Raw genomic sequence first — 144,179 nt, 5'->3', positions numbered from 1 at the left:
AGCTCTCGGTGCCCATTTAGAAATCTCCGGAGGAAAAAAAAAAAAAGAAATTGAATTAACTTTCGCACAATAGGGGGCTTAATTCGGAAAGAAAAAGGTGCCGGTGATAAGCTTCGCTGCCAGCGTGCAGGTTCAAATCCACTGACGAGCGCAGACTCTTCGCTCCGATGCCGGCAGTTCGTCACAAAGGAGAGTGCAATCCTTTTAACTTGGAGCTCTCGGGAAATCACCTGGGGGGAGCGAATTCAAGGTTTGGAGACAAATGAGTTCAGTCGGAGCTCCCAGTTAGGCCTTCAAAAGCATCTCGCGCGCTCCCACATCGCAAACGGGGTGCAGGCAACCGGAGTCCTGAAAGGTGGCAGCGCCATTAGAGAGTGTCTGTGTTTCCTGTTCCTATACAAAAGGCTGATATTCAGCCGAGTCCAGAAAGAATGAGCCCACTCTCCACCGCCCCCAAACACACACATACACATAGTCCTTTATCTTGAAGTATTAGTATAAGGGAGAACACGCAGGAGGTGTCACGAGACTCCCCGACAGTCACTCTGCGCTGCTTTGGCGTTCCCGACTCTCACTTGCCGATCCTTCCTCGCGTCTCTAGTTACAAAAATCTGCTGATATTTATATCGCGACTAGCAGAGGGAATCAACTTTACGTAAAAGTCATCGCCCACCTGGTATGTGAATGTGAAGACGAGATGGCCCGACTGTCATCGCGTCTATTAGAGTGCGCGCGAGTGCCCAGAAACACGATAAGCGATCACAGTCCTCTTCATGACGTCTTTTTTGTACGACTGTCTGTCTGCAGTGTGTGTGCGTGAAGGAAAATGGACGAGAGGAGCGCGAGGACGAGATCTCTGTGTATTTTCCGCTCTGCACTTGTGTCCAGTCGGCCTGCAAATGACACAAGCTCAAGGTACAAATGTCTCCTGAAAGATCTCGGAAGTGCTCGGAATCTGCAGGCGAGTGATTTAATACATCAGGACCCAACACACAATCTGACATTTAGGCCAATGTAGGCCAGGGGTGGGCAGACAACAATGGCCCGATTGGGATTTGCACATTTGGTTAACCTGAAGTTGTGAAAATGTCCACACCTTACTGGTCCATCCATCGATTTTTAATACCCAGTTATCCAGGAATAGGTTTGTGGGGCAGCTGGACCCTAACCCAGCAGGCATCAGGTGCAAGCAGGAACAACACATGCACACAGAGTCAGTCCATCAGGGTGAACAGACACACACATACATGCACACGCATACACACATGCAAATGCACACACACATACACATGTACACACACACACACACACATACATATGCACATGCACACTGTGACAGATAGAGGGTGTTGTCGTCCCCTTGAACCCTCAGATCAGTCGCCAGACACCAGGTAAAAGTCCAAATATTATTATTAATAAATTGTGCACAAAGCACCCTCCTCTCCACAATACTCATTAACACAATACAATTCTCAATAACAATCCTCCACTCCCAGATGTGTTGCCACCATTCCATCCAGCTCAGCTCCCTGTCTGGGATTTCCCACAGTCCTTTATAGTATGTGACCCGGAAGTGCTTCTGAACCCTGAGTCCATGTGACTTCCAAGTACATCCAGGTCAGATCCAAAGTCTTCTTTTCATCCCAGAATTACGTCGGTCTCTTTGTTTATGTGACTATGACGCACATCTGGGTTGTATGCAAAACTCTTGTTGTTCCTCCCTGCAGCGCCTTCTAGGGGCCCCTGTGGTATCCAGCAGGGCTGTGGATGAAAACTCCAATGTCCATAATTCCCTGCTGGCATTCAGGGCACCACCTGGAGGTATTGGCCAGGATGACTGGCCGGCCATTGTCCACAACACACACACATGCACATACGTGTTCACACGCATGCACACACACATGTACATGCACACACATACATACACACGCAAATGCACACACTCATACATATGCACAGGTAGACACTCGTACACACAAATTCACACACACACACACACACACACATCACCTGGCCACCTAACCTGCCCAGTGGAGTTAATAAAAGTGACCATACAGTAGGTGGTGTCACCACTGACCCCAAAGGAGCAATGCGAGGTGGAACTGAGACCGATAACCGGTGAAGCATATTAGGATTCAGGTTTATGAAAGAAGAGCACCATCACAGGCTTTTCAAAGTCAGTCAACTTCCACGTAGTCTACCAAAAAAGTCACTGTCCCCTTCCACTCCTCCTCCTCACTGAGTATTGCCCCCCACCTCCAGCCTCTGACTCTCCATTCCAATGAGGTGGCTTCTTCTATATGGTGGAGGTCATGGTATTGTGTAACACAAGCCCTTCTGGTTCACACAGAAGTTCATCCAAAAATATGGAGGTCCACTCCCACCCACTCCACCTGGGTCACCCAAGGACCCCAAAAAGGGTTGCCCTTCTGCACTACAAGTCCTATTCAACACAGGTGTCCAAACTGGGACCCAGGCAGAGTATCGTGTTGGGGGGGATGAAGAAGTCACAAAATCCAGTCGTTCCTCATCCATCCATTATTTGTTCTTCACAACTGGGAAAGGAACTAAGGGGCCTCCCAGACGGGTTGCAGCTCCATACTTGTGTTCCTTCCATTACGACCTTCCTGTTCAATAGAGAATTACTCTTGACCCCAGTCAGGATGCCAGTCCACCCACTTTGGCAGTTAAAGAGGTTACCAAGCAAGATGTGACACATCAAGAAACCCTGTACTTACCCTGTGGTAGTGCATGCAGCAAGAGTCTCTTCAAAATCAGGAACCCCCTTGGCATTTTAAACATCTGTTATCCTCTATTCGTGGCCATTCACAGAGTCTGTTACTGATTTAAACGAAACGTTCTTTCTGGAACGTTAATGTGGATGGGTCCCCTATGGCATCACTCTGAAGAACGGTTTTGGCATCTTAATTTTTAAAAGTGTAGGGGCGCACAGAAGTGTGGATGAGCAACACGGGGGGGCTGAAGAGGGAATTGGCACAGTGTGCGTTCACATGCAGACTCGTGCGGTTCAGCCGATTTCCTCATTGGCATTTTGAGCTTTGTAATTAGGGTGCCTGCCTCTGCTGAAATGTAAAAGGAGCCTGAGGAGGACCAAGGAAGAAGAAAGAGAAACCGGAGATCAGAAAAAAGACAGAATCGGGAGTGTGAGCCCGCGTGGTGGTGAGGAGGCAGGCGGTCAGCGGAGAGGAACGGCACTCCAGCGATGGATCGTCACCCCCAAGATGAATCTTCGTATCAAACAGATCAAAAAACCTTCGATACCTAACTTCCATTTTCCAATCTCCATGCTGAATAACTGCTGTGACACGCCGAAGTTCAATCATTGTGCCTGAAGCAGTAGGAACAATAGGTGCATCATAGGTGGGAGAGATCGAGGCATTTGAAATCGAGGTGCTAACTCTCTCATAACAATGCTTCTGATAATAACAGGTCCTTTGGTCCAAAATAGTTGATCTTTTCCTGTTCACCTAATGACACCCCTGGTTGCTGCCTTCAGCTGGATTACTTGAAAACTGATTCCATTTATTCCATTTTCCAACCGTTACCCTAAACATTTGGCACAGTCGTCATAATATTTCATGTCATTGTTCACACAGCTAAAGCCATTGACATCAGAGACATGCGACTGTCAATCAAAACCACACACAGTCTGCTTAATGAACAGCAAGACAGACTTTCCAAGCAATGAGCTTCTGTCTGTCATTTAAGATGGCAGGGTATCTAACTTCTTTTCCTTCATTGTCACGTCCTACTTTGCCATCAAGAGCAGGTGACTTACGGGCAGTGACGTGCAGTGAGGTTCATATGCCAGTGAAGCACGGACTCCTTAAGAGTGACATTTACAAATATATTAACCCAAAAGAGTAGCTTCTTCACTGTTCATCTGGCACTTTGTCTACTGGTGATGTTTCATATCTCATCAGCATTCTTTGCACACACACAGGTAAGGCGCAGATTTGGCTAAGAAAGGATGTTACATGGCGCAGTGGGTCACGTTGCTGCCTCGCTGTTCGCTTCTCGTGTCCTCCCTGCGTGGAGTTTACATGTTCTCCCCGTGTCTGCGTGGGTTTCCTCCCACAGTCCAAAGATATGCAGGTTCAGTGCATTGCCGATCCTAAATTGTCCCTAATGTGTGCTTGGTGTGTGTGTGTGCGCGCCCTGCGGTGGGCTGGCACCCTGCCTGGGTTTTGTTTCCTGCCTTGTGCCCTGTGTTTGCTGGGATTGGCTCCAGCAGGCCTCCTGTGACCCTGTGGTTAGGATATAGGGGGTTGGATAATGGATGGATGGATAATGTTACATTTATAGAGGCGAGAGAGAGAAAGCAGAGAGAGCGCATTTGTTCCTCACCCTCCATTCATTCTAAATTTTCCGTTGCAATTCCACAATTCACACTCATTCTGTACAAATGAAAGTACAGAGTGGTGTACAAAAAACACAGATTTAAATCCATCCATTATCCAATCCTCTATATCCTAACTACAGGGCCATGGGGGTCTGCTGGAGCCAATCCCAGCCAACACAGGGCACAAGGCAGGAAACAAACCCCGGGCAGGGCGCCAGCCCACCGCAGGGCACACACACACCAAACACACACTGGGTACAATTTAGAAATGGATTTCAATTTTGACCTTATTTGAAATATTTAGTTGTTTTTTAAAGCTTTTAATCCTGATGCTTTAATCAATTTTAATACCGACTGTTCAACAAAAGGATAACAAGAAAAACAAAAGAATATTCTATTTAAGGTCAAAATTGAGTTTTTAAATATTGGATAGTTTTATCTTAGACTAACCCCATTTTTTGTAAAATTGAAAACCGTGTATGGTCTTACCTTTATTTGTAAGTGAAGTCCATGTGTCTATCCTTCTCCACGAAAATCTCCGTCACATTCTTGTAAAAGTCCTCCTTATTTTCCTTTATTTTTAAAAATCTTCATCTTCCATTTTGGCGGTCAGTCGGCAGAAAAAAATAAAAATAAACGGAGCGCTGCAGTGCACTTGACTTTCTGATGTCGTTAACTTATTGGCGCCTCTGCGTAGAAGAACAGCAGCAACGGGCACCTGTTGGGCTCACATGCGCCCCCTTCAGGGTGGCACGGTACTGTCTGCCTCACCTTCTGCCTTTTCACTGCGGTTTTGTGTCTGATCAGCAAGACTAAATCTGTCACTCACACTCATTAAAGATATTAGTCAGAATGTGGAAAGTCAGGGTGTGTAATAAACGCATCTGTACACATTATATTGGAGACATACAGAGAGACAGCAACGGGCACACACCAATTGTCCACATCATGTGTGAGGGAAAGGCAGTCTGAGGGGAGGTGAGGCTCGTCGCTGCTGCCCCTCGCGTTTCTCCCCTGCGTATTTGAACAGGAAATGCACCAATTCTGTGATTTTGACTATAAAAAATGGTACAAATTATTATAATCATGCAGAAAACAAATTTATAGCACAGACTAGTGAACACATTTATTTTATGCTATCATTCTTCGTTTTATTACGGTGTGCTGGCGCCCTGTCTGGGGTTTGTTTCCTGCCTTGTGCCCTGTGTTGGCTGGGATTGGCTCCAGCAGGCCCCCGTGACCCTGTAGTTAGGATATAGTGGGATGGATAATAGATGGGTGGATTATTCATTTTATTTTACTTTTCATGATACCTCCCCTGACAGCAAGCCTACATGCCTCATAAACCTACGATCCTGTTTTTCTAACGTTACTTTCCGGGGAAATACACACTGGTTTGGCTGCCAATCTTAAGAAACAACCTCTGAAGGAGCAGGACAAGCACGAGGACACCTAGGGACCCTGTAGACACCGAGGAGAGCAAATTGGAAAATGGAGGTCCGGCTCCAGATGGTGGTCGGGACAAGAGCAGCCTAAGTTTGGGTTTTCTTGATCTGTTTTATCCTACTTATGCACATATTAGGAACCTTTTTAAAGCCCAAAGAGCTCAATTCAGGTGCAAAAAACCCTCCTCAAAAATTAAAAGGTTCTTGGTCAAGCAATGTCTCTATGAAGAACCATAAAACCCATAAAAGCGCCATTTAAGATCCATTATTTTTTAAGAGTGTATGCCCACCCAGACTGTAAGGGCACTATTTTTAATAAACGCTGCACATTTTCATGGGAGTGGCACAGTGTTAGACTGGACAGCCAGTACAGACTCTGCAGTGGAGTGACATCCATGGGGTGGGCGGCTAGCTGTCCGAGGTCTCCAGGATCGTCTCACTTTTGTCTTTGACATTCTCGTTAATAATTTGAATCTCCTTAATTGTCAGCTGTCCATAGTTTGACAGTTAATTAATGGGCAGTGTAATAAGAAGACCAGAGTCAGTGAGTATTTTTGACAAATCCTGTTGTGATTGCTCAAGATGACACTACCTTCTGCACATATATGGTAACCAGGCAGGAAGAAGGGGTTCCAGGTGGATGGACACGGGAAGTGAGGTTTGTCAGGGGAGAACTGTCAGTCTTCCAGAGGGAAGAAGAGGGAGAATATTAATACACAGCGCCATCCCCTGGAAGGATAGAAAATTGCCATCAGCAAAGCCCTTAGACTGTGTCCCGCGCACGCGCCTGCCTGTTGCTTTCCGTTTATGTTAATTAGTGTCGATTTTATTTTCGGTGTGTTTTAACTGTATATTTATATATTCTAATTCTGAATCTAGTAATTTGTATAATCTGTACTTGCACTTTATTTGAGAATTTGTTCACAGCGCTCTGCGACTGCGCTTAGTGAAGGGCGCCATACAAAAAGAAGTTGTGTTGTACAGGGTGGTCCAGATCTAATTATGCTGATCCAGATCGTCTGGATGACTTTGATTTATGCGGTGACGATTCCAGTTCAGCGCAAAGACGACGATTCCAGTTCAGCGCAAAGACGATTCTTCATGTTGTCAAGTTGCACACTACTCGATGGTCCGGGATTTTTGGGTGATTTTCTATGTAATAAACTTAATAAGTTATAGCGTGATGAAAATTGCATAATTAGATCTGGACCACCCTATATTTTGCTAGCTGGGAGTTTTCATTTGCATTTAAGTCTGTTAAGGTCCACAGCTTGCCTTTGTCGCTTCCCTTCTTTTGGTCTCAGTCTTAGATCTTCCTCGAGTCCACGAGCTCCGTCCTGACTGCCGGCTCCTACTTAATTGGACGTTCAGAAGCGTTCGGTTCGCCCCGCACCTCTGCTCGTTTAATGCCGCCCGGTCGGCGCTTCGGCTCAGGACGTTGTGAGGCAGAGGAGCGCCAGCACCGTGAGGACAAAGAGGAAATAGCAGAAGAAGAAGAGAATGTCAGCAAGCTGCCACCCACATTGTTTTTCTCACATATGGGTGATGGAAGGTGTTGCTTTGCTTTTAACAAGAATCTTAGCAGCGCAGATGTTTCCGCCGCACGAGGTGTCGGACAGGACTAACGTTCATTATTGGAGGAGCCTGCCGGTGAGGCCGCACCACCGGGGACGCTCGAAGAGTCACATGCAGTTCACGATTATAAGCCGTAGACTGAGCAGACCTGCTGTGAACTCAGAAAAGTGCTGGGAAAAGCCAACCGCCATCCCAGGAGCCCCGCGGGACACTCGTGCGCCTGCGTGAACAGGAGATACAAGAGGCGCTGGACGGCGAAAAAATCCGCTAAAGTGGGATTTTGCACTCATTGACCCAATGTGGGGCGTTTCACGGGACAAAAGAAAGATTGGGGTTAGCAAAACAGGCTGAGGGTCGAAAAGGAGATAAAAACTGGAGTTGGTTAATTGAATCTGAAAGGGCTCATGGTAAGAACATACATACATACATACATACATACATAAAATGATGGAGGTTAATAAAGCTAACACGCTGATAAGAACCAAACTGGATTCAACAAAGTGAAACGAGCCAACTGGGAGGTTGGAGAGGCAGAAGAATCTCAGCGGGGTCCTCAATAGACAAGTGCTGAATTAAGATGCAACAGGGAGAAGAGGCCTCGTTAGGATCGTTAGTGAGAATGTCCGCCCTAGCTGTCTCCTTTTCAGTGACACCATAGACCAATGAAGCCCCTGGGGTTTATCGAACTCAGCTCAGAATGAGGTCACCAAGGTGCAGTAGTGACAATTACTGAGACAAACCTACTGGGGCTCACCAGGAAGTGAGAGGACAAGTGATTGAGAGACCAGTCTGGGAAATCAGAAGAGATGACACCACCAATAAGAGTAAAAGGATTGGAGTCCAGCAGACAGGAAAAACTTAGTGGGGTCCACCAATAACAAGGGGACACATGAGTGACTCGTCATGACCACTACAGAGAGTGAGCATTCGCTATTAAGAAACTCCACCAGAGAAATAACCAATGAAAATCAGCAATATGGGGTCATCTAATAAGGAGGATTGCTAGAAAGTTGTTCAGAGAAACACACCATGGTGGGGCTATCACAACAATAAGGGCAATGGTGGCTTTCACCTTGAAGAACAGAATGAGAAGTTGGTCACCAGTAACAAGAACCATATTGGACTGTGGAATAGAGAAAAAACTTAGATAGATAGATAAAAATGGAAGGCACTATATAATAGATAGATAGATAGATAGATAGATAGATAGATAGATAGATAGATAGATAGATAGATAGATAGATAGATAGATAATTTAATTTTAAAATGACCTTTATTATGAACATTAACAATATACACAGTCATAAGATAAACAGCCCCAATATTCAAGATAAACAAAAAGTAAATATCAGACAACTACCACTACTCCCCCTTTACACTCCTCCTACTCCGCACATAAATAATATAAAAATAAATTAACAATTCATTTTAATACAAAGACCACCACTACTCCCCTCTTTACACTCCTCCTACTCCGCACATTAATAAAAAATTGACAGTTCACTATGATACAAAGACCACCACTGATCCCCCTTTACACTCCTCCTACTCCACATTAATTAAAGCATATTGTTGAAGCCCACCAATGCTTTTCATTCCCAGTTGATCACCAGTTTGCCCCCCTCCACAGCACACAGTACCTGTCGTGTCCCCCACATGTCGCTGAACATTTCTAAATTGTTTGTTAGTTTATGGTACATGAATTCGAGTTTTAGTCGACTTTTAATTAAAACTTTGAACAGCAGCAGAGCGTCGGTCCCCATGAGGTTTTTCTCTTTATTCCTCCTTGTTTTTAGGATTGCCAACTTGGCCTGTCCTAAGAGGAAATTCCCAAGAACAGACTTATTCCTATTTTTTTGATTATAGTTAATACCAAAGATAAAGTTAATTTTTGAGAGACCAAAACCAAAACCACTAAGAATTAAATCCAAGAAAATAAACAAAGGCCTCAGCCGTTCACAGTGAATGAACATATGAAAGATGGTCTCCCTTGTGTCACAGAACGGGCACTGGTCAGTCTCTGAAGCGTTAATTATATTCAGAAATGAGTTTGTGGCCAAGGCCGAGTGCATTATCCTCCACTGCAGATCCCCAAGTCTTTTCTGTAACGGGAGTTTATAAAAAGCTCTCCATGAAGGTGTTATGTTCTCTGAGACCTGCAGTTCTTTCCTCCACAAAGTATCTGGCAACCCTTTCAGTTGGTTATAAAATGTCACTTTGACACACAGTTTATAAAGTTCTTTTTTGTTAAACAGTTCAAAGTCTTTCTCGACCAGAGTCCCAAATCTGAGAAGGTGTCCAGGTCTGTCAGTGTGGTCAGTGACGTGTGGTCTTACAATGATGGTGGGTGATGTCATCTCTGCTTCTGGTGTCCCTCACCTGTGAAGTACTCGTCACACAGTGAACTCGCTCCTGACCTCCGCAGTGCTGTTTGTACTTGACTAAGAAAAATGTCAACCAAGCGTACTGATCTGATCCCCAGGACTGTCGCTAGGTGGGCAGGGTGTGCCAGCACCTCATATTTGTATTAAATAAATGTCTTATTTTTAAAATTCTTTTGTTTAAAAGAATTGATACGAATGAGTCAGAAAATAATAACGAACAATCTAAAAGAGGATTCCAGACTAAAGGTTCTTCCAAGAACCAAAAATACTTTCCAGATTTAGCCTGGTCCTTCTGAACTTTCTGTGCCAAACCTGAAGTGCAGATTTATAAAATTCCGGCAGGTCAGACCCAACAACGTTGGCAGAATGTAATAAAAATAATGTTCAGCAAAATTTAAATTCCTTACCCCACGAAATAAGGTAAAGGCCAGCTGTCTCCATGGTAGGTGCTCAGGGCCGTATAAGAGCCGATGTAATGCCTGTAACCTAAAGGCCTCCATCTTGCTCACCAAGTCAATGAGTCCCTGACCGCCCTCTTCTACAGGCAGATACAGGACACTGCGCTTTACCCAATGCAGGCCATCCCAAAAGAAATCTAAAAGTATTGCCTGGATGTTCTTGATGACCGATATTGGAGGGTCTATACACTGTAACTTATGCCAGAACATGGAGGCTATTAAGTTATTAATAATGAGGACCCTGCCTCGACAGGAGATCTCCTTTTGAAGATACTTCCATTTCTTCAGTCTGGCTTGAACTTTTCCGCCCAGTCTGCCCAGTTTTCTTCAGCTACTCCTCCTTGTCCTAAAAACACCCCCAGGTATCTGAAGACTCTTCTGTTCCACTTAAGGCCACCAGGTAGGCCCGGTGGGTCTCCATCCCTCCAGTTGCCAATTAAAAATGCGGTACTTTTGTCCCAGTTAATTTTTGCCGATGACAGTTTTTCAAATTCATCCAGGCAATGTTTCAGCTCCGTGATGTCTCCAGGATGACAGATGAACACGGTTAAATCATCAGCATCGCGACCACCTTGAGCTGTAAATTCGGGCACTGAGGGATGTTCAGACCTTGAAGGCGGATGCGAATTTGTTGTAGTAGCGGCTCGATGGAGAGCGAGAAGAGCATACCGGACAGAGAGCAACCCTGACGTATCCCTCTGGTGACCTTGAACGGGGCGGTTAGTGTTCCATTGAGTTTCACGACACTAAAAACGTTGTGATATAAAAGTCCAATGTGTTTAATGAATGAAGGTCCAAAGCCAAAGGCCTTCAGCACTGCTAAAAGGTAATTGTGGTCCACCCTGTCAAACGCCTTCTCCTGATCCAGTGATAAAAGACCAGCATCAAACCCAAAGAGCCTGGCAGCATCAATCACATCCCGAACCAGGAAGATGTTGTCCAGAATACACCTGCTGGGGACACAGTATGTCTGCTCGGGGTTCACGATACTCGCCATGACTCTTCCTAACCGGTTAGCCAGGGCCTTGGAGAAGATTTTGTAATCCGCACACAGCAGGCTTACTGGGCCAGTTCTTTAGCTCCGTGAGGTCTCCTTTCTTTGGGAGTAGTGTGATAACCGCCCTGCGACAGGAAAGGGGCAGTTCACCCACTCGCAGACTTTCACAGAAAACCTCTGCCAGATCAGCGCCAAGGTGACACCAAAAAGCTTTAAAAAACTCAACAGGCAAACCGTCAATTCCTGGGGACTTCCCAATGTTCAGCCCATTCAACGCTGTGGTCAACTCATCTAGAGAGATCGTAGTTTCCATGAAGTCTTTCTCTCCATCTAGAACCTGAGGTAAGTCCTGGAGAAAACTGACGACTCTAAATGTACCTCTTCAATGTCTGCAGAAAACAGTCGCTGGTAAAATTGGTGTGCCCAGGATCGAAGGGCTTCAGGCTCCAGCAGGTTTTGACCTTTGTCATTTTTTAAACAGTTGATGGTCTTACTTTGGCCAATTGTTTTTTCCAGTTTAAAAAATTGCGTAGGAGCGTCCATCTGGGTGAGCGACTGCATTCTCGAGCGGACGAGTGCGCCGTTGACTCTCTTGTCTATAAGGTCCATCAATAATTGTTTCTTAGTTTTGAGGGACTCAAAATGCTGCCGTCAAAGTTATTACATAAAACTGAATGAAGTTCCTCAATATCCTTCTCCAGTTCAGAAATGGCGCATTCACATCCCTGGTGGTGTGCTCGGTGTATTGTTGGCACAATACGCGTATCTCAGTTTTGAGCAATCCCACCATTGCCTCAGTGAAGAGAAGGTCTTCTTTTTGTATCTCCATTGTGTCCAGAAGTATTTGAAACAGTTGATGAAGTGGGGGTCTTTCAGTAGATTATTATTAAAGTGCCAGTAGGATTTAACAGAAGGAGCAGAGAGAAAAGAGATTTGAAGGGAAACAAGACAGTGATCAGATAAACTAGTTGGAAGAATGGAGCAGTTAGCTATGAGGTTCCTGTGATTTTCTGGATGTAAATTCTGTCAAGTCGAGCCATAGACAGCAGCCCAGCTGAGCTCTTCACCCACGTATACTGCCGGACCCCCGGATAAAAATCCCTCCAAATATCAAGGAGATTATTATTGGTGACCACAGACCTCAGTGATTGGACGGACCCGGTGCGGTTCTAGCCCATTCCTGTCCAGCTGCGCATTTTCTGTGCAGTTAAAGTCGCCCCCAACAAACACCAGCTCATCATTGTCACATGTCCCCAGGACATCATTTAAAACTGAGAAGCAGTGAGTTCTCTCAATCCCTACATTTGGGGCGTACGTTAATGAACACCCACTTCTTCTCTCCCAGCTGCGCTTCTACCTTCAGCAGCCTCCCCTGGATTAACTCAGTACAAACAACACTGTCAGGTACAAAACTCTTAGAAAATAAGATCGCGACTCCTGCACTGAGATTTGAGCCATGACTAAGATGTGCCAGCCCTGGCCACTCTCTGTGCCAGTCAGACTGATTAGCCTCGTCAGTATGGGTCTCTTGAAGGAAAACCACGTTAATTCTTTTTTGCGCTAAGTGCTCAAATAGCGCCGTTCTTTTACTAGATCTCTGCAGCCGTTTATATTGAAAGAGCACAGGAATAGACAGGCATTTTAAAAGAAAATAAGGTGGCGGTCAACAACACTACATTAACCAAAGAAACGGGTAATCGCATTAAAACTGCCATCATGATTGTGCTTCTAGTGAACGTTTCACTTTGCTTATGATATTCTTTAATCGGACTCTCTCTTTGGAGGTCATACCTAATTCAGCAGCCCGCCGCTTGCCGCCGAGCTCAGAAACTGATGGAGATCAGGAAAGTGTTCGACTATACTGACCCCCGCTTCCCTTCTAAAACTCTAAAAGCGCAAAATGCTTTCTGTGCTGTAAGCCTCGTGTAAGCTCGAGTGAGATGACAGATCAACTCTTATCGACGGGTCAGATTCATTGCCGTCCTCCCCTCCTTCCTCTCTCGCTTTGATTTCAGTGCCGTCTGTCTGCTGCTGATCACTAGCGGCGGCCTCTGCACTTTCAGTCTTAGTGCTCTTCTTGGCGCCCACCACTGGTTATTTGTTCTTTTCTTTTCTGGTTACCGGCTTAACATAACCGTGTTCATCGTTACTGTCTTCAACGAGCATTTCTCCATCGGCCCCGTCTCATGCGTTGTTTCTTCAGTCAATGCCTGCACAGCCAGCGCTCTTCTCCGCCCCTTGAGAAGGCGCATCTCTTGGGCACGTCTCTAGAGCGGCAATACTCTCGGTGGGTGTTTTTGGAGAAGCGCTGCAGGGTCATCTTTATAATATTCGACCCTGGTATCCCCTTAGCCACCATCTCCTCCTCTTCATGGCTGACTTCAGCCTTCTTGTTCCCATTACTTTTACTAATCTGCCCGGCATTAGCCGCTGCCGTGATCATTTCAGCCCTCAGGTTTTTCCTAACGCAGGCTCTCCGCTGGACACTTCCAGCTCCCCTGCTTCATGTCCCGGCCAGCTGTGATACTTTGAACTACAGTAATTTCACTCTGATCTTCAGCCGCTTCATCTGAATCGTAACTCAGATCCTCCATTTCCGAATCACTGATCACCGACTCATTCTCTTCGTTGTCCGAAGTTCTATCACGGGCTCTCTGTGCACACCAGACGGTCCCGGCATATCCGAGCTCTCCGTCATCTCACCCGCTTACACTGACTCGCTTTGTGCCCTGTCTGACCACACTTAAAGCATTTCATTTGTTCCGTAGTGATAAAAACTATATATTCGTAACCCTCTACTTTAAATTTCAAGGCCACATCAAGCTCCTCACGCGAGTTATTTAGTATCATGTACACCTGTCTCCGGAAAGACACGACATGCTTTAAATCCGGTGAGCGGCAGCCAAGCGGTATCATAACCACATCAGATATGACTTCACCATATCTACGAAGTTCATTTAATAAAGCCTCATTTTTCAAAAATGGTGGAACATTTGAAATAATAACTCGTTTAGCAGGAGTCGATAAAGGCAGAACCGGGACTAGCGAGCCGTTTATCACCAGGCCTTCCTGCACTATAGTATGCACCATAGCTTCGTCGCTTAGAAAACTACAATAGTTTTGTTCATTCGGGATGCTGACTTCACATTCTTACAGCCAACTCTTTTCGCTACCTCAATAACACACGCCTCAACAGAAACCATCGGGTCCACAACCACTTTAATTCCATTTTTCCTTGAAAGATTTTCAAAATTTCGCGGGTTAAGCCCTGGAGGCTTTGCTCGGGACGCGGCCATGGCGGCGAGCCGCAGCGTCCGACTATTACAACAACCACTGACAATAAACTATATACTTTCAAATAAATGGCAAATCAGTAAAAAAATCTTTATACATAAAACTAATAGTAAAGAAAGTTAGAAAAAGAAAACGAGAAATACTCACAGATACCCAAACGAACGGAGCGAACCTGCGACCAACAACCACGCCCACCCAGACCAGAGTAATCGACAGACAGAGATTCCACAGACAGAAAGGATAGATAGATAGATAGATAGATAGATAGATAGATAGATAGATAGATAGATAGATAGATAGATAGATAGATAGATGAAATGTGCTACATGATAGATAGATAGATAGATAGATAGATAGATAGATAGATAGATAGAAGGACAGCCGGTGGGACGCCCCTGCTGCATATTTTCTGGGGGAGCCACCATGGACAGTCCAATACCTCTCCCAGGATGCTTAGTGGCAGCCTCCCTGGCCGACAGTGATTCCCCAACCACCCGCAGGGCTACATGGGAGATGGAGTCCTCCACAGCTTGGTTTGGGCCCGGGGGGGCTGTCTGCTTCCAACAGCCCAGCTGGACGAGTCTTCAGTCCCACCCAGAAGTGCAATTAGGACCATGTGGGCAATCACCTGGAATGCTTCCGGGTGGGCTATAAAAGGGCCCAGCCACCACCACTAGAGGGGGCCAGAGTTGGGAGGAGGAGGACTAAGCTTCAGGGGGAGTGGTGGTAGAGGAGAGAAAAAAGATTGTTTTGGTGTTGCAGGTGTGTTTTGGGACTGCGTATTGCCTGTGGGTCAAAATGAAAGTTTGTTTATTTTTATTTGTGTCTCTGTGTCCATTTCTGTTGGGTCAGGTGTCTATATAGCGCCTTTGTTACAATAGATAGATAGATAGATAGATAGATAGATCTAAAAATCAATGACTTACAATAGAGAATATTATATGTGCACTGATAATTTGGCTTAAAATATTGCACTAAAAAATGACCCTAGGGTGGCACAGTGGGTAGCGCTGCTGCCTCACAGTTAGGAGACCTGGGTTCGCTTCCTGGGTCCTCCCTTTGTGGAGTTTGTATGTTCTCCCATTCTCCCCATGTCTGCGTGGGTTTCTTCTGGGTGCTCTGGTTTCCTCCCAAAGACATGCAGGTTGGGTGCATTGGCGATTCTAAATTGTTCTGTGTGTGTGTGCCCTGTGGTGGGCTGGCACCCTGCCTGGGGTTTGTTTCCTGTGTTGGCTTTGATTGGCTCCAGCAGACCCCCGTGACCCTGTATTCAGGATATGGCAGGTTGGATAATGGATGGATGGAAAATTACCCTGCTTTTAATAGTAAGTGCATACACTGTACAAAATGTCAGTAAATTTAACGGTAAAAATACTATAAATGGTGAAATTAAAATACATTTTCTGGAAAAAAGGAAAGCTACCATATGTTCTACTGAAAAATTACCTGTATTTCTTAAATAATACATTTAATTATTTTTTACAGCAAAAAATCAAGGATTTTACATTTAAAGTATGTTTCAAACTGTTAACTAAAACATTACAGTTACACTGAAGAAAATGCTGTTAATTTTACATTATAAAACTGTTATATAGCGAAGGTAAACATCTGTGAAATGGTAAATAGCGAAGTTACGATATTTGCATAAGGACACGCCCCCTTTTAGCGTATTGTTCCTGGTGATCCGCATTCTTTTGCACAGCAGGTGATAAAACTTCAACAGTTAGCAGACTTATTTTTTCCTGCGTTCTGAAGGTTTTTTGAGGTTATGGGTGCTGATTTATGGACGGTTGTATTCGATAAGCTGGCACACCTGTAGGACCCTAAACACCACAAAAGCAAACTTTACTTCTCTACCAGACTGAATTGTTTTAAATGCATATAATTAAATTATACCTTTTTGCTATTGGTTGTCATTACTTTACTGATGCAAGTTGTGTGCTGGTGTTTGATCCTGACCGTACTTTCCAATGGTTTGTTGATTGGCATATTTATTACGGTGCATGGATATCAGGTTATGGTTAAACGTTCACTTCTATTTGAATATGTTGTAAAGAGAAAAACGTTATTTACTACGAAGTTATACCGCAGAGTTAAAAATATTGTCAGCCTCACATCTTAAGGTAAAATTCTGGCAACCACAGCTGCCATTACTTTACCGTAAATTTAATATTTTTTTTTTTTTACAGTGTACGAACGTGCGGAATATTTTCACATGCATACAGATACGTACACGATAAAGCTAATCCCATATTATATGCAGTATACAGTAGCAGATTACACAGTGGCTTCGCTCACTGAGTGGAAGAGAAAAATGTGTGGCTCTCTTGAGGCAACGGCATTAAAGCCGTCTGAACAACACAACCCACGTGATTCAATTGTAACCCTCTGTGCTTGGCAGTACTCACACATGATGTCCATTTCTCCAATTGTAACTTTTGGATGTAGGCAATAATCTTTTTCAATGTTATAATCGAATCCCTCCACATACAGACCCTGACGCCTGTGTGACGTGGTAGCCTGTGAATATTACATCCGTCGAATTCGATTCTGTTCAGCACGTTGTTCGGGTGTTTGTGAGGCCGTCAATCGTGATTATCGTATGCGTTGATCAGCGAACCTGCGAGCCTCCTCTCTCAATCTGTTTCTGTCTCACTTTCTCTGTGTAATCTGCATGTTGTGGTCATACGTAATTTTCGTTTCAAACGCGAAAAGAATTATAAAAGCTTCTGTAGTGTCTTCAAAAGCACGTCACACGAGCAACGAATGTAAAAGCAGATTTCACACAAATAGTGCGCTCAATTTTGGAGATTTGCACTTGCGCCATGAAAATGAGCTTCCGATGCGCCGGTTAGAAGTCAACTGAACTGTGAGGCTGCCGTGATGACAAATGATGTGCTGATATACGGATGGTGGGAATCCATTTTCAACTCTGAGTGGTGTAGGGTCTTCTATTTTTGCTATTTCTTATGGTAACTGGGGTCTTGGTGAACCCCACCCAAAACATTGCGGTGTGTCATCTTTGACGTGTGTGCCAGGTTCACCAGCATCACTGAAATACACCAAGGATTGTGGAATGAACATACCTAGGGTCACAAGTAAGACCACCTATGCTATTGTCCATCATGGAGAAACAAGACAGTGAGAAGGACCATCCTGAGGTGCAGGCTACAAAGTACCACATTAGCTACATCTCATTGTTGGACCCAATTATGGACCAATGGCTTAGTTCAGTCCCCAGTCTAAAGGATCACACTTGGAGAAGGACACCTTAGGGTCCTCACTAATGTGCTCCACACCCATGAGAAGGAGCAGAATAAATCTCACTAAGCCGGTCAATGAGAACAACCGTAATAGCCCGAACCACAAGCGGGCGCTGCACTCGGGCCCACCAGGGTCTCCATATTAGTGAAGACGTGCTGCCCACTGAGATCCATCAGACTCGAACAAGTCCTCGGTAAGCTGAAGCGGCCTGTCGAAAACCTGTAAAGGTCACTTTCAGCGATCTGTGAAAAATGGAAGTGTCTCTGCGTGTCCAGCCTCAGCGGCATGAAGTCTCGGCTCGGGCTCTGATGACTTGGACCTTTCCCGTAACATGTAGTGCAGCTTGAAAATGTCACCAAAGAACATGAAGCATGGCGGGAGGAGTGTCATTTGTCTCTTTCCCCCTTCCGCATTCATTTCCCAGCGACAGAAGAACGATTTGCTCATTTAGCAGCACAAAACGCCCGCACAAGGTAAGTAATGGGCTGACACGCCGGACATCACACGTCTTCCTGCTCCGGCGGCTCCTTCCCATTTTTTTTTTTTTCTTTCCAGACTTGCTTGCTGTACTTCATGATGAGCCATCACTTTATAAATCAGAGTAATAAATACTGAGTGAGGTGTCCGCATGGCGACAGTCAGGAGGGAGGACGTGGAATGGAGGCTGGCCGCTGCCGAGTCCTCTCACCGCCCCGTTCGGCCACCGACTCCGAAAGTGAGGCCCGTCACACCTGCTTCTGTGGCCCGTGGGGTCTGTCGGCTTTTAGTACTAAAGGGGTCCACTAATGAGCAGGTGAATAACAGCCACCCAACCTTCAGCTCAGTGCACTAAACCCAACTCTAACAAAAGGAGTTCAATAAAGAAACTTTTTATTAGATTTTAAAGGAAAAGGGGTTGGTCAGTGGTGGTGGTGCTGCTTCCTTACAACAAAGTCACCAGAACTCAAGTGCTCTCTGTGTGGAGTCTGCATGTTCTCCTCATGACCAAAAGACAGTCCAAAGACATACAAGTTAGGCGGATTGAAGATGCCCTCTGAGTCTGTGTTTGGCCTGTGATGGACTGGCACCATGCCCCTGCCAGGTGCCGTGTGCTTTATGGAATAAGCTCCAGCTGCCTAAGTACCCTGCTCTGCATAATCTGGCTTGGATGATGGATGGTTCAATAGATAGATAGATAGATAGATAGATAGATAGATAGATAAAAAGGCACTATATAATAGATAGATAGATAGATAGATAGATAGATAGATAGATAGATAAAAAGGCACTATATAATAGATAGATAGATAGATAGATAGATAGATAGATAGATAAAAAGGCACTATATAATAGATAGATAGATAGATAGATAGATAGATAGATAGATAGATAGATAGATAGATAGATAGATAGATAAAAAGGCACTATATAATAGATAGATAGATAGGTAGATAGGCACTATATAATAGATAAATAGATAGATAGATAGATAGATAGATAGATAGATAGATAGATAGATAGATAAAAAGGCACTATATAATAGATAGATAGATAGATAGATAGATAGATAGATAAAAAGGCACTATATAATAGATAGATAGATAGATGTAAAAGGCACTATATGATAAATAAAAGGGGAATATAGCCAATAAAAAGGGTCATTTTTGCTTGACTTCTAACTACAAACAAATAGATAGATAGAAAAGGTGCTAAATAAAAGATAGACAATGCACTCTATAGCATGCAGATAGACAGTCTGAAAGGTACTATATTATAAATAGATATGTACTGCACTATACAATAGGTGGATCAACGAATAAAGACACTGTATTAAGATATTTAGAGGTGAATGAATAAAAACGTATAATAGAACCTATAAAGATAAACAGATGTAAAAGGTTCTATATAATAGAGAGATAGCTAGATAGGTAAGGCAGCGTACACCCTTATGGCAAACAGATAGACAGATTGTAAGGTACATGCACTTTATAACATATAAAAAGATAGATTGGCTATATCCATCTATTATATAAAAAAAATTTGGGGTCGAGACGTGATCATCTCGGAGAGACACTTTGAAGTCCCGGGGGACTTCTTGCACGTCTCACCCTACTTACAAACAATTTCTCGGAGACACTTTAACGTCCCACGAGCTAGCGAGAAGTGCACCCCCGGGGGTGGGGGTTGTGGGGTAGGCGAGTGAAGCGTTTATCCACCTTGGGATGATTGTAAGTCACAGCCATCAGGACAACAATATAACGGTGAACGCCACACACCTGCTGTTATTAGATAGATAGATAGATAGATAGATAGATAGATAGATAGATAGATAGATAGATAGATAGATAGATAGATAGATAGATAGATAGATAGATAGATAGATAGATATCAGTCAAGCATATAGACAGATAGATGTGAAAAGCGCTATACTGGAGAAAGAAAAACAGAAAGATAATCGGACATACAGACAGATGTGAAGGGCGCTGTATTGGAGTCAGATTCATTAGATAGACTAGACCGACATACAACAGTCGATCTGACAGAGAGAGAGTGATAAACTCATATAGATGTGAAGGCGCTATGCTGAAACAAAACAGCCAAGACCACATCAAAACAACCTGACAGATAGGAAAGGCGCTATAAAAATAGATCATATGGCTGCAATGGCAGTATACGCATATCCTGCAACTTGTGATTCCCATTATTGCGGTCTGATTTTTTGGGTCTCCTGTCCCTTAACGAGGACAAACCGAAGAGCAGCTGTAACCGGCGAGCCTCCACCGCACACAAATGCCCCCGTAAGGCCCTATATACAGCTGGCACAACTTCTTTTGTCGCGTGCTCCACTTTTATGTCGTCTACAGACTTTGTAAGAAGGCTTGGAGAGACAGGTTTGCGTCCTAACTATATATATATATATATAAAAATATATATATATATATATATATATATATATATATATATATATATATATATATATATATATATATATATATATATATATATATATATATATATATATATATATATATATATATATATATATATATATATATACTAGCATTTTTTATGTGATCTTCCGACTTTTGGACTAACCCCTCAAATCACAAATATGTAAGAACGTACAAGGTGGAGGAGCCCCTCAGGCAGAGGCCATTGTGAACCCCAGATATCCGAGCGATGCGCTGCCCACACACCAATGATGTTCTTATTGGCAAAGCGCAGGCGCCACACCTGAATTAGGACAGACCACTTGTCGCTAAGCCGCCTTGTGCGCGTCTCCGAGGTCTGTGACTCGTCTTCTGATCAAGGGGGATTACATGCTACTAGAGAGCCAGAATAGTCACTCAAAAGAGGGAGACGGAGGGATGAGTGAGCGAGTGAGGAGTGTAAAGGTTACGGTGGTGTCGCCGAGGACGCGTCGCTCATTCGCGCCTGCAAGTGAGTGAGAAGTGGACTGCGCGTTACCGGGGCGGCGGGGCGCACCGCCCCGCTCTCACTTATTAGCTCTATCTCTCCGTGAGGATGAAATCACGTCAAGCTTGTGTCTGATTAGCTCTGATTGCACTTCTCCAGGGTCTCTACCTGCTTCCTCCTCTCCTTTTTCTCTTCTGTCTCCTGATCTGTCGCTCACCCGCACGCTCCTCTTCTTCTTTTTTTTTTTTTTCTTCTCCCTCAGCCTAATTGTATAATAAAATGTGGCAACCGGCTTTCTGCCAATTCCCATCTCTCTCAAGTTTAATCACGTCTCATTTTTATTCAATTTAATTTTCACATAAAGATGCTGCTTCAGAAATTCTAAAATGAGAGGCAGAAGCATATGCTGCGCAGTCACGAGATGTTTCAGGCTCTTTGAGGGACCAAGGCACACAGATGGCTGCAAATGTCATTACCCGGACCGCTTCAAAGCAAATTACCATCGACAGGCGAAGAGAAATTCAGTTACAAAAATAAAGCCATGGGTGACAAGGCTCACGGTGCTGCCCCGTCTCACGTTTCCTAACTTCAGCGCCTGGACGGCATGGAGAATGGGGCTTCGTCGGGGGAACACTGGTCAGGAGTGGCTGGAGGATGGTGGCTCTTGGGCTACTGGGATTTTAGGTTTGGGAGTCTCAAATATTGATAGATGGATAGCTCTAGGGACCAATATCCCCAATAACCAGAAAGTGATTAGGTGGCTCAGGGTCTCAATTGAATTGTCTCCTGATGAAGATGAGTGATGACCCACTGAATTTGCTTTGCCTGGAGTTTGCGAAAATGCGTAAATGTTTGCAAATTTCGGTGAACTCAGGTGATTTGGTTTGAAGTCAGTATAGGGAAGTAGAAACTAAAGTAGCTTTGAATGTAATGTAATGATGCAGTGGTCTTTAAAGTGTCTCAGAGGGCTAACAAAGCAACTGCCAACTATGTTGGGCCGTTTAATGTGCTCAAAAATGTCAGTGAAGCTAACCAATGTGCCACCATGCCTCTCTCCGAGTTCACAAAACTTTTATGTCTCTTTGTGTCTCCAGAGCTCCCATCACCTCAGCACTATATACTCGTAAGGTGGGGGTTGTTTGGGGGTTATGGTTTTGTCTTCCCCAGGCAGTCACTACCCAATCTGTGCTACAAATTGCAATAGACAACATGGGTTGGCTGGCATCCCGGCTAGAATGGATGGTTCCTCATCTGGCCAGGAAGCCCTTTTAATGGAGGGATGTGAGTAGATGAGCATCCTGACCAGATTGGTTATAGTGGTACCTTACCTGATTGAGAGGTCTTTATAATGGATGGACACGGGGAGACTACTTCCTATGGCCATGTATTTCTGCAGTACACGGGATGGCGACATCCCTCTGGCATTCATTCCATTTGGACACCCGCAGGGCTACATGGGAGTTGTAGTTTTGATGGGCAGCCCTGTTGAGTTTCTCAGGTGCCTCTAAGGGGAGCTGCTGGAGGCTTCCTGGATGCAATATGATACTCCTGGGTCCATTATAAAGGAAATTGCTGTGCTTAACCCGAGGAGTTCACCTGAGAGGATTGGAGAAGGGGAATGCCATATTGCCGAAGCTATGAAGTACATTGAGGTGTTTGTGGCAACGGATGTCGTAATTGGCATTGGAGTCTGTGAAGTTGTGTCTAGGGTTTGGGGGGCTGCAGCGCCCCCTAGTGGTTCACAGTAATAAGCAGTTTAACACACTTAATCCAGCAGTGAAGTATCTGATGTGCTAACGGAGAGTGTTCTTGACATAGTAAACTCATCATTAGAAACGGGGTCTACTCAGACTGTCTTAAGACTGCTGTTGTTAAACCGCTGCTCAAAAATAATCCTCTCGACTCCTCTGTTTTTGAAAATGTCTGACCTATTTCTAACCTGCCTTTCTCAAGTAAAATCCTAGTAAAGGCCACTTTATTCAGCTCAATGACCACCTCAATAAACATTCTGTTCCTGACTCGTTTCAGTCGGGTTTTGGAACAAATCACAGCACAGAAACTGCACTCGTTAAAGTAGTAAATGACTTGCAGGTAAACGCAGACACAGGCCGCCTATCTGTTCTCATCCTCTTAGATCTGAGTGCTGCATTTGATACCATTGATCACAATATTCTTAGAAATCACCTTAGTCAATGGGTGGGCCTCTGTGGGAGGGTCTTAAATTGGTTTGAGTTTTACTTGACAGGTAGAAAATTCTTTGTTAGTTGTGGTAATTATACTTCAAAGATCCTCGATATTCTATATGGTGCAGGTTAGGTGGATTGGCGATTCTTAATTGGCCCTAGTGTGTGCTTGGTGTGTGGGTGTGTTTGTGTGTGTCCTGCGGTGGGTTGGCGCCCTGCTCAGGATTGGTTCCTGCCTTGTGCCCTGTGTTGGCTGGGATTGGCTCCAGCAGACCCCCGTGACCCTGTATTCGGATTCAGCGGGTTAGAAAATGGATGGATGGATGGTCCAGAAGGGTCTCTCCTAGGTCTGCCGCTCTTTTCGATCTCCATGCTTCCGTGAGGCCCGATTATCTCAAGGCATAACGTGAGCTACCACAGCTCTGCTGACGACACACCACTGTGTTTATCAATAGCGCCTGATGACCCCGACTCTCTTGGTTCTCTGAACTCAATGTCTTACTTGTGTTGCTAAGCGGATGAGTTGTAATTTTCTCAAACTTAATAAGGAGAAATGTTAGTAATTGGAAAAAATGGATATAGTGAGGATATTAGAAATAAACTTGATGCATTAGGCTTAAAAGTTAAGACAGAGGGAATGATATTAGGGGTAATTATTGACTCTGACCTGCCTTTTAAATCACATATTACTCAGACTACTACGAGAGAATTTTTTCACTTAAAAAATATAACAAAAATTAGACCTCTTATAACATTGCAAAATGCTGAAAAATGAGTTAACACTTTTGTTTTCAGTCGACTAGATTACTGTAACGCACTCCTCTCAGGACCACCCAAAAAAGACATCAATCAATTGCAACGAGTGCAGAATTCTAGGAAATACTAGGAAAAGAAAATCCGAGCACATCACCCCAGTCTTAGCATCACCACACTGGTTACCTGTGCCATTTAGAATTGACTTTAAAATACTGTTTATGGTTCACAAAGCCTTCAATAATCTGCTCCATCTTGTATTTCAGAATGTCTGTCACCTTACACTCCAAATCGTAACCATAGATCTTCAAATGAGGGTCTGCTTAGAATTCCAAGAGCTAAACTTAAAAAAAGTGGTGAGGCGGGCGGGCGACCTTCTGCTGTTATGCACCTCAAATTTGGAATACGAGTGTCGCCAAGCTAATACGGTGGAGCTCTTTAATAAACTGCTAACAACCCATTATTGTAACATGACTTTCTCATAGCTTCATTTTAGTCTAACCCTGATATTCTGTATATGCATTGAATTATTCTTATCATGGCTCCACAATCCATACTAACCCCTATTTTCTCTGCTGTTCTCTTTCCGTTTTTTCTGTGGTGTTGATCTGCACCCCACCACCTGATCAAAGCACCATGCAGTCCCTCCATTGATGGATTGAAGGCCAGAGGTCCACATGACCATCATCGTCTTATTCTACCACATGAAGCCTGAAAACCATGAGGACTGATTGAGATCATTTATGTTTGTGGTGGGGGGCTACTGGGTGGTCTCATGGCCTTGGGACCCCTGCAGATTTTTTTTTTTTTCTCCAGTCTTTTGGATTTTTTTTTTTTTTGTTTGTTTGTTTTTTCTGTCCTCCATGGCCATCGGACCTTATTTTATTCTTTGTTAATTAGTATTGCCTAATTTTTATGTTTGATCTTTTTTCATTTTCTAAAGCACTTTGAGTGACATCATTTGTATGAAAACATGCTCTAGAAATAAATGTTGCTGTTGAAAACACAACCAACAATGAATCTGTCACTCAGGCATTGTTCAATCTGCTATATCCTAACTACAGGGTCATGGGGGTCTGCTGGAGCCAATCCCAGGGGGCAAGGCAGGAACAAATCCCCGGGCAGGACGCCAGCCCACACACATCAAGGACAATTTAAGACCTCATCTGCATGTCGTTGCACTGTGGGAGGAATCCCATGCAGATCATGCAAGCTCCACACAGGGAGGTGAACCCGGGTCTCCTAACTGCGAGGCAGCAGCGCTACCCTCTGCACCACCGTGCCGCCCAGGGCACTGTATGTTGTCTGGAAATAAACTTCAAGTATTTAACTTTACGTGATATTCCCAGCACTCATTTCGATTTATACACACATCACAGAGACATATTGGGTAAAGCTTCTTCCTCATTGCTCCACAGTCCCAGGTTCAATTTGTCGACATCTCCCCCCTGTGTCTTTAATGGTGATCGTCCCTTATCCCAAAGATACATGCCTTGGTAATTGGTAATTGAAACTCCCATTAGCACATCCACATTGGTGAAGTACTGTGAAAGATACAATCATCATCCTCTTTAATAAAACCCCCGTGTGCGTGTGTGTGTGTCTTCTGATGAAGTGCGCATGCACGGGGACACGTGTTCAGTGTTTCAAGCGTGTGAGAGACAGACACGGGCGCACGCACGCGCGAGAGAGAGAGAGAGAGAGACACGGGCACACGAGAGAGAGAGACACACACACGCACACGAGACACACACACAGGCGCGCGCGTGCATTTTTGCAATGTTACTTTTCTTGCTTGTTTATTAAATTACAGATTTTTCAAATGTTCATTTTTTTCCCTGTGCTTAAAACTCATTAAAAAAAGTGTTTTTAGCGAGCGGTTTGTAGCGCTATAGCGCAAACTCTTGCAATGTTAGTTTTCTCTGTTGTTCAAGGTTTTCTCAGCGTTATTCAGTGTTTTTACATTTAGTTTACTATTACGCTGTGCATTCTATGGTGTATTTAACTATATTTGTGCTTAAAATCTTAAAAATATATATATATTTACATACAGTTCATACGGTCTGGAACAGATTAATTGTATTTACATACAATCCTATGGGGGAAATGACTTCGGTTCACGACCAAATTGGGTTTCCACCAGAGTTTTGGAACGAATTATGGTCGTGAGCCGAGGTTCTACTGTATTACTGCCAGACAAAATTACAGGCATTTTACAGAAACACAACCAAATAATACTGAGAGAGAAAATTAAAGGCACACAATACAGTGACGCATATTACAGCCACATACGAGGTCCCTTGCCATTTAATATCGACTGTTCATACAAATGTTTATGCACTACTGTTCTAGCGCCTGTTATTGTAACAAGCTTAATGTCTAGTACATTAATAATAATTCTTTAATAATTCATTGAATTTATATAGCGGTGTTCTCACTACTCAAAGCGCTCAGCAATTGCAGGTTAAGGGCCCAGCAGAGCAGAGTCTCTTTTTGGCATTTATGGGATTTGAAGCGGCAACCTTCCGATTACCAGTGCAGTTCCATAGCCTCAGAGCCTATCAGTGGAAAGGTGCACATCTTAAGTAGATGAATTACGCAGAACACAGACAGACAGACAGACAATCTGCACAATCACACACAATCTCTGACCTGCACTGTGCAGAACAGTCGCTTTTAACTCTTTCAGGGCTGATGTTGACTTTTGTCAAAAGGAGGAGTTGACGATGATAATCGACTGTAAACTGGGACAAAACCAACCGTTATGTTTTAGTTGGACTCTCATTGCTAGAAGGAAAGTGTTGACCGAGATTTCCTGCACTCCCAAGATTAGCAAGGTGCCAGCAATGGCAAAAATGGCACCGACATCTGGCGAGAGATCGAAGCGAATGCGTAAAGCAAAAACACCCCATGGACGACGCTTTGCCAATTGTCTCTGAACTGGACTATGACATGTCAGATTTTGATACAAGTGATCGAAAATGGGAGGCACGGTGGTGCAGTGGTAGCGCTGCTGCCTCGCAGTTAGGAGACCCGGGTTCGCTTCCCGGGTCCTCCCTGCGTGGAGTTTGCATGTTCTCCCCGTGTCTGCGTGGGTTTCCTCCCACAGTCCAAAGACCTGCAGGTTAGGTGGATTGGCGATTCTAAAATTGGCCCTAGGGTGTGTTTGTGTGTGTCCTGTGGTGGTTTGGCACCCTGCCCAGGATTGGTTCCTGTGTTGGCTGGGATTGGCTCCAGCAGACCCCTGTGACCCTGTATTTGGATTCAGCGGGTTGGAAAATGGATGGATGATCAAAAACGAATGTGAGGTTCTAGCTTCAGTTGACTGGTCCCCAGCCAATCTTTATACTGACAACGTTCGCCAGGGAGGACTGCCACTTAACAATGATAAGATGTAGAAACCAAACCGCAGTGCACTGACACTTTGTCCCAGCCACACAAAGACAGTCTGGCAGCAAGCCTGACACATATTCTTGGCAAACTGGCAGCCACAACATGCAGCAACAGATGTTTTATGTTGATTTCTGTTTGCTTTTCAGAAAACTATGTTTTTTGGAAAAAAATATTCAGCCCTCAAAGAGTTAAGAATAAATGTTTGCTTTTCAGCAGAAAATCAGAAGTCACTAACTCACCAAAGGAAACGCAGAAGATGGAAGCACATGAGCTCAAGGGGAAATCAAACCAAAAGAAAAGGACCCCCCAAACAACAACAATCTTCATCCAAATTCCTGAATTTGTATTGGACAGTATTTTCTTCCAGACCCAGTAACAGGCAAGGAGAGGTCAACATGTTTTTAAATTTGTTTTTCAGGGATGACCTCCCCTAGGAAGTCGTGGGTTCAAAGGATGAATTATGTGGTCCTGAACTTGTATTTTACACCATGCACGTTACCTGCTACTACAATATAAAATCCTTTCTGGTGGTCTCTTAAGGGCATGACATGTTTCCAATCTGGGACACATTCACAGGTCACAGAGGTTGATGTGACCAGAAATGTGGGTTTTGAGCCTACAGTATATGTTCTGTGTATTGTCTTGTATTGCCCCCCTTCTTTTTGACACCCACCTGGAAAGGGGTCTCTCTTTCAACTGCCTTTCCTGAGGTTTTTTTCCATTTTTTCCCTACTGGGTTTTTTTTTTTTTAGAGTTTATTCTTAACTTCTTAGAGAGTCAAGGCTGGGGGGCTGTCAAGAGGCAGGGTCTGTTAAAGCCCATTGTGGCTCTTATTGTGTGATTTTGGGCTATAGAAAAATAAATTGTATTGTATTGTATATGGCCAAAAATAGTGGGGAAGCCCAATAAAAGCTTGATGTTTTGAATAAGTAGATATCAAGGTGAGTTAAACCGTATATCATATGTGATGGTTTTCTCATACTGGTGAGTCAAGAGGCCAGTCAATTCCCAACCTGCTATATCCTAATCCCAGCCACCACAGGGGACAATTTAGAATCACCACTGCATGTCTTTGGACTGTGGGAGGAAACCCACGCAGACACCATGCAAACTTCACGCAGGGAGGACTCTGGAAGCAAACCCAGGACACCTGACTGTGATGCAGCAGTGCTATCCACTGCGCCGCCGTGCTGCCCACAAAGACTCTGTTTGCATTACAATCATTTTCTTAATATTTTCAGCCAACGTACCCCTCAAATGAAAATCCCACAGCTGCAAATCCAGTTTGAGTACCGACTGGGTAGGGACATCATGTCTACGTTGTAAATTTCTGACACATGTGCAAAGCCGCACCATAAAGGGTTTGATGCTGCAGAGGTCATACAGCGGACTCTTCATGAATGTGGTCGGAGAAAGATGGCCGCTCATCAACCCTGGCAGGTTTTAGTGACAATGAGCCACAATATACAGAGATGCCAAGTTGAATAGCCACGCTGGCCAGGATAACAAGAAGCTCCCACATTGCCAGGTTTGAGCTGTAGGAGGTGGTCCTTCATCCATGTTGAAATATCAGTGAGACGTTGTTATGTATCATTTGTTACCCTCTTGTGCTTTTCAGTTATCTCCTGTCTAATACTCTACGTTACATTTGCTTAGAACCCCCGACTTCATTTCAGATACAACAGGTTCCATTTTTTTTTTTTTGTTCTTCCAATTGGAGCCAGTGGTGTGACACAGTGGTGTCAGTAGTGGGATTTGATGTCCTCCACACTGCCTTCCACAATGCAGCGCCGAGGTGATGCGCCACCAGTTGGAGCGCCTAACTGCTTAGGTCGGATGAGCTCATTCTAGTATGCAGTCTGCAAATGTCCCTCCTGACTTGGAATGAAGTGTCTCTCAATGTTACCTCATACATCTAATGATCTAATCTCCCATACATAGAGCGATTTGTAATAGATGAGCATGTTAACAGCCATATGCTAAATATTCTCCTGTATATTCAAAGACGATAAAGCCTTATGTCTGATAAAGGACTGGCAGAGCTCCAGTACTGACAATGCAGAAAGAACAAGACGCTCTAAAGACATCTCGGTTAAGTAAATTTCTAAGTGTAAGATCAAAATGAGAGATTTGGGGCACCAAAATGATCCTCGAATTGCTGAAAGAACTCAATTCAAAAGCAGAGTACAAAAACAAACACAACCGTGTCTCCTTCAGACAGGAGTCAAAATGGACGGCTCCAGGGTGGTGGAGTAGCTAGCTGGCTGGGAGTGCTGGGAAGTGGTAAGAGAAAACCGGTGGTGATGTCACCAGTGTTTGGTCTGTCAATCTTTTCGGTAGAGGGAAGGAGAACTGAGGTACGTATTAAGTGACAGCGCCAACCCCTGGTGTGGGGTGGGTAATTACAAGCAGCCAAGCCCTAGCAGTTGTTGTTCCCTAACCACGCGTGAGTCACATTATACTTGTATATATTACTGGAGTCAGGGTGGCGCAGTGGTAGCGCTGCTGCCTTGCAGTTAGGAGACCCGGGTTGGATTCCTGGGTTTTCCCTGTGTGGAGTTTGCATGTTCTCCCCGTGTCTGCGTGGGTTTCCTCCCACAGTCCAAAGACATGCAGGTTAGGTGGATTGGCGATTCTAAATTGGCCTGGGTTTGTTTGTGTGTGTCGGGCACCCTGCCCGAGATTGGTTCCTGCCTTGTGCCCCGTGTTGGCTGGGATTGGCTCCACCACACCCCAGTGTTTGGATTCAGCGGGCTGGAAAATGGATGGATATTACTGGAGTCTGAAGAACATTTTCACGTAAGTAGAACCGGGATCGAGATTTGTTCTTTTCCTATCAACAACTCCAAAGCTGATACCGTGCTGTTGTCCTCAAGAGGGATGGACAGGTGCTGCTGTTCATTCTAAGTGTGTGAAGATGAGTCTGACGATAAGGTCAGGTGACCGGGAGGGCGGACAATCGCACACAGAGATACAATCAATCAATCGACTAATTAATTAATTAATGATGGAAAACTGGAGTATTAATTAATTGATACTCCAGTTAAGCTACAGAAAACAATTGTAACGGTTCAAGGCCAAAAAACCACCAACACTCTTAAAAATGATGGTTCCTTGATGGCACTTTACTGGGTCGTGTGATTCCTCACGGAAACTTCCCTTGACAAAGAGCCATTTCATTCTCGGAAGGGTTCATTGATTATGAATTTGGTTCATTGTGCTTTCAAAAGGTTCCTAATATGCTGGTGAAACCAAAATATTTAATGTAGGATGGGCTACCTAGGCGTAGTGGGTAGCGCTGCTGTCTAGCGGTTAGGGGACTCGGGTTCGCTTCCCGGGTCCTCGCTGTGTGGAGTTTGCATGTTCTCCTCGTGTCTGCGTGGGTTTCCTCCCACAGTCCAAAGACATGCAGGTTTAGGTGCATTGGCGATCCTAAATTATCCCTGGTGGGTGCCTGGTGTTCAGGAGTGTGTGTGTGTGCCCTCCGGTGGGCTGGCGCCCTGCCCGGGGTTTGTTTCCTGCCTTGCACCCTGGGTTGGCTGGGATTGGCTCCAGCAGAACCCCGTGACGCTGTAGTTAGGATATAGCGGGTTGGAAAATAATGGATGGATGAGCTACCTAACTGGATAGCACTGGATCAAGAGAACCTCAGTGTAGTCAATGTGATCGGGTGCATCCACAATCAGGAGCCCTCTGGTGTTTCACAAACCTGTTCTCATCTATGCCTCCTGTTACAGATCTAAACTGAGAAAAGGAACCTTCAAATGGATGGGTCTTTTGGCAGCCAAGTGTGGTTCCCCTAAGGCTCTGATGAATCACACTGGCACCTTCATTTTTAATAGGCTCACATTCATCTACAATGTGAAGAAGTGGGCAAGGAGAACAAGGAGAAGAAGCCTAAACTGTTGAACTCGCCCTGAAATCCAAATCTCCTGGCAAACATTCATCTCTGATTTTGACACTCAGTGATTCATTCTGCCAATTCCGTCTGAAGCTTTAAGCACAGATGTTAGCTTTTGTATAGTTTGGCGATAGTTTGTTGTGCTGATTGCTTAATCTGAGCAGCGCTTAGTGAATTTCATTGTCTTTTTCTTGAAATGTGTTCATAGAAAGCTATCCGCTCATCATTCACCACCCCAAGGTCTTGGCAGGTGTTAGAGACAGTGAGCCAAGCTGTACAGAAATGGGGAGCTGAGCAGACTGGCAGGCTCAGATGACAAGAAGCTCAGTCTTTGCCAAGTTGAGCTATAGAAGGTGGTTCTCCTTCCAGGTTGGAATATCAGTAAGATAAGCACAGACTCCACCTGATGCCCGGTTGTACTCAGGTGGGAACAACAGGTTCAGCTCTGTAACATCAGCTTAGCACTGATAAGAGAACCCATGGGACTGGATGAAGGAACCCAGTGAAGCGGTGTAGACAGAGAAGAGTAGAGGACCCAGCACCCATCCCTGGGGCACCCAAGTGCATGTCTGATGCACTTTTGACATCTCCTCTCACCGTGGACACATGGGTGGGTTCTGCCTGAGATGAAGGACTCAACCCATCCGAGAGTAGACCCAGTGATTCCAAGATCAGAGAGGGTGGCAAGGAAGATCTCATGGTTGACCGTGTCAAAGGCAGAGCAGACATCTGGAAGGATCAAGGCTGGTGACATGTAGCTGGTCAACCACAACCAGCAGAGCTCTTTTAGTAGAGAGGTTCCTATTGATGCTGGACTGGTTAGGATCGAGCAATGTGTTCTGTATCAATATTTATATAGAGTACATCCATGTCTGCCCATTGAATACAGGCTTCTGTTGCAAACACCGGCATACATGGCACCTTCAGCAGAGTTGCCACTTCATGGCAGGGCACAGTGGGTCAACTGGTAACGGCCACTCCTGCCAACAACATGTGTTCATGTAATTATGCGTTCTTTCATGCATTACATCTGTGTGTTATGCTCCATGCCACACCTGACATATTATTATTATTATTATTATTATTATTATTATTATTATTATTATTATTATTAATTGATGCTTTAGTTCCATGTGTCTTTGTATTGTTTACCAGGCGTGTTTCTCATTGAGCCTTGTATGTGAGACAACAGCTCACAATTTCTTTCTTTCTTTCTTTCTTTCTTTCTTTCTTTCTTTCTTTCTTTCTTTCTTTCTTTCTCTTTCAATGCATTCCTCTTCTTTCTCATCCTTTGCTTAATAGTCTATTTCCCTTTACTCCTCCCATTCTTTCTTTCTTTCTTTTCAATATATATCCTCATCATTCTCATCCTCTTCTTACTATTACTTTTCCCTTTACTCCTCCCTTTCAAATCAGATAAGTTTCTGTAATTTAAATAAGACACCTTCTTGTCTGGCAAAAGCCAGAAATTATCTGTATTGCAATTTTTTTATAAGATGGCCTGTAATAAGTGGTGCATCAAAGAGGCACTTTGCATAATTAATGAAAGGGAAACTTGTTTTTCTACAGTGCATCCAGAAAGTATTCCCAGCGCATCACGTTTTCCACATTTTGTTATGTCACAGCCTTATTCCAAAATGGATTCAATTCATTTTTTCCTCAGAATTCTACACACAACACCCCATAATGACAACGTGAAAAAAGTTTACTTGAGATTTTTGCAAATTTATTAAAAATAAAAAAACTGAGAAATCACACGTACAGAAGTATTCACAGCCTTTGTCATGAAGCTCCAAATTGAGCTCAGGTGCATCCTGTTTCCCCTGATCATCCTTGAGATGTTTCTGCAGCTTCATTCAAGTCCACCTGTGGTAAATTCAGTTGACTGGACCTGATTTGAAAGGCACACACCTGTCTATAGAAGGTCCCACAGTTGACAGTTCATGTCAGAGCACAAACCAAGCATGAAGTCAAAGGAATTGTCTGGAGACCTCCGAGACAGGATTGTCTCGAGGCACAAATCTGGGGAAGGTTACAGAAACATTTCTGCTGCTTTGAAGGTCCCAATGAGCACAGAGGCCTCCATCATCCGTAAGATGAAGAAGTGTGAAACCACCAGGACTCTTCCTAGAGCTGGCCGGCCATCTAAACTGAGCGATTGGGGGAGAAGGGCCTTAGTCAGGGAGGTGACCAAGAACCCGATGGGCACTCTGTCAGAGCTCCAGAGGTCCTCTGTGGAGAGACGAGAACCTTCCAGAAGGACAACCATCTCTGCAGCAATCCACCAATCAGGCCTGTATGGTAGAGTGGCCAGACGGAAGCCACTCCTTAGTAAAAGGCACATGGCAGCCCACTTGGAGTTTGCTAAAAGGCACCTGAAGGACTCTTAGACCATGAGAAACAAAATTTTCTGGTCTGATGAGACAAAGATTGAACTCTTTGGTGTGAATGCCAGGCATCACGTTTGGAGGAAACCAGGCACTGCTCATCACCAGGCCAATACCATCCCTACAGTGACGCATGGTGGTGGCAGCATCATGCTGTGGGGATGGAACTGGGAGACTAGTCAGGATAAAGGGAAAGAGGACTGCAGCAATGTACAGAGACATCCTGGATGAAAACCTGCTCCAGAGCGCTCTTGACCTCAGACTGGGGCGACGGTTCATCTTTCAGCAGGACAACGACCCTAAGCACACAGCCAAGATATCAAAAGAGTGGCTTCAGGACAACTCTGTGAATGTCCTTGAGTGGCCAGACTTGAATCCGATTGAACATCTCTGGAGAGATCTTAAAATGGCTGTGCACCGACGCTTCCTATCCAACCTGATGGAGCTTGAGAGGTGCTGCAAAGAGGAATGGGCGAAACTGGCCAAGGATAGGTGTGTCAAGCTTGTGGCATCACATTCAAAAAGACTTGAGGCTGGAATTGCTGCCAAAGGTGCATCGACAAAGTATTGAGCAAAGGCTGTGAATACTTATGGACATGGGATTTCTGTTTTTTTATTTTTAATAAACTTGCAAAAACCTCAAGTAAACTTTTTTTCACGTTGTCATTATGGGGTGTTGTGTGTAGAATTCTGAGGAAAAAAATGAATTGAATCCATTTTGGAATAAGGCTCTAACCTCTCAAAGCTTTCTTTCCTTCTGTTCAAATGCATTCCTCATATTTCTCATCCTGAGCCTGTTAGTTCCTATTCTTTCTTTCTTTCTTTCTTTCTTTCTTTCTTTCTTTCTTTCTTTCTTTCTTTCTTTCTTCCTCGACCTGCTGTCCGTGCGCTCTGTTCCGCCCTCGCCCTAATTTAACGCGTCTCTCCGGCACAGCCCCGGGCACTGAAGGGTTGATTATTGCGCTGCTCTTAAATCCTGAGGCTCTCCCTGCAAATCCGCCGGCAGCGCGGGGCGCTGGACAGCTTCACTCAGTCGCGCGCCCGCCGGAGGGGCTGGCAGCATCACAAGGACACCGAGAGGGAAGGGAGGGCGGGTTTGAAGAAATCAAAGTGTCGGCGAGTAGAGCGGACCGGGACAAGCACGTCTTTGATCTCCAGATCTGAGACAAAAAAAAAACGAAATTAGAAGAGAGTGAAGTCCAATTCAGTCTGCGAGACCCTCGACAACAGATCGCCCAAGGAGACCCCTGCTCGTTACCTGGCTATATTTTCATGCGGCGAGTTCGATTTCAAAGCTTTCGTGTTTAACGCCGCGATCGTATAGGTCTGCACGCTCATCTAGCAGACAAAAAGCTCAAGAAGGTGCAGCTGAATATCCCACCTTATTACTTTCCTGCACACCCCCGCGTGTGCAAGCGCCGGCAGTTTCGAGAAATCGGTGAGCTTTCTTCTTCGGCACAGAGGAGCCATTCGCATCTTCGCTTCTGCTATAAGAAGCTGACAAAGTTTCGTGTGTCTTCAGAAGATGGAGCTGGCGGTGGGAGGATGAGCCGACAACGAGGGGCAGCGGTACGGCTCCGTCCATTCGGGTGAAGATGTATGCCGCCCGCTGAGACTGAAGGAACCGATTGTCCTGTTCTGGTCTGGTTGGATTCCTCTTGCCCACCTCAGTGAGACCCCGCACAACATGCTCGTGTGCAACGCCAGTGCCGTCAAAGGCTACCTGCTCTCTCAGATCGTCCCGATCGTGAACAAAACGGCCAGCGTAGTACAAGAGGGGGTCAGTGCCCTGGAGACCACCACGAGCACGGTGGTCAGTGTACTGGAGCCAGACAGGAGCAGCCTTGTCCAGCACAGCCAGGCCATGAACTCCACGAACAGCACCACCGGGCTCGAGCACCTCTTCCAGTACTCGTACTCAGAAAACGGGCTCTTCGAGGAGTACAAGCCGCCGTCCCGGGACGCCATCCCGCTGCCCAAGGCGGTGCTCTACCTGTTAATGGCTGCTCTGGTGGTGGTCGCCGTAGCCTATGCCATAGTGGGTCATCTCATTAAGGACCTGGTGCACGACTTTGTGGGTGAGATTCTTTGCATTTGTTTTTTTTTTTATTTCATAAACTGTTCTGGAAAGCAGCTCTCATGTCACGGCACTCACTGCTTTGCTTAAACGCCTAAAATGAGCACGACTCCAGCTAACATCAGCGACGTTTGTAGGCCACTTCGGTTCAGTGGACCAATTACACCGATTTACACATTTTTATAGAGATTCTGTATTGAATGTAAATCTAAATACAAAGAAAGACAAGAGCGCGGTGTGGAGGGAGCGCCCTGCGGAATATACAGCCCGTCGCCCCCCACACACACCTGTTTATGCGGGCAGAATCAGCGGCGGTCTTTTCATTTTACTGATCACGGGAAAGGCGCTATATAAATTATTATTATTATTATTATTATTATTATTATTATTATTATTATTATTATTGAATGCAAATGTATATGGAATGTCGATTACTATCGACGTTCACCATCTAAAAGCTCAACTGTTGCCATTATCGCCATTGTGAACAATTCGTGTTTAAACCTCTAAGGGATGCTTCGAATTTATATTAACGGTATCGCGATAACGACCTAAGAGCTAATGTTATCGATTTAAATACTGCGAATATTTAATAGCACAGGCGCTATCCATATGGACCTCCGCAAGAATAGCATCATCGTCATCATCGTTATTAATAATACCATGCAACTGTTATCAGTCCAATGACGTTCTAATTACCGCATTGTCATCTGCTCCTCTCTTTATCACCTTCATTATTTTCGCGCTTCATTTTATTGTTTTTAGTATAATTTTATACTATCCCTGCCATTTCAGTTTTCTTTTTTAAACAGTTACCCCACAGCTTCTGACAATCGAGTTTCATTTATGAAAGGAGTCTTCAATCAATATTGGACACACCGCGAGGATGCCGATTCACGTAATTTGTGGGTGATCGTGTTGCAGCTCTCTATCCATCCATCCATCGATCCAATCATTTTTTCCACCCGATCTTCCAGGGTCGCAAACAAATTGAAGCCAATCCTAGCACGCATCGAGCGCACGGCAGGAACCATTCCTGGTCCAATTCTGTGTCCCCATTGGAAGCGCTTAAATGAACGCCTCCTGGATTTTTCCTCATCTAATTCCACATCTCAAGGAACGGACGGGCGCTCTGTTTACACTATGAGCTAAATCTGCACGTTTGGTTACATGTTCAAAATGACATTAACGAGATTCATCATTGAAACAGGAAGTAATCATTATTTTATATACAGCGCCTTTCATAAAGTCAACCATCACAAGGGGATTAAAGAAGGAAACAAGATGACAGCTCAAGTCACACGGTAATTTGAAAGGAAGAATCCTTTGCTGAAACAGTTTAGATTCTTTCTGAGCAGCAGAGGTCCATCCATCCATCCATCCATCCATCCATCCATCCATCAATCGTCTTAATTATGCAGTGAGTGATATAATCTCTTCTTATATTTTACTTTGTAGTTGGTACAATTACTGTTGTATTCCTGAGGTGGACATGACAAATTGGCCATCAAGATCCGTGAAGAGGATTACGTGGTTCTGTTGTGTGTGTTTTTCACACCCATTGAAAGCCCAATACCCTGAAAGGAGACTCTCTCTAAATTGCTTTATACATTTCATCCATTTTTTATTCACCTACAAGGACCTTTTTTTTTTTGTATGAGAGTGTATTTTGTCTTCTTAGGGAGTCAAGGCCTGAGCACTGTCAAAATCGCAGCCTGTTAAAGCCCATCCCTTATGTGATTTTGGGCTATAGAAAAAATCATTTCTTGTTGTTGTTAATTCACGTAATCAGGACAGAGACACACAGAAGCTGGAGCCAATCCCAACAACCTTGTTGTTCTTCTTCTTCTTCTTTATCTTCTCTGTGGGGTTGATGTGCTTCATCAACCTTTTCCATTCAGTTCCTCGCCAGCCAAGCCCCTTTTCCTTCAGATCTTCTTTTATTTCATCCATCTACCTCCACCTTGGCCTCCCTCACTTTCTCTTCCATTCCCATCACCATTTTGTAAACATTTTCATTGCCTCTCCTCATTATTTGTCCATAACACTTGCTGTCCTGTATTTTCCCCTTCCCATTTTTTGTTGTCCATCTTATTGTTTCATTTCTTATTCTTTCTCCTTTTGTTGTAATTCCACACACACCCATCTCACCATTCTACTGTCAGGAAGGGCATCCGGCTGTAAAACTTTGTCAAAACCTTAATGATGAAGACAATCAATCCCAACAACCATACACTCTTAAAAAATTGAAGGTGCCAGAGAGATTCCTCAGAGTGATACCATAGAGAAACTATTTTGGGTTCCCAAAAGACCAGGTTATAGAAAGAAACTTTATCATTTTAGGTCCGTGACAGGCTCCATAAAGTGAATTACCACGGATAGATGGTAACAGAATTGTAAAACACCAGTGGGTCGTACAATACAAATATATATATATATATATATATATATATATATATATATATATATATATATATATATATAAAATATATTAAATAATAAACAATAGCTATTGGTTGCAGATTTTCGTAAATCTGTTAGTACCGTATAGGTATCCTACAATAAACAATTATCCAAATATTTCAGGTTTCCTCTTATTAGGAAGTTTTTAGAAGCCCAAAGAACCAACATAATATGCTCAAGAGCCCTTCCCAATGATTAACAGTGCTTCATGGAGCTTCGAGGAACCACAGACACCAGCAAAGAACCGTAAATTGCCATTAAAGAATATGCATTTTAAAGAGTAAGACGACGCAAGGCAGGAACAATCCCTTGCTTTGCTCTGATCCAGTTCGGTGTCTCAAGTTACAGAAGGGATTCTCAACCTTTTTCAGCCCCGTTTACCTCGTGGCAACTTTTAAAAGTAATTTTTACTCCACCCCGCTTTTTAAAGCAAAGGGGACATTTTCACAGTTGGGGCGGCGCAGTGGGTAGCGCTGCTGTTCGCTTCCAGTGTCTGTGTGGGTTTCCTCCCACAGTCCAAAGACATGCAGGTTATGTGCACTGGCGATTCTAAATTGTGCTTGGTGTGTGTACTAGGTGTGTGTGTCCTGTGCTGGCTGGGATTAGGATTATAGCAGGTTGGAAAATGATCTAAATTGTCCTTAGTGTGTGTGTGTGTGCCCTGCGGTGGGCTGGTGCCCTGCCCGGGGTTTGTTTCCTGCCTTGCGCCCTGAGATTGGCTCCAGCAGACCCCGTGACCCTGTGTTAGGATATAGCGGGTTGGATGACGGATGGGTTTTCACTGTTTTAAACATTTTTATATTAAGTTCAAGTAACACTAATTATAGCACGTAATAATGTCATTCCATTTATTTGAAAACAACTAATGATGAGCAGACAGCGATACACGATGACGAGACGCGCCGAGTCGATCGGCAGACACCAGTCCGCGAGTCGCTCGTTGATGCTTTTCACTTTCTGGATGTTCTTGTTGATAGAGCGAATCTCGTGTCGTTTTTGGGAACTAATCGAGATTTTCGCGACTTCACCTTTTTTTAAAAAACAAATTAACCCCGTGAGTAGGCGAAATTTACCGCCTGGAGGTAAACTTACCCCCAGTTACGAATCCCTGATTTAGAGGAATGCGCTGTATTTGCAATTCCAAACTGCATGCATTTTGATTACACACACACACATATATATATATAATCGCATAATTAAGATATTTCAACATCAACGCGTGAATGAATTATGTTTTCAAATAGCGCCTTTTACAAATATATACGTCACGAGTGGATTAAAAAAAGCAAACAAAATGACCCTTCAAAATAAAAAGCAAGATCGTTTGAACGTCAGAGTACTTCACAGAACTCCTTTATTTTCTTGTTGCGCATTAAGCCTCCATCCGTTTCCTAATCTGCTTTTCCAAGACGGGTTTATCCGGGAAACTGCAGCCAATCCCAGCCAGCATGGTGCGCATGGCAGGAGCGATACTTGATCCAATTCCGACTCTCCAGTAAGGAGAAAGCCCTCCATTTGCGCTATACGCACTGTACAATTTTTTTCCATTAAATATTTATAATTAAGCTGTTTCAGCATCAAAGCATAAGTTAATCAATCATTTATATAGCGCCTTTCATAAAGTCAATCATCACAAGTGGATCAAAAAAGCAAACGAGATAGCAGTTCAAGTCATACGATTATTTGAAAGTAAGAATCCTTTGCAGAAACATGTTTAGATTATTATTGTGCAGCAAACGTCCATCCATCCGTCCATCCATTGTCTTAATCCTTTTATCCAGGGCAGGGTTGTGCGGACGCTGAGCCCAATCCCCAGCAAGGCAACTACAATCCCTGGACGTGTCCTGGTCTTATTCCGTGTCTGGAGAAGGTGCCCCACTTACGGTATAAACTACCTGCATTTAAAAATTTTGCTTTAAACTGTTGCAACATCAATACCCGAACGAATAATTACTTTAAATAGAGCTTTTTATAATAACCAGCCAACACAAGTGGATTAGAGGAGCAAATGAGATGGCAGCTCATTTCTGAAGATAATTTAAAAGCTAGAATCCTTCGCAGAAACAACTCATGTATTTTGTTGCGCAACAAACGTCCAGCCATCTGTTTTCTTGTCCCGCCTCAGATCAGGGTTTCGGGGAAGCTGGAGCCTACAGCAGCAAGCACAGGGCACAAGGCAGGAGCAATTCCTTTATTTGTCCATGGGAAGGCGCTCTATTAGCGTTATAAACTATGCGATTTTATTTACTATATAACTATATTTCCAAACTTAAACAACGCAACATCAAAGCATAAACGAATCATTATTTTATATTGAGCCTTTACAACAACATTTATTTCTATAGCACATTTTCATACAAACAATGAGCTCAAAGTGCTTTACATGATGAAGAAAGAGAAAAAAGACAAAATTATAAATAATTACAAAGCTAATCATCGAGAGTTGATTAAAAAAGCAAATAACAACGGCAGTTCAAGTCGCAAAATAAAATGCAAGATCATTTGAAAGTAAGAATTCTTTGCAGAAACAATTTAGATTCATGTTGCGCAACAAGCGTCCATCCGTTTATTCATCCATTGTCTTAAAAGCGTCTTATTCGCGGAAGGTGCGTGCGGACGATGGAGCCAATCCGCGCAGCCATATAACGCAAGGCAGGAGCCATCTCTGGATTGGTCCTGACCTTATTCCGTGTGCTATGAACTCTTTGAATTTTTATGACATGTTTAAGCTATTGCCACATCAACACGTAAATGGATCCTATCTTTATATTGCGCCTTTCGATCACAAGTGGAATAGAAGAAACAAAAAGGGGGACAGTCCAAGTCACATGATCATTTCAATATGGTTTAGATTCTTGCGGACTCTGGAGCCAATCCCAGTAGCCATACGAGGCGAGGCAGCAACATCCCCTGGTTGTGTCCTGGTCCTATTCCGTGTCTGGGAAGGCGCTCAACTTGCGCAATATATATATATATATATATATATATATATATATATATATATATATCCATCCATTTTCTAACCCACTGAATCTGAATACAGGGTCACGGGGGTCTGCTGGAGCCAATCCCAGCCAACACAGGGCACAAGGCAGGAACCAATCCTGGGCAGGGTGCCAACCCACCGCAGTATGTATATATATATATATATATATATTGTCTTCACCGTATCCCTAACGGGCGGCACGGTGGCGCAGTGGGTAGCGTAGTGGGTAGCGCAGTTAGGAGACCCGGGTTCGTTTCCCGGGTCTGCTTCTTGGGTCCTCCCTGCGTGGAGTGTGCATGTTCTCCCCGTGTCTGCGTGGGTTTCCTCCGGGTGCTCCGGTTTCCTCACACAGTCCAAAGACATGCAGGTTAGGTGTATTGGCGATTCCAAATTGTCCCTAGTGTGTGCTTGGTGTGTAGTGTGTGTGTGTGTGTGCCCTGCCCGGAGTTTGTTTCCTGCCTTGCGCCCTGTGTTGGCTGGGATTGGCTCCAGCAGACCCCCGTGACCCTGTAGTTAGGATATAGCGGGTTGGATGATGAAGGATGTTTAAACTGTTCCAACATCAAAACACGAACTAATCATTTCTTTTAGATAGCACCTTTATATAGAAGCTACGATCACAAGTGGATTGAAGATCTTTTGAAAGTGAGAATCCTTTGCAGAAACAGTTTAAATTCTTGTTGCGCAACAAGCATCCACCCATCGCCTTAATGCCCTTAGCTATATCAGGGTCGCACGGACACTGGAGCCAATCCAAGCAATCGCGCAATGCAAAATGCAGGAGCAGACTCTGGATTAGTCCTGATCCAGTTCTGTGTCTCCAGTTGGGGAGGACACTCCATTTGCTCTCTAAACGTGATGCATTTTTATTCACACAGTATAGCAGCTGAGGCAGCATCAAGGCATGAATTAATCACTGTTTGATATAGCGCCTTTTGTAAAGATAACCTTCACACGTGGATTAAAAAAGCAACTACAATGATTATTCAAGTCGCAAAATAAAACACAAAATCATTTTGAAAGTAATAACCCTTCTTAGAAACAGTTTATAGTCTTGTTATGTAACAAACGCCCATCCATGTCCTTAACCCGCTTATGCAAGGCAAGGTCGCGGGGCAGCTGGCACCCACCCCAGCAAGTATGGGGCACAAGGCAGAGACACCACCTGGGCGGGGCGCCAGTCCAACGTATAGGTCTAACACAAACACAGACATCGCCCGGTCATCCAAGCTGCTGGTCTCTAAGGGAAAGATCGTGCACGCGCACACGCCGAGAACACGCCGGGAACACCCGGGACGCGAACCCTTCGGTGTCCTTGCTGCGAGGCGGCATGCAGCGCCCCCGTGTCAAACTTTAATAACATTCTACGATGACATCAAGTTATTAATGCCGCCAGAAAATATATTCATAAAAACTCCCTGCAAGCATCTTACTAGAATTCATATGAATACATTATTTTACCCCTCGATAATTATCAAGGAAATGATGGTGAATTAAAAATTGGAATGTCATTACAAATTAACATTCATTTGTTACACATGAGCACTTAAGCAATCAGACGCAAGCTTTCCATGAATTATTTATATTGGAATGACTTAATCCGTTTTTATTTAACTTTAAATCAATGCGCTGCCCTCTCGCCCGCTGCTCAGCCTGCGCTCCGTTACAGTCGCCCGCACCCTCTCCGGCCGTTCGCATTTCTCAGCCTTTTGCGCTCCGCGTGATGTCATCGCGGCTCTCGAAGTTTCGCGGGGTGATTTGGTGTAAGCTGATTATGTTGTTTAGTAAAGATTCAAGTCCGGCAGCTTCTTTTGCTTGTACTCACACCGTTACATAATTGAAATGCTATTAGAGACTGCGCTCCTCTTGAAGGAGAAATTTCAAACGGATTTGGGGGACGGGGTTTGTGGTTTGTGGGGCTGCAGATTTGGGGCATCTCAATAAAATGAAATGATCATTACAGATGATTCAGATTCACCAGGTCCACAAATCTGGCTAAGAATGGATGCCAGCTTTGAGCACGAGCACTTTGAAGATGTGTGGCGCTTCTGTGTGTGCTTGACACGTGTGACGCTGTTACGAGGCTCCTGATCAAACTTCACATCCACTCCGGCACAAACAGGTGGTCGTGTGGGTGCAGTTGTTGAACCATCATCAGCACCCATAACAGGATTATTCAACTCAGCAGTAGCGACGGGCCGCTCTTAGCAAAAAAAAGTGTAGGCGAAGAAGAAGGGGGTTGCAGCACCACCTACTGGGAACTACGGACCATGCAGCCTTAGGTCAAAAATGCTGTAACGACGCGGTGAAGTGCGGAGAGACATATTGTTAACCGTATATCCGTGGTTTAAACAAAAATGAAAGACCCTGTGTTAACATCATTGCACAAAAAGAACGGTACATACAGGCTCATCTAATTCTGTGCGCTCAATGTAGACATTTTAGTAAATAAGTACGTCCGTTAACCCCTGCCAGATTACTCCAGGCTCGGAGACCCAAGACTCATCATCATCATCATATATACCGTACACACCTCAGTACACTTAGCAGTTTATTTTAGACACACCTATCGTCATCACGTCGTGTCAGTTGGACAGCACCGGCACGACAACGAAGTATCGGGGCTGCATACGTACCTCTCGCGACCTGATTTCAAAGAGTTTCTCGTTTTCTTGCTCTGTGATGCTAAGAGCCGTTAGTCGTTTGCTTAAGAAAGAAAGAAAGAAAGAAAGAATTATGAGGGTTAATAAACAAGTAATTTCATTTGCCATTGTATTAGAGTTTTGCAACTTAACAAATTCACTTTGTGACAAGTTTGTACATAAAATGACAACGACATTTAGATCTGTGCACGGGATGGTAGTACGTAATTAATGGAGACATAAAGGTATCAGCAACACGTGACTACTGGTAATGACAATACGATGACGTCATAAATTAACTTTACGTAGCAGACACCCCCACAATCAGATATTTGATCGAATCTCTATCTATCTATCTATTACTGTATATAGTGCCTTAAATATCTATCTATCTATCTATCTATCTATCTATCTATCTATCATATAGTACCTTTCACATCTATCTATCTATCTATCTATCTATCTATCTATCTATTATATAGTGCCTTTCACATCTATCTATCTATCTATCTATCTATCTATCTATCTATCTATCTATCTATCTATCTATCTATCTGTCTATCTATCTATCTATCTATCTATCTTTCAATTACTGTATATAGTGCCTATCATATCTATCTATCTATCTATCTATCTATCTATCTATCTATCTATCTATCTATCTATCTATCTATCTATTATATAGTGCCTTTCATCTATCTATCTATCTATCTATCTATCTATCTATCTATCTATCTATCTATCTATCTATCTAAAATTGTCTCTCATGTTTCAAGTGGTAAGTGAACTTTATTTGCTCTTCAGTTGCTCTGCCAAGACAAAGACATCCCTAAACTTCATCAGGCATAGATCAAAAATGACAGCCAGAGAGCAGATAATCCTCCTATTGACTCTGAAGAGCTACTAACAGTTAGAACTTATCATATGAATAAGCCATCGCCATTTTATGAGAGGTTACAGTAATCCGTTTTCCTACAGTGTATATATTTGAGTACACATGTGGATGTATATCAGTTGTGCCACCTCTCTAAGATAGGGTGAAATCTAAATAATCAATGTGGACCTCAGTGTTTAATCATTGCAGTGCACCATCTTTTAGAATGTTTTTTGTAATTCATGTAGTGGTAAGATGCATTGCATTTGTCATTCCAACAGATGCCACATCTCAAACATTTGCAATAATAAAATGTATTACCTACATATGTTTGTGATACACCATCTGTTGGCATCACAATTGCAATGCGTATGTCTGTGTTGTATTTACCATTTGGCATGTGATTTTATAAAAAGCAGTGTTAATGTTTGTAATGTGTCATCTGCTGGAATGCAATGTATTTTATTAGTTCTAATGTTTACAATGCACCATCTGTTGGAATGACAGAGACATAGAAACCCCACAGACACACAGATTCAATAATTTTCTTCACCTTGGCCTCATTGCTGATTCCCTGAGCCCCCTCTAAGGAGGCCCAGTGGCACAGCAGGTAGCTGTCTACCTCCCAGCACTTGGATTCGAGTTTGATCCCCAGCTCCTCTTCTCTGTCTGTTCCCCCATATAGTTCCTGTTTTGTCCTAAATGTGGGCTGTCGCTGTGGTGGGACGTGTACATTTGTTCTGCACCTTCTTCTTCTATGTGAGTTCTCTTCAGAGGACGGCTACTTTACTTGAGTTCATATTTTGGTCGCAGGTGACCATGTAGATGACGTCTAGTCTGTCTGTGGCTGACCCATTAGAATATTTTAAAACTGTGCACATGAAAAAGTAAAGAGACCCTCTTCAGAAACTGGAGTTTAGGAGATGGAAGGATGGTTATGTGTGAAGTAGAAATGTTAGCTTTTGTCGGGTGGCGTCGAGCAGGTCCTTGTAACATGTGGTGGACGTCACTAGTTTTGACATGCGGGACTACACTCTACAACTGAGTGCAATGGTGGGCATGACTGTGTCCTGCTTGATATTTCCTGTCACACCGTAGATTAGGATGTTTGGGTGGCACACTTGTTATTTCTGCTGGTTCGCAGCTACACGGGGCAGATGGCCACCATCTGTGTGGCGCTTGCATGCTCTCCCTGTACACAAGTGGAGTCTTTTCCAGAAACCCTCAACATGGGGATGTTTGATGCATTGATAAATCAAGACTGACCCTTTGTAGGTGAGGTGAGTGTGAACCGGCGCCCCCTTGAGAGTGAAGTCCTGCCTTGAACTTGATGCTTCCGGGATGGCCTACGCCTGTGAGACTCCAGTCTGGATAAGTGAGTTCAATGATGGATGGATGGAGTAATCGATGGCCAGTGTACTTTATGTGCATTCAGTGCGTATTCAGACCCATTCACTTTTTCCACATGTTGCACGTTCGGTTAAAATGATTTAAATTCAGCTTTTCCTCATCAACCAACACTCAGTGCCTCCGAATGACAAAGCAAAAAATGGGATTTTAGACAAGTTTGTGCATACATAATCAAAAGTAAAAGCTTGAAATCCCGCACTGTCACATGTCTTCACACCCTTGGCTCTTTGCGGTGCAGCCATTTGATCCCGGAGTCTTCTTGGGCCTGACACACCAGGATTTGGGGATTTTCTGCCGTGTTTCTCTAAAGCTCCCTCAGGTGCAATGGAGGCCATCAGTGCTCAGATATCTCTGAGTCTTCAGTCAGTCATTTTCCATCCCGCTATGTCCTAACACAGGGTTTGCTGGAGCCAATCCCAGCCAGCACAGGGTGCAAGGCAGGAACAAATCCTGGACAGGGTGCCAGCCCACTGCAGGGCACACATACCTACACACCAAGGACAATTTATGCACCTAACCTGCATGTCTTTGGACTGTGGGAGGAAACCGGAGCACATGGAGGACACGGGGAGAACATGCAAACTCCACGCACAGAGGACCTGGGAAGTGAACCCAGTTCTACTTACTGCAAGGCAGCAGCGCTACCCACTGCGCCACCGTGCCGCCCTCTCTGAGGCTTTCCAGAGATACTTGAATGGGTTCAAGAGTGGCACACTCAAGGGCATTCCCGGAGTTGACCCTAAGCCGGTCCCCTGCGTTGTCTTTGTTTTGTGACTTTGTGACCCATCAGACCGGTCTGAGGTCCTGTGCTCTCTCAAGCAGGTTTCCATTAAGCGTGTCTCCGGACTTTGCTTCATTCAGCTTTCTCTCGACCCTGACTAGTCTCCTAGTCGCTGATGACGCCATCACAATGCTGAAATGTTAGGACGATATTGGACCGGTGATGCGCTTTGCCTTGTTTCCTCTTAGAAATCACGCCAAACCTTTCAAGGTTTGCTTCATCAGATCATAGAATCCTATTTCCCACAGTCGAGGGGGTCCAAGCGGGCACCCATGTGTCTTCAACTGAGGAGATCCTTCTATCGTACAGCAACGATCAGTGGAGGTTTGCAGTGTTGGTCGTTCTTCTAGAAGTTTCTCCCATCTCCACACAGGTTCGCTGGCCACTGCCTTCCTCATCACCTTTCTTACTAAGGCCCTTCTTCTAAGTTTGGCCAGATGACCACCTCTGGGAAGAGTCTTGGTTGTTCAACACTTCCTCTGTTTAAGAGTGAGAACATTAGAACACTCTAGACGAGAACAGGCCATTCAGCCAACAAAGCCTTGCAAGTCCTCTCCACTTAATACTTCTAAAAAAAAAAACATCAAGCTGAGTTTTGAAAGTCCCTAAAGTCCACCTGTCTACCACACTACTTGGTCGCTTATTCCAAGTGTCTGTGGTTCTTTGTGTGAAGAAAAACGTCCTAATGTTTGTGCGAAATTTACCCTTCACAAGTTTCTCACTGTGTCTCCGTGTTCTTGATGAACTCATTTTAAAATAACAGTCTCAATCCACTGGATTAATTCCCTTCATCATTTTAAACACTTCAGTCAGGTCACCTCTTAATAATCTTCTCTTTAAACTTTGAAGGCTCAGCTCTTTTAATCTTTCCTCATAACTCATCCCCTGTAGCCCCAGAATCAGCCTCATTGCTCTTCTCTGGACCTTCTCTTGTGCTGCTATGTCCTTTTTGTAGCTCGAGACCCAAACTGCACACAGGACTCCAGATGAGGCCTCACCAGTGTGTTATAAAGCTTGAGCAGAACCTCCTGTGACTTGTGCTGCACACATCAAGGCGCTATATAACCTGACATTCTGTTAGCCTTCTCAATGGCTTCTCAACACTGTCTGGCAGTTGGTAGGTGTCATGTCCACTATGACTCCCAAGTCCTTCTCATAGGACGTACTTTCGATTTTCAGACCTCCCACTGCATATTCACACCTAACAAGACCAAAACGTAACTCAAGACTTAGGCTCAGCTCTTTTAATCTTTTCTCATAACTCATCCCCTGTAGCCCTGAATCAGCCTAGTCGTTCTTCTCTGGACATTTTCTTGTTCTACTATGTCATTTTTTGTAGTCCGGTAGACCTAAACTGCACACAGGGCTCCAGGTGAGGCCTCAGCAGTGCGTTATAAAGCTTGAGCAGAACCTCCTGTGACTTGTGCTCCACGCATCAAGGCGCTATATAACCTGACATTCTGTTAGTTGTGGTCCCCGGCCGGGGCTGGAGCCCGGCCGGGACGCCCAGGAGGACGTGAGGAGGGCTTGTGCCTCCTCCAGACCGTGAGGGGCGTCCGTCCTGGTTCTGTTGGGAGCCACGGGTCGAGGGCATGGAAGCCCTACCCTGTAGGGGCCCGTGGCCACCGGCAGGCGGGGCCCCGATGCCGGTTTACCCTGTGTGGACTTTGGCCGGGGATGGAGCCCGGCCGGGACGCCTTGGAGGACCAGAGGAGGGCGTGTGCCTCCTCCAGACTGAGTGGGGGCGTCTGTCCTGGTTATGCAGGGGGCTTCGGGTAGGGGGCTTTGAAGTCCAGCCCTGTAGGGACCCGTGGCCACCGCCAGGCGGCGCCCCAGTGCCTGTTTATCCCGGGAGCCCGGGAGACACGGACGGCTTCCGAGTGCGCAGCCGGCACTTCCGCCACACAGGGGTGTGGCCACCGCTAAGTGCCGGGAAGCAGCTGGAACCCGTCGGGGTTCCCATAAAAGGGGCCGCCTCCAGTCGGCGGTGGACGTCGGGAGGCAGTGTTGGCGAAGCTTGAGAGAGGACAGGAGGCGGCCAGGAAGGCACAAGAGACTGTGGGCCTGGACATTGGGGAAATCGGTGCGAGAAGGCACTGGGGGTGCACGTGAGCATAAAAACTGTAAATAGTGTAAATAAACAGTGTGTGGGTGCAAAATATGTTGTCCGTCTGTCTGTGCCGGGGCCAGCGTTCACATAGTCTTCTTAATGGATTCTGAACACTGTCTGCCAGTTGATCGTGTCAAGTCCACCATGACTCCTAAATCCTTCTCATAAAGTGGACTCTCAGTTTTCAGACCGCCCATTGTGTATTTACAGTCAGATCCATAAATATTTGGACAGAGACAACTCTTTTCTAATTTCGGTTACCACAATGAATTTGAAATGAAACAACTCAGATGACGTTGAAGTGCAGACTTTCAGCTTTAATTCAGTGGGTTGAACAAAACGATTGCATAAAAATGTGAGGCAACTAAAGTATTTATTGAACACAATCCCTTCATTTCAGGGGCTCAAAAGTAATTGGACAATTGACTCAAAGGCTATTTCATGGGCAGGTGTGTTCAAGTCCGTCGTTATGTCTTATCGATTAAGCAGATAAAAGGCCTGCAGTTGATTTGAGGTGTGGTGCTTGCATGTGGAAGATTTTGCTGTGAACAGACAACATGCGGTCAAAGGAGCTCTCCATGCAGGTGATAGAAGCCATCCTTAAGCTGCGAAAACAGAAAAAACCCATCCGAGAAATTGCTACAATATCACGAGTGGCAAAATCTACAGTTTGGTACATCGTGAGAAAGAAAGAGAGCACTGCTGAAGTCAGCAACACAAAAAGACCTGGATGTCCACGGAAGACAACAGTGGTGGATGATCGCAGAATCATTTCCATGGTGAAGAGAAACCCCTTCACAACAGCCAGCCAAGTGAACGACACTCTCCAGGGCTTGGTCGGCGTATCGATATCCAAGTCTACCATAAAGAGAAGACTGCATGAAAGTAAATCCAGAGGGTGCACTGCAAGGTGCCAGCCACTCATAAGCCTCAAGAATAGAAAGGCTAGATTGGACTTTGCTAAAGAAGATCTAAAAAAGCCAGCAGAGTTCTGGAAAAACAGATCAAACCAAGATCAACCTCCACCAGAATGATGAAGGCAAGAAGAAAGTATGGAGAAGGCGTGGAACAGCTCATTATCCAAAGCATAGCACATCATCTGTAAAACACGGTGGATGGCTTGGGCGTGCATGGCCACCAGTGGCACTGGGACACTCGTGTTTATTGATGATGTGACACAGGACAGAAGCAGCAGAATGAATTCTGAGGTGTTCAGAGACGTACTGTCTGCTCAAATCCAGTGAAATGACGTCACATTGAGCGGTGGGCGTTTCATGATACAGATGGACAATGACCCAAAACATACAGCCAAAGCAACCCAGGAGTTTATTAAAGCAAAGAAGTGGACAATTCTGGAATGGCCAAGTCAGTCACCTGATCTTAACCCAACTGAGCGAGCATTTCACTTGTTGAAGACTAAACTTCAGACATAAAGGCCCACAAACAAACAGCAACTGAAAGTAAAGGCCTGGCAGAGCATTAAAAAGGAGGAAACCCAGCATCTGGTGATGTCCAGGAGTTCAAGACTTCAGGCTGGCATTGCCAGCAAAGGGTTTTCAACCAAGTATTAGAAATGAACATTTTATTTCCAGTTATTTAATTTGTCCAATTGAGCCCCTGAAATGAAGGGATTGTGTTCAAAAATACTTTAGTTGCCTCAAATCTTTATGCAGTCGTTTTGTTCAACCCACTGAATTAAAGCTGAAAGTCTGCACTTTAACAGCATCGGAGTTGTTTCATTTCAAATTCATTGTGGTGATGTACAGAACCAAAATGAGAAAAAAGTTGTCTCTGTCCAGATATTTATGGACCTAACTTTAAACCTCACATTTTTACTTCCCATGTGTAATTCTTTACATTTACTGACATTAAATTTCACCTGCCACAAATCTGCCCAGGTGGCACAGTGGGTAGCACTCCTGTCTCACAGTAAGGAGACCTGGGTTCGCTTCCCGGGTCTTCCCTTCGTGGAGTTTGCATGTTCTCCCCGTGTCTTTCCTCCTGGTACTCCGGTTTCCTCCCACAGTCCAAAAACATGCAGGTTAGGTGGATTGGTGATCCTAAATTGTGCTTGGTGTGTGTGTGCCAGCCCTGCCCAGAATTTGTTCCTGCCTTGTGTTAGCAGCTTTAAAATGGTTGCTGATGATTTGAAAGAAGACAGACACACCAATATCTGGATTCTGCCATTTCTTCTACAAGACAAGCAGTAAAGGGGCACATGCAGCGACTGGCACTCTCTCAGTCTCCTGAAGCAAGCCAAACAATATGCTAATGAGGCTGGATCTCCATTAAATTCAACACTTTTAAAATCTAATTCTGCCGACCAAACGTCACGACAGAACCTCAAGACACATCAATAACCACATAACGTGATGTTTCAATGCAGTTTCAGACAGAATACACTAATTCAAAACTTCAAGAGAGCATTGAGAAACGCCTTACCTGCCTTACCTGCAAAAGTGTCATCCAGCTTTTGCCAGGAGTCTGCTGTACCATAGACATACCCTGTATATAGACAGACGCCGCATTCACTGTGTTGCCCAGTCGACACGATACGTCAGCGCGTCCGCCCATATTGCGAGTGGCAAAACTGCCATTTAAACTAATACAGGTAGAATGGAAATGGGTTTTCTAATGAAAAAACAATAATGTTTAAAACAGTATCGTTTACATACAACCGATTTTGGCGAATCATTTAAATGCAATTACTTATATCCATTTATACACTAATAATGGGAATTATTAAATAATAATAATAATTATTATTATTGAATAATTCCTCCCGTATAAGTAACATTTCTCAGGCTGCCTTCTTCTATCTCTGAAACATTTCTAGACTTGGTCCTGTTCTTACGTAACACAGTACTGCAGTATCGGTTAATGCCCGAGTCACCTCACGTATAGATTACTGTAATGCTATTCTATCTGGCATCTCATAAAAATGTATCCATCGCTTTAACTTCTTCAAAGTTCTGCTGCCAGGATAATAACCTGCTGTTCTAAATCTACTGAACACATCACACCGATTGTCTCTCAACTTCACCGGCTCACTGTTCACTACCGATTACAATACTAAATGTCGCTCTTAATATTTAAAGCTCTCCACAACCTCACTGATCTCCTACAGACTGACACTCCTCTCGCTCACTCAGATCTTGTAGTTTGAGAGGATTCAGTCTGTCAATGTGGTGCAGCCTTAGTTTGTGGAGGACAGACACAGCTAAAGACATGAGCATCAAATGGTGGTTGTCAATTTCAAACTGTGTTTCCTCGATGTGCTCCTTCATCTGAACCAATCTCAGCCTGAACAAACTGATTGATCAAAGACACACTGACAGCTTGCCCTCATGTCGACTGTCAGATATCATGCTCAGCTACTCTGACCACCTTGACTGGACCCTCAGAAGGAATCATCAAACCTCCTTTGTTTCCTAATGTGAGTGAATGGTAGCTTTGATCATATGATGCCAGTACAGAGTCTGTTACCAAACTAGCACGGCACACGTCACAGGACAGCTTTCTCCAAATCATGTCTAAGGGCCACCTGAACTCCCACTGCTTCATGAGGTGGGAAACCTTCAAAGTTTGAGAAATGTTAACAGCTAACAACAATCTACATAGTCAGTGACTAAATACGTTCAGCCAAAACGTTGCTTGGAGGCTCATTTGAGCACATGAATGCATGGCTTTGCTAACTTAGCCTGGCGTAGGTAAATTTGAGATTATAAAACGGGATTTTCTAATGGCCAAATATAACCAAAACAATTGTTCAGCCTTACCTACAGTATGAAATGTAATCCCCCGGGATCTGGTTTGGAGCGTACGTGAGGCATCTTTAACCATTACTTCACTCCATAGCAGTGCCACTCGTAATATGGCGGTGACGTTGACGAACGATGCTGCTGGTCATGCGGCGTCTAGTAATTCTATGTTTATGTGCTGTACGCTACATATGCGTCCTATGGGTGTTTCATTAATTAAAGCCCCACCTGCTACAACAGGAAAACAGGAATTATTATACAAAATATGCATTGATTGGATTCACATTAAACAAAATTCACATCATATTAAACAGAAGCATTTCAGTATTAAAAACAAAACAGTTTTGAGAATGTTCATAAAAATGAAACATAAACTACTTGCACACTATGTTGGCTTGGATTGGTTCCAGCAGACCCCCGTGACCCTGTAGTTAGGATATAGCGGGTTGGATAATGGATGGATGGATGGGTATGTGTGTGTGTTTTTTTTCTGGAATTTTACTTAAAAAGGGCCGGTTAGAAATCGGTCTAAAGTTGTCAAAGATGAATGACGAGTCAGGATTATTAGGCCTGACCTCCAGCTGGACCAGTTGGCATCTCTTCTGGCCTCTTGCTTTGCTGTAATGGGTTGTCTTGAAACTGCCCAAGCCTGCCTGCCCTTTACCCACCATACCCACCAGTACACAGTGCCACAGACTTGTTTGACAGATAGACTGGCGTCTCCTCTTCCTCGCTGTTCTTACCTCAGTTCCCACCTGAGAGACCTTGGAATTGGCGGACTTGTGGCACTGAAGCACTGCCTTAGACCAGAAGACCATAAACTCTCCATTCAGGCTACTGTATGTTAACAGGGAAAACTGGAACTGGAATGAAGTGTCACATTATGCCAGTTATGAACTTGGAACTTAAATTCTTTAAGCCATAGTGGTCCGCCAGAAGGCCCATTGCTGAGAAGCTATGGAGCAGACGTGTCCCTTGTGGTGCCACAAGGCTTTTCTCTGATGTTGTTCCTTGTTTGAATTGACACTGCGCTATTGTTTAAATGCTTTATATAACGAGGTCCCCTTGAGTGTAATGCCTTGGTATTTGGGCGTCCTGTGTGCTTCAGTTAAGTGCCATTTCAGTACACCTCAAGTTCTCAACTGGCCGTTTTGTTGCTCAGGTGAAGACCTGCATTTGGTTGTGCTTTGGCTTGGGATCATCCAGTCGTGATCAGGGCTGAATTTTGGGGTCTTATAGCCAGTGTTGTGCAAGTTCACACCTCACAAGAACTCACTCAAAGTTCAGTTCACTCAGATTAAAAGAAATACATTCACGTACATATACTGCTCAAAAGAATTAAAGGAACAGAGTATAGCATAAAGTCAATGAAACTTCTGGGATGTTAATCTTGTCAGTTAAGTAGCAGAGGGGGTTGTTAATCAGTTTCAGCTGCTGTGGTGTTAATGAAATTAACAACAGATGCACTAGAGGGGCAACAATGAGATGACCCCCAAAACAGGAATGGTTTAACAGGTGGAGGCCACTGACATTTTTCCCTCCTCATCTTTTCTGACTGTTTCTTCACTAGTTTTGCATTTGGCTACAGTCAGTGTCACTACTGGTAGCATGAGGCGATACCTGGACCCTACAGAGGTTGCGCAGGTAGTCCAACTTCTCCAGGATGGCACATCAATACGTGTCATTGCCAGAAGGTTTGCTGTGTCTCCCTGCACAGTCTCAAGGGCATGGAGGAGATTCTAGGAGACAAGCAGTTACTCTAGGAGAGCTGGAGAGGGCCATAGAAGGTCCATAACCCATCAGCAGGACCAGTATCTGCTCCTTTGGGCAAGGAGGAACAGGATGAGCACTGCCAGAGCCCTACAAAATGACCTCCAGCAGGCCACTGGTGTGAATGTCTCTGACCAAACAACCAGAAAGACTTCATGAGGGTGACCCAAGGCCCCCATGTCCTCTAATGGGCCCTGAGCTCACTGCCCAGCAGCATGCAGCTAGATTGGCATTCGCCATAGAATACCAGAATTGGCAGATGCACCACTGGTGCCCTGTGCTTTTTACAGATGAGAGCAGGTTGACCCTGAGCACGTGACAGAAGTGAAAGGGTCAGGAGAAGCCATGGAGAACATTATGCTGCCTGTAACATCATTCAGCATAAGCAGTTTGGTGGTGGGTTAATGATTGTCTGGGGAGGCATATCCATGGAGGGTCACACAGACCGCTACAGGCTTGACAAAGGCACCTTGGCTGCCATTAGGTATCAGGATGAAATCCTTGGACCCATTGTCAGACCCTATGCTGGTACAGTGGCTCCTGGTGCACGACAATCCCTGGCCTCATGTGGTGAGAGTATGCAGGCAGTTCCTGGAGGATGAAGGAATTGATACCATTGACTGGCCACCACACTTTCCTGACCTAAATCCAATAGAACACCTCTGGGACATTATGTTTTGGTCCATCCAATGCCACCAGGTTGCACCTCAGACTGTCCAGGAGCTCAGTGATGCCCTGGTCCAGATCTGGGAGGAGATCCCCCACAACACCATCTGTCATCTCATTAGAAGCATGCACCGATGTTGTCAGGCATGTATACAAGAACACAGGGGCCATACAAAGTGCTGCGTCCAATTTGGAGTTGCTGCAATTCAATTTTGGCAAAATGGACTAGCCTGCCACATCATTTTTTCACTCTGATTTTTGGGGCGTCTTTGAATTCAGGGCTCTGTAGGTTGATCATTTTCATTTCCATCAAACGATGTGGCATCCTTTCGTTCCTAACACATTACCCGGTCTATATCAGTATAGATATCCAGGAGGATTTCTTTTTCCCATTGAGATCTGATGTGTTTTCAAAGTGTGCCTTTAATTTTTTTGAGCAGTTTAGTTCACCCTTTCAATTTTGAACTTGTTCACGTTCAGTTCATTTTGTATTTTTTAAGGAGTTTACTTTTTTCAATTCTGCATGCCTTATATTAGGTTATTACAGTGTTCTTGAATAAAATACAATAATTATGAAGAGTTTTTTTTCTTTAAATACACTTTATTGAGTTATACCCTGCAACAAACACGTATAACCATTGTGGACGTGAGAGGTGCTGTTGCCCCGTGAGACCCACCAGACAGACGTCCAGGACACTCGTTTAAAAGCACCAAGAATAATTTATTTAATATTCTTAAATACTGCGGTGGGTTGGCACCCTGCCCGAGATTCATTCCTGCCTTGTGCCCTGTGTTAGCTGGGATTGGCTCCGGCAGACCCCCGTGACCCTGTGTTCGGATTCAGCGGGTTTGAAAATGGATGGATGGATGGATATTCTTAAATAAAGTGCACAAAGCACAGCACACTCCACAATTATCAAATCAATAATCAATAATCATTACAATCCTCCTCTCCACCCAGCAGCTCCGTCACTCCACCACCCAACTCTGTCTCCCTTTGCTGGGTTTCCCAAAGTCCTTTAAATAGTTCATGACCCGGAAGTACTCCTTCTCTTCTTCCTGGTCGATGCCACATCCTCAGATCTCAAATAGCCCGGAAGTACTGTGGGCTTCTGTTCTCGTGTCTCCAAAGTACTGCCGGGTCGTAATAATAGTAGGAGTCCCCAGGTTCCTTGTGAGCTCCCCCTGGCCGAACCCACAGCACCCAACAGGGCTGAGGAAACTGACTCCATTTCCCATGATGCCCTGAGGGAATCCGGGGAACCATTTCCGTCCAGGGGAGCTGCCATCTAGCGTCCCAGGGGAGGCAGTGTCCTAAAAAACCTGCTCTTCCTCCTTCTTTCTGTTCAGGGACGTCCCGGTTAGACTGAAACACCGGCCGTCCATCACAACATATATGCTAATATCCTCCTGGTTAAAAAGGAAATTAAACAGATGCAAGTGTTACCCCTGAAACATTCAGAGTCGGAGAGCTGCTGTTCTTCCGTCCAGAAATGGCGATAAGAATAGAGAGAGCACACGTATCGAGCTGGCGTCAGCTTCACACAGGAGGATTTATTTTTCCTGTATTTGCTGTACTCTGCCCTATGCTGCCCGCGCAAGGAGCTCCCGTCTAACGACTTGGAGGTGGAATAGCACTTAACTCATTTAAACCACGGTGAAATCAAACGAAATCCTTCAAATAAACAAACAGGTTGAACTGGGGTGCTTCTTTTCTCTCTGTCTCGTTTTAACGAGTTCAAAATTGAAATGGTGAACCATGAATGTGAATGAAATCCTTTTAATCTGCATGTGAACTGAACTGAACTGAACTGATGTGGTCACCACTAGGGGGCGCCGGGACACCTGCGGAATCTGGGCATGCGGCACTTCCGCCACACTCGGAAGTGCTGCCGGATGTTAATTGGGGAGCACCTGGTGCTGTATTAAAAGAGGCCGTCTCACTCCACTCGGGGAGCCGGAGTCGGGTGGCAGTGGACGGAGCTTGCAGGAGAGGAGTGGAGGTGGCAGAAGAGAGAAGGTCTAAGTATGGTTGTGGTTTGTGCACTGTGTTTGTCCTGTGTTACAAAGGAGAAATAAATATGTGCCATTTTGGACATCGTGAACCTCAGTGTCTGTCTGTGTCCGGGAAGATCTTTCACAAAAGGTAAACCCGTTGTAAAAGTATTCACTCGACATACTTAAAAAGTTTGGGGCAGCCACCCGTATATTATTCCTGGCTGCAAAAGAGTCTTTGTAAAATACAGAGATGTTCTCTATATCGAGTCCAAAACAGAACTGAAGAAGGGTCGACAAGATGGCAGCTTTAAGGGATAGGACAGGAAGTGATGTAAGGGGACAGGAAGTGGTGTTTCTTCATTAGTCAGCCGTAACTGGAAGTGATATTCTTCTAGGCGCCGGAACCGGAAGTGACGTCATCCGTTTTAAATCAGACAGATTTTCCCTCGGCTGGTCTGTAGAGGTAACAAGAGAAGGTTTAGTGCACCCCGCCACCCCCTGGCCTGGCATGGAATTACCTTTGCTTGGTCCATACAACGTCTTCCTAGCCACACGTGTGTGACACCGTCTACTGTACAGTACTGTACTGCCATGTCTACCGCAGTGCTAGAATGTAAAATGCCAATGTTACTCCTATATGTACTGGAATTAATTCAGGCACATTTTGTTTGGTACGTGCTGTAAGTAGGGTAAATGCGTAATAATTTAATTTAATTTAATAAAAATACAGTAAAATGTACGGGTGCTCACCAATAATGAATGATATTGATTGAAGATGATGATGATGATGAATTAGCTGTGCAGTACGATGAAGGTATGTAATGAAGATAATGACTGCACAGCAAAGCAGAGGAATTACAACTCCTCGGGTGGCACCTCATCTTCTGGCGCTTCGAGAGGATTCGTATCTTCTGACGGGTCTTCTTCTGGTGGAGTCTCATGCTGGCTTTTCATGATAGGTTTAAGGAACATTGTGATGGGATATTGCTGTCGTTGTTTCTTCATGGTGGCAAGGAGGGTTTTAAATGTCTGAATGGCAGCATCGATGCCATTTTTAACTTTGAGAGCCCGAACCATGTAGGGATCCCATGCTTAGGTTCATTGCCAGAAACCTTAGAAGGTGCAGGACGTTTGGGCGACATCTTAGGGCTTTGAGAAGAACAAAACGAAAAACATGAGAACACTCAGCGAAACACTCGAGAGAGCTACACCCGGTAAACTGTTATGATGCGGGAATGCGGGAATGCTGGGCTGCGTCTGTCGGTGATGCGTCACTGGGCAGCAGCCAATCAGCAGCAAGGAGAAATGAATAACACTTCCGGATTGGCTGCTTTCAAACCTCTGAGTACGGGGGTACAGTATTTCACCATCCCAAACCACATTTGCCTCTACGGTTGCTTTGTGTTACAGTACTAGAAAATGTATACAGTATTAATATTTTAGATGTAAATTTAGCTGAATTTATGTTAAAATGTATGTTACAAAATAAGTAAATTATAATGTTCTTAATAATATAGTGTGAAAAAATAAGGCCACTAAAAAAGCCGTAAAAAAATTGCAGAGGATATTTTGCAGTTTCCGCAAACAATTATTAGTTCTAAGGAAAAATCTGTGAACGCCTGAGGCCATGAACTCTGAATGGCGACTTCGCGGGGGTCGACTGTACTGATCCAGAAGGTCCTGCACTGAAACTCCGACACTCTTTTACTTCTTCTCGCACGCTACATTTGCTTTTATCATCATTAAAGTATGATAATTAGAGTATTCCCACATTTTACTTTCTCTCTTTCTACCCGCAAACATCTGTGCAAAACTCGCCATCGTCAACCACACATGCTTACTGTTTCAACCCGACAAAGCAAATGTTCTCAACAAACAAACAACGATCCTTTACGGAAGTTGCGCCATGTGAAATTAGTAAGCCCAAGGTGCAAGATCACCTCATAGTGAACAGTGCAACGTAACTGAACGACTCTGCACGACTGAACCGGATTGAACGGAAATGCTATTGCTGTTTTTTTTTTTATTTTTGCTTAATTTTTGTTCACGTTTTAATTAAATTGTTCACAAATCACTCATTTTTATTTAATTTTAGCTTCTCTGTTTGCCTTCATTTCTTCTTGTTTTCATTATGAAAATATAATTTATGTCAACTCGAGTCTGAATCAGGCTTAACCGTATTGACATAGAATTCTGAGCCTTTCCATTCATCCATCCATCTATTATCCAACCTGCTATATCCTAACTACACGGTCACGGGGTCTGCTGGAGCCAATCCCAGGGCACAAGGCAGGACACAAACCCTAAATATGCCACAGCAGGGCACACACACAGACACACCAAGCACAATTTAGAATCACCAGTCCACCTAACCTGCATGTCTTTGGACTGTGGGAGGAAACCCACGCAGACACGGGGAGAACATGCAGACTCCACACAGGGAGGACCTAGGAAGTGAACCCGGGTCTCCTAACTGTGAGGCAACAGTGCTACCACTGCGCCACCGTGCCACCATTCTGAGCCTAAGTCACGTTCAATGCTAATCGCCAAGGACGTTAAACAGGGCCTGAATGGTTTCAAAGGGGCTTTTGGGAATTGTAGTTTGTAGTTTTTGGCACTGGACATATAAAAACCATAAGATAAGTATATGTTGGGAATTTCTGACTGTTTCCCTTTTCCATGCACTCAAACATTGGCAGCAGCAAGAATTAGAATTGGCTAGTGTGGCAGAGGAGTTTGGCACTGCCATCAGATATAAGAGCACTGGTGGGCATTTTTCCCATTCCTGTCTTTGATTGCTATTGTTGGAAGCGGCACACTTCAGAAGATTATAAACCTTCTGGACAATACTTCGAGCTGTACTGTATTATTACCAGTTCTTCAGGAAACAGTTTGAAAAGGAGATGATTCCACTCATATTTTGGCAAGCAGATCTACTTTGCACTTCAGAATCCGCAACCACCATTTACTGTAAAAACTTTTGGGACTGTATAAATCGTCTGGGGGAGTGATTTGTACATTTTATATCTTTATCATTACTTTTCATTGTTGTGTTTGTAAGTAGTGGAATATATTTGGTGGGTAATATACAGGAACATCTCAATAAATTAGAATATCATTGAAAAGTTAATTCATTTCAGTAATTCACTTCAAACAGTGAAACTCACTCTTCTAACAGCGGGAGCCACTGCTGGTTCACAGATCTGTCGTCACCCGTTCACGGTTAGTTACTTCATGGAGGACCTTATGGATCCAAATCAATAAAAGAGTCTTTCTGGAAGTGTAAGAGCCAATCTTAGAAAGTTAAAGCTTTAAGTTAAACTCATATCAGTGTTTGCTTAAGTAGAATACAGGTGCATCTCAATAAATTAGAATATCATCGTAAAGAAAATTAATTTCAGTAATTCAATTCAAAAAGCGAAACTCATATACCGTATTACAAGATTCATTACACACAGAGTGATATATGGGATACAATACTGATGCTCTTTGCAAGAGAGGACAGAGACGACTATACTTCCTTATAAGACCGGAGTCCTTCAACATCTGCAATAAGATGCTGCAGATGTTCTATCAGACGCTTGTGGCGAGCACCCTCTTCTACCCGGTGGTGTGCTGGGGAGGCAGCATAAAGAAGAGGGACAAACTGGTGAGGAAGGCAGGCTCTATTGTAGGAAAGGAGCTGGACAGTTTGACATCCATGGCAGAGCGATGGGCGCTGAGCAGACTCCTGTCAATCATGGAGAATCAACTGAACAGGATCATCTGCAGACAGAGGAGCAGCTTCAGCGACAGACTGCTGTCACCATCCTGCTCCACTGACAGACTGAGGAGACCCCACACTATGTGACTCTTACCGGGGGGTAAACGTTAATATTATACAAAGTTAGTGTCTGTTATACCTGCCTTGCACTTTCCACCTTGAATATTTTAACTTGCACTGCATTTTTATTTAATTAATATTGTTTTTATCAGTATGCTGCTGCTGGAGTATGTGAATTTCTCCTTGGCGATTAATAAAATATCTATCTGTCTGTCTATTGTGGGACTTGACCCAGACACAGACAGGGAGACATGTTTGAATCACCCCATACACATTTATTTTGGTGCTCCATATTTACAATAAGTGCTCTCAAGATCCCAAGTTCCCAAAGTTCTGGCCAACACCACACAATGCCTTCTTCCTTCAGGCCACCTCTTTTCCTTCCTCTCAGACCTCGTCTCTCACTCTCCCGACTCCAGTCATCGTCTGAAGGGACGCGGCCCCTTTTATCAGCACCCGGATGTGCTCCAGGTGTGCTCCGGCATCCTTCCACTGGCACTGCCCAGTGTGGCAGAAGTGCCGGCTGCGTACCCAGAAGCACTCCGGGTGTCTCCAGTCCTCTTCCCCCCAGCACTTCCGGGTGTGGCGGAAGTGCTGAGGTCCAGGGTTCCAAAGGCACAGGGGCGCCCCCTGGAGGTGACCACGGGCCCCTACAGGGTAGACCTTCCAAGCTCTGTACCCGTGGCCCCCAAAGGAACCAGGGTGGTCACCCCCACGTGGTCTGAGGTGGACGTAAGCCCTCTTCCGGTCCTCCTGGGCGTCCCGGCCGAGTTGCCACCCCAGTCACCTCCGACACTATCTATCTATCTATCTATCTATCTATCTATCTATCTATCTATCTATCTATCTATCTATCTATCTATCTATTATATAGTGCCTTACACATCTATCTATCTATCTATCTATCTATCTATCTATCTATCTATCTATCTATCTATCTATCTATTTCAAGCATTTATTTCTTTTCATTTTACTGATTATGGTTTACAGCAAATGAAATCCCAAAATTCAGTATCTCAAAAAATTAGAATATTGTGATAAAGTTCCATATTGTAGACCCCTGGTGTCCCACTCCACTCAGCTAATTAACCCAAAGCACCTGCAAAGGGGTCCTGAGCCTTGAAATGGTCTCTCAGTCTGCTTCAGTAGGCCACACAATCAGACTGCTGACTTGACGGTTGTCCAGAAGACACTCATGGAGACCCTCACTCTACAAGGAGGCTAAGCCACAAGAGGTCATTGCTAAAGACGCTGGCTCTTCACAGAGTGCTGAGTCCAACATTTTAATAGAGAGTGGAGTGGAAGGAAAAAATGTGGCAGCAGAAAAAGGAGCACAAGCAATAGGGATAACGGCAGCCAGGAGAGAATTGTGAAGAATTTGGGGAAGATTCCCAAGGATTGGACTGTGGCTGTGACTGTGGCTCTCTCTCTCTCTCTCTCTCTCTCTCTCTCTCTCTCTCTCTCTCTCTCTCTCTCTCTCTCTCTCTCTCTCTCTCTCTCTCTCGCTCGCTCGCTCTCTCTCTCTCTCTCTCTCGCTCGCTCTCTCTCTTGCTCGCTCTCTCTCCCTCTCTCTCTCTCTCTCTCTCTCTCTCTCTCTCTCTCGCTCGGGCTCTCTCTAACCCGCTACATCACAGGCCCCTAACAATCCCTTGTCTCTAATTTGATAACTACTTTTAACCGTTTCAAAACCTAATAGCTAATGTGTGATGCAAAATGGCTGCCGCTGCATCAACCAGGTGGATGGTACACATTACTGTAGTGGTGGCTGAAGTGGCTCCTATTTCATTATGTAAAGGGCTTTGAGTAGAAAGAAAAATGCTATATAAAAGTAAAGAATTCTTCTTCTTCTTCTTCTTCTTCTTCTTCTTCTTCTTCTTCTTCTTCTTCTTCTTATTTTATTGCTTTCTTCCTCTTCTGCATTCGTCTTCTTCTTATTATTATTTCGGCTGCTCCTGTTAGGGGTTGCCACAGCGGATTATCTTCTTCCATATCTTTCTGTCCTCGTCATCTTGTTCTGTCACCCCCATCACCTGCATGTCCTCTCTCACCACATCAATAAACCTTCTCTTAGGCCTTCCTCTTCTTCTTCCCTGGCAGCTCTATCCTTAGCATCCTTCTCCCAATATACCCAGCATCTCTCCTCTGCACATATCCAAACCAACGCAATCTCGCCTCTCTGACTTTGTCTCCCAACTGTCCAACTTGAGCTGACCCTCTAATGTCCTCATTTCTAATCCTATTCATTCTTGTCACAGCCAATACAAATCTTAGCATCTTTAACTCTGCCACCTCCAGCTCTGTCTCCTGTGTCACCGTCTCCAGCCAATATAACACAGCTGGTCTCACTACCGTCCTGTAGACCTTCACTTTCATTCTTGCTGATACCCGTCTGTCACAAATCACTCCTGACACTCTTCTCCACTCTGCCCGCACTCTCTTTTTCACTTCTCTTCCACACTCTCCATTACTCTGTACTGTTGATCCCAAGTATTTAAACTCCTCCACCTTCACCATCTCTACTCCCCTCATCCTCACCATTCCACTGACCTCCCTCTCATTCACACACATGTTGTTCCTACTGACCTTCATTCCTCTCCTCTCATATCCCCACCTCTCCAGGGTCTCCTCAACCTGCTCCCTACTCTCACTACAGATCACAATGTCATCAGCAAACATCACAGTCCACGGGGACTCCTGTCCAATCTCGTCTGTCAGCCTGTCCATCACCATTGGAGATAAGAAAGGGCTCAGTGCCGATCCCTGATGTAATCCCACCTCCGTCACTCCTACCGCAGACCTCACCACGGTCACCCTTCCCTCATATCCTGTACAACTCTTACATACTTCTCTGCCACTCCCGACTTCATCATGCAATACCACAACTCCTCTCTAGGTACCCTGTCATATGCTTTATTATTATTATTATTATTATTATTATTATTATTATTATTATTATTATTATTATTATTATTATTATTATTATTATTATTATTATTATTATTATTATTATTATTAAAAGCAATGCTGAATTTATTAAACTATAATATTAGAAATAGAAGAAAGCATAATTGGGGCAGAGTGGTAGTATCATACATGTTGCTGGTTCAATTCCCACTACTGCCAGAAGGGATCCTACTCTGTTGGGCTCTTGAGCAAGGCCCTTAACCTCCAGGGGTGCTGTACAATAGCTGACCCTGTGTTCTGATCCCGAAAGATCAGGTGAAAAGGCAGTTTACCCTTTGAGATTAACAACTACTTTCTAAAAAACAAAAAAAAAAAAAGGAAAATAAAGTTATTGGAAAAAGTGTAGATAAGGTCTTAGAAAAGCTTACTAAAAAAATTGGCACATCAAGGGTGGATGTCGTTCTGGGTAGTGTTTTTGATTCAGCAGTCGACGATCTTTGACATCCAAACAAAGTGGTGTCAGTCTCACTTTGTGAAGTTTCTTGGTCTCAGACGTTGCTTCCTATGCCATTCTTCCGCAGTCCTTCAGAGGGCCATTGTTTACATTGAAACCCCACTTTGGATTCCGGGCCATGTGACATTACACACATGTGATTGGCTAGCTATTGGGGTGATTGACGACTCTGCTGTAAAGCTCTGATCCATACTGGTTTTCCATTCCTTTTTACCATTAAGTTGTAAACTGACTGAAAGAGAAGCATCAAAGTTATAAATTACTGATAGGATACAAGCAGAATGAATAAGAGGGGATGCTTTCAATACAAATTATCTTAAGGGTCCTGTAAATTTCTTTACAAATGAGCTCCTTAGTAGTTCACCCAAGTTCATCTGAGCAAAAAAAAAAACTTAATATGAGCAGTGTGTAGTTTCAAATTAAAATGAAGATTTTTATTTTCCTTGACAATTTTCATAATGGAAATTATTTTCAGTTATTAGAAATAATTTTGCACCATCTTCGTCGGAATTTCGTTTTTTTTCCCAGCATGCCACAATTTGTGTCTCAGTCGTCATGGCGTGTCCACGATTGTAATGGAAAGCGTTTGTGGAAAACTACGTGACTGTGATCGTTAGCGCGCCGTTATTATTATTGCCGTGTCTTGATGTGTCACAAGCTGAGGGTTAGCATTGATTTCTAATTATATCCTTTATACGCTCGTTTTTTATCTGGCGCTCATTTTTAGAGGATGGGTTTAAAGACACAGAATTTGAATCTGATGTTTATTCTCCATTCAATGTAATTGTTGCATAAAACTTGTGAAACAAGCTTGGCCTTCAGTTAGTGATGGGAAAATGAAGCTTCTTGAAGCTTTGAGACGCTTTCTTTCTATTTGTGCCGGAAAAGATTCGAAGCTTTGAAGCCTCAGCCCCAGTTTGAAGAGCGACATCTGGTGGTTAACTGAGGTCAAGGCAAGCTCTCCAGAGCGCAAGGGAAGCAGCACTCGCTCTTTCAGTCTCATGTCACCAGTAAAAAGGTCAGTAAAGTCTGTGTTCATGTTATTCTGCTAAGGTCCTTGTCCATTTATACTATTTAACCTTTGAATGCCGTTTTCCGCCGTTAGTCTCCATCTGTCACCAAAGCTCTCCAAATCTCTCTCTCTCTCTCCTCACAACCCAACATTGTTGAATGAGAATGATGTATGCTAGATAAGCTGCCTGTTAATGTAACGCCAAAGCTGTCAAACCCATAGACATATATAGATAGACGCTGCATTCACTGTGTTGCCCAGTCGACACGATACGCCAGCGCGTCTGCCATATTGCGAGTAGCAAAAAGTGCCATTTAAACTAATACAGGTAGACGTGGAAACCGGGTTTTCTGATGAAGAAACAATAACGTTTAAAACAGTATCGTTTACATACAACAGATTTTGGCGAATCGTTAAATTGCAATTATTTATATCCATTTATACACTAATAATGGCAATTATTAAATAATAATAATAATAATTATTATTATTATGATTATTATTATTATTATTATTATTATTATTGAATAATTCCTCCCACGTGAGTAACATTTCTCGGACTGCCTTCTTCCATCGTCCTGTTCTTACCCAACACAGTACTGAAGTATCGCTAATGCCCGAGTCACCTCACGTATAGATTTCCATCCATCCATTTTCCAACCCGCTGAATCCGAACAAAGGGTCACGGGGGTCTGCTGGAGCCAATCCCAGCCAACACAGGCACAAGGCAGGAACCAATGCCGGCAGGGTGCCAACCCACCGAAGCACGTATAGATTACTGTAATGCTATTCTATCTGGCATCCCACAAAAACGTATCCATCGCTTACAACTTCTTCAACATTCTGCTGCCAGGATAATAACCTGCTGTTCTAAACCCACTGAAGACATCACACCGATTCTCTCTCAACTTCACCGGCTCACTGATCACTACCGATTACATTACTAAATGTCGCTCTTAATATTTAAAGCTCTCCACACCTCACTGATCTCCTCCAGACTGACACTCCTCTCGCTCACTCAGATCCTGTAGTTTGAGAGGATTCAGTCTGGCAATATGGAGCAGCCTTAATTTGTGGAGGACAGACACAGCTAAAGACATGAGCATCAAATGGTGGTTGTCAATTTAAAACTGTGTTTCCTCGATGTGCTCCTTCATCTGAACCAATCTCAGCCCGAACAAACTGATTGATCAAAGACACACAGACATCTTGCCCTCATGTCGACTGTTGACAACACGCTCAACTACTCTGACCACCTTGACTGGACCCTCAGAAGGAATCATCAAACCTCCTTTGTTTTTTAATGTGAGTGAGTGGTAGCTTTGATCATATGACGCCGGTACAGCGTCTGTTACCAAACTAGCATGGCACACGTCACAGGACAGCTTTCTCAAAATCCGTCTAAGGGCTACCTGACCTCCCACTGCTTCCTGAAGTGGGAAACCTTCAAAGTTTGAGAAATGTTAACAGCTAACAACAATCTACATAGTTAGTGACTAAATACGTTCAGCCAAAACGTTGTTTGGAGGCTCACTTGAGAACATAAATGCGTAGCTTTGCTAGCTTGGCCTGGCGTAGCTAAAGTTAAGATTATAAAACGGGATTTTCTGATGGCCAAATATAACCAAAACAATTGTTCAGTCTTACCTATGAAATGTAATCCCCCGGGATCTGGTTTGGAGCGTACAGCGGTTGGTACAATCCCAAGCAGCACATGCGTGAGACATCTTTATCCATTACTTCACTCCACTCGCAATATGGCGGCGACGTTGATGTTGGTGTCTAGTAATTCTATGTCTGAGGTCAAACTGACGCAATGCTGTCAAACCAATGAAGCGCGCTGTGAACCACTGATGACATTCGAAGTGTCAAACGTCACGTGTCACGTGACAGCGGTGTTTCGACACATGCTCCTATACAGCGATTCAATTCACTGCGCTTCAGATTGACTGACACAAGCTTCGACGCTTCGGTATCTTTTTTCCCCGTCTCTGACGGACAGGCCGGCCTTTTGCACGGAGTATGCGTTAAATCAAAAGACAAATGGCAGGCAAAGATACGCAAACACAAGGCGATCGGTGACAATCACACTGTGACTACGCAAAGTCAGAAGGGACAACTGAATTCCACGGGGCAAAGATATCTTCATAACAGGTGACCGATATGATGGGGAGATGAATTTCAAATGTTTTGCGTGCCTACCTTTTGTTTTGATGACCGGTTGCGTCAGATTCAGTCGATCATTTATTATTCTGGCACAAGCGTAACCAGCCTCTCGTTGAAATTCATGGCTTTCCCCTCAGCAGCGCTGTGTTCTTAGAAATATTTTCCCGCGCACGTCTCCACCTCTGACGTCATTTTCGCCATGACGCCCTCGCACCCAGCGTGGGATATAAACTCGCCTTTATGTGGCTCAGGGATATGCAAGCGTTTCTCATCTCTACCTTCAGTCCTAAAGTGAAATTCTTCAAATGGATAGAGCCAATAGCGAACTCTCCATCCATTCTTTAAAAACGTAAGAGCTGAATTCTGAACACGTAGCTATCATGTCATCAATTGACAGGCTTTAACTATGCTTTAATTACAATGAACTTTTCTGCACACCAGGTTGCCAGTACCAACATTTTCTTTTAATTTCCAGAGCATATCAAGTGTAACCACAAGGGGGCCCTACTGAGCCCGAAACCACAGACACAGCAACACCCCACACAATTCCTGGTTCAAATAAAGGGTTTATTTGACAAAACCACCTTTCATTTGTCTGCGGTGGGCTGGCGCTCTGCCCGGGGTTTGTTCCTGCCTTATGCCCTGTGCTGGCTGGGATTGGCTCCAGCAGACCCCCGTGACCCTGTGTTGGGATATAGCGGGTTGGAAAGTGACTGACTGGAGGACCTTTTTAATGTCAGAACTTCAGCAGAATAACACCAACATACGATTCTCCTTCCTCCTCCAAGAGAGTGTTGCCCACTATCTCTCGACTTGGACTCGATTTAAGTGGGATGGTGGGCTGTATTTAAAACTAGACCCAGCAACTGCCTCTGCTCACATGTCCAGGTCATCCGGAGCATTTGTGGGTCATGCGGAAACCAGGGCAGTCCTCTCCGAGCAGTGCCCTCTGGGGGTATCCAAAGACACAGACAGGCCTGCGTTTCCAGACTCCAACTCACACCTCCAGGTGTCTAAATCTGGTCCAGCTTTGAAGAACACTGCCACCTGTCGTGTTGGGGGGGAATGAACTGTTCCCGGTAATCCCATCCATTATGACCTTCTGGCTGGAAATGAATCCATCCTTTATCCAGGCCAGGATTGCCTGTCCTTTCTCCCAGTTAATCGAGTAATCATGTAACAAACAGACATTAGTTAGCATTTTGTAGGGAGAAGTTTTGGACCGACCCAGGTTGGCTTCCCGGGTCCTCCCGGCATGGAGTTTGCACGTTCTCCCCGTGTCTGCGTGGGTTTCCTCCCACAGTCCAAAGACATGCAGGTTAGGTGGATTGATGATTCTAATTTGTGTGTGCTGGGTGTGCTTGTGTGTGTCCTGTGGTGGGTTGGCACCCTGCTCGGGATTGGTTCCTGCCTTGTGCCCTGTGTTGGCTGGGATTGGCTCCAGCAGACCCCCGTGACCCTGTGTTTGGATTGAGCGGGTTAGAAAATGGATGGATGGATGGAAGTTTTGGACCATTTCGACTGCCATTTTGTATTTTTATGACTACTGGCAACAACAACAACATTTATTTCTATAGCACATTTTCATACACACAGTAGCTCAAAGTGCTTTACATATTAAAGAATAGAAAAATAAAAGACACAATAAGAAAACAAAATAAATCAACATTAATTAACATAGAATAAGAGTAAGGTTCAATGGCCAGGGGGGACAGAAAAAACAAAAAAAAACTCCAGACGGCTGGAGAAAAAAATAAAATCTGTAGGGATTCCAGACCATGAGACCGGCCAGTCCCCTCTGGGCATTCTACCTAACATAAATGAAACAGTCCTCTTTGGATTTAGGGTTCTCACAGAAGGACCTGATGATGAAGATGGTCACGTAGACTTCTGCCTTTTAATCCATCCATCATTGTTGGAGCATCATGAAGCTTTGAGTAGGTGATGGTGGCGCAGGCCACCACCACAAAGAAACCGGAAAAAGAAACAGAAAACAGAGTTGGGGTCAGTACGGATTTTAGAGCCACCATGAATAGTTATTATGAGGAAATTGAACATACAGAGCAAATTCAAACCCCGTATTCAAATCAATTTTTTTCTAAGAACTTTGTTTCTAAACATACTTTTGGGTTTTGAATTTTTGACTACAATCTTTGTCTATCATTTTGACTTTCGCACTCTTCTTCAATGACCTCCTGATGTTTGACCCTTTAGCGTTAAGCATCTCTATCTCCTGGTTCTCTTTGGAAACTCATTCACTCGCTCAACATAACACCAAATCTGTGGCTACTTAAAGAAAAACAACCTACGTGCACATTTTAGTTTTGCTCGTTAGACTTCACGGTCCTTGCTTTTCATTTTCGAGTTCCTCACTTCAATCGAGTCTCTTGTCATTTTACGCTTCCTCTCCTGGGGTCTCGTGTATAAGCGATGCATGTGCAGCCAAAATGTTGTGTTATGCCCGTTTCACGTCGAGAAGAATAAAAACAAAACTCGCCGTAAATCTTCGCACCTTTTCACGGCAGCCGCCCTCCATGCGTACGCACACTTCTGCTCAGTTTTGTAATATGAGGGGGACCCGAGAGTCAAAGCCTTGTTGCTGTTTCTGTGCCGTTTCCCTTTCTTTTTTAGATTCACATCCATGACACGGGCTTTATCACATACACCGAAATAACTTGCATAGCGTTTACAAATTTAAGGCACTTGATTGCAACCATTTTGTAAGTCAGTGGTTCTCAAACTGTGGAGCGGGCCCCCTAGGGGGGCGCAAAGTAACAAAAATGGGGGCACGAAGATGTGAAAAATAAAACACAAGAATCAAAAATATGAAAAATACATCTATTGAAACCAAAACAAATTAATTTAAACAACATTCTGATAGTAGAAAAATAAATATAGAGTTAGATAAATGGCGATAAAAGTTAAGTAGGTATGATAAAATATGCATCTAGGATATATCTTTAACTAGCAAAATACCCACACTTCATAGCGGTGAAGTACTGCCTTAAAATTTTTATTAAGAAGAAAATCAAACCTTTTTAAACTGAGAGATAATATACCAATAATTATTTGTTAAGGATCTCCTTGTATACCAAGTTGTCAGTTCGGCCCTCCGGTTGTAATCTGACCAAGCTGTGCGCTGAGCTTACTCTTGAGCATGTAACGTACAGTCGGCCATGTGAACAGTAATCTTGTCTCAAATCTCACAGCTTGGATTGCTGCTGTCGTAATCGGTTTGAGTTTCATGGTTTGTTTCAATTACGACAGTATTTGTAGGATTTGTGTTAAAGAGACATTTGGCATCTGTCAAGCGTTGTAAGCACGCAACCGGTTTCATCGATAAAATCACATCCAGCTTTTGAGAGTTGAAACATTCATAAACATCAAAGTGTCCACTACTGAAATCGTCACCTGTCAATCTAAGATGTTTAAGAGGCATTGGCGGTTGTCGAAAGGTGTAAACTATTTGGCCATTTCGGTACACTTGAGAGCGGCAACCAAACAATTCAGCGGCAGCCATCAACTCACATGCAGATCCATAGGTGAAGGGCTTAAGCATTTCACTCTTCTAGTGCTCCTGTGTAGTCTAATTATCTCCTGTACGTCATCAGTCCACACCTTGAACCTGTCCAGTCATTCAATACATAAGACACAATGTTCCTCTGGATATCAAGAGTGAGCCTGATATGGCCGTGCAATATGTAACACAGAGAATGGAAAAGTAGGTGCCATCTCCGGGCCTGGACACCACTCGGTAAGTGACAGTTCTTTGATCGATAGTGATCACCTCGATAGACATGGTAATGGGGGTACGGTTGGAATGATAAAGGAAATGGGAACCTGAACAATGTAAAGTAAGTCTAAAATACCTACACAATAACTATAATTGTAATAAACGAACAATAAAACAGCGGAGAAGCCGTGGTGGATTAAATAAAAAGGCTGTAGTTATCAGCAGGGAGACATGAATCCCGTGGCGAAGCAAGGAAGAGAATGTAGAGACCGGAGCGACGGACGGCCTTATATAGGCAGGCAGCCAACAACGTGGGAGGTGTGGGGATGGGGGACCCAACGTCACCTCACACGGTGACCGAGCTGCAGGCTATGGACGTATATATGTATGTAAGTAGGATTCAGTTAGCGTTGGGAACCCGCGTACGAAATTTCTTGAAGATGGGCCCATAAGTAACAAAGACCGTGGGAAAGTTGAATATGGCGGCCAACAGTGGCGTCATACCACCGACATAAGTACGTACATTGGTTTCGGTTAGCGCAGGGAAGACGCCTACCAAATTTTGTGAAGTAGGGCCATAAATAAGAAAGTTCAACATGGCGGACGTTGTCGACCGTTATGACCGTTACTCGCAGAATTTCAAAATGAAACCTTCCTAACTTTTGTAAGTAAGCTGTAAGGAATGGGCCTGCCAAATTTCAGCCTTCTATCTACACGGGAAGTTGGAGAATTAGTGACGTTGGAAAGTTCAATATGGCGGCTGACAGTGGCGTCTTACCACTGAAATAAGTATGTACATCGGTTTCGGTTAGCGCAGGGAAGCCGCCTACCAAATTTCGTGAAGTAGGGCCATAAATAAGAAAGTTCAACATGGTGGACGTTGTCGACCGTTATGACCATTATGCATAGAATTTCGAAATGAAACCTTCCTAACTTTTGTAAGTGAGCTGTAAGGAATGAGCCTGCCAAATTTTAGCTTTCTACCTACACGTGAAGTTGGAGAATTAGTGATGAGTGAGTGAGTGAGGAGTGAGTGAGGAGTGAGTCAGTCAGTGAGTCAGTCAGTCAGTCAGTCAGTCAGTGAAGGCTTTGCCTTTTATTAGTATAGATTAAAAAAGAAGAAATTGGCATTAGTGGGCTCCTTTCAAAAATACGTTAGGGGGGCGCAATTAAAACTGTTACGAAAACTTGGGTTGCAAATACTTAAAGGTAGAGAAATGCTGCCATAAAATATGATGTGTTTACCATGGCCGGCAGTTTATCCCGGCCAAGACCCCCAAGCCGCCAGATGGAGCCCTCCCTACAATGTGGAGATGCCCCGAATTTCAGCAGGGCATCATGGACTTTGGAGTTTTAATACACAGCCCTGCTGGATAACGTCAGGGCCGCCAGGGGACGCTGCAGGGAGGCACAGAGACGTTTATTTTCCATACAGCCTGGAAGTACATCCCAGTCACATGGTTGGAAGAAATAAAGTGCTTCCGGGCTGACGAAGAAAAAGAGTTTTCACCTGACCCAGAAGTGTTGGATAGTCACATGGAATCGGAGGGGTCAGAAGCACTTCCGGGTCAAGGACTATAAGAGACTGCGTGAGATCCCAGACGGACGAGCTGAATCGGGAGGAAGGGTGGCAACGCGTCTGGGAGTAGGAGGATTGGTTATTGTGTATTGTATATTTATGAGTATTGTGGAGTGGGGGGTGCTTGGCGCACATTATTATTATAAAATAAATAATAATTGGACTTTTATCTGGTGTCTGGCGGTTGATCTGAGGTTTCAAGGGGACGACAGCGCCCCCTATCTGTCACAGATGGTGTACAGAATAACCAAACTGTTCCAACTACCATGGCTGCTTCAGCGTTGTTAGAAGGCATCGCAAATGGAAGAGTTAGAGGAGAGCGCGTATTTATCAATGACTAGCTGTACCCCGCGGCTTCGCCCACATAGTAGTGAAACAGGACAAACTTTTAAACTCAAAAAAAAAAAAGTAATAATTTGTATTAAGGAGAATTTATATTGATAGCTTTCACATCCAAGGGCCTCTGGATATCTAATATTTTTGTTTTTGCTATCATTGGCGAGAATGTAGCTGGGGATCTCTTTGGCAAAAGTGTAAGCAGTTGGCAAGGAATCTCTCGCCAAGCGGAAGGTAGGTACTGTCTATCGTCAAACGTTGCCACTGCTCGTGTTCAGCTTGGAAAGAAGAGCACGTGGCCGTGAGATCTCTGCCAATGAGCAGCTACCCTCTAAAACACACGTAGCTCTGATCTCTCTCTCAAAAATGTCAAACGTTACTCCTTAACAATCTGTCGATGATAATGTCTGCTGAACAAACAGGTATCGCTAGCTAAATGGAGGCGAGGTCCGCTCCAACACGTGGCGAGAGGTAGAGCGACTTCAACGAAGGATGGCACGTGAGTGAGGATGGTTCCGCCTGGCTTCCTACTTCTGAGGCCCCCCTCAACTTGCAGCCTGTCTCTCAAATTTGCACGAATAAATCAGTGCCACAACCGAACTATAATACTTAGTGAGATGACAGAAGTCAGAAAACCAACCGGAATGTTAAAGCAAATTATGTTAAAAGACTCGATCTAAATCTGTGAAGTAGTCCTCTTGTTTCCTAGCTAAGCGGAGGTAAGAAACATGCCCCGAGGCTGGCGCGTGTGTCAGGAGGGCCTCACCACTTGGCCCACTGCATCTCTCTCAGATTCTCGCAAACAAATTGGTACCACGAGCAAACTATGATACTTGAGAGAAGTTGTGAAATCAACCGAAACGTTGAAATCCGTTAAGAAGTTCTCTCGTGAAAGCGGACAGACAGACGTTGGATTTTATATAAATATTTATAGATATAGCACCTCTCCAGATAAAAGCTTTTGAAATTTGATTGTATTGAATATCATGATTTGACTGATTTACATAAAACAGGAGCCGACTCCAATGTTGCTAAAGGTCAAGTAGGGAGAGGAAGCTTCTATACTTGACTTGCGTTTGGTTAACGTTGTATTTTTAGGACATCTCCTTAGCCCCCTGGTCATACAGTGCATCCAGAAAGTATTCACAGCGCATCACGTTTTCCACATTTTGTTATGTTACAGCCTTATTCCATAATGGATTCAATTCATTTTTTCCCTCAGAATTCTACACACAACACCCCATAATGACAACATGAAAAAAGTTCACTTGAGATTTTTGCAAATTTATTAAAAATAAAAAAACTGAGAAAGCACATGTACAGAAGTATTCACAGCCTTTGCCATGAAGCTCCAAATTGAGCTCAGGTGCATCCTGTTTCCCCTGATCATCCTTGAGATGTTTCTGCAGCTTCATTGGAGTCCACCTGTGGTCAATTCAGTTGATTGGACCTGATTTGAAAGGCACACACCTGTCTATAGAAGGTCCCATAGTTGACAGTTCATGTCAAAGCACAAACCAAGCATGAAGTCAAACGAATTGTCTGTAGACCTCTGACAGGATTGTCTCGAGGCACAAATCTGGCGAAGGTTACAGAAACATTTCTGCTGCTTTGAAGGGCCCAATGATCACAGTGGCCTCCATCATCTGTAAGTGGAAGAAGTTCAAAACCATCAGGACTCTGCCTAGAGCTGGCCGGCCATCTAAACTGAGTGATCAGGGGAGAAGGGCCTTAGTCAGGGAGGTGACCAAAAACACGATGGTCTCTCTGTCAGAGCTCCAGAGGTCCTCTGTGGAGAGAGGAGAACCTTCCAGAAGGACAACCATCTCTGCAGCAGTCCACCAATCAGGCCTGTATGGTAGAGTGGCCAGACTGAAGCCATTCCTTAGTAAAAGGCACATGGCAGCCCGCCTGGAGTTTACCAAAAGGCACCTGAAGGACTCTCAGACCATGAGAAACAAAATTCTCTGGTCTGATGAGACAAAGATTGAACTCTTTGGTGTGAATGGCAGGCGTCACGTTTGGAGGAAACCAGGCACCGCTCATCACCAGGCCAATACCATCCCTACAGTGAAGCATGGTGGTGGCAGCATCAGGAACTGGGAGACTAGTCAGGATAAAGGGAAAGATGACTGCAGCAAAGTACAGAGACATCCTGGATGAAAACCTGCTCCAGAGCGCTCTTGACCTCAGACTGGGGCGACGGTTCATCTTTCAGCAGGACAACGACCCTAAACACACAGCCAAGATATCAAAGGAGTGGCTTCAGGACAACTCTGTGAATGTCCTTGAGTGGCCCAGACTTGAATCCGATTGAACTTCTCTGGAGAGATCTTAAAATGGCTGTGCACCGACGCTTCACATCCAACCTGATGGAGCTTGAGAGGTGCTGCAAAGAGGAACGGGCGAAACTGGCCAAGGATAGGTGTGTCAAGTTTGTGGCATCATATTCAGAAAGACTTGAGGCTGGAATTGCTGCCAAAGGTGCATCGACAAAGTATTGAGCAAAGGCTGTGAATACTTATGGACATGGGATTTCTCAGTTTTTTTATTTTTAATAAACTTGCAAAAACCTCAAGTAAACTTTTTTCACGTTGTCATTATGGGGTGTTGTGTGTAGAATTCTGAGGAAAAAAATGAATTGAATCCATTTTGGAATAAGGCTATAACATCACAAAATGTGGAAAAAGTGATGCGCTGTGAATACTTTCCGGATGCACTGTATATCACCTATCATCACTGGGGAGCTGCTACAACTTAGATGAACTAAGATGATTAGTTGATTAACTTAAATGAATCCATGTCTGTGTTATGAAAAAATGAAAAGTGAAATCACCAACCATCTATTGTATCGCTATTCATACACACTGTTACTTGGCCTAAAGGTTTCGTACAGTTTGAAGACTACTCGCACAAAAAAATGGATTTCATTCATCAAGTCAAGTTTTAAATTTGTTCACAAAAAGAAAAAATTGTCACTCATACTCTGAGAGGTCAGGATTTAAAAGTCAAAATTCAAAAGATGATACGCCACCCGTCCAGATGCGCTTCCTTGTAGACTCAGCAACTCTTCAAGCAGGCGCAGCAACTCCTGGAATCTGCCATCTGTGTACTCAAATCTCGACTCGAATGAAGGATGGCACGTGAGTGAGGATGGCCCAGAATGTTCAAGCAGCTGCGGTGGGCTGTCACCGTGCCCGGGGTTTGTTTCCTGCCTTGCGCCCTGTGTTGGCTCCAGCAGACCCCCATGACCCTGTAGTTAGGATATAGCGGGTTGGATAATGGATGGATGAATGGATAGATGGATGTTCAAGCAAATTACAGAAAAAAACCCGATCTAAATCCGTTAAGTAGTTCTGTCGTGAAAAGCAGACAGACAGACAGATGTTGGATTTTATATAGAGAGAGATGATGACTGGCTTCTAAGTCGATTTCGATTTCCAAGAGCTCTCCTCTTGGCGATGTGTGCTGAACGATCGCCAGCCAGACTTGGAGGACCTGTACTCTACCTGCTCCTTTGCAAATTCTGCCCACTCGCGGGTTTTTAGCCTCAGGAGCTTTCCAACGTGAACTTGCTGACCGATCCGGTATTTCACAGTCATCACTGTGTCACGCCATGCCAGTTGTATAAGAGGGTATTATCCACTTGACATCCAGACAGGTATGATTTCCTTACACTGCGGTTGAACAGGCAGACATTAAAGTGCAATTCACAGCGACGTTCAGTTTGTGCAAATGTACTCAGAGTGGTTGACTGAACTGTAGGGAAGCCGAGAGAGGACGTGCAATATCGTTATTTTTTTAAATTGTCTCCTCGAGATACCGTCATATGAAAAAGTTTGGGAAGCCCTCTTAATTCTTTGGATTTTTGTTTCTCATTGGCTGAGCAACTTCCTTTTAATGTCTGACATGCTTTATGGAGACAGTCGTATTTCAGCAGTGACATGAAGTTTATTGGATTAACAGAAAATGTGCAATATGCATCATAACAAAATTAGACAGGTGCATAAATGTGGGCACCCCAACGGAGATATGACATCAATACTTAGTTGAGCCTCCTTTTGCTACTTTGAGCCTCTCGACGCTGTCCTCCTATAGCCTGTGATGAGTGTCTGGATTCTGGATGGAGGTATTGTTGACCATTCTTCATACAAAATCTCCTCAGTTCAGTTCAATTTGATGGACAGCCTGCTTCAAATCATCCCATAGATTTTCGATGATATTCAAGTCAGGGGACTGTGACGGCCATTCCAGAACATTGGACTTCTCCCTCTGCATGAATGTCTTTGTAGATTTCCAACTGTGTTTTGGGTCATTGACATGCTGGAATATCCAACCCCTGCGTAACTTCAACTTTGTGACTGATGCTTGAACATTATCCTGAAGAATTTGTTGATATTGGGTTGAATTCATCTGACACTCGACTTTAACAAGGGCCCCAGTCCCTGAATGAGCCACAGAGACTCACAGCATGATGGAACCTCCATCACATTTAACAGGAGGTAGCAGGTGTTTATCTTGGAATGCGGTGTTCTTCTTCTGCCATGCTTTTTTGTTATGTCCAAATAACTCCATTTTTGTCTCATCAGTCCAAAGCAAAATGAATCTGGCTTGTCAAAATGAGCATTAGCATACAACAAGCGACTCTGTTTGTGGCGTGAGTGCAGAAAGGGCTCATCACCCTGCCATACTGATGTTCTTTGTGCAGATTGCGCTGAATTGTAGAACGATGTACAGATACACCATCTGCAGCGAGATGTTCTTGCAGGTCTTTGGAGGTGATCTGTGGGTTGTCTGTCATCATTCTCACAATCCTGCCTCTCCATATGCCGCTCCTGTATTTGTCTTGGCCTGCCAGACCTGAGCTGGTTTAACAGCAACTGTGCCTGTGGCCTTCCATTTCCTGACTCCATTCCTTACAGTTGAAACTGACAGTTTAAACCTCTGAGATGGGTTTTTGTAGCCTTCCCCTAAACCAGGAGACTCAACAATCTTTGTTTGCAGATCTTTGGAGAGTTGCTTTGAGGATCCCATGCTGTCTGTCACTCTTCAGAGGAGAGTCAAAGGGGAGCACAACTTGCAATTGACCACCTTAAATAACTTTGACCACTCATGATTGGACACTGCTGTCTGTGAAGTTCAAGGAGTAACAAGCTCATCCAACCAAGTAATCAGCATTGAGCGGTGACAGGCATTCAAATCAGCACAATGACAAGGGGACCCACATTTTTGCACAAGCAGTTTTTCACATTTCAATCAATCAATCAATCAATCAACATTTATTTATATAGCACATTTTAATACAAACAAATGTAGCTCAAAGTGCTTTACAAAATGAATACAAAAATAGAAGACACAATAAAAAATAAACAGAAGTCAACATTAATTAACATAGAATAAGTAAGGTCCGATGGCCAGGTGGACAGAAAAACAAAAAAACTCCAAAAGCTGGAGAAAAAATAAAATCTGTAGGGATTCCAGACCACGAGACCACCCAGTCCCCTCTGGGCAATCTACCTAACATAAGTCAAACAGTCCTCTTTGTATTTAGGGTTCTCATGGAAGGACCTGATGATGATGGTCACGTAGATTTCTGGCTTTCAGTCCATCAATGTTGGTGCATCAGGATGCTTTGAGTAGGTGGTGGTGGCGCACCACAAAGAAAACGGAAAAAGAAACAGAAGAGAGAGTAGGGGTCAGTACGGATTTTAGAGCCACCATGAATAGTTATTATGATGAATTGAACATACAGAGTATCAGGATTAAGTTAAACTGAAGTTATAAAAGGCCAAGTTACAGTAATGTGTTTTCAGCAGTGTTTTAAAGTGCTCTACTGTATCAGCCTGGTGAATTCTTATTGGCAGGCTATTCCAGATTTGAGGTGCATAGCAGCAGAAGGCCGCCTGCCTCACCACTTCTTTTAAGTTTAGCTTTTGGAATTCTAAGGAGACACTCATTTGAAGATCTGAGGTTACGATTTGAAATATAAGGTGTCAGACATTCCGATATATACGATGGGGCGAGATTATTTAAGGCTTTATAAACCATAAGCAGAATTTTAAAGTCAATCCTGAATGACACAGGTAACCAGTGTAGTGACATCAAAACTGGAGAAATGTGTTCGGATTTTCTTTTCCTAGTTAGGATTCTAGCAGCTCCATTCTGCACTCGTTGCAAGTGATTGATGTCTTTTTTGGGTAGTCCTGAGAGGAGTGCGTTACAGTAATCTAGTCGACTGAAAACAAAAGCGTGAATTAATTTCTCAGCATCTTTCAGTGATATAAGAGGTCTAACTTTTGCTATGTGAAAAAATGCTGTCCTAGTGGTCTGATGAATATGCGATTTAAAATTCAGATTACAGTCAACGGTTACCCCTAAGTTTTTTACTTCCGTCTTAACTTTTAATCCTAGTGCATCAAGTTTATTTCTGATAACCTCATTGAATCCATTATTGCCAATCACTAAAATTTCAGTTTTTCTTTATTTAGTTTGAGAAAATTACTATTCATCCATTCAGATACCAGTCAGACATTGTGTTAGTGAATCGAGAGAGTCGGGGTCATCAGGTGCTATTGATAAGTACAGCTGTGTGTCATCAGCATAGCTGTGGTAGCTCACGTTGTGCCCTGAGATAATCTGACCTAACGGAAGCATGTAGATTGAGAAGAGCAGCGGACCCAGGATAGAGCCTTGTGGAACACCATATCGGATATCATGTGTCTTTGAGTTGTAATTACCACAACTCACAAAGAATTTTCTCCCTGCCAGGTAGGATTCAAACCAATTTAAGACACTGCCAGAGAGGCCCACCCATTGACTAAGGCGATTTCTAAGAATATTGTGATCAATGGTGTCAAATGCAGCACTCAGATCTAAGAGGATGAGAACAGATAAATGGCCTCTGTCTGCATTCACCCACAAATCATTTACTACTTTAACGAGTGCAGTTTCTGTGCTGTGATTTGTTCTAAAACCTGACTGAAATTTATCAAGAATAGCATGTTTATTGAGGTGGTCATTTAACTGCATAATGACTACCTTCTCCAGAACTTTACTTAAGAAAGGCAGGTTAGAGATGGGACTAAAATTTTCAAAGAGCAGAGGGTCGAGATTATGTTTCTTAAGAAGGGGTTTAACTACAGCAGTCTTAAGACAGTCTGGGAAGACCCCGTATCTAATGACGAATTAACTATGTCCAGAATATTATCAATTAGCACGCCTGATATTTCTTTGGAAAACCTTGTTGGTATCGGATCAAGGACGCAGGTGGAGGATTTCAGTTGAGAGATTATAGTATGTAATTCAGGTAAATCTATCCTGGTGAAAGAGTTTAATTTGTTTATAATGGAGTACCGGGGCTTTGGAGGTTCTGCAGTGTTGGGGAGATATACTATGTTATCTCTAATATCATTCATTTTTGATTGAAAAATACAGCAATTTGATTTAATTACATACAACTAAATACTGCGTCACTAAAAATCTTTGTTCGAAAAAAACTGCAGCACTCCTAGGAAATGAAAGACGTACCACTTAGGGTGTCTCATTTTCTAAGGCAAAAAGTAAAATGTTAAATTTTTGCAGGCTTTGCTTACGCCCCGAATCTCAGTGATATAAAGATATATACTGCTCAAAAGAATTAAAGGAACACTTTTTAATCAGAGTATAGCATCAAGTCAATGAAACTTCTGGGATATTAATCTGGTCAGTTAAGTAGCAGAGGGGGTTGTTAATCAGTTTCAGCTGCTGTGGTGTTAATGAAATTAACAACAGATGCACTAGAGGGGCAACAATGAGATGACCCCCAAAACAGGAATGGTTTCACAGGTGGAGGCCACTGACATTTTTCCCTCCTCATCTTTTCTGACTGTTTCTTCACTAGTTTTGCATTTGGCTACAGTCAGTGTCACTACTGGTAGCATGAGGCGATACCTGGACCCTACAGAGGTTGCACAGGTAGTCCAACTTCTCCAGGATGGCACATCAATACGTGTCATTGCCAGAAGGTTTGCTGTGTCTCCTGCACAGTCTCAAGGGCATGGAGGAGATTCTAGGAGACAAGCAGTTACTCTAGGAGAGCTGGAGAGGGCCATAGAAGGTCCATAACCCATCAGCAGGACCAGCATCTGCTCCTTTGGGCAAGGAGGAACAGGATGAGCACTGCCAGAGCCCTACAAAATGACCTCCAGCAGGCCACTGGTGTGAATGTCTCTGACCAAACAACCAGAAAAACTTCATGAGGGTGACCCAAGGGCCCCATGTCCTCTAATGGGCCCTGAGCTCACTGCCCAGCAGCATGCAGCTCGATTGGCATTCGCCATAGAATACCAGAATTGGCAGATGCACCACTGGTGCCCTGTGCTTTTTACAGATGAGAGCAGGTTCACCCTGAGCACGTGACAGAAGTGAAAGGGTCTGGAGAAGCCATGGAGAACATTATGCTGCCTGTAACATCATTCAGCATGAGCAGTTTGGTGGTGGGTTAATGATTGTCTGGGGAGGCATATCCATGGAGGGTCACACAGACCGCTACAGGCTTGACAAAGGCACCTTGGCTGCCATTAGGTATCAGGATGAAATCCTTGGGCCCATTGTCAGACCCTATGCTGGTACAGTGGCTCCTGGTGCACGACAATTCCTGGCCTCATGTGGTGAGAGTATGCAGGCAGTTCCTGGAGGATGAAGGAATTGATACCATTGACTGGCCACCACACTTTCCTGACCTAAATCCAATAGAACACCTCTGGGACATTATGTTTTGGTCCATCCAATGCCACCAGGTTGCACCTCAGACTGTCCAGGAGCTCAGTGATGCCCTGGTCCAGATCTGGGAGGAGATCCCCCACAACACCATCTGTCATCTCATTAGAAGCATGCACCGATGTTGTCAGGCATGTATACAAGAACACAGGGGCCATACAAAGTGCTGCGCACAATTTGGAGTTGCTGCAATTAAATTTTGGCAAAATGGACTAGCCTGCCACATCATTTTTTCACTCTGATTTTTGGGGCGTCTTTGAATTCAGGGCTCTGTAGGTTGATCATTTTCATTTCCATCAAACGATGTGGCATCCTTTCGTTCCTAACACATTACCCAGTCTATATCAGTATAGATATCAGGAGGATTTCTTTTTCCCATTGAGATCTGATGTGTTTTCAAAGTGTTCCTTTAATTTTTTTGAGCAGTTTATATGCCAAATTTCAAGAAGATTGGATAATTTTTAGATGTTGCACACTTTGATCAGTTTATGATTTTTTCAATGTTAATTACTTTTATTGGGAAAACTAGAAATCCATCCATCCTCTAGCCCGTTGAATCCGAACACAGGGGTCTGCTGGAGCCAGTCCCAGCCAACACAGGAACCAATCCTGGGCAGGGTGCCAACCAACTGCAGGACACACACAAATGCCAATTTAGAATCGCCAATCCACCTAACCTTCATGGTTTTGGACTGTGGGAGGAAACCCACCCTAACACGGGGAGAACATGCAAACTCCACGCAGGGAGGACCCAGGAAGTGAACCCGGGTCTCCTAACTGCGAAGCCACAGCACTGCCGCCCGCAACTAGAAATCACAAGCTTAAAATAATATTAAAACTAGACACTAAGATTAATAGGTAGTATGCAGAACATGTGTTATATTGATCAACTTTGAGCGATGCAATCCCTTCTTTTGTTCGCCTGATGACGACTTTTCTGTGATGCTTGACTACCCTCAACAAGAATTGTTTTTGTTGTTCGTCCCTGACCGATTCGATAAACTTTTTGATCAGAGCAATTCCTCTTTCTGCGGTATCATTGACCACCTTAAGAGCGTTCACATGGCTTCTTAGTGAATCAATGCAGAATTCTGTCACGTCGTGGATCCCAAACAATTCAAACAATGTCTTTGTTTTATTAGCAACGAAATGGCTCAGGTCTTTTCCTTCAAAAACTTGGTTTTTACCCTCTAATCGTTTCATTTCCTTTTTCTTTGCAGGTTTGGTTTCTAAATTTGTAGTCATATTTTCCCTTTCAGCCTGAGTAATACATTCGTCTAAAAAAGCCAATCCTACATTTGTTTCTGACAGATACCAAAGGTGTCTCTTAGCATCTGTGACAGCACTTTTTTTGACGTCTGCATCTGGGTAAGAGCTCAGAAGCTGACGCGTATCCTAATCATTCTTGGAGCCCATCGACTTACAATTGCCTCGTGCCAACAGCAAACATATTTGAGGCTGACAAAATGTGCAACCCGTTTCATTCCTTTCAATTCTCGTTGAGGAATATTCAACTGTTTAGTGAAGAGGACATTGTAAGTGCATAAATTGCCTTTGCCATCCACCTTGCTTGATGCAGAGCCCCTGGGATCCTGAAACTGAAGTCGTTTTTAGACCAACCTCCTAGGTACAGGAGTGAGAGTTGTAATAACTCTTTGAAGTCTTCTCTGGGATGACTTCCGTCTTTTAGGACATTTTGGATGTAGTTAACCATCTTCACTCGTTGTTCTTCTAGAAAGCCTTGAACGGGACTTTCTTCATCCAGCATTGTCGTATATGACAATATTAGAAATTTCACTAGTTTCAAATAAAAGTGATCGATGTGTGCAACCCCTAAATATTATCCAATCTTCTTGAAATTTGGCATATACAGTGGTGTGAAAAACTATTTGCCCCCTTCCTGATTTCTTATTCTTTTGCATGTTTGTCACACAAAATGTTTCTGATCATCAAACACATTTAACCATTAGTCAAATATAACACAAGTAAACACAAAATGCAGTTTTTAAATGATGGTTTTTATTATTTAGGGAGAAAAAAAAATCCAAACCTACATGGCCCTGCGTGAAAAAGTAATTGTCCCCTTGTTTAAAAATCACCTAACTGTGGTGTATCACACCTGAGTTCAATTTCCGTAGCCACCCCCCAGGCTTGATTACTGCCACACTTGTTTCAATCAAGAAATCACTTCAATAGGAGCTGCCTGACACAGAGAAGTAGACCAAAAGCACCTCAAAAGCTAGACATCATGCCAAGATCCAAAGAAATTCAGGAACAAATGAGAACAGAAGTAATTGAGATCTATCAGTCTGGTAAAGGTTATAAAGCCATTTCTAAAGCTTTGGGACTCCAGCGAACCACAGTGAGAGCCATTATCCACAAATGGCAAAAACATGGAACAGTGGTGAACCTTCCCAGGAGTGGCCGGCCGACCAAAATGACCCCAAGAGCACAGAGACGACTCATCCGAGAGGTCACAAAAGACCCCAGGACAACGTCTAAAGAACTGCAGGCCTCACTTGCCTCAATTAAGGTCAGTGTTCACGACTCCACCATAAGAAAGAGACTGGGCAAAAACAGCCTGCATGGCAGATTTCCAAGGCGAAACCACTGTTAAGCAAAAAAAGAACATTAGGGCTCGTCTCAATTTTGCTAAGAAACATCTCAATGATTGCCAAGACTTTTGGGAAAATACCTTGTGGACTGATGAGACAAAAGTTGAACTTTTTGGAAGGCAAATGTCCCGTTACATCTGGCGTAAATGGAACACAGCATTTCAGAAAAAGAACATCATACCAACAGTAAAATATGGTGGTGGTAGTGTGATGGTCTGGGGTTGTTTTGCTGCTTCAGGACCTGGAAGGCTTGCTGTGATAGATGGCACCATGAATTCTACTGTCTACCAAAAAATCCTGAAGGAGAATGTCCGGCCATCTGTTCGTCAACTCAAGCTGAAGCGATCTTGGGTGCTGCAACAGGACAATGACCCAAAACACACCAGCAAATCCACCTCTGAATGGCTGAAGAAAAACAAAATGAAGACTTTGGAGTGGCCTAGTCAAAGTCCTGACCTGAATCCAATTGAGATGCTATGGCATGACCTTAAAAAGGCGCTTCATGCTAGAAAACCCTCAAATAAAGCTGAACTGCAACAACTCTGCAAAGATGAGTGGGCCAAAATTCCTCCAGAGTGCTGTAAAAGACTCATTGCAAGTTATCGCAAACGCTTGACTGCAGTTATTGCTGCTAAGGGTGGCCCAACCAGTTATTAGGTTCAGGGGGCAATTACTTTTTCACACAGGGCCATGTAGGTTTGGATTTTTTTTTCTCCCTAAATAATAAAAACCATCATTTAAAAACTGCATTTTGTGTTTACTTGTGTTATATTTGACTAATGGTTAAATGTGTTTGATGATCAGAAACATTTTGTGTGACAAACATGCAAAAGAATAAGAAACCAGGAAGGGGGCAAATAGTTTTTCACACCACTGCATATCTTTTACATCACTGAGACTCAGGGCGTAAGCAAAATCATTGAAAATCACATCTTGGAAAATACCACTGAGATCTTTTTTGTTGAAAGGAGAGTCAATTATTATGCAGGCTGAGAGGGGTTCCCAGACTTTTTCACATGACTGTAACAGACTAATTTTATCGCGATCTGGAGAAAATGAAACTTAACCTTTGCTCCTGGCATCAGGCTCACTTACATTGGGAGGCCTTTACAGCTGAAGCCTTGCTAACCGTCTACTCAAATGATGGACACTAACGTTATTATTTTCTAAACTAAGTCATAAACATATTTCAGCCTGCGTCGGCCCTTGATTGAACAAAAATGTGACGCGCTGATCAATACCATTCTGCTCTTCTGCCATTTCAAACAGGACGTGGCTTCAATAAGCTAAACATTAAACGTCAGACGCAATTATTTCAGAATTTCGAGAAAACAAGATATTTTGTTTTATCGAGATCTCAATAAAATTATTGACAAACAAAGTTCGTGTTCAGGAGATCTTGATAAAATTAGTCCGTTATCTCGAGGAAACAATTAAAAAAAATAACGATATGGCACGTCTTCTCCCGGCTTCCGTACAACTGCTATAACGGTGCAATCAGAGAATAAATTTGCTACTGTAGATAGAAAACATTTCCACTCTATTAATGTGAAAATTATCAGTGATGAGAAAATGTGTCTCATTAATGAGGTGGCGAGCTGGCCTGGCTCAACTCGTGATTCGTTCATTCAACAGTCAAACAAACAAACTTGAAAATGGTGTTGTATGTGATGGCTGACTTCTCGGTAAGATAAGACATTTAACAGTGCCCCTTTGGTCAAAATTGTATGATGTAACACACACAACGTGACAGCGGGTACCCGCTGAAGACGTGGCTTCTCACCCCGCTCACCAACCCACTGACTGAACAAGAGTGACGGTTATAATGACTTCCACTCTCGAAGTGGCGGTAGTAAGAGTCTCGTCAATAATTGCAGCAGCCTTTTCCCCAAAGGTGTGAGCCCCACAATTCCGTTACCTCCTCCAGTGGTGTTGACACTCAGATGGTGGGCTGCGACTCACCTTTTCAATGCGACTTTGATATCTGACCACTTCTTGATTTTTAATTCAGGCCACTGTGCGACTTTCTGAACTTGAACTTTTGAGATCCTTTGCCACACTGTGCCACTCCATCAATTTCCTTTTGTGGTTTCCACCACTGCTTAAGCCACCAAATTGTATGTTTTTCCTTGCGTCCACTTAACTTAACAGGAAAAATCGTGCATTTACTGAAATTCTTCTTTTTCCCACATGCTTTTGCCATTGCTTTTTTAACAAAACACTCAATGGAAGGGACAATTTAAAATGATTTGCATATTCAAATAAGCAAAATTCTAGGAGGAGTCAGGCCTGGGCTGTAGGCCCGTGCACGTGAGTTAAAATTCACGTTTATTGGGATTTATAAAGGGAACGTGCATAGAATTTTGCTTACGCACAGTTTTATGCATCTGAATTTTTTCACACATTCGCACAATTCCAGTTTTGTCCGTACGCCATGTTTTAGTGTGAATTCTACGCAAGGTGTTATACACGAGGGCCCTGATCATCACCTTTAAAACTTGGTAGCCCTTCTTGGTGCAAGGCTAACGCTTAGTCTCACTTGATCTGTTGAATCCAGAATTTCATGAGGGTCTCAAGATGATAGCGGCATTTATAGGTCTGACCACAGTCAAGCCAAGTGGCTTTATTGTCACACCACCCAGACGCCGTATTACAGCGTACAGTGGCATGAAATAGCTGGACCACATTGGTGCGACAAATACAGAAAGCAGGACAAGTGCAAGACAGGTAAAGAACTATGCTAAATATAAATAGACAAATAAATAAATACTAAGTAAGTAAACTGATAGTACTGTGGTGGGCTGGCACCCTTCCAAGGGTTTGTTTCCTGCCTTGTGCCCTGTGTTGGCTGGGATTGGCTCAAGCAGACCTCTGTGACCCTGTAGTTAGGATACAGTGGGTTGGCTAATGGATGGATGGATAAATTGATAGTAACAATGTTAAATGGAGGGCAGCACGGTGGCGCAGTGTGTAGCGCTGCTGCCTCGCAGTTAGGAGACCCGTCTGGGTTCGCTTTCCGGGTCCACCCTGCGTGGAGTTTGCATGTTCTCCCCGTGTCTGCGTGGGTTTCCTCCCACAGTCCAAAGACATGCAGGTTAGGTGACTTGGCGGTCCTAAATTGTCCCTAGTGTGTGCTTGGTGTTTGTGCCCTGCAGTGGACTGGCACCCTGCCCGGGGATTTGTTCCTGCCTTGCGCCCTGTGTTGGCTGGGTTTGGCTCCAGTAGACCCCCGTGACCCTGTAGTTAGTATATAGCAGGTTGGATACTGGATGGATGGATGAATGTTAAATGGATGATTAAACAAATGTTTTGTGCCCCCCGCAAGTGGGCTACAGCCACAAAAATGACCAAGTAGCAAATCCCGAAGTGTTTGCGAGCTTCGCCTCCACCAGTCGATGAGCTAAACAGGAATAGAATTGAACTGCACCGGCCGTTAATGGTGATGTAATCCGGGTCTTTGGCCCTCAAGTCTTCTATCTGTGGAATAGGTAAAGTGGAGCAGCTTGTCGCCTGCATTTAGCGAGTTTTAACTTCGTGTCTCTGTAGCAATACTTATCACCATACTACTGTAACGTTCTGAGTATAACTTGAGTCTCAGGTAAAAGGTAAAATCTTCTAATTTATTGAATACTATCCTGAGGAATGGGTAAAGTGGAGCAGCAATGAGAGCCCACCGCTTTCAGTCCGTTGTCCAAGTTGCGTCTGAGGGGCGGGCAGAAATTCATCCCTTTAATGCAGCGTTTCTCAACCTTTAAGTATTTGTGACCCGAGTTTTCATAACAGTTTTAATCGCGCCCCTCCCCAACATTTTTTAGAAATGTAAATCCATATTTTATTATACCTACTTAACTTTTATCGACATTTATCTAACTCTATATTTATTGTTCTAGTATCAGAATGTACTGTAGTTTAAGTTCATTTGTTTTGGTTTCAACGGATGTTTTTTTCATATTTTTGATAGATAGATAGATAGATAGATAGATAGATAGATAGATAGATAGATAGATAGATATGGAAGGCACTATATAATAGATAGATAGATAGATAGATAGATAGATAGATAGATAGATAGATAGATAGATAGATAGATAGATATGAAAGGCACTATATAAAAGATAGATAGATAGATAGATAGATAGATAGATAGATAGATAGATAGATAGATAGATAGATAGATAGATAGATATGAAAGGCACTATATAATAGATAGATAGATAGATAGATAGATAGATAGATAGATAGATAGATAGATAGATAGATAGATAGATATGAAAGGCACTATATAATAGATAGATAGATAGATAGATAGATAGATAGATAGATAGATAGATAGATACTTTATTAATCCCAAGGGGAAATTCACATAATCCAGCAGCAGTATACTGATACAAAAAAACAATATTAAATTAAATAGTAATAAAAATGCATGTAAAAGCAGACAATAACTTTGAGTAATTAATAATAATTAACAATAAGTAATTGAGTAATGTTAGCATTTACTCCCCCGGGTGGAACTGAAGAGTCGCAAAGTGTGATTCTTGTTTTCTTTTTTCACATCTTCGCGCCCCCCTTTTTGTTACTTTGCACCCCCCTAGGGGGACCGCCCCACAGGTTGAGAACCACTGCTATAATGCAACCCTGATGGAACCACTTCAGCGTAAAACACGTTCCTGCTGATTACTGATCCATTCCAGAGTTCGTTTTTCATGGTCCACTCTACAACAGAAACCCATGGTTTCCCAAACAGCATTACATTTGCTGATTTTTATTAAAAAAAACTTTTCTGGCCACTTTTTTGTGAGTGCGCCACACAAGTAAAATTAATTAAATAATTATTAGTTAAAAAACAGCTGTAGTAACAAGTGTAACAAAATTTCTTCTTCTTTCGGCTGCTCCCATTAGGGGTCGCCACAGCGGATCATCTTTTTCCATCTCTTCCTGTCCTGGTCATCTTTCTCTGTCACCCCCATCACCTGCATGTCCTCTCTCACCACATCCATAAACCTTCTCTTAGGTCTTCCTCTTCTCTGGCAGCTCTATCCTTAGCATCCTTCTCCCAGTATACCCAGCATATCTCCTCTGCACATGTCCAAACCAACACAATCTCACTTCTCTGATTTTGTCTCCCAAACGTCGCACTTGAGCTGACCCTCTAATGTCCTCATTTCTAATCCTGTCCATCCTCGTCACACCCAATGCAAATCTTAGCATCTTTAACTCTGCCACCTCCAGCTCTGTCTCCTGTGCCACCGTCTGCAGCCCATATAACACAGCTGGTCTCACTACTGTCCTGTAGACCTTCCCTGTCACTCTTGCTGATACCCATCTGTCACAAATCACTCCTGACACTCTTCTCCCCCCGCACTCTCTTCTTCACTTCTCTTCCACAATCTTCGTTACTCTGTACTGTTGATCCCAATTATTTAAACTCATCCACCTTCGCCAACTCTACTCCCCTCATCCTCACCATTCCACTGTCCTCCCTCTCATTCACACACATGTTGCTCCTACTGGCCTTCATTCCTCTCCTCTCATATCTCCACCTCTCCAGGGTCTCCTCAACCTGCTCCCTACTATCGCTATAGATCACAATGTCTTCAGCAAACATCACAGTCCATGGAGACTCCTGTCTAATCTCGTCTGTCAGCCTGTCCATCACCATTGCACATAAGAAAGGGCTCAGAGCCGATCCCTGATGCAATCCCACCTCCGTCACACCTACTGCAGACCTCACCACGGTCACACTTCCCTCATTCATATTCTGTACCACTCTTACATACTTCTCTGGCACTCCCGACTTCCTCATACAATACCACAGCTCCTCTCAGTCACCCTGTCATTTGCTTTCTCCGGGTCCACAAAGACGCAATGCAACTCCTTCTGTTCTTCTCTAAACTTCTCCATCAACATCCTCTGAGCAAACATCACATCTGTGGTGCTTTTTCTTTGCATGAAACCATCCTGCTGCTCACTATTCATAACCTCCCTTCTTAACTGAGCCTCCACTACTCTTTCCCATAACTTCATGCTGTGGCTCATCAATTTTATCCCCCTGTAGTTATTGTAGTCCTGCACATCCCCCTTGTTCTTAAATATCAGCACCAGTACACTTGTTCTCCACACCTCAGGCATCATCTCACTTTCCAAGAGTCCATTAAACAATTTGGTTAAAAACTCCACTGTCATCTCTACTAAACACCTTCATGCCTCCACAGATGTGTCATCTGGACGAACGGTCTTTCCATTCTTCATCCTCTCCATAGCTGTCCTTACTTCCTCCTTGCTAATATGTTGCACTTCCTGATTCACTATCTCCACATCATCCAACCTCTTCTCTCTCTTGTTCTCTTCATTCATCAGCCTCTCAAAGTACTCTATCCATCTGCTCAACACACTCGACTATAGGGGTCAGAGGGGCAGCACAAAGTTCTGAGACCAGACAGCCAACAGGAAGAACCTTTTGTAGAACCTTCTAGTACTCGTTCGGATGCTTCCCTACCTTCTGCCAGATGGAAGTAGGACAAAGGGATCATGGGAGAAGTAGGGGTGGTCCTTCATAATGCCATAGGCTTTGTGGATGCTTTGCTTTATAAAGATGTTTTTAAAGGAGGGCAGGGAGGTCCCAGTGATCTTTTCTGCTGTGTGCACTATCCGCTGTAGGACCTTACGGTCAGAGACATTACAGTTTCCATGTATTACATATTTTGCCTGGAATGGTAGTTGTATACATTTCTTAGAGAGTATTCTTGTAAAAAAAAATAGAAACGAATCAAAAATGAGTTTGGTCAATAACACCAATACAACCAGGATGGCAGCTCTTCTTTCTAGAAGTTTAGGCCCCCAATGCAATTACATGGCCAGGTGGCTCTCTTGTCTTAGACACGTTACGAGCTGCTCAGTCTCTGATCTGGTGTGGTCCCTGGCAGGGCTACCTTAACACATGGGTACGCTGGGCAGTTGCCTGGGGGGCACCATACTAATCTATGTATGTTGTGACTTGCTGAGTGGTTGTGTAGGTAGGAGTGCCAGTGCACTGCTTTGACAGGGGGCCTATAATGCTGTTAAGATGGCCATGGTCTCTGGGTAGAACTGCTGGCATGAGAAAAAACAACAACAACATTCATTTCTAGAAAACATTTTCATACAAATGATGGAGAAGAAAGTGCTTTACATGATAAAGAAAGAGTTAAAAGACAAAATAAATAAGAAAATAGAATTAAGAAACACTAATTAACATACAATAAAAGTAGGGTCCAATGGCCAGGGAGGACAGAAAAAACAAACAAAAAAAAAAAACTCCCGACGGCTGGAGAAAAAATAAAATCTGCTCAGGTTCTGAGGCCATGAGACCACCCGGCCCCCTCTAGGCATTCAACCTGACATCAATGACCTCAATCCGTCCTCATGGTATTCAGGGTTCTCATGGAAGGACTTGATGGTGACGGTCATGTGGACTTCTAGCCTTTAATCCATCAATGGAGGGACATCACGGTGCTTTGATCAGGAGGTGGTGGCGCAGATCACCACCACAGAAAGCCGGAACAAGAACAGAAGAGAACGTAGGGGTTAGTATGGATTTCAGAGCCTCCATGTATAATAATGATAATTAAATGCATATACAGAGCATCAGGATTAAACTAAAATTAAGCTGTGAGAAAACCATGTTAACAGTAATGTGTTTTCAGCAGTTTGTTAAAGAGCTCCACCGTATCAGCCTGGCGAATTCCAATCAGTCACCTATTCCAGATTTGAGGTGCATAACAGCAGAAGGCCGCCCGCCTCACCACTTCTTTTAAGTTTAGCTCTTGGAATTCTAGGCAGACCCTCATTTGAAGATCTAAGGTTACAATTTGAAGTGTAAGGTGACTGACATTATGATATATAAGATGGAACAGATTATTGAAGGCTTTGTCAACCATGAGCCGTATTTTAAAGTCAATTCTAAATGGCACCGGTAACCAGTGTAGTGACGCTAAGACTGGCGTGATGTGCTCGGATTTTCTTTTCCTAGTTAAGATTCGAGCAGCTCCATTCTGCACTCGTTGTAATCGATTGATGTCTTTTTTTGGGTGGTCCTGAGAGGAGTGCGTTACGGTAATCTAGTCGACTGAAAACAAAAGCGTGAACTCATTTCTCAGCATCATGCAATCATTACCTCCATCTTGACTTTTAATCCTAATGCATCAAGTTTATTTCTAATATCCTGTGACAGATAGGGGGCGCTCTCGCTCCCTTGAACCCCTGTCCACGACTTCAGACACCAGGTAAAAGTCCAAACAATGACTTTATTAAATTGCCACACTGCACAAAGCACCCTCTCCTCCACTATACTCATAAACAATTAACAATAATCACAATAAATCAATCCTCCACACTTCCAGACGCGTTGCTACCCTTCCACCCAGCTCAGCTCATTGTCTGGGAGCTCCCACAGTCCTATTAAATACCCTGACCTGGAAGTGTTCCAATCCCCAGTCCATGTGACTCTCAATCACTTCCGGGTCAGGTACAAGTCCTTTCTTTTCACCCCGGAAGTACGTCGCTCTTCCTCTGACGCACTTCTGGGTTATAGGGCATGAAGAAGTCTTCGGTCCTCCCTGCAGCTCCCTCTTGCGGCCCTTGTGGTATCCAGCAGGGTCTTGTATAAAAACTACATGTCCCATGACTCCCTGCTGGTCTTCTGGGCACCTCCATACTGCAGGGAGGGCTCCATCTGGCGGCCTGGGGGTATTGGCCAATGGCTAATGATCACAACCCTCATTATATCCATTTTTGCCAATCACTAAAATTTCTGTTTTCTCCTTATTAAGTTTGAGATTACTACTTGAAATTACTACTCATCCATTAAGAAACAAAAGTAAGATAACACAAAAAAAAAACAAGGCTCCTGTATATCTCAGAACTTATGGCAGGACTGTGCTTTCCTGACGTCGCAGAGGCCGACTCCCCCCTTTCATGTTCAGACTTTGTGCCCTTTGCCAATTCCTCGATGGGCACATCTTATGTCTTTGAGTCTTTAACTAACTTGGAGAGCCATTGAAGAGATTGAGTAAGTTTAAGTATTTAGGATCAGTGGGAGCCCAAGATGGAGTATTAGATGCACAAAAAAAACCGTAGAGTGCAGTGTGGATGGGACAACTGGAAGAAGGTATTGGGAGTATTGAGTAATTGAAGAATTAAGGTGAAGGGTAAAGGTGAGGTTTTTAAGACCAGCAATGAAGCTGAGACGTGGACAGTGAAGGAGGCTGTAAGAATGATAAGAACATAGAAAAAGATTTGGGGAATCCACCCCGTTTACAGTGTGGTCCCCGGCCGGGACGCCCAGGAGGACGAGAGGAGGGCTTGTGCCTCCTCCAGATCGAGAGGGGGCGTCCGTCCTGGTAATGTTGGAGGCCTCGGGTAGAGGGCTTGGAAGCCCAGCCCTGTAGGGGCCCGTGGCCACTGCCAGGAGGCGCCCCAGTGCCTTATTATCCCATTAGCCCGGCACTTCCGCCACACCAGGAAGTGCCGGGGGGAAGACGACAGGGGACACCCGGACGGCTTCCGGGTGCGCAGCCGGCACTTCGGGGGTGATTGCCGTGAAGCAGTTGGAGCCCATCCAGGTTCCTATAAAGGGGGCCACCTCCCTCCAGTCATTAGTGGATGTCGGGTGGAAGTGGACAGAGCTGGAGAGAGGACGGGAAGCGGTCAAGAGAGAAAGGCACAAAGGACTGTGTGGCCTGGACAATTGGGGGATCGGTGCAAGAGGCACAGGGGTTTGTGCACGTGACTTTTTGTATATATTGTAAATAAACGGTGTGCTGGGTGAAACAAAGATGTTCGTCTGTCTGTGTCCGGGTCCAAGTTCACAACAGGGAGATTCACTCGAAAGAGGCCCCCGAATATCCTGTAAGAACTCTCACTAGTGCAAAGCAATCTGAACGAAACAATGTGCAATGTGCTCCTCAGTATATTGGAGCTTCAAACAAGCTGGGATACCCCTGCATCGGAGTGATGACGTTTAACCTCCATTTGAAACTTCTGGATGCCTACCACCCATACCCCTTCACTCAGTTACTCGACTTCTCATCAGGATGGTGGTCTACAGTATTGAGCAGCGAGTCTTCATGGTGCAAACCTACTGGGTCACCAATTCGTTTAAGCGATGTCAGAATCAATTGGATGATCATGAGTTAATGTAAAGTGACTTCCAGCAGTATGGGGCAAACGTGTCACACATTGGCAAGGAACATGGCAGAAATTGAGTCCTTCTTAGGCAACAGAATCATTTCAAAGGGGCTTTGGCCACCACGGTTACCGAATCTGACACCACCAGACTTCTTCCTTTGGTGTCTGCTCAAAGGAAAAGTCTATCGGAACAAGTCTCGCACTGTAGAAGATTTGAAGGAAAACGTCCAACGTGAAATTGCTGCTATTCTCCCAGAGACGCTTGCCAATTTGTTCAGGAACAGGAGGAGCGCCACATTGAAATGGAAACCACTTCCAGCATCTCATGTAAAGAAATCGATTACACATATGTCAAGGTATAGAGCGTATTTTTTTGGTTCAGATTGCTTCATCCTAACAGTAGTTACAACAGAATATTTGGGGCCTCTTTCGAGTTGTTCCAGTAGGGGTCGCTAGCTCCTTAGTTAGAATAAGTTCTTTTAAATTGCAGCGTTTTAAGTAACCCAAAACTATCTACAGTGCAGAAAGTATTCACAGCGCATCACGTTTTCCACATTTTGTTATGTTACAGCCTTATTCCAAAATGGATTCAATTCATTTTTTTCCTCAGAATTCTACACACAACATCCCATAATGACAACATGAAAAAAGTTTACTTGAGGTTTTTGCAAATTTACTAAAAATAAAAAAAACTGAGAAATCCCATGTCCATAAGTATTCACAGCCTTTGCTCAATACTTTGTCGATGGACCTTTGGCAGCAATTCCAGCCTGAAGTCTTTTTGAATATGATGCCACAAGCTTGGCACACCTATCCTTGGCCAGTTTCGCCCATTCCTCTTTGCAGCACCTCTCAAGCTCCATCAGGTTGGATGGGAAGCGTCGTGCACAGCCATTTTAAGATCTCTCCAGAGATGTTCAATCAGATTCAAGTCTGGCTCTGCTCTGGCTGGGCCACTCAGGGACATTCACAGAGTTGTCCTGAAGCCACTCCTTTGATATCTTGGCTGTGTACTTAGGGTTGTTGTCCTGCTGAAAGATGAACCGTCGCCCCAGTCTGAGATCAAGAGCGCTCTGGAGCAGGTTTTCATCCAGGATGTCTCTGTACATTGCTGCAGTCATCTTTCACTTTATCCTGACTAGTCTCCCAGTTCCTGATGCTGCCACCACCATGCGTCACTGTAGGGATGGTATTGGCCTGGTGATGAGCGGTGCCTGGTTTCCTCCAATCCTGACACCTGGCATTCACACCAAAGAGTTCAATCTTTGTCTCATCAGACCAGAGAATTTTGTTTCTCATGGTCTGAGAGTCCTTCAGGTGCCTTTTGGTAAACTCCAGGCGGCCTGCCATGTGCCTTTTACAAGGAGTGGCTTCTGTCTGGTCACTCTACCATACAGGCCTGATTGGTGGATTGCTGCAGAGATGGTTGTCCTTCTGGAAGGTTCTCCTCTCTCACAGAAGACCTCTGGAGCTCTGACAGAGTGATCATCAGGTTCTTGGTCACCTCCCTGACTAAGGCCCTTCTCCCCCAATTGCTCAGTTTAGATGGCAGGCCAGCTCTAGGAAGAGTCCTGGTGGTTTCGAACTTCTTTCACTTACAGATGATGGAGGCCACTGTGCTCATTGGGACCTTCAAAGCAGCAGAAATGTTTCTGTAACCTTCCCCAGATTTGTGCCTCGAGACAATCCTGTCTCGGAGGTCTACAGACAATTCATTTGACTTCATGCTTGGTTTGTGCTCTGACATGAACTGTCCACTGTGGGACCTTCTATAGACAGGTGTGTGCCTTTTCAAATCATGTCCAGTCAACTGAATTGACCACAGGTGGACTCCAATTAAACATCTCAAGGATGATCAGGGGAAACAGGATGAATGTGAGGTCAATTTGGAGCTTCATGACAAAGGCTGTGAATACTTATGTACATGTGCTTTCTCAATTGTTTTATTTTTAATGAATTTGCAAAAATCTCAAGTGAACTTTTTTCACGTTGTCATTATGGGGTGTTGTGTGGAGAATTCTGAGCAAAAAAATGAATTGAATCCATTTTGGAATAAGGCTGTAACATAAGAAAATGTGGAAAACGTGATGCGCTGTGAATACTTTCCGGATGCACTGTAGATATAATGTAAAAAGGCGATATCCCTCCCATAGTGATACGGCGGTAAAAGTCACATAAGAGAAAATAACTTAGCTTTCTTTAATGACGATTTACGCGGCATAACAGATCAAGAAGCCATGACAACACTTTGTGTATAGTTTGTCATTTTTCGGCGCTGCACTGGAGGGATTTTCAGGACGGATGACGAAATCGCCCATCCGTCCATCAGCTTCAAAGTGTTTGGCTGCTGTTTTAGCCTTTTGTACTGTCTTCTCCACATGTAGGCCCTTACTTAGGTTCCAAACAAGGGAAGGAGAGGATTCCATTTCATCTCTAACATACAGAAGTAGTTCAATGCCCATTTTCGTAGTTGTACCTTCTGTCTTCAAATGCTTGCTTAGCAGTTCTAGCTGCTGAGAGCCCCTGTGTGCTAACTTTGGCCTGGCCTGTACATGTGAGTGGATTTATAAAATATTTTTTGTACAGAGCACAGTGACATTAAACTTATATTCTTATTACACGTGTGAATCTCCCTGTAGTGGAAAAAAAACACACAATGCCACAGAGTAATCATTTAGGACTGAATCTAACAAGTGTTTGACTAATAATGGGAATGTGGCAGCTTTATAGTGGGACAGGCGGAAGAGGCAGGTCTCTAAGGCAGGAATCACAAATGACGAGAGCCTTGAAAGTGGATGGGAGTTCTCTGTTGGCGGGACCGGAAGTGAGCCGGGACGCCTGGAAGGACCAGGATGCAGTCAGTGCATCCCCTAGGCCATGAGGGGGCAAATGCCCTGGATAAGCAAGGGACCACAGGGATGGAGCAAGGAGGCACAAACTCGTGGGCGACGGTGGCTTCTAAGTCTCCTAAAGCCCGGGAGCTCTGCACTTCCGCCATACCTGGGAAGGTGGAGGAAGATCCTGCCAGCAGATCCCAGAGTGCTTCCGGGTGCAAGAGCAGTACTTCCACCACACCAGAAGGTGCTGCCAGAAGGATGTCATCACGCACCTGGAGCACATCCAGGTGAAAATAAAAGGGGCCGCCTCACACCAAAGAGAGAGCTAGAGTCGAGAGTAGGTGCAGGATGAAGCTCCCATGAGGAGAGGAGAGGCGGCCCACGGACAGCGAAAGGCCCGAGGAAGAGTGTTGTGGTGCGGGAACACTGTGTGTGCTTGAGGGACTGGTGTTAGGGGACATTAGTAACAAAAGCGTGTTTTTATGAACAGTTGGCGTCCGTGTGGTTTTGTCCGGGCTGAAGTTCTCAAACCATACACTTAGTGGAGCCCAAAAAGTGAGATGTGTCAGAAATGAGAATGTGGAGATGGATGTGTGGAGTTACAACAAATGGACAGAATAAAAAAATGAGACCATCGGAGGTTCAACAGAAGTGGGAGAGACATCTGAGAAAGTCCAGGAACGGAGATGGTAGTGGTATGGACATGTGATGATGAGAGATGATGAATACAAGGGCAGAAGAGTGATGGACAATGGGGAAGAGAAAGTGGGGGAGGCCAAAGCAGAGTTGGGAGGATAAATTAAACGAAGATCTGAAGGAAAAGGACCTGACTGTTGAGGAGGTACATGACTGAGCTGCTTGGAGAAGGTTGATCAGGCACATCGACTCCACATAGAAGTAGGAAAATGTGAAGGGGAAGAAATCCAAGTGGGAGTTTCACCTGAAGACCTGGGGCCTAATGCATAGCTTGTGTGAAATTCACCTTGAGGATTAATAAAGTATCTATCTATCTAACGCCGTGCGTAGAATTCACACTCTAACATGGCGTACGCACAAAAAAAATCCAGTTGCATAAATCTGAGCAAACGCCAACTTCCACGTTCTTCTGCTACATAAATCCCGGTCAACGTGAAAAGTAACGCACGTGCACGCGGCTGCTGCCGCTCCCCAAACTCCTCCCAGAATTACACCTCTTTGAATATGCAAATCAATATAAATAGTCCTTAAGCTCAGCCTTCTGTGAAAGGACAATGGGAAAAGCACGAGGGGAAATAGAAGAATTTTAGTGGATACCAAGTGGAGGCAAAGAAAAACGTACTATTTGTTGGTTTAAACAGTGGTATAAATAAGAAAAGGAAGTTGATCGAGTGACATAGCGTGTCGGAGAAACTGGAAAGCTCAAGTCCACAAAGTCGCACAGTGCCCGAAAGTTGTCAGATATTAAAGTCGCCGTGAAAGGGCGAGCCGTAGCCCACCGTCTGAGTGTCATATGAAAGCTTATTAGGGTACAGAGAAAAAAAAAAGGCACACGGTGGGGAAAAAGCACGAAATGTCAACTTTAATCTCGAAGTTTCTACTTTAATCATGTAGTTTATTTTGACATCAAAGTAGAACGTCATAAACTTCATCTTAAAATTGTTTAATTTACTAGTTTCTCAAATCCCATCGAAACTAGAGTAGCACGTTAAATGCTTTGTTTTGTATGTGATCTTCTATGTGCTCAGTGTGTGTGAATCACTACGTGCTTACTGGCTTTCTCTTTCTCCGACAGGACACAGAATCCATTACATTAATGATATTAGGGTTAACAATTAAAACATTGACAACAACATTTATTTCTATAGCACATTTTCATACAAAAAGTAGCTCAAAGTGGTTTACATAATGAAGAAAAGAAAAATAAAAGACAAAATAAGAAATTAAAATAAGACAACATTAGTTAACATAGAAAACGAGTAAGGCCCGATGGCCAGAGTGGACAGAAAAAAAAAAAACGTCTGGAGAAAAAAATAAAATCTGCAGGGGTTCCAGGCCACGAGACCGCTGTGGACACTTTTTCTCTAGTGTCATTTCTTGTGACTGAAGACAGAGAGATATAATTAAAGTTAGTAAAAAATATTTTATTAATACACACCAGGCAAAGGTAAGAATGACAGAGAAGCACAGTCCTAGGACACCTGCCCTTCATCTGCCCAGGTGTCGGTGTCCTAAATCTTTTATAATGCTAAGCAAAATTTTACCTTATGACTTTAGTTGCACAAGAATTTCAAGACATTACATCTTTACAATAATTTTGTTTGGATCAGTAGTTACACAATTTTAAAGGTCATCAGTTGGGCACTTGTAACTTCTTGTTCGTTACAGAAAACAGAAGCTGCACTTGTCGCAAGACAGACTTCTCGTGGCCCTTGTCACACACACCAGATTTGATCAATAACTGATTTTTATTTTTCCACATTCCCCCCTTTTTATCAATCTGGGCATGACAAAGAGTGAAGAAAATTCAGAAGGTGGAGGTAAGGGATGGGGAAGGAGGAGGAGAGGGGGAAAGGGATGAGGAAACTGAAGAGGCAATTTGGAGCATATGTTCCTCGTGTAGCATATAGGCCTTGGCTATAGAAGCAGTGAAATATTTGGATATTATATAGCGAATAAGAGGAACAATGCAACATCCGATAAGTAAAAGGACAATGAATACTACTGCCAAAGAAATAAATACTGATTTTAGCCTTTGGCCCCATGACCCAAAGGTGGACATGAACCATCGATCCCAAGGGTCAGAAATGCCTGAGTTAGTGGCAAGTTCATTGGAAAGAGATGTTAGGCTGGCTAGTGCTCGAGTAATGGACCCATCAGGTGCAGTATTATTAGGGATATATGTACAACAAGCATCACCAAACATAGCACATACTCCACCTTTCTCAGCAAGTAAACGATTTTGCCAAGTCATTAGGGAGGTACGATCTAATTGTTCATGAATACCTTCTATAGCATTTCTAGTAAAATTAAGGAAACGCTGCTGGTTATAATATAAGTAACCATCTATTCTGGTCTCCATAACCAGTTTCTACTGAGAACGTGCTTGTTAAGGTGGTTAGATTCAAAGCCTGGACTAGGGTTTTTCCTCGCATGGATGCAGTAGTCAAAAACTAAGTAGGAAAGGGGGACAGAGGAGAGGGAGCAGGTGTCTTGACCTTAATTTGAAAGAGTCCTCGGGGATCATGACCACTTGCATATGCAGCTAAGACATAAGTTCCTGAATCATGCAAAGAAGGATTCTTTAGAGTAATGATTAATGGGTTACACTGATTCTTAGCACACTCATGAGAGGCATGTCCCTTTAAAATAGAGAATCGAGTCTTTAGGCCATACTGAGTAGCCTGCCAGGGTTCATAACCCCAGTCATTTGGTCCTGTGTTTGCAAACACATCACTCCAGAACAATTGCACAAAAGTCAACCTGGTATGAGGCAGTTTCCTCAACCTGGAAAGTCAGTGTCACCCGTGAAGTGGATAATGGAAGAAAAAACAACAAGAGTATGTATATTATGGGTGCCATCTTTTGCAGTGCGGCGTGAATCCAGGCGGGCAATCCTTCAACCTTTACAGCGTGTGGTGTGGACAAAAGAACTTGGAACGGTCCTCTCCACCTAGGCTGATGCCAATGTTTCCTCCGGGTGTCTCGAACCAGGATCCAGGTGCCCAAGGGAATCGGCGAGTCCTTAGATGGAGGGCTGGTTCTCCAAGCCTGATTAACCTGCTCGTGGACTTCCTTCAGGGACGCCGGAGGCCTGTAAGACTAGAGAGAAGATCATTGTCCACAGTATGCAGGTTCACATTTCCTATAACCATGCCAACGGGCATGGGTCGTCCGGTCAGGATTTCAAACGGCGATAGCCCCAATTGCCGGTGTGTCCGTCCCTCAATCCCATTAAAGCCAGGGGTAAAGCATCTGGCCAGGATAAATTGGTTTGTTCACAAATTTTTGCAAGCTTAGCTTTTAGGGTGCCATTGCATCGTTCCACAATACCCCACTTTGTGGATGGTATTTGCAGTAATGATGTACATTGATCTGTAGCCAGGTAGTCAATTCATTTATTATGGAATTCACAAAGTGAGTACCATTATCTGTCTGTAGCTTTTGGGATGCCCCATCTTGGAATAATTTCTTTAATTAGTGCTTTAGCAACCGTTTTGGCATCATTGCGTTTTGAAGGGAAAGCTTCTACCCATCGGGAGAACACATCGACAATCACAAGGCAATATCGGTAACCTTTAGACGGTGTTAGTTCAATAAAATCCATTTGGAGGTGTTCAAACGGACCCATTGGGTTAGGAGTAACGGCGGGACTTACCTGAGTGCCTTTTCCTACATTAAACCTTTGACATAATGCACAGCGTCTACAGAATTGCTCTGCATATGTAGAGAAGCCTACAGCTTCCCAATGTTTTTCAACATCTTGAACCATGGCATCTTTCCCAGCATGGTCGAGGCCATGGGCTATTTTTGCCATACCTGGAAAAGAAGCTTTTGGGAGAAAAGGTTTGTTAGTTTGCTGATGAGTCCAGACTCCATCAGAGAGGGATCCTTCTTTGGACCACTTTTTCTTTTCAATGTCCGTGGCTGCACTCTGTAAAGAAATAATTTGATTATCGGGGTCCTTGTCATTTCTCTGTTGGAATAAAGAGATTGGTGTGTTACTGTATGCAGCCTCTTTAGCAAAGTAATCTGCCAATTCATTTCCTTTGCTGACAAGGTCCTGTTTTCCTGTGTGAGCTTGACATTTAACAATCGCTAGTTTTGATGGTTTAGTTATGGCTTCCAAGAGGGATTCGATTAACTTTTGATGTTGGATGGGCTTGCCAGTACTGGTCTTAAATCCCCTCAATTTCCATAATGCCCCATGATCATGGCAGACTCCAAAGGCATATCTGGAATCTGTATAAATTGTTATGATTTTTCCTTCGGACAGCTGACATGCTCGGGTGAGCGCTATTAATTCAGCTGCTTGTGCACTTAAACTTGATGAAATTCGATTTGCTTCCAGCAGGCGGTCCCCTTGGACCACTGCGTAACTAGTTGAGGGTGCTCCGTTTTCCAATCGCAAAGAACATCCGTCTACAAAAATATTTTCTCCAATTTCTAAAGGTGTTTTTGTAGATCTACTCGAGGCTTTACAACCTTTGTTATTTCTGTATGGCAATTAGTGTATTGCCCTAGCAGTAGTGAGATGGGAGGTCTTAGCCTGTACTAAAATGGAATGTACAGCGTGAGGCACCTTTACTGTTAGGGGGCTCATGAGCACTATATCTGTACTGGCTAGCACAGCTTCTGTTGTGGCAGCCACAGCCCTAAGGCAAGGCGGAAGTGCTGCGGCCACAGGATCCAATTTTTTCGAAAAATAAGCTATTGGCCTTTGTTTATCCCCATGTAATTGTGTTAAAACTGCATTCATATATCCCCCTTTTCGCCCACGAACAGAGTAAAGGGACGAGAAAAGTCCGAAGGCCCAAGGCTGGTGCCACCGAAAGTGCATTTTTTAAGTCACAGAGAGCCTTCTCAGCCTGCTCGGACCATTGCACCTGACCAGAAAGAGGAAGGCCAGGGGTGTTTGCTAAATTTTGTAACGGCTGTGCTCTTTCAGTGAAATTCAAAATCCATTGCCGGCAGTAACCCAGAATGCCCAATACAGACATAACCTGTTGTTTTGTGACAGGTCTGGGAAGATTTTGAATGGTGTTAATGCGATCGCTAGAGAGAGCTCTTATTCCATTTGTGATGTCATGACCTAAATATTGTACAGTTGTTTGAATTAATTGCAATTTAGCCTTTGAAACTTTATGTCCATTGTCCCCCAGAAACTGCAGTAGTTTTTTAGTGTCTTGCACAATCTTCTTCAGTAGCACTGCATAACATAATATCATCTACATACTGTATTAATGTACTACCTCGGTCCGGCCAGAACCCTTCTAAATTTTGAGCAAGCGCTTGTCCATACACACAAGGGGCCTCAGTATATCCCTGAGGCATGACAGTCCATGTCCAACGGCGGCGAAAAGTAAAAGCAAACCAGAATTGCGAGTCAGGGTGTACGGGATAGAGAAAAAGCATTGGCTAAATCAATTACTGAAAAATAACGAGCAGAGGGAGGGATTGCAGAAAGAATAGTGGAAGGATTAGGTACAATAGGAGCTCTAGGAAAGATTGCAGCATTCACTTGTCGTAAGTCTTGAACAAAACGCCATGAACCGTCAGCCTTTTTTACAGGTAAAATGGGAGAATTAACTGGAGAATATTTAATTGGAATAATCGCACGCGCTTCACAAGATCGGAATGTACGGCGGAGATGCCAGCCTCTGCTTCAGGAGACAGAGGATACTGGGCACGTGCGGACGGAAAGAAGATTTAGGGTAGATCACCAGAGGCTCACAATGGGCTATCCTTCCATAATCATTTTACCCTGAGACCACAAAGAGTCAGGAAGCGCTAAGAGCCAAGAAGGGAAGTAGTTTGCAATGACAACGCAGAAAGGGAAGTGCAGCATAATGTACGATGTACTAAAAAATCAGTTTGAAGCACAACTTTAGTTATTAAATGGTCTGAGGTATCAAAACACCTGAAGCAACATGTACCCAGTCTGTTCTATTAAGACATTGTTCTACCCATGATCCGATTTCCACCCAATGGACAGTGCTTGATTTAGCTAAAGAAATATGAGGTAAAAATATTCTGTGAATATGTAAGATGTACAAATGCAGCAGCTTTTGTGGGGAAATGAAAATGCAGGGGATGTGAAGGGTTTCGGGCAGGTACCTGATGAAAGAAAAGATTCTAGCCAGGGGGTGTCTACTTCTATAGGGAAATATTGGGCAGTGCAATAGGGTGTCAGGGGCTTGGAGATTGGGAAACAAGCAGGAGGGAAATGAGTGAAGGGCTTTAAGAAGGATGGTGTGTGGGGAAACATTTCATTGAAATGGAGAGAGAAAGTTTTGTCATGAGATCCCTTCCTAAGAGGTTAACTGGACAGAGCTGATTTAAAAGAAATCAGTGTGTTAAAGTGGAATCACTGGAATGCAGCTGAACTCGAAGAATCTCTTGAGGCAGGGACCTCCTTCAGCGAAAGGGCTGAGCCGTGGCTCCTGTGTCCACGAGGAAAACAGTTTCAGTGCCATTCACCAGCCAGCAAAGTCAATAATGGATCAGTCTCTGAATTATGGGTGAGCAAAGGTAGTTGAAGAGAAGGGCTGGGGATCCCTGCGGATTCCTATGTCCATGAAACATCAAATTGTTCAGGTGGTGGAGGAGGGGGTGGGCACTTGTGAGGGCAATTGCGGCAGAAGTGTCCCATTTCACCACACCCGTAACAAGCATATGGTGTAGCGTTTGGATCTGGAGGGGAGGCAGCTGAGTGGATGATCCACTTGGATTAGGTAACATATATCCGCTACCTTGTCCCCGTCCACACCCTTGTCCCCGGAAAAATCCTCCACGTCCACGACTTCTGCCGGGAGTGGCCCCACCAGTGTAATAGTTCATTTGTGCTGCAATCAGCTTTGTCTGGGTGTCTGACTCTTTCTGCTTGCTCTGTTGTTCAGCATGCGCTGCGTGACGTTTTACTTCCTCAAACGCGGCAGCCTCTCATCTAATACAGGATACCTTGTTTTGAATGTCGCTTCTAAGTCCGGAAACAAAAGAGGAACTGCAGTTTTAGTTCGGTTGTCTGGATTTTCAAGGCCGGAGTGTGTTGCCATTAACTCTTAAATTCAGTGTGCCCATTCATCTACTGTCTCTTTTTTTTCTGTTTGGCAGCCGAGATAAGAGACCAGTCTCTGCCTTTCTTATACTTGTCCTTAATATTATTTTAACATGTTCCCATTGCGTAATAAAGGGACCTTCATCCCGGCCCCGAGGCAACGCCTCGTTCCACTGCCACGGGTTTCCGTTATGCTGTCCATGATTGACAGTCTCCCATGTGGTGCCAAGCTTTCTCCACAGCACCTGAGTCCATTCTGCGGCATTAGGCTTATACATATCATACAGCTGCTGTAATTGTTCTATGAATTTTTTAAACACACCGATGACTTTGGGATCAGGCAATTCGGACACAACGTCCTTCAGCTCTTGAATGTCTCAGTTACGATGTATCATTACAGTAGTGGGGTTATTAGCTCCTGCAGGTTGCATTGAATCATGTCGGGGGGGTTCTGGGATCTCAATCAGGGGGCATTCCAATAAGGGGCCTGTGGGTTTGGGGACTTTAAGGGGATTGAAAGGTGGTGTTTTGATTAGGGGGCTGAAGGAATAGGGTTTGACTTCTAGTGCGTTGTGAAATGGAGGTTCTAGGATCGTGAAACCCACCTGCCGAACCCATTACGTTACTTTTGTCATTCCCGGATCAGTGTGTAATGAGGGATCATAATGATATTCTTCAAAGAAACCAGACCCCAAGGGATCATCTTTTAATTCTGGTGCGGTGGGCGCTGGAGGTGGTGGAGGAACAAGTGTGGGATATAACGGGTCTTTTTTTTTCTAGTTCTAACTTTCTGCAGCCAATAATTCATTTCTGTACTGCCTTTAAATTACAATCTTTAATAACCAACTCCCATCTGTCATACATAACACATACCTCTATTACAACATCCTCATACACTTCTACATACAACACCCTTGTGCATTTCTACATAATATTTTTCTAATTTCCTGAATTTCACTTGCGTCTTCTGTCCCTTCTAATGTCCACCGCTCTGCTTATTCCATTTTTTACATGCCCTTTTAAAATCCAATCCTGTGTTTTCTCTATTAACTTTCTAGGTGACCCTTTTTGTGCGGCGTCTGCTGATCCTCCGAAAACAATCCTTCCAGCATAAAAGACTTGAACCCGGGCCGGTTGGCAGGCTTGCTGTTATGTATTCCCATTTTTTCCTTTGCTTTTCCCCCCCGAGCCCTGTGCCAGATTTATCTTTCTATCCTTGTCCTACTCGTCCCCTGTCCGATGAACTATTGGAATGCTGAGTGTGCCACTCACCCGCCCCAACGTTCCCTTTAATATTCCCAGGGGAAGTATACTACACTATTTCCTACGTTACTGTCACAGTGCACGGTGAAAGCAAATATTTATTTCTAGTACGTACTTTTTATTACTCCCCTTGTTTTTTTTAACCTGTTATTCTTCTATTCTATGCTCTATCCTCTGTCCAATAGATTTGTCCGGGTTTATGGGTGTGCCACGCACCGGATCCCGTCCTAAATCCCCCTTTTAATTCCCAGAGGATAGTGTTCTATACTATCTTTCCCAACAGGAGTGACCTAAAACAAGGTATTTCTTTTCCATTTACTATTCCCGGTCACTTTTTATACTCTACAGCAAGCCCGCCCCCAGCTTATCTTTTTACGGAAACCTCCGGGTTACTTACCCCAGCCTGGGTGTTAGTCAGCTCTGTCAGGAAAATCCTTCTCAGTCACCGTGGTTGTACCAGAAGGAGACCGGGGACTCCTCACGCAGGAGTCGTCTCAGGACAGGGCAGTCCTAACTTTTATCGGAGCTGCTTACTCTGCTGCCGGTGTACACTGTAGCGGCAGTCTGCTTCAAGAAGACAGATCGCTGAGATCGTCCCGCTCGAGGAGTCAGCCGGCCGTCTCCTGCCCCACGTCGGCCAGAAAACTGTGGACACTTTTTCTCTAGTGTCATTTCTTGTGACTGAAGACAGAGAGATATAATTAAAGTTAGTAAAAAATATTTTATTAATACACACCAGGCAAAGGTAAGAATGACAGAGAAGCACAGTCCTAGGACACCTGCCCTTCATCTGCGCCCAGGTGTCGGTGTCCTAAATCTTTTATAATGCTAAGCGCAAAATTTGACCTTATGACTTTAGTTGCACAAGAATTTCAAGACATTACATCTTTACAATAATTTTGTTTGGATCAGTAGTTACACAATTTTAAAGGTCATCAGTTGGGCACTTGTAACTTCTTGTTCGTTACAGAAAACAGAAGCTGCACTTGTCGCAAGACAGACTTCTCGTGGCCCTTGTCACACACACCAGATTTGATCAATAACTGATTTTTATTTTTCCACACCGCCCAGTCCCCTTTGGGCATTCTACCTCACATAAATGAAACAGTCCTCATTGTAGTTACGGTTCTCACTGAGTCACTTGATGTTGATGGTCATACAGACTTCTGGCTTTTAATCCATCCATCATTGTTGGAACATCACGGTGCTTTGAGTAGATGGTGGTGGCGCAAGTCACCACCAAAAGGACACCAGAAAAGGAAACAGAAGAGAGAGTAGAGGTTAGTACAGATCTTAGAGCCACCACGAATAGTTATTATAATGAGTCGGATATACAGAGTATCAGGATTAAATTACAGTGAAGTTATGAGAAGGCCATGTTAAAGTAATGTGTTTTCAGCAGTGTTTTAAAGTGCTCTACTGTATCAGCCTGGCTTTATAAACCATAAGCAGAATTTTAAAGTCAATCCTGAATGACACAGGTAACCAGTGTAGTGACATCAAAACTGGAGAAATGTGTTCGGATTTTCTTTTCCTAGTTAGGATTCTAGCAGCTCCATTCTGCACTCGTTGCAAACGATTGATGTCTTTTTTGGGTGGTCCTGAGAGGAGTGTGTCACAGTAATCTAGTCGACTGAAAACAAACGCGTGAATTAATTTCTCAGCATCTTTCAGTGATATAAGAGGTCTAACTTTAGCTATGTTTCTTAAGTGAAAAAATGCTGTCCTAGTGATCTGATTAATATGTGGTTTAAAATTCAGATTACAGTCAACAGTTACCCCTAAGCTTTTTACCTCCATCTTGACTTTTAATCCTAATGTATCCAGTTTATTTCTAATAGCCTCATTGTATTCATTATTGCCAATCACTAAGATTTCAGTTTTCTCTTTATTTAACTTGAGAAAGTTACTATTCATCCTTTCTGAGATACAAGTCAGACATTGTGTTAGTGAATCGAGAGAGTCGGGGTCATCAGGTGCTATTGATAAGTACAGCTGTGTGTCATCAGCATAGCTGTGGTAGCTCACGTTGTGCCCTGAGATAATCTGACCTAACGGAAGCATGTAGATTGAGAAGAGCAGCGGACCCAGGATAGAGCCTTGTGGACCACCATATCGGATATCATGTGTCTTCGAGTTGTAATTCCCACAACTAACAAAGAATTTTCTCCCTGCCAGGTAGGATTCAAACCAATTTAAGACCCTGCCAGAGAGGCCCACCCATTGACTAAGGCGATTTCTAAGAATATTGTGATCAATGGTGTCAAATGCGGTACTCAGATCTAAGAGGATGAGAACAGATACATGGCCTCTGTCTGCATTCACCCGCAAGTCATTTACTACTTTAACGAGTGCAGTTTCTGTGCTGTGATTTGTTCTAAAACCCGACTGAAATTTATCAAGAATAGCAGGTTGATTGAGGTGGTCACTTAACTGCATAATGACTGCCTTCTCCAGAATTTTACTTAAGAAAGGCAGGTTAGAGATGCGTCTAAAATTTTCAAGAGTTGAGGGGTCGAGATTATGTTTCTCAAGTATACATTGAGATGTATACGTGATATCATTTTCATGATGATAGGAGTTAAAGCATATTATTAAACATGGGAACATGGTGGCACAGTGATTGTGCGTGACCTTCGATGAAATAATTTACTGCAGCAGTCTCGTCTCTTTCAAACGTACTAACCCCCAATTCCTGTCCTTCCTTTTTTTTCTCCAAGTAACCAATCGCCACACAATCGGCTCTGTAATAGACGTTAAGTCATCTGTAAGCTTAGAATGAAGATTCTTCAAAACTTTTAAGGAACATTGAAATATCTTCATAGTACGTGTTTAATTATTCTATCCATCTATCCTTCCAGTGCCACATCAGCACCAGCAAGAATACAGCGCGAGGCAGGGACAGTCTGTGAACTAGCTAGCACTGCACCACCATGTCCTCACGTGTTTAATTATTAACGATATAGATTATTTAAATGAATGTTAAAGTTTTATCTCTATAATATAATAAACATATTTTGCTGCGTTTCATCTTAAAAAAGATATTGTCATCATATGTAAATACATGGTTTATAAAGTGGCTCAGGTTGTGCAATGTTATAACTGTAGTGCAGGTTTACAGTGAGGCGATTGTACTTATAACTACAGACAGTTCTACGAGGAGCACTTGATGGACTGATGGAGTGCGTTTAGAGTTCTTGGGATGAAATTGTGAACCGCAAGATCTGTACAGGAAAGGCTCTGAAGCGTTTGCCGTATGGGGGCAGTTCAAATAGACAGCATGGCTGAGGCAGCGTGTGCTTGATGCTGTATACCGATAATTCTCTTTCCGATCAGCTGCTGCTGTGATTCACACTCAGATACAGTGATATAAATACTCCGAGTCGTGTAGTGAGAGTAATATGGAAAAAGATGATCTGCTATGGCAACCCCTAACGGAAGCAGCTGAAAGAAGAAGAAGAAGAAGGTGCAGTGAGAGTAACAACGCTAAAGCAGTTATGGTATTTAGAATAGTTTGGCCATTCCGTGGACCATTATATTGTTACAGGTTCATTACAATCAGATGCCTTTAACTAATAAACAATATGCGGTGTGGAATATGGCCAGCCATTCATCCCCGCCAATACCCCCAGGCCACCAGATGGAGCCCTCCCTGCAGCATGGAGGTGCCCCGAATGCCAGCAGGGAATTATGGTCATTGGAGTTTTCCTTTACAGCCCTGCTGGATACCACAGGGGCCGCTAGGAGGCGCTGCAGGGAGGAACAGTGTTTATTTACAATACGCCCCGGAAGTACGTCCGAGTCATATGGACAAAGGGAATGACGTGCTTCCAGGGTGAAGAAAAGGACTTTTGATCTGACCCGGAAGTGATAGAAGATCACATGGACTGGGGATTGAAACACTTCCAGGTCAGGGACTATAAAAGGATTATGGGAGCTCCCAGACGGCGAGCTGAGCTGGGTGGAAGGGTGCTAACACGTCTGGGAGTGTGGAGGAATTGTTTATTGTGATTTTTGGTGAATTAATGAGAATAGTGGAGAGGAGGGTGCTTTGTGCACTGTGCTGTATTAAAAAGTCATCTTTTGGACCTTTATCTGGTGTCTGGCTTCTTGGATAGGGGTTCAAGGGAGCGATAGCGCCCCCTATCTGTCACAGCGGTTAGTTTCAGTGTATTTGATAAAGCCACGTCAGAGATGTGGATCTCAAAAGAAAGGGAAACCACACTGGGTTGCTTACACCAAGGATTTAGCTGGCGCGAGAATGTGCGTGGCTTTACGCCAAGTTTTGTTTTTATACATCGCGATTTGTGCGTGGAAACGGGCGTACGCAACATTTTTTGGGCGTACGCAACATTTATACATGAGGCCTCTGGACTGGGGCAAATGTATTTGTTGTCCTTGTGGACGCAGAGCCTGCATTCATTGACATGCAGAGGCCCCTCGAAGTCGTCATTTGTCCCGATTCTGACCTGATGTTCTCCGAATAGATCAGACGTATGAGATTTTATCTGTTCTCTGATACTTGGGTGGTTGCAAGGAACGGCTTTCTAAATACAGTGAATTCAAAAAGTATTCAGACCCCTTCACTTTCTGCTCGCGTTGTTGTGTTATCATTGTGTTGCCATTTTTGACCATCAATCTATAACCCGTCATGTCCAAGTGAAATCCTGTTTCCAGAAAGGCTTGCAAATTTATCAATAATCAGAAACTGTAATCTTTCTCTTTCCTGAAAGTATTTATATTCTTAATTCAATAGTTTGTTGAAGCCCCTTTGGCGGCAGTTTGAGCTTCTCGTGTTCTCGGCCAGTCTCTAGAAGCTTTGCACGTCTGGATTTTGGGCAGTTTATCTAATTCTCCCTGGCAGATCCACTCAATAGCAGATATTTTGTCTGTCAACTGCCATCTTCCGCTCTCTCCACTGATGTTCTATGGGGTTTAAGTCTGAGCTTTGGCTGGGCCACTCAAGGACGCTCAGAGACTTGTGCCAAAGCCAGTCCAGCGTTGTCTTGGCTGTATGCATCAGGTCATCGAACCATCACCCTGGAGCAGGTGTTCCTCAAGGAGATCTCTGTATTTGGCCACAATCGTCCGACTTTTCAATTGTGACCAGACTCCCTGTCCTCTGTACCCCTATAGTTGCCACCGCCATGCTTCACCATAGGGTTTGGAATTAGGCGGCTGGTGAGCAGTGCCTGCTCTTTGCCAGACGTACAATAGTGCGTGTAGTTAGGCCTAAAGGAGGGCGACTCGATTACAGTTTCAGTTGGGCCAGATTTTCAAACCAAGAAATTTAACCGGGCCAGACATTTTCAGCAGCCAGTAAGCAGCAGGTAAGGAGAAATTTTAAACCAACACAAATGAATGGATTGAAAAACAAGTCATGTTTAGTCATCGTTTCCCTTTAAAATGTGACACAGGCACATCAAAAGTGTATAAAATAAAAGCTAGAAGTGAACAGAATCTGAGGTAGCAGCAATACTAGTTCCACTTTTGAAATAAAAAATAAATAAATAAACACTTTGTGGGTGGCACAGTGACTCAGTGGGTAGCGCTGCTGCCTCGCAGTAAGGAGACCTGGGTTCACGCACTTTTGCGTGCGTTTCCTCCCAAAGACATGCAGGTTAGGTGCATTGGCGATCCTAAATTGTCCCGTGTGCCCTGCCTGGGATTTCTTCCTGCCGTGTGCTGGCTGGGATTGGCTCCAGTAGACCTCTCTATCCTTCCTAAAAAATGTGCACCCCTGTATGTTACACTCATCCCAATCTTAGTTATTTTGCCAGGTTTCTGTTATTGCTATAATATCATAATTATGCTCTGCTACATACAACTCCAGTTCACTTGCCTTATTTTTGAGCACAGTTATTTTCGGGCACAGTTACCAACTCCTTTTCCCTTTAAACCCATACACTTGACTAAGTACAGCTGAAAGAGCAACGATGCCACTTCCTTTGTGATCCCAAAGCCCCGCCTCTTCCACCTCTATCACTATATAACAACAGAAGAATCCAGAAGGGCAGCACGGTGGCGCAGTGGGTAGCACTGCTGCCTTGCAGTAAGGAGACCTGGATTCACTTCCCGGGTTCTCCCTGCATGGAGTTTGCATGTTCGCCCCGTGTCAGTCGTGTCGTGGGTTTCCTCCTACAGTCCAGAGACATGCAGGTTAGGTGCAATGGTGATCCTAAATTGGTGTGCGTGCCCTGTGCTGGCTGGGATTGGCTCCAGCAGACCCCTGTGAACCTGTCTTAGGATATGGCGGGTTGGGAAATGACTGACTAGTTCAGTGGTTCTCAAACTGTGGGGTGGGCCCCCCTAGGGGAGCGTGAAAAAAAGAAAACAACAAAAATACATCTATTGAAAGCAAAACAAATTAACTTAAACTACATTCTGATACTAGAAAAATAAATATAGAGTTAGATAAATGTCGATAAAAGTTAAGTAATAAGTAAATAAATATAAATAAGTATAACATCCTTTTTCCACACGGCTGCTGTCCGCACACCTACCACGTATTTGGCTCCCTGTCTAAAAACGTGCACTTCTCATACACAACATTTACAATCATAACTTAAACTCTTTACAATCATCAAATTCACTCTCTATACTAAAATAAGCCTATCACTGAAAAAAGTAGAACATTGATGTTGTTCATTCAACATAATTCTTCTCTTTCAGGCAACTTAAGATTAGTCATTTAGTGTTGTAGATAGATAGATAGATAGATAGATAGATAGATAGATAGATAGATAGATAGATAGATAGATAGATAGATAGATAGATAGATATGAAAGGCACTATATGATAGATAGATAGATAGATAGATAGATAGATAGATAGATAGATAGATAATATGAAAGGCACTCTATGATAGATAGATAGATAGATAGATAGATAGATAGATAGATAGATAGATAGATAGATAGATAGATAATATGAAAGGCACTCTATGATAGATAGATAGATAGATAGATAGATAGATAGATAGATAGATAGATAGATAGATAGATAGATAGATAGATAGATAGATAGAGTGAAAGGTGCTATATAATGATAGATAGATAGATAGATAGATAGATAGATAGATAGATAGATAGATAGATAGATAGATAGATAGATAGATAGATAGATAGATAGATAGATAGATAGATAGATAGATACTTTATTAATCCCATGGGGAAATTCACATAATCCAGCAGCAGTATACGGAGCTGCTGGAAAGACTTGTAGCATGAAATATTTGGTTTCAGATCTCAATCAAAGTAAAATAATGTGTTTGTACCAAAGTAAGTTATGGTGGAGGGAATCAACATAAAAATCCTATTTCAGTGAACCTAATTTGTCAGTTCTTGCTGTGAGATGTTACCCCACTCTTCCACCAAGGCACCTGCAAGTTCCTGGACATTTCTGGGGGGAATGGCCCTAGCACTCACCCAGGGTACAGGCCTCGGTGTAACGCTCATTCCTTCGACAATAAACACGAATCCGTCCATCACCCCTGGTGAGACAAAACTGTGACTCATCAGTGAAGAGCACTTTTTGCCACTCCTGTCTGGTCCAGCGAAGGTGGGTTTGTGCCCATAGGCGGCGTTGTTGCTGGTGATGTCTGGTAAGGACCTGCCTTACAACAGGCCTACAAGCCCTCAGTCCAGCCTCTCTCAGCCTATTGCGGACAGTCTGAGCACTGATGGAGGGATTGTGTGTTCCTGGTGTGACTCGGGCAGTTGTTGTGGCCATCCTGTACCTGTCACGCAGGTGTGATATTCTGATGTACCGATCCTGTGCAGGTGTTGTTACACGTGGTCTTCCACTGCGAGCATGATCAGCTGTCCTTCCTGTCTCCCTGTAGCTCTGTCTTAGGCGTCTCACAGTGCGGACATGGCAATTTATTGCCCTAGCCACATCAGCAGTCCACATGCCTCCCTGCAGCATGCCTAATGCACGTTCACGCAGATGAGCAGGGACCCTGGGCATCTTTCACAGTCGGTAGACAAGTCTCTTTAGTGTCCTGCGTTTTTAGAACTGTGACCTTAAATGCCTACTTTCTGTAAGCTGTTAAGGTCTTAACGACCATTCCACAGGTGCATGTTAATTAATCGATTTTGGTTAATTGAACATGCATGGAAAACATTGTTTAAACCCTTTACAATGAAGATCTGTAAAGTTATTTGGATTTTTTAAACATTATTGTTGAAATACACAGTCCTGAAAAAGGGATGTTTTTTTTTTTTTTGCTGAGTATATTTTCTTCCGGTCAAACTTTCCAGTGTGCTGAGTTTCCAGCTGCCAAAAAAGAAGAAGACTTTCCCGAGTGGAGTGGACGTGGCGATACAGGTCTGGTCATTTTCAGCAGTAGACGTTTATAATGGAGGATTTCTGGTAAGTAACCCTGTTTCTCAACTGTTAATTTTAAGTATAAGAACTCGTAATAAAGCATACTTTCAAGAAAGCTCTAGAAACATTTAATCATTTTTTGTTGTATATTTAAGATTTACACTACAGAATGTTTGTGTATTTGCACTAGATTTTTAAATAAATGTAAAAAGTACAGCATTGGAATGTGTTATGTTCATAATATTTCTAATAGCATAAAAACAGGTTACGACCAATAAACCATTTTAAATTGTAACAGCTTAAAAAATAGATTTACTTCAATATAAAACAAGTGAATTTCACCCAATCACTCTAAATGATTTGCCTCAACTTAAAAATCGTGGGTTCAATAAAATAAAAAGAATTCTATTGTTTCAGATTGAAAATGTTAAGTGTGAATCATTATCTTAATTATTTTAGGTTGAATGGAGGTTATACTTTTTTCAGTGTATAATATAATATGCATCTATGATATATCATTAATTTAAAAAGAACAAATTGGTATTAGTGGGCTCCTTTCAAAATCACTTGGGGGGGGGGCGTGATTTAATAAAACAAATACTTAATTGGTTGAGAAACGCTGGACTAGTTCATGTTCAGTTCATTTGATATTTTTAAGGAGTGAGAATAAATGATCCCTGAGTTTACTTTTTTCAATTTTGCATGCCTTATATTAGGCTATTACAGTGTTCTTGAATAAAATACAATAATTATGAAGATTTTTTTTATTTAAATACACTTTATTGAGTTATACCCAGCAACAAACACATATATAATCATACATGTTAATACCCTCCCGGTCAATAAAGAGATTAAACAGATGCAAGCATCCATATAAATGACCGCTCTACACTGTAAAGAATGTCAGTAAATTTAACAGTAAAAATACTGTAAATGGTGAAAGTAAAATACCTTTTCTGAAAAAACGGAAAGCTACCTTATGTTCTAATGAAAATTACCTGTATATATTAAACAATGTCATTTCATTATTTTTTACAGCCAAGTTCGGTAACATCGATATTTTTAAACCTTCAAAATTATGCTAATGCTACATACCGTTTACTGATGCATTACAATTACACTGAAAAAAATCTCTGTTAATATTACAGTGTAAATCTGTAAAATGTATAACGGTAAAGTGCTGATTTCAGTAACACCGAAATTATATTTGCATAAGGACACGCCCCCTTTTACCATATTGTTCCTAGTGAGCCGCATACCTTTGAACAGTAAGGGGAAAAAAAACTTAAAGTTAGCAGACGTATTTTTCCCTGCGTGCTGAAGGTTTTTTGAGGTTATGGAAGCTGATTTATGGTGGGTTGTATTCAATAAGCTGGCACACCTGTAGGACCCCATATACCACAAAAGCCAACTTTACTTCCCCACCAGACAATGTGCCGTAATTTTCTCAGACATTCAATTGTTTTCAATGCGTTTAATTAAATGGCTCATGTTTGTTATTGGTTGGTATTACTTTACTGATGCAAACTTCATATTTGACCCCGACAAAACTTTCTAATGGTTTATTGATTAGCATATTTATTACAGTGCATGGATTTCTGGTTATGGTTAAACATTCTCTTCCGTTGGAAAGTGTGGTAAAGAAAAAAAACAGTTATTTACTACAAAGTTATATCGTAGATCTAAAAATATTGCCACATTATTTATTACAGTAAAATTCTGGCAACCCAGATGCTAGTACTTGTAAATGTAACATTATTTTTTTTTTTACAGTGGTAACCGAAGCGACGTACGCCCCGTACATTTACACACCGACGGGCGCCGTTTTCGTAACTCAGGGGCGCGTGTGCCCTCCTAGGGCTCCATGTGGATTATGACCTGCACTGACTCATATGGAACTGCCCAGCAGCCTAAAGCCGCAGCCTTTATATGGGAAGCTGTCTTTCTTTCTTTCTTTCTTTCTTTCTGAAGTCTCCACTAGACTCACCCTTGTAGCACCAAACGGTTCCGGTGTATAAATTCAATCCACGTGTAAAGCAGATTTAAATCTTTCTCCGCTGCGGCTATAATTGCCGGGATAATCTGTTGACCTCATTGTCCGGTCAGCCTAAAAGAGCAGACTTTGATGATCAGCAGGAAGGCAAAGCGCGTGTCTGATAAGGGGGGAGCGCAGGAGGACCTCTCAGTCTCATGGCCCAGCGGAAGGAAGGCGACTCATCCGGCGACTTTTACTTAAGCGGATCGCGCTCTTCCTATAGTAGGCCCTGGCGCTCTGCCTGCGGGTTTGGTTAAAGGTGAATTAACAAGTAACGGCAGGGAGGGTGACAGCTGACTGATGTCCGAACAAGACCTTCATAATGACCTGCTGTCACCAGTACTTGAAGTGGGCCGACGCTCGCTGGTACCCCTAGCGACACCTCCTCTCTCTGGACTGTTTCTATGCGCCGAAGAAATATGAACGATTTGTAATCACTTCCGGGTTTTTTTCAGCTCCTCTTGACATAAAGGTACGAGAAAATCTCCACATACACCGAATACTCCACAGACATACATTCCAAAAAATTATGCACACGATGTCAGTCAATCAGTCATTTTCCCAACCCGCTATATCCTAACTACAGGGTCACGGGGTCTGCTGGAGCCAATCCAAGCCAGCACAGGGCGCAAGGCAGGAAACAAAACCATCAGCCCACTGCATGGCAGGCTCACACCAAGCACAATTTAGAATCGGCAATGCACTTATTGAGGAAGGGAGGCAAACTACGCAGATACGGGGAGAACATACAAACTCCACGCTCCTGGGAAGCGAACCCAGTTCTCCTTACTGCAAGACAGCAGCGATACTTCTGCGCCACCCCATGCACATGATGTATTTGTTCGAATTCTTTTCATATAGTCAATACGATTAAGGATTGTTTTATCCTCAAAATTTAGACGCATATAAACGAATGATATGTGTGTGTGTGTGTGTGTGTGTGTGTGTGTGTGTGTGTGTGTGTGTGTGTGTGGAACGGTCCACTCTCCTCAAGCTCAACCACAGCAACTAGATGGCGCATGCGTGCACCTGACTTCTCACTAAGAAAGACGTGAGAGTAGCAAACGCGCAACAACGACTTCGTGGTAATGACACACAAGGCAAGGGTGATGGTGTGAGGACCCTCATCAGAACTGATTGGTGTCCAGCAGGGGTCAGTGCTGGGGCCGCTGATATTTTTTTAATTTATAACTGACTAGCAAAATACCCGCGCTTCGCAGCGGAGAAGTAGTGTGTCAAAGAAGTTATGAAAAAGAAAAGGAAACATTTTAAAAATAACTTAACATGATTGTCAATGTAATTGTCGAGCACTGAAAAAGGATAAACCTCATTAAACTTAAAATAATTAAGGCAATGATTCACACTTATTATTTTCAATCTGAACCAATATAATTCGTTTTAGCTTATTGATCCCACAATTTTAAGTTGAAGCAAATCATTTAGAGTGATTGGGTGTAATTCAATTGTTTTATACTGAAGTAAAATCTATTTTTAAGTTGTTACAATTTAAAATGGTTTATTGGTTGTAACCTGTTTTTATGCTATTAGAAATATTATCAACATAAAATATTCCAGTGCTGTACTTTTTACATTTATTTCAAAATCTAGTGCAAATACACAAGCATTTAGATAGATAGATAGAGTGAAAGGCGCTATATAATAGATAGATAGATAGAGTGAAAGGCACTATATAATAGATAGATAGATAGATAGATAGATAGATAGATAGAGTGAAAGGCACTATATAATAGATAGATTAATAGATAGAGTGAAAGGCACTATATAATAGATAGATAGATAGATAGAAAAAAAGGCACTATATAATAGATAGATAGATAGATAGATAGATAGATAGATAGATAGATAGATATATAGATAGAGTGAAAGGCACTATATAATAGATAGATAGATACTTTATTAATCCCCATTTTGCAGTGTAAATCTTAAATATACAACAAAAAAATGATTAAACGTTTCTACAGCTTTCCGGAAAGTATGTCTTATTACGAGTTCTTATACTTAAAATTAACAGTTGCGAAACAGGATTGCTTACTAGAAATCCTCCGCTATAAATGTCTGCTGCTAAAAATGACCAGACCTGTATCGCCACATCCACTCCACTCGGGGAAAGTCTTCTTCTTTTTTGGCAGTTGGAAACTCAGCACGCTGGAAAGTTTGACCGGAAGAAAATACAAATGGCGACTCAAACACAACACACGAACAACCTAAAATATTAGGTTCACTGAAACAGGATTTTTACGTTTATTCCCTCCACCATAACTTACTTTGGTACAAACACATTTTTTTACTTTGACTGAGATCTGAAACTAAATATTTCAAGCTACAACACTAAATGATTAATCTTAAATTGCCTGAAAGAGAAAAATTATGTTGAATGAACAACATCAATGTTAGATTTTTTTCAGTGATAGGCTTATTTTAGTATAGAGAGTGAATTTGATGATCGTAAAGAGTTTAAGTTATGATTGTAAATGTTGTGTATGAGAAGTGCACGTTTTTAGACAGGGAGCCAAATACGTGGTAGGTGTGTGGACAGCAGCCGTGTGGAAAAAGGAAGGGGGGCCAGGGGTGGGCCTTGTGCGTCTCTGCCATGAAATAAATCATCTGTTAACGGAAATAAGGAATGAAACTGCCAAAAGGAGAGGTCAGTTCCAAAAGATCCTTACAGTATGATGGTGAGAACAGCCAAAAAAGAAGACGTTATTTTCGAAAGTTCGTCACAGGGCATGGCGCAAAATGAAATATACTTAACATTTGTAAGTACAGTGTAAAACACGGGTGTCGAACTCCGGTCCTGGAGGGCCGCAGTGGCTGCAGGTTTTCATTCTAGCCATCTTCTTCATTAGTGACCAGTTTTTGCTGCTAATTAATGTCTTTTGCTTTAGTTTTAATTAACTTGATTCATAACCCTTAGTTGTCTCTTTTCCCTTAATTAACAGCCAAACAATAATGAGGCACAAAATGAGCCGCCCCATGACCAGCTCCCCTGTGCCCATCACACAATATCTGAAAGTAAAGAAAGGTGATGGTCTCTGTAACGTTGATCTTTTCGGTCACCAACACATCTTGACGGTGTTCTTAGAAAAAAAACAGAAAATCAGTAGTTTTGGAAAAGTCTGCTGTGGCAGAATCAGACCGGCAACAAGCCATGGAATTAAATAACGGGCTTAATTAACAGCAAGAATTGGCTTCTCATTAAGAGATTGGCTGGAGTAAAATCGGTTGGAGTTTGTAGGCCCAATTTAGCTGGTCATCTGTTAGCTCATTTCACATCACATTTCCTGATCACACTGACTATATATATATATATATATATATATATATATATATATATATATATATATATCAGTTAGCTCGTTTTTCATGGGTAAGCATAACACTAATAAGGTTAATGGGCTTTATCCATCAAGTCACCCAAAGGCCCTGTAGAGACGCTCAGGTTATTTTGAGTCCTATGCCAAAGTTATTAGTGTGCCAACTGACTGCCCGGTATACCCCGTATGGCTGGGTTTTTCCCTTATGGACTGCGTCCTATAGGCAAATGCTTTTAATTCGCCTTGATGGTGGCACTGGCCCAGGTGACGTCATTGATTGTGCCAGCGGCAGTAAAATTAGATAATGGGTGCTTGCATTGAGATCTCACATGCCAATAAACTCAGTCCCTTACAATTGTTCTCCTTTCTGTTTTCCAGACTGGGTATTTGGACCAAACACGGATGACAACAGCAATAAGAGCGATGTCAACTGCATCACAAACAGCCTCAACGAAATGACTGACATGAGCGACTTTCCCCGGCTGGAGGAAATGAGCCCGACCAGCGGCAGTCTACTTATGTATGACATCAGAGCCGATCAGCTGGTTGTTACGATTGATGAACGGCTTCAGAGGACACCGGGAGACTACAATGCGACTTAAAGGTGAATTTGTGGCTTAAAGAAGACTTGAGAGTAAAAAAAAAAAATAAATAAAAAACTGAAGAACCCGGCAGGATCGATTAAGGCTCCTGCTTCAGTCTTCTGGCGACACTTTGAAGGGCTTTGATGCGCTCCTTCGAACAAGCCGGCGCATCGTTTCTAAGTTCCAGAAGAGCAGATGAAAGCTCTTTTCGAGTGACGATGACTTTTAATGACTTGCACAGACGCACAAAAGGGGGACAACCACCCACCCCACTTGTGTGGTTTTGCGCTGGCGCGCGCCAGCGTGTGCTGCGTGGACGCGGACTGCGGACACCCGCCTGCCTCTCTGCCAAACTCTGCTTTGTGCTTTTCAAGTCACGTCCGCGCTCGCGCTTTTAGTTTATGTAATGCGGCTTCACGACTTGTTTGAAATGTGTTCCGTTTGCTGGAAGCGTCGAGGAAAGACGACGGTTCTTGGGATTTTTAAGACGCTGAATTTGCGAGCGCATTTTTGTCAGTAGCAAAGCAGTCCGTTACTTTGATCTCCTCTCTCTATGTCTCACTTGTTTAATCTTCGCAATTATTCATACTTTGTGTTATGAAGTATCCTCATTATCATTATTTTCTCAGTAAACCAAGTCTTTAAATAAATCAAATGTGTCTGTGGTTCCTGAACTCAGTATTTTAACCACGCCGGCTATTTCTGCATTCGACTTGATGGGGGTTCTTAGCAATAATGGCTTCTTAAGGGCATTTCACTGGACTGTGTGGTTCCTCATCCAGACCCTTCTTAAAGACTCTCAGGCTTTCTGCTTCAACGGCATGGTTTGCTAGTTTGTTTTAGATTCCCACGACTGTTCCTGTAATTAAGTGCTTCCTGGATTCAGACCGAAATGCACAATCCCCCCCAAAATGCCAGGTCCCCTTTATTCCAAGGAGCTTTATTCCCCATTTACAATACAATACAATTTATTTTTGTATAGCCCAAAATCACACATGGAGTGCCGCGATTGGCTTTAACATGCCCTGCCTTTTGACAACCCCGTAGCGTTGACTCTCTAAGAAGACAAGAAAAAACTCCCAAAATGAAACTCTTGTATGGGGAAAAAAAATGGAAGAAACCTTCGGAAAGGCAATTCAGAGAGAGACCCTTTTCCAGGTAAGATGGGCATGCAGTGAGTGTCAAAAAAAGGGGTACATATAAAACAAAACACAGAACAGAACACAAGTAATCATCAATACAATAGAACAATGTTACATGTATAGAGCAAAATGCAAGAGTAGATGATATCCATCCATCCATCCATTTTCCAACCCGCTGAATCCGAATACAGGGTCACGGGGGTCTGCTGGAGCCAATCCCAGCCAACACAGGGCACAAGGCAGGAACCAATCCTGGGCAGGGTGCCAACCCACCGCAGTAGATGATATCCTTTACTAAGATTTAGACCTCTGCCATCAAGCTGCCTCACCCTATTGGTTATTACACAGCTGGGTCAGCACTTGGATCAGCCAATCCAATGAAAGTACCCCTCTACCGGACGATTCCTGCGATCCTCGATTAGAGATGACTTTACCTTGGCAGGCAGAACAACTTGGCAGGTGGGCCGAGGCACCAAGTGGCACATTTGAGTACCGAGAAGAGAAACAGAATAGGCGAGGGTTAGTAACAAATTAGGACTATCATGTTACTTATGTTTTAGTGCAGTGGTCGGGGAACAGGAGTAAATTACCCCAATTGGGGTAAAAAGTGATATTTTCTTCCTGATCTGTTAACGTGCTAGAAAGTGGCATATCTAAACGAACGTATCTCGTAGAGTGAGCCCCCGGTCCGATTGCAACCAATATTTATAACTTCACCGCGTGTCGAACACAAAAGCGGTAACACTGTGCGGGTGGGGGCACGCGTCCGTTAAAAGGAGGCCAAAGATTAATTCTACCAGATAACGAAGATTGATTCGCCACGGAGCAGCCGAACGAGACGCATCGAGTCCATCACCGCCAGCGACTACAATAATTGAAAACGCCTATATCGCGCCACTATACCGCTACCGACAACACCAGGGAGAGACGACTCGAGTGCGTACATCACGCCCCTTTGCACGTTGAGACCTGCCGCCGTAGCCTCAAATAGATTTGCTACAAAATTTTGCTGAAAAACTTCGACGATCAAGGAAGACAGTGTTGTATTATCACTTTGGTGGCCGGTGATATCATGATTGCGCCGGTGATACGACGTACTAACCAGGTTTTTGCTCCATAGCACACTTCGATCCTTATGCATATTTCCTTTATTTTTTTTTTTTGGGGGGGGATTCAATTAAGACTATCCATTTTCCAACCCGATGAATCCGAATACAGGGTCACGGGGGTCTGCTGGAGCCAATCCCAGCGCACAAGGCAGCAACCAATCCTGGGCAGGGTGCCAACCCACACATTACGGCCAATTTAGAATCGCCAATCCACCTAACCGGCATGTCTTTGTACTGTGGGAGGAAACCGGAGAGCCCGGAGAAAACCCACACAGACACGGGGAGAACATGCAAACTCCACGCAGGGAGCGAACCCGGGTCTCCAATCCGCGAGACAGCAGCGCTACCACTGCTTACGTCGTAATCTATTTTTTTTTGCATCGATCTACATTGAATTTTAAAAACGACTGATAAGACTGTATTTGGAAGGCGGGAGTAAAAGTTTTTTCTTAATTTATCACGAACAATATTTTTTATAACTATTTATGACGTTTCGAAAAAAAAAATTAATGTGTTTTTTATGCAGTCCCTATTACCGCATGAAAACAGGTTTGAGTGTGTTTCGAACACCAAATTTGGAAATACGATGCAGTGTGATACATATGGTCAACGTGCAAGCATTTTTTCATAAAGATCCCTAATTTTCATGTCATTGTTTCAAAAATGAAACAACACCATTTCGCCAAGTGAATGTTGTCCTTTTATTTATTTTTTTATATTACTTATCCTTTTATTTTTATATTATATTTGAAAACAGATTCAATAAATAATTAGAATTTAAAAACGATTTTTTTCCTTTCAAATCATGGGGGTAACGGTGACATAAATAAACTCATTTTGGGGTAATGGGTAAAAAAGTTCCCCGACCCCTGTTTTAGTGCATATGACTAACAACAGAGATGAAGTCTGTGCTGCTAATCAGCAGCTCTCGTCAGGGTGTGCTAAACTGAAGTAGCGAGTCTTCAGCCGGGATATAGCTTAAGGTATCTGTCTGTCTTCCCATCTCAAACTGTAAATCAATTAACTCCCGAGTGCAGCCTGTTTTGATGTTAAAACTGCCCATGCAAGTGTCCTGTATTTAAATTCATCTTGTGTGGCTTAAGCAAAATATAACAGAAGGATAGACACAAAATTGCAGAGTTTGCACACCAGAACATGAGCCATGTGCGTTGCATTGATCATTCCAACAGATGGTGCATCATAAACAGTAGCACTGCTTTTGCAAATCCCATACCAAATGCCATATAACAGAGCCACACATGTTGCATTTGTTGTTCCAACAGATGGTGCCTCATAAACAGTAGCACTGCTTTTGCAAATCCCATACCAAATGCCATATAACAGAGCCACACATGTTGCATTTGTTGTTCCAACAGATGGTGCATCACAGACATTAGTTATAAGGCTTTTAATTAGTAGAAATGTTTGTGATGCTGAGACCGAAAGGGCATCTCTTATAGTAGCAGGCACACCACTCCACAGCTTTGGAGCCACGTAACTAAAGGCTAAATCTGCCACTATTATTCTATTTATTTATTTATTTATTATTTTATTGAATTTATTAAAAGCAAATAACATTCCATACAAGCAACTCAAATTGTACAAAACTATAAGCTCAAATCAAATCAACCCCCACCCAGTTTTATTAATCCTTGCAATAGTAAGCAGACCGCCATCTTGAGATCTTAATGTGTGCTTTGGTTTGTAAGTCATGATAGGTTCAGATATGTCAGCAGGGCCTCAGCCATTTATGGCTTTTCTCACAATAAGTAGACACAAAAGTAAAAAAAAAGGGTTTGGGGCAGCCACCCGTATATTGTTCCCTGGTGGCAAAAGGGTATAGGTTATGCCACTGATGTGCATAGGCTTGAGATCAATACGGAACTGATGGTATGGAGGTAAGATGGCGGCTTTAAAGGCCAGAACAGGAAATGAGGTCATCTAGGGTGGAACAGGTAGGCTCCTCCTCCATAGGCTCAGACCCGGATGTGATGTCATGAAAAGGGCTGGAACTGGAAGGGTCTTCGTCCATGGGTTCGAGACCGGAAGTGACATTGTAACTGGCCACAGGATGGAAAGTGACATCATTGGTGACCGGAACTGGAAGTGATGTCATCAGGGTCAGGCGGAATTTCCCGTGAACGGTCTGCAAGAAAGTGAGAAAAAAAGGTTGTGCACTCCGTCATCTTCTGGTCTGGTGTGGAATTACTTTTGTTCAGGCCCTTTAGCTGCCCCCCCCCCAGCACATGTGTGTGACACTTTAAATGTTAAAAGGGGGATTTTGAAATCTGCCCTAAACATAACTGGGAGCCAATAGAAGGATTAAAGAACAGCAGTTATGAGTTCGTATTTTCTTGTTCTTGTAATAATTCTTGCAGCAGCACTTTGGATTAAATGGAAGCTGCATGAAGAACAAATTGAGCATCCAGCATTAAAAACTTGCCAGCGTTTTCTTAATAAAGGAGGAAGACAAAAACATCACAGGGTGGGGGGCAGAGGGGTCACCATGCTAGACATTTAAACATCCTGGTTCTGTGATGGCACTTGACTGGCCCATGTGGTCCTTCAGGGGACCCTTGATTGATTGAGGAGCAGATCACACCCGGAAGGTGTCTTTGCACATAAAATTGGGTCTTTGGACTTTGAAAATGTCCCTTATACGCGGTCAAAACAGAAATCTTTAATTATAAGTGGCGACTTATCAGGATAGCAACAGGTCAAGAAAATGCAAATTTAGCCCGTGTTATTGTGTGCTTTGGAAATCATAAGGTGGTGCTGGTATTTCACAAATCTTGTTTCATGGATTCAAAATGTTACGCATCCAAATTGGTCAAAATTCCTTCTGGAACATTCGTGTTGATGGCACTTTTATTTTTAAGAGCACAGCAGGTGGCACAGCAGGTGGCAACGTCGTGTTTACATCCACATTTACATTTACATTGACTTATTTGGCTGACGCCTTTATACGTGGCGACTTACAACATGTGATTAGGCACCTGGATTATATTTTGGATACATTCTGGTCTGACGTTAGTTTGTTGAGGTGTGTGTGTGTGTGTGTGTGTGTGTGTGGGTTGTTTATTCAGTAATATTGTAAAGATGACTCACAGATGACTCATTTAAAAAGCGATATAAAATTGCTAAATGCTGTGTTTCTCTCTTGGCACCAAACCCTAAAATTAGATCTGCTGCATCACAAAATGGACTTGAATAAAGTTCGACCAACAAGAAACAGCAAACCTTACATGTTAAGTAGACCCACTTGAAAATGGCGTCCTCCGTCGTTCTCCTTCTACAATATTCGGCTCAAGAGCGACTCCGCGTGTGCAATGGAAGAACTGCGCCTCCTTTGGTTTCATTGTGGCTGATGCAGGAAGTCAGAATTTCCCTCCATCCATTTTCTAACCCGCTGAATCCAAACACAGGGTCACGGGGGTCTGCTGGAGCCAATCCCAGCCAACGCAGGGCACAAGGCAGGGTGCCAACCCACCACAGGACACACACAAACACACCAAGCACACACACTAGGGCCAATCTAGAATCGCCAATCCACCTAACCTGCATGTCTTTGGGAGGAAACCCACGCAGACACGGGGAGAACATGCAAACTCCAAGAAGGGAGGACCCGGGAAGCAAACCCGGGTCTCCTAATTGCGAGGCAGCAGCGCTACCCACTGCGCCACCGTGCCGCCCAAGTCAGAATGCCCCCTTTATCCTGAATTCCCAAATTGGAAATTCAGGACGGGCAGCACGGTGGCGCAGTGGGTAGCGCTGCTGCCTCGCAGTTAGGAGACGAGGGTTCGATTCCTCAGTCCTCCCTGCATGGAGTTTGTATGTTCTCCCAGTGTCAGTCCAAAGACATGCAGGTTAGGTGAACTGGCGATCCTAAATTGTCCCGTGTGTATGTGGGTCTCTGTGTGCCCTACGGTGGGCTGGCAGCTTGCCCGTGATTTATTCCTCCCTTGTGCCCTGTGTTGTTTGGGATTGGCTCCAGCAGACCCCCGTGACCCTTTGTTAGGACATAGCGGGTTGCACAATGGATGGCTGGATGGATGAAACTCAGGACTGGTCTGTTAAGTACACGTTTGTCGACTTCATATCATGACGTCAATCCAAAATGGCGACAGACACCATAACTTTAGTGAAAGCTGTGACGATGCGAGTTCGACTCCATCCCCCTATTGTTGTTCAGGAGCCCTTGAACCCAACACCGTCGATAATGTCACCAAGATGAGCTGACACATAGGGACAAATCTCTCAAGGCCAGGGGATATTCCATAAAGTGCTTTATTTAAAACAATCAAAAACAAAAATTGCTTCAAGTTCCATAAATAAATCCTTAAAAACAATCGTCCAGTGGAGTTAAAAAAAAAAACAACAAATAAATCCTTTAAAATCTGAGGTTAAAAACGTACAGACGTTAAAAATGCAGTCTCTCACTCTTGTTATTCTCTGGCCCACCTCCATCACTCACTCCCCAGCTCACCATTACTCGCAGCCGCGGAAACCCAACAGCCACGAGCTCCTTCTGTCAACCACCGTCTTGGCCTCCAAACGGAAGTCACTGCCAGACCGACGAGGTTGCCTCTCCTCCCGTGATCTTTCGCGCACCCGTAGTCGCTCCTCAGATCCAACGGGATGACACCTCTCCTGCTCACCCCACTCGCTAGTTGTCAGTGGGGCGAACTTGCCCCCTAGAGCGCCTCCATCTAACGCTCCTTCGCGGGGCCCCCGCTCGTTCTGTCTCTCTCTCTTAAGGTGGCCAGATCATCCAGCCTAGGCTGCCATTGCCGTACTTTAACCTCCTTCCATTTCTTTCCCCGATTCATGTCTTTTTTTCCACGATTCCTGATTTTTCCTCCTCTCTCTGCCTCCGTGGGCACAGCGTCTTAATTACACACCGCAGGAAGCCAATGAGGCAAACAAGAGTGACCGCACCCTCACGTGCAGGTGCGACTCGCTCCAATCACCCCATTAACTCCCCGCGGTTGTGCAATCGCGCCCACGGAGAACGACACGGCTATACGGACATTTTTCAGAAGCCGTGGACCCGCTATACCACAAAAGCTGCAGTGTTATCGATCGTGTTTATTCGCACTTCTGTCTATTTGTGTCTCATTATGTCAATCGCACACACAGAGTACCGTCCACCTTCTCTCTGTGGACATGTTGCAGTGGCGTTTGGAAATGCAAACTTGCTATCAACTGCTACTCAGTCCAATGAAGCTCGCACAACAAAGGTTCTTCTGGATGCGTCCGTATCGATTATCGAAAATATCTTCCCGGAACTCGGATGTGACGTCACTCCCAGCTTCGACATTCAACGTCTGAGGTAAAAGGAATGAAGCTTTAGTTATGCCGTTTTCCAGTCTGCTCAATTCAGACTAGGGTTGTGGGGGGCTACAACACCAAGAACATTTATTTCTAGAGCACGTTTACATAGAAATGGTGTCCCTCAAAGTGCTTTACAAGACGAAGAAAGAAAAATATAAAAATAAGAATTAGGCAATACTAAGCAACAAGGAATAAAGTAAAGTCCGATGTCCAGGGAGGGCAGATAAAACAAAAAAACTCCAGAAGGCTGGAGAAAACAACAAAAACAAAATCTGCAGGGGTCCAGAGGCCACAAGACCACCCAGCCCCCCTAACATAAATGATCTCAGTCAGTCCTCATGTTTTTCAGGCTTCACGTGGAAGAATTTGAAGATGATGATCATGTGGACCTCAGGCTTTCAATCCATCAATGTAGTGTGGAACGGGACCCGGACACAGACAGAGGGACAATGGTTTCGCACCCAACACACTCGTTTTATTTACAGTAATATTTACAGTTTTGTCAGTGCACGTCCCAGTGCCTCCAGCACCGATCCCCCAAAGTCCAGGTCTCACAGTCTCTGTTGCCTTTCCTGGCCGCCTCCACTCCACTGTCTCTTAGCTCCGTCCTCTTCCACCCGACTCTTGCTACTTAAATACCAGCCCAGATGGGCCCCAGCTGCTCCCCGACACTCCCCTGCGGACTCACCCCTGTGTGGCAGAAGTGCCCTCCAGGTGTCCCCAGTCTTCTTCCCCCAGCACTTCCTGGTGGCCACGGGCCCTTACAGGGTTGGGCCCCCAACACAACCAGGGAGGTCGCCCCCTCGTGGTCTGGAGGAGGCACAAGCCCACCTCCGGTTCCCCTGGGCATCCCGGCTGGGCTCCACCCCCAGCCCCATGCCACAGTAGGGACATCGCGGTACCCTGATCAGCTGGTAGAGGCGCAGATCGACACCACAGAAAATCGACAAAAGAACAGCAGAGAAAGTAGGGGTTAGCATGGAATGTGGAGATATGATAATAAAGATCATTCAATGCATATACAGAATATCAGGGTGGCACTAAAACGAAGCTCTGAGAAAGCCGTGTTACAATGGTGCATTTATAGCAGTTTGTTAAAGAGCTCCACCGTATCAGCCTGGCGAATTTCTGTCAGTCACCTATTCCAGTTTTGAGGTGCGTAACAGCAGATGGCCGCCCGCCTCACCACTTCTTTCAAGTTTAGCTCTCGGACTTCTAAGCAGACCCTCATTTGAAGATCTAAGGTTACGATTTGGAGTGTAAGGTGTCAGACACTCTGAGATATAAGATGGAGCAGATTATTGAAGGCTTTGTAAACCATCAGCCGTATTTTAAAGTCAATTCTAAATGGCACAGGTAACCAGTGTAGTGACGCTCAGACTGGGGTGATGTGCTCGGATTTTCTTTTCTTAGTTAAGATTCTAGCAGCTCCATTCTGCACTCGTTATAACTGATTGATGCCTTTTTTGGTGGTCCTGAGAGGAGGAGTGCGTTACAGTAATCTAGTCGACTAAAAACAAAAGCGTGAACTCGTTTCTCAGCATCTTGCAGTGTTATAAGAGGCCTAACTTTTGTTATGTTTCTTAAGTGAAAAAAATGCTGTCCTAGTGGTCTGATTAAAATGTGATTTAAAATTCAGGTCACAGTCAACAGTTACCCCAAAATTCTTTACCTCCGTCTTGACTTTTAAGCCTAATGGATGAGGTTTATTTATAACACCCTCATTATATTAATTTCTGCCAATCAAGAACAAGAACATTTATTTCTACAGCACATTTTCATACAAATAATGGAGCTCAAAGTGCTTTACATGATGAAGAAAAGAGAAAAAAAAGACAAAGTAAGAATTAAAATAAGACAACACTAATTAACTCTTTGAGCGCTGAATATTATTTTTTTCAAAAAACAGTTTTCTGAAAAGCAATGGTTTAACATAGAAATCAACACCTCTTAACGCGCACACGTACCGGTCCCGGGACAAACAGCGGTTCAAAAACGTTACAGTAATGTGTGCATGCCCATCTTGCCATGCATCTCGACACCCTACCCATCAAATGAAACTTCAAAGTCTCGTCTTACCGATGATATAAACCATTTTGACACACAACAACCACAGCACTGACTCTAAAGCCTTTTTTACAGAGAAGTACATACTTTTAAGAGTTGACTGTTCCTACCTTTGAAGACCCCCTGCAAGTCAAACATCAATATTTCGGAGCAGTATTGATCCCATTGTGTCCGTAAGGCTCCAGCGAATATAATCCAGTAAAACGATTTAGGTCCAAAACGCACGATATATCCTCAAAGGGACAAAAACTCCAGAAAATGTTTCATAACTTGAGACCACCTAAGTAATTTTTTTTCACTTATATTGCTCATATTAGACGTAATTTGTTTCTGTCGGCGATAACCATGCTACCGCATGAAACACGGAAGTGTTAGCTTTCGAAAGACACCTAACTTGGCCAATTACGACGGGTCTGGGGTTGACTGGCACCTCGTATAGCCAACCAGTGTCACAGAAAGCTTGCAGGGTGACGTATAGCTCTGAACTCTGGTAGCATCTACCAGTTTGATTGGACACTGTGACTGACACTCAAAACTTACAGCCAATGAGCAGCCGAGCATTTTGATATGTAACTTGCCATGCTAACTTGTAAAAAAATCGGAGCTGCGTGAAGGTGGCATTTGTGCCAGTCTGCAGAGTTGGTGCGTGGTTGTTAATTGTGATTTCGCCAAGTTTTTTCGCAGTTTAAATATGAATAAAAGTAGAAGTTTAAACATAAATAAACGCTCGATTAAATAATAGATGCATGTACGCGTTGCGAAAGTATTCAACCGGCACAGGGGACTTGTAATGGGAGAGAGCAACGTGCCACGCCCTTGTGCTTTCTGCTTGCTAGTGATTGCTGCCATCAAGTGGCACATGGAAAAACGCTGAGCTGTGTTGTAACAGTTTGTAAAAGAAATATATATAGTTTGTGTGCATTTTATAAAAAAAAAAAAGTAAAAAATAAAAAATATAAATATATTTTTGGCCCATAACTTGTATTGACTATTTTTACATAGAAATATGTATTTTTTATTGTTTTTATTATGGAACATGAATTTCCATAACTAATAGAGTGACACTGTGTGTAGATATAGATTCCTTTAGGTGTAAGCTTTCAGTAGAGCCCTCATTGATATCTGTGGGTTGAAGCATTCAAAAGTTATTACACTTTTAACATACGTTCCAAAATGTGGATAATGGTCCCTCTAAAAAGCCCCTGGGCATGCCCACATAAAAACTGGTGTTAAAAATGTCATTTTTACAGGTATTCTTTTCAAAATAATGAAATTTGAGTAGTCCACAAGTTATTCTGTTGGTACATAGTGTGTTTCTGTCCCCACCTACCTACTGCAGCTTTATTTTCCTTTATTTTCATAAAAAAACTTATGCGAAAACAAAAAAAATCATTTTTTCTGTGAGTTCTAATGTGCATAACTTTTGATCAGTCACACCTACAGTGATTCTGACTACTAAGGGTGAAACTAGAGAATGTTACCTTTACAAAGAGACCAAACGTGTGTTTATACTCCAGATAGTTCAATAACAGCAATGATTCTAGTTTGGAGAGGTCGAATTACAAGCGATTTAGCAAAAATGACCCCGAATGATAAGGGGTTAAATGTCTGTTGCTGCCTGCTGTGGCTGCCAGTTTGCCAAGAATGTGCGATAGGCTTGCTGCCAGGCTGTGTTTGTGTGGCTGGGGGAGCAGCAGTGGCCACTGTCGCAGTTTATTGCAATCTGGTTTCTACCTGATTTTTCAATCAAAAAATTAATGATATTAGAAATAACATCGTATATCCCTCCAACACTAAGGATCCTCCTAAACCCCAGCATTCTGTTATAAACAAATTAAACTCTTTCACCAGGATAGATTTACCTGAATTACATACTATAATCTCTCAATTAAAATCCTCCACCTGCGTCCTTGATCCAATACCAACCAGGTTTTTCAAAGAAGTATCAGGCGTGCTAATTGATAATGTTCTGGACATAGTAAATTCGCCGTTAGATACGGGGGTCTTCCCAGACTGTCTTAAGACTGCTGTAGTTAAACTCCTACTCAAGAAAAATGATCTCGACTCCTCTGCTTTTAAAAATATTAGACCCATCTCTAACCTGCCTTTCTTAAGTAAAGTTCTGGAGAAGGCAGCCATTATGCAGTTAAATGACCACCTCAATAAACCTGCTATTCTTGATAAATTTCAGTCAGGTTTTAGAACAAATCACAGCACAGAAACTGCACTCGTTAAAGTAGTAAATGACTTGCGAGTGAATGCAGACAGAGGCCATTTATCTGTTCTCATCCTCTTAGATCTGAGTGCTGCATTTGACACCATTGATCATAATATTCTTAGAAATCGCCTTAGTCAATGGGTGGGCCTCTCTGGCAGGGTCTTAAATTGGTTTGAATCCTACCTGACAGGGAGAAAATATTTTGTTAGTTGTGGTAATCAAATCTCAAAGACACATGATATCCTAAATGGTAATCCACAAGGCTCTATCCTGGGTCCGCTGCTCTTCTCAATCTACATGCTTCCGTTAGGTCAGATTATCTCAGGGCACAACGTGAGCTACCACAGCTATGCTGATGACACACAGCTGTACTTATCAATAGCACCTGATGACCCCGACTCTCTCGATTCACTAACACAATGTCTGACTTGTATCTCAGAATGGATGAATAGTAACTTTCTCAAGTTAAATAAAGAGAAAACTGAAATCTTAGTGATTAGCAATAATGGATACAATGAGGCTATTAGAAATAAACTGGATACATTAGGATTAAAAGTCAAGATGGAGGTAAAAAGCTTAGGGGTGATTGTTGACTGTAATCTGAATTTTAAATCACATATTAATCAGATCATAAGGACAGCATATTTTCACTTAAGAAACATAAGTAAAGTTAGACCTCTTTTATCACTGAAAGATGCTGAGAAATGAGTTCACGCGTTTGTTTTCAGTCGACTAGATTACTGTAACGCACTCCTCTCAGGACTACCCAAAAAAGACATAAATCGTTTGCAACTAGTGCAGAATGCAGCTGCTAGAATCCTAACTAGGAAAAGAAAATCCGAACACATCTCCAGTTTTAATGTCACTACACTGGTTACCTGTGTCATTCAGGATTGACTTTAAAATTCTGCTTATGGTTTATAAAGCCTTAAATAATCTGCTCCATCTTATATATCGGAATGTCTGACACCTTATATTCCAAATCGTAACCTCAGATCCTCAAATGAGTGTCTCCTTAGAATTCCAAGAACAAAACTTAAAAGAAGTGGTGAGGCGGGTGGCCTTCTGCTGCTATGCACCTAAACTTTGGAATAGCCTGCCAATAGGAATTCACCAGGCTGATACAGTAGAGCACTTTAAAACACGGCTGAATACTTTAACATGGGCTTCTCATAACTTCACTTTAACTTAATCCTGATACTCTGTATGTTCAATTCTTCATAATAACTATTCATGGTGGCTCTAAAATCCGTACTGACCCCTACTCTCTCTTCTGTTTCTTTTTCCGGTTTCTTTGTGGTGGTGACCTGCGCCACCACCACCTACTCAAAGCTTCATGATGCTCCAACAATGATGGACGGATTAAAAGCCAGAAGTCTACGTGACCATCATCATCATCAAGCCCTTCCGTGAGAACCCTAAATCCAAAGAGGACTGTTTCATTTATGTTAGGTAGAATGTCCAGAGGGGACTGGGCCGGTGGTCTCATGGTCTAAATCCCCTGCAGATTTTATTTTTTTCTCCAGCCGTCTGGAGTTTTTTTGTTTTTTCTGTCCCCCCTGGCCATTGAACCTTACTCTTATTCGATGTTAATTAATGTTGATTTATTTTATTTTCTTACTGTGACTTTTATTTTTCTATTCTTTATTATGTAAAGCACTTTGAGCTTCTGTTTGTATGAAAATGTGCTATAGAAATAAATGTAGTTGTTGTTGTTGTACCTCTTATCATTGTTAAGCGGCAGTCCTCCCTGGCAAACAAGTGCCGTAGGCGTGTCAGCTACTTGAACCCGTTCAGCACCATGATTAACTGAAGCTGGAACCTCACATTGCGTTTCGATCGCTTGTATGAAAATCGGAGTCCGACAAGTCGTAGTCCAGGTCAGAGAGGATAGGCAAAACGTCGTCCACGGAGTATTTTACTTTACACGTCCGCTTTGATCTCTCGCCAGGTCTCAGGGCCATTTTTGCCATTGTTTGTGTCTTGTTACTCACAGGAGGGCAGGAAATCTCGGTCAAAACCAATGACGCCAACTTTCCTTCAAGCGACGAGAGTCCAACTAAAACATAACGGTTGGTTTTGCCATCGTTTACAGTTGATTACCATCGCCAACTCCTCCTTTTGACAAAAGTCTACTTCAGCCCGGAAAGAGTTAACAAAGAATAAGAGTAAGGTCCGATAGCCAGGGAGGACAGAAAAAACAAAAAATAAACTCCAGACGGCTGGAGGAGAAAATAAAATCTGCAGGGGGTCCAAAGCCATGAGACCACGCAGCCCCCTCTATTGTATTTAGGGTTTTCATGGAAGGACTTGATGATGACGGTCATGTAGACTTCTGGCTTTTAATCCATCAATGTAGGACATCACGGTGCTTTGAGTAGGTGGTGATGGCGCAGGTCGCCACCACAGAAAACCGGAAAAAGAAACAGAAGAGAGAGTAGGGGTCAGTACGGATTTTAGAACCACCATGAATACTTATGATAATTAATTGGAAATACAGAATATCACTAAGATTTCTGTTTTCTCCTCATTTAGTTTGAGAAAACTCCAACTAATCCACTCTGAAACACAAGTAGGACATTGAGGTCAGTGAATGAAGAGAGTCGGGGTCATCAGGCGCAACTGATAAGTACAGTTGTGTGTCGTCCGTAGAGCTGTGGTAGCTCACGTTAGGCCTTGAGATGAGAAAAGAGCCCATCCTAGCTACAATAGGGGAACAATAGCAGGAACAAACCCTGGACAGGACGCCAGTGCAACGCATGGCAAACACACACACACACTCACGTACACTCACACGCCAGACACATACGAGACACACACCAGATATACATACTCACACGCACACACAAACACACTTACACACATCCACACACCAAACACAAACATGAGACCCATTTAGCGTCACCGGGTCACCTAACAAGCAAGTCATTGGACAGGGAGAGGAAACCGGAGCACCAGAAGGAAAGCCACACAGACACGGGGAGAACATGCAGACTCCATGCAGACTCAGGACCTGGAGCCGCGGACCCCGGGTCTCCTTATTGTGAGGCAGCGGTGCTACCATTGCATTATCGCTTGGTTCTGTGACCCGACATTTGCACGCCGATTAAAACGCGCCCTCAAAATCGTGAAAGTTTCATTAAATATGAATTACTAGTTTAAAGCATATACAATAATGTTTATTTTAGAAGTCAATATTATGAGACGCCGCAAGCCGTCAGCACGGCACGCAGATAGTCCTTAAGATCACGGCCTGCATATGTAGGAAGAATTGGGCGTCCCACTCTCTTGCGATTTTGTCGACGCGCATTTGTCGAAAACCAGTTAGCGGGTTTGTCGGCGCTCATTTGTCCGTCGCGGTTTTGTCGGTGAACCCTTCGTTCTCTCTCATCATTTCTGTTGTTTCATTTTGTTTTCTTATTGTGTGTGCAGTCTGCCCGTATTTTACAGGAAAAGTTCTTTGAAGGGTTCTGTGCCTGCACTCACCGAAGAGTGCCATGCAACAATGACATTTATTGTGTCATAATTTAGGCCCTAAAAAGCGTATAATTCTGAGAGGTGGTTGGCAGACATGATCTGTTCAAGTGAAAGATTTCTGTCTTGTCCACAAATTGTGAAACTTTTCAAAGTCCAACGACAGGAGTGAACTGGTCGTTTGTTAATCAAGGGTTCTGTAAAGAATCACACGAGCCATCAGAGATACAGGACTTTCAAATGTGGAGCTTGACAAGGGGGACTGAAAATCAACCGCTTATTAGGATCAAAAATAAAAAATAAATATGTTTATAAAAATTAGATATGTGAAAAATTTGAATTGAGGTTATGTATAGACCTGTAGATAGACATTACAAATTAAAACAATTAGTAGGACGGGTGGGACTTTTGAAATAAAAAATGTATGCTTGGAGTATGTGTACCCATGCAACTTTGTGATATGGCCTTCGGGCTAATATCCCCCCACCCTAAACTTGACCTCATAGGAGTGCCCACCGACCCCCTCTGCCCACCTCCCTTTCCGCGGCCTATCATGTTGCTGTCCTCCTCCTTTACTGAGAAATGCTGGCATGTTTTGAACTGTGTCAGTCACCTGAGACGTCCACATTGTCTGGAAAAGAAGAGACCACCTTTACTTGGCTGGAGGAAGAGCATTCAGGGTTGAAGCCAGAAAGCACCTCTTTATGCAATGAATTGTGGGAATCTGAAAGAAACCCCTGAGCCACGAAGTTGAAGCAGACACCATGAGGGCCTCTAAGAAGGATCAGGAGGCTCCGACAAAAGGACTAAATGGTCTCCTCTCATTTGTTAGATTTCTAATGTTCTTATGGTTCTCACAATCTGGCCGCAAACTCGCAGGAATCCTCACCTGGAAAAAGAAGGAACACAAACACAAAGAGGCTGCAGAGTGCAGCTTTTATTTAAATATTCATTTCTATTAAGAAGAAGAAGAAGAAGAAAGGCTTGAATATTCAATCTCTGGGAATGAGAGAAGAACATTTGATGATGGAATATTAGGTGAGTGTGAGGTGTACACCATTAAATATCTGAATGTATTAAGTCTGTATCCAGCTTACTGTGTTCAGTGCTTCATTCTTTTTTTACCACATGTTTTGTTTTGTTATTTTCAGTTGTTAATACCTTTCATATGTGAAGAATTCCACTCTGGGACACCCAATCTCTAGAAAAATGTAAACTAGCACTCTGGGACCAGTCCAGGTCAGGTAAGGTGGGGGAGCCTGCACTGGTAGAGCACATTGCAGGACCCAACACACGATGAAACAGCTTGGAGAACTGGCTGGTAACCCCCTCAGGCATAAACGCAGTGTGAGACCACCCTCCAGATATGACCATCTATCTGCTGCAGCCTGGTGGTATAAGGACAAGAAAGAAAGAAAGAAAGAAAGAAAGAACAGGCAACATACAACAGATAGAGAGAAGGCATTATATAATAGAGAATAAGGCACCATCTGTTGGAAAAACAAATACGATATATTTTATTACTACATGCATTTCAAAAATAAGCATTTCCAAACATTGTGTACTGTTGAAAGAAAAATAGATATGAAAGGTGCTGCTACATATTACAAAGATGTTATATTAGATATGTACACTTAGGGAGAAGTGTGGCTTTCCATACAAGCTCATTAAATATGCCAACCTTAACAACAGGATAAGTTTGTGTGTGTCTGTGTATCTGTTTGTCTCCCCTATTGCTTTGTCTCCTTCACTCCAACAGATGGTACATCACAAACTTTAACACTGCTTTTATAAATCCCATACCAAAAGGCATACAACAGAAACATGTGGATTGCATTTTTCTTTCCAACAGATGGTGTGTTGCATTTTACTACTGCATGCATTACAAAAATACATTGCAATAGATGGTGCACTATAGAAAGAAAGATAAATAGGAAAGGCACTATATAACAGATAGATAGATAGATAGATAGATAGATAGATAGATAGATAGATAGATAGATAGATAGATAGATAGATAGATAGATAGATATGAAGGCACTATATGATAGATAGATAGATAGATAGATAGATAGATAGATAGATAGATAGATAGATAGATAGATAGATAGATAGATAGATAGATAGATAGATAGATATGAAAGGCACTATATGATAGATAGATAGATAGATAGATAGATAGATAGATAGATAGATAGATAGATAGATAGATAGATAGATATGAAGGGCACTATATAATACATATAGATAGATAGATGATAGATAGATAGATGTGAAAGGCACTATAACAACAGTTATATAGATTGATAGGGGGGGGCGCTCTGTTGGTGCCAGGCACTGCCCACATCTTCCTCCCACCTCAGTCATTTTAGCGCCAGGTCCCAGCGGTTGTGTGAAATCAGGAGAAGCGCAGCCTCTTTTTTAAGCTCCATCTTTTCCATGGGAAGCGTTTCGGCACCCACTTGAGCGCGTGAGCTCCTGAGTCATGAGTCACGAGCCTGGAGGTGTTAATTATAAGGTTTATTTGCATCCTCCTGCTTTCACTTCTCCTTTCCCGTCTGCACGGAGTGGCATGACACAGCTGTGACAGGAGTGGTTTATTTTGGTGGTCTTCCGTCAATGATTCACTTTAGACTCTGCCGGTGCCCTGTGCCCACTTGGTCTCCAATGAATCTTTCACACAAGTTCTTTTGCTGTTGACTTGGCCACACTGAATAATAAGGACAGTAATTCATAAAAAATATAGGATGTAGATAATACCTGCACTAGTTTGGAACACACACACACACAGACACCCACCGACACGACTGCTCTGATAAAACGTACAAAGCTCAGACACACAGAACAATTTCAAAAGCTGACGCTTCATTAGGAGTTTGAGCTCAACAGTCTCAGTTTTGTGTTTCTCACCTTCTCTATATTTAAAAATGTGGGATTCACTCCCATCTGTCTTCTCCTGTATGCTTCAATTTAGAATTTGGATCAAAAGCAAAGGGGTGCCGTTGGGAGAAGATCTGCACAGGCGTGGGGTGAAGGATTACTGTGGCCCGAAAATGTTATTTGACTTCTCCTTTTATTCAATTCTACTTACAGCAGTCGAGACACAGTTGGCTTCATTTCTTTTTCCATTTGCAACACAGACAGGTGAAGTGACAGTAAGGGGATCTGAACACACAGACTCAGAGATTGTGGTCCAAAGCTTTAGCCGCTACACCACAATAACCAGTAAAGGACAGCAGCACTAACCTTAACGCCACCACCATGCAGTCCACACAGCAAAAACTGGAATTTGTAAAATAAAAGGGCATAATATCAAATGAAGGAATGTTTTCGCCAAAGTAGGTGGTCTCTCATAGTCCTTTAAGAAAACCACACGCACATGGGTAGAACTTGCACCCAGTGAAGGGCGCTGTACTAAGGATCTGCGCTGGTATCCTGAAGGTTGCCGGTTCAAATCTCCATCACTGCCAAAAGAGATCCTACTCTGCTGAGCCCTTGAGCAAGACCCTTAACCTTCAGTTGCTCCAGGGACGCTCGCTGTACAATGGCTGATCCTGCGCTCTGACCCTAAGGGGTATGTGAAAAACCAAGTCATTTCCTTCGGGATTAATAAAGTATAATAAAATAAAAATAAAAAAATAAAAACTGCACTGAATTGAGCAGGAGCGTCTGCAGAGACTGCGGCCAAAAGAGTCAGTGCCGTAAAAAAGCAGCCTGTGCACAAAGTGGAGATTTTGATGGGATTTCGGTTCACCTTGAAGGGCGTCAGAGTGCGACTCCCAAGGGTGTCCTCAAGTGGCACAGGCGTTACGTCTGGCTCTGTCTTTGAAGCACCAAACACGAACTAAGAAGAGCATCACAGGCAGAGCGACCATTCACATCGCTGGCACTCTCATCGACCAGAAAACATTACAATTAAAGGGGGCTCAGCTGACCTGTGAGTGTGTGACAAGCCTGCGGTGAGCTGGTGCCCTGTCCAGGGTCCTCACTTATTAGGCTCACGTACTCAAAAAAAGGGGCTTCCCACGCAAATGTCAGGATTTTATTTACCGCAACTCCGACTGATCCGTACACAACATTTAATATAAAGATAGATAGATAGATAGATAGATAGATAGATAGATAGATAGATAGATAGATAGATAGATAGATAGATAGATAGAAAAACAAATCCAATATGTTTTATAGGTGGACAAAGCTTACTGGGGGGAGCAGAGGAGGCAAAGACCAAGAGAAAGAAAGAAAGAAAGAAAGAAAGAAAGAAAGAAAGAAAGAAAGAAAGAAAGAAAGAAAGAAAGAAAGAAAGAACAGGCAACATACAACAGATAGATAGAAGGCACTATATAATAGAGAATAATGCACCATTTATTGGAAAAACAAATGCAATATATTTTATTACTACACACATTTCAAAAATAAGTATTTCCAAACATTGTGTACTGTTGAAAGAAAGATAGATATGAAAGGTGCTGCTACATATTAAAAAGATGTTATATTAGATATGTACACTTAGGGAGAAGTTTGGCTTTCAATACAAGCTCATTAAATATGCCAACCTTAACAACAGGATAAGTTTGTGTGTGTCTGTGTATCTGTTTGTCTCCCCTATTGCTTTGTCTCCTTCACTCCAACAGATGGTACATCACAAACTTTAACACTGCTTTTATAAATCCCATACCAAAAGGCATACAACAGAAACATGTGGATTGCATTTCTCATTCCAACAGATGGTGTGTTGCATTTTACTACTGCATGCATTACAAAAATACATTGCAGTAGATGGTGCACTATAGAAAGAAAGATAAATAGGAAAGGCACTATATAACAGATAGATAGATAGATAGATAGATAGATAGATAGATAGATAGATAGATAGATAGATAGATAGATAGATAGATAGATAGATAGATAGATAGATAGATAGATAGATAGATAAGAAGGCACTATATGATAGATAGATAGATAGATAGATAGATAGATAGATAGATAGATAGATAGATAGATAGATAGATAAGAAGGCACTATATGATAGATAGATAGATAGATAGATAGATAGATAGATAGATAGATAGATAGATAGATAGATAGATAGATAGATAGATAGATTTTATAGGTGGACAAAGCTTACTGGGGGAGCAGAGGAGGCAAAGACCAAGAGAAAGAATGAAAGAAAGAAAGAAAGAAAGAAAGAAAGAAAGAACAGGCAACATACAACAGATAGATAGAAGGCACTATATAATACAGAATAATGCACCATTTATTGGAAAAACAAATGCAATATATTTTATTACTACACGCATTTCAAAAATAAGTATTTCCAAACATTGTTTACTATTGAAAGAAGAAGAAGAACTGTGTGTTGTGTCTTCATATACTTGTGGCTGTGGTGGTGGGAAACACTGTTGGGAAGAGTTTTCCACACAATTAAAAAACTCTTTGTTCTTTAAACTCATGCCCTGTGTCTGTTGTGTTGGGTTTGGGGAGCTGGAGTGCCCCCTGCTGTCCACACCATGCCAACAGAAAAAAAAAACAAAAGTAATGGAATCAATTGTATCATAAAAGTTATAAGTTGCCTTGAATAAGGGTGTCAGCCAAGTAAGTAAATTTAAATGGAGGACTTCTTCAAGCTTGGCTAGAAGGGCATCACAGATGATGACCAGATTTGGCCGTCCTTGATGTCAAATCATAGGCCAGTGTGTGTGTGTGTGTAGCCTCAGCCTCCTCGTTTCTTCAGACAGAGTGTAAAATATAAAATCTTCCATCATGAATTATTTTGATCTGGAAAGGCATATTTCACTTGAAGGAGCTGACACCTCTATCAAGCCATCAATGCTAATTAGATCAGATTCGCCATCTTGACCTATTAGCACAATTTGTGTTCCCTGATCGAATGCCATCCAATCCTGCATTGTCCTCAGCTTTATTGTGCTAAATAATTCATCTCCGGTGTCTCTCAAAGGCCCTGGGGGACATTTTATGCTGATGTTAGAAATCCTGGAGGGTCTCTCTCTCGTGGTCTCCTTAACAGATTAGAATGAGAGAGCCGCGTCTCATCCATTTTATTTTTTATTTATTTATTTTTTTTTAACTTCTTTTTTTTATTAAAGTGACAAACAAAAATGCAGGCATCATCCCATCTCCAAGCACTGGTATTAAAACCCCATCCCGGGCAGAATCCCTGCACTAGGACACCAGCGTCAGTTTGAAAAGAACAAAGGGAAAACAAGAAGAAAGATTCGGATGTGAGCGACGTGAGGGTTGCACCCTTGGAACCAAGATACCCAAACTCTTCTGTGACATTTCGACAATTATTTGCTGCTCTGATGTTGATCCTTCAGATCATGAAATTGGTCGTTACGATAGCAGCTGATGAGAAGAATTCCTAATTCATTGCAGAATTCTGGTATCTGAAGGTTCCTCTCGGGGGCCTCTAATCAGCACAGCGTCACCTCATAACAGGCTGACGTTTCGAGTTTGATTCCAACAGATGACACATCACAAACACTTGTAGTAATAAAATGCATTGCATTTATCATTCCAACAAGTGGCACACCACACAAATTAACATTTTTTTTTTTTTTTATAAATCCAATGCCAAATGGGACGTATGTCATTCTAACAAAAGGTGCATCACAAACATTAACGCTGTTTTTACGAATCCCACACCAAATGGCATATTATAGAGACATATGCATTGTATTTGTCATTCCAACAGATGGTGCATCACAAACTTTAACACCGTTTTTACGAATCCCATATCAAATGGCATTTAATAGAGACACATTTGGTGTGGAATCCCTGCAGATTTTATTTTTTTCTCCAGCCGTCTGGACTATTTTTTTGTTTTTTCTGTCCACCCTGGCCATCGGACCTTACTCTTATTCTATGTTAATTAATGTTGACTTATGTTTATTTTTTATTGTGTCTTCTATTTTTCTATTCTTCATTGTGTAAAGCACTTTGAGCTACATTTTTTTTGTATGAAAATGTGCGATATAAATAAATGTTGATTGATTGACTGATATGCATTGCACTTGTCATTCCAACAGATGACATACCACAGACATTTGTAGTAATAAAATGCATTGCATTTGTCATTTCAGCAAGTGGCACATCACAAAAATCAACATTGTTTTTATGAATCCCATACCAAATGGCATTTAACAGAGACATGTACATTGCATTTGTCATTCCAACAGATGGTGCATCACAAACATTTGTAGCAATGCTTTTTATTACTGCAAATGTTTGTGACTCGCCATCTGTTGGAATGACAAATGCAATGCATTGTATTATTATTTGCATTACAAAATACATTCTAACAGATGGTGCACTGCTAATGTTATTGCTGAAGTCTTCACTGGTTTGTTAGATTTCAGCCTGTGTTAGATGTGTAGCACAGCTACTGTATATATATAAAATGCTAAGGGCTTTCTGCCATGCCAAAACGTGTGAACTACTTATCCTTGAGTATGATATTGGTCTTAATCAAGTGTTTATAACATAATTTGTGTAACGGAAGAATGGATGGATGACACAACAACTGTAGTTATAGACTGAGCCGGGTAATTGGATTTTGTGTTCTTCTCAAGGCCAGTGGTGGTGCGGCCACATGTCCTGGCTGACAGGAAAAGAACAGAAGTGTGGGCCTCGGCATTGCTGACAAGAAAAGAACCACAGCGACCTCTGCTGACAGTTAAGCACATTGCACAAGCAGGTTAATCCTTTTCATTACAAACACGAGTCATACACTCTGAGTGTGA

The 144,179-nt window shown here is 43.4% G+C and overlaps 1 protein-coding gene across 1 annotated transcript; it reads left to right on the top strand.

Moving 5' to 3' along the window:
- The first annotated feature begins 34,708 nt into the window (after positions 1-34,708).
- Positions 34,709-121,716, top strand: LOC120515058. The gene is made up of 2 exons (XM_039735771.1): positions 34,709-35,871; positions 120,867-121,716. Exons 1-2 carry the CDS (start codon positions 35,481-35,483, stop codon positions 121,088-121,090), a joined length of 615 nt encoding a protein of 204 aa, XP_039591705.1. The 5' UTR covers positions 34,709-35,480; the 3' UTR covers positions 121,091-121,716.
- Positions 121,717-144,179: the final 22,463 nt, after the last annotated feature.

The sequence above is a fragment of the Polypterus senegalus genome, chromosome 14 (assembly GCF_016835505.1).
Source record: "Polypterus senegalus isolate Bchr_013 chromosome 14, ASM1683550v1, whole genome shotgun sequence".
NCBI lineage: Eukaryota > Metazoa > Chordata > Cladistia > Polypteriformes > Polypteridae > Polypterus > Polypterus senegalus.
Note: the sequence above shows the minus strand (reverse complement) of the source record. Positions and strands in the feature narration are given on the sequence as shown.

Excerpts from the sequence above, each read along its gene's own strand:
- LOC120515058 (XM_039735771.1), top strand. The coding sequence starts at position 35,481 with ATGCTCGTGTGCAACGCCAGTGCCGTCAAAGGCTACCTGCTCTCTCAG. Across the intron at positions 35,872-120,866 it reads CCTGGTGCACGACTTTGTGG|ACTGGGTATTTGGACCAAAC; the intron begins GTGAGATTCTTT and ends TCTGTTTTCCAG.